General features: G+C 43.6%; 1 protein-coding gene across 1 annotated transcript; it reads right to left on the bottom strand.

Moving 5' to 3' along the window:
* Nucleotides 1-50,673: 50,673 nt before the first annotated feature.
* On the bottom strand, nucleotides 50,674-121,226 carry HEY2 (hes related family bHLH transcription factor with YRPW motif 2). The gene is made up of 5 exons (XM_086925327.1): nucleotides 121,093-121,226; nucleotides 96,728-96,806; nucleotides 96,529-96,612; nucleotides 80,355-80,436; nucleotides 50,674-52,576 (listed from the first exon to the last, which is right to left on the bottom strand). Exons 1-5 carry the CDS (start codon nucleotides 121,173-121,175, stop codon nucleotides 51,915-51,917), a joined length of 990 nt encoding a protein of 329 aa, XP_086781453.1. The 5' UTR covers nucleotides 121,176-121,226; the 3' UTR covers nucleotides 50,674-51,914.
* Nucleotides 121,227-144,179: the final 22,953 nt, after the last annotated feature.

The following is a 144,179-nucleotide window of genomic DNA, read 5'->3' as shown; positions in this document are numbered from 1 at the left end:
CAGATTCTATTGCAAATTTTTTGTATTGCTGTGACCGAACTTCTTGTTTGCCTCATACTGATGCATCTGAATTTCGTAACGAGGCTTGGCTTTCCTGTTGTTAGCCTGTATCTCTTAGGCATGGAATTGAGATTTATTTCAATTAACTCGACTGTTAACTCCCAATAAAGATTCTTAACTTTATTCTCTGGTTCCTAGTTCTCATTGTGTAGCCAAATGGATTACACTGTTAATTAGATTGTTTGACTAATGCTAACTCCATTCATCTGTCAATCAACTAAGAAAAGTCACATCAGATAACAAATGGTAAGAGGCTCGCTCAGCGCTGGATCAGCTGGTAGTCTGTTGGATGGTTTGCCACTGATGTGAGGGAGTTAGGGTGTCCCATCCAGAAACTGTCCAAACACAGTCCAAACCTCCAAAGCCCATGGTTTGTTTGGAGGATTGATGGACTTCCAGTGGTTTGGGAGCGAATTGTACCAGCAGAGATGTGAGTATTAATAGAATTGCCCATTGCAATTGTTTATGCTTAGCTTGCAGTGTTTTGCAGTGATTGTGTGGTGTTCTGCAGAGATGTTTTCCGTTGGTTTGTTAATGTGGCACTTAATGCAGAGAAGTTTAAGTGGTTATCGGATCCGAAGTGGCATAAGATCCTGGGATGGTATTAAAAAGTGTAGAATGCATTATTTTGTAGTTGTCTGCTCTTTTGTGGTGCTAGCTGTGAGATGTCGTCAACAGCACGATTGAGATAGGGACTTTATCTTTGTGTGATTCTGAGGCGCAGTTGGTATAGTGAATCTCAGTTCACAGGGGGGATCTGTATTAATCCGAGTGAGACTCCACTGGGTCGACGTTTCGTTCAAGTGTATGTCAGGGTTGGTGGAAAGTGTTATTCTGGACCATTTCTTGTGTTTATGAATATCTTAGTTTCTTTAAAAGAGCAGATAAAGTTAGTTGTTGAAGTTGCTTTGCATGTGTTTTTGAGCATAAATTGTTCAGAGAGTGCGTTCATGAAATATTATAAAGGAGGGTGAGCATCTGCAAGTAGTGAGTTTGACATCACACAGTGCTGCGCTGGTATTGGTAGGTTGGTGTACAGCCATGCAAGTATTGTTTGGCTACATCATAGAGAGTCACGCTGGTATTTGTTGTGGATGCTGGACAGAGAATTGTGGATGAAGAATCATTTCCTGGTTTAAATTAAAAGCAATTTGTAAATTTTGAATTTTTGACTGAAAATTAAATTTTTTAAAGCACTACAAAGTCTAATGAAGGGAAATGTGACTATACCTGTTAGAAATGGAGAAGAAGCACTGCACTAAGATATACCAGATCATTATGTGGCACTAAATGTGGGCCTTCACATGTGTATTTGGCTGAAGCAATGGCATCAGATCACAGAGAAAGATGGTGCACTGACATCTCCCGCTATGGCACACATAATTTGACAATCATTGAACATTTAGGACATTGTATGACATGAAACTGCCTCCTAGACCTGCACAATACGAAGCACTTAATACTTCATATCACGTAGCTCACCTTAGACACAAGGAAATATATATTAAGGAAGAGTCAAGAAGGCAATACGCACTTGTGTGGATGCTAGGTGGGACGCGGAACAGAAGACCTGTAGAACTGATAGGAACAAGTGCGCCAGACATTACTCTGCATTGATGAATGAGGAAGATGGGAAAAGTAAATGAAAGGAAAATAAAAGGAAGGAAGAGACAGACAACACAGAGAATGTAGGTGAGGACAGTGATAGGGATCCGCATAAGGATTTCAGAAATGAACTATTGTTAAACTGTCCACCTCCATACAATGTGCCCCAAGTTGGAAGAGTCAATACACTCCTATTATGAGAGACTGCTGTAGGCGATTATGCAGTATAGTGGGAAGGAGACCATTTAGACCAAGATATGGGACATTTTGTGGTCAGGTTTATGCATGGATTTAGATCAGAGATTAGCATTATGATACAGAAGCATTTAATTTGTTGACAGATTAAGTCAATTGATGAATTGTTGAGGTATGCAAAATATTGTTGTTATAAATTGGAGGCGCATTTAATTTGTTTTTCAAAGTAAGTCCATTGCTTAAATGTTTAGGCACGCAAAGTATTGTAGTTATGAATTGGAGGTGAAGCAGAAGAAATTGAAAGAGATGTTGATGGTGGCACATATGAAAGCTGCACAATGAAGTCAGAATCAGCAGTTCTTTGGGAATGTTGGTTCTATGCTGGGAGTGAATCAATAGGGAGTTATAACAATGCAAGGTGGTAATGGGTTTCAACAGCAGGATAGAGGTAGTGCTTTTACAATTGATCAGAGTACAGGAATTAAAGTGGCTACTTTGAAAAAAACAAATGATTGTCACTTTTGCACCAGTTCGGGGCATTGGAAGTGGGGGTATCAGGCAATACTGGTAGAATAACAAATGAGAACCAAGTTCAGAATGGTGAATTTGTACAATCTCAGGTTATTAATCCCGTTGAGACACAGCATTTACAGAGGCACAGGACACAAAAAGTTAATATTCCCCAAGCTCAGGTAATGCAAGGTGCACAAGCCCACAGTGCTACTACAAAATGCCATTGCTTCCAGATACAACCCAAATCAGGTCTCCAAAGCAAATTACAACCCTTTTCTGAATCAGGGTTAGTCTCATCAGTACTGTATGATACAAGCAGATGCGGATCACAGTTCTGATCTGTTGCAATGATGCAATGACCTTAGAGGTAGACGAGAGTGGCCCATTCATGGATGGCTAGGTGAATGACCACCCTGTATCATTCTTGATTGATAATGGTTCACCCACTCTACTGTTAGAAGAGCAGTGTTTCCCAACCTACCCCTCTTGGGAAAAAGAATCTAAGCTGTAGGAGTTGCCAACAAACAATTGGACTAGCCCTGCCACAGAAGCTGTACCTGTTAAAATAGGGTCATTTTGAGAAGAATCACCAGTTTGTGGTTTGTAATTTGAGTCCTGTAAATCTGGTAGGACATAATCTTTTTTGCAAGCTTAGTCACTCCATTTACTGTACCACAAATGGTGTTGTGTTCCAAACTCATGATGAAGATGTTCCCTTCAAACTTGAAAGTTAGAGTTCAGATGTCAGACTGTACCCCATGTGACAGGCGATGATCTGCTCCCATAGCTGGTAGACACAGTGCTACCTGAAGTGTAGGAATCCTCAGGTAATGACATAGGTCTCAATAATGATGTTAAACCTATTCACATAACAGTGAAACCTAATGCTGAGTATCAGAGAATCCTGCAATATAATCTGACCACTGAAACCATTGCTGTGATTACTCCTGTGATTGACTCAATGGTTCAACAAGACATTCTGAAAGAGATTATGGGTAGTCCATGTAACTCACTCATTATGGGCTTGCAGAAGCCCAATCCCAAGTAGAACTTAGTGCAGGACCTGAGAAAGATTAATACAGTTGTATTCCTTGTTGTCCCGTTTTACTGAATCCAGCTTTAATTGTATTTCAAAGTCCATGAGTCGTTCCTTGTGATTGAATTGTGCCAAGCATTCTTTTCCATACGATTAAATGAGGTCACTCAGTACCTCTTTGCTTTTCAATTCGGTAGCCGTGTTTTTGCAAGTTGCTGCATCCCACAAGGGTATTTGGAGAGTCCATCCATCTTCAACTAGATCCTTAAAAAGAATCTGGAACCCATGGTAATGCATTGTCATTTAGTCTTGGTCCAGTATATTGACCACCCATTGGTGCCATCAACTACACAGAAGGCTTGCAGACAAGATACCATTGCCATACTGAACCACATTGCTGAGAATGGACATAAAGTATCCTACACCATGTTTCAGTACTGCAAGAGAATAATCTTGTACCTTGGACATCACACTGAAAAAGAAGTGAGGAATGTGTCACAAGAGAGAATCTCAGTGATTCTGAGAATAAATCAGCCAACTACACAGAAATAGGTCAGGATGTTTTGAGGAATGGTGGGCTACTGGCAACAGTGGATTCCCAACTTTTCACTAGTGGCCAAGCCTTTGCAGAGATTGACACACAAGGATGTGTCAGATCTAATACCATGGGATGAAATTTGCATGCATGCTTTCTCAGACCTGAGAAAATGTCTTTGTTGTGCCCCAGACTGGGAATGCCCGATTAGAATAAATGCTCCACTTTGTTTTGCATAGAGAGGAGGGCTACGCTTTCTCAGTGCTTTCCCAAATGCACAGTAATGCTCGTAGACCCACTGCTTATTTTTCAGCTACCCTTGACCCAGGTAGCTGCTGCATTGCCCGACTCCCTAAAATCTGTTGCCTCAACATGTGTCAGCTTTGAGCAGTGCAGAAGAATTGTTATGGATCATCCTTTGAATGTTTTTGTCCCCCATTCTGTGGGAATATTGTCAACCAATAGAAGAACTCAACACCTCAATAGCCGTTTGACTAAGTATGAACAGGTCAAACTTGCTGCTAAAAACATAACTCTCAAGAGATGTACCACTTTGAAACCTGTAAATCTATTGCCCATTCCTGGTAGCAATGCTATTGAAAGTGAAGTTAAGCTTGACTGTCTTGATGTTATTGAACTGTGCACCAAGCACAGACTTGACGTACAAGATGTGCCACTACCTGAATCAGATCATGTAATGTTTGTTGATGGCTCCTGTTTACGAGACCAAGAAGGAAGCCTGAGAGCTACCAATGCAGTTTGTACTGTCTGAGGTGTGGTCGAAGCCTCCTGACTTCAAGGAGTGTTTCCTGCACAAGTGGCCAAATTGATTGCTCTTACTAGAAAATGCTGTGTTTCAGACCAGCTGAAAGTAACCATTTTCACTGATATTCAATATGGCTTTGGTGTCACCCATGACTTTGGACAGTTATGGTCCCAACTTGGATTTATGACCTCATCAGGGTCCCTGATAATGAATGGGGAACATGTGCACACCTTGTTAAAGGCACTACAGCTATCTGTCTGGATCGTGGTTGTGAAATACTCTGCACGCCACAAGGGATTATTTAACTGTGGGCACGTGGTATGCTGATGCTATGCTATGCTATGCTATGGGTACTTTTAATGCGCGCAGCTGCTCCAGCAAAGGAGCGTCCCGGCGCACGACAAGGTAGAACACAACATCGCTAAAAGCAAGGAATGAAAAAGGATACCGCTACAGGGCAGAATTAAAATAAGAAAGTTTTGATAGCCTTTCGAAACAGCAATAGATCCTCCATCAGATGGATTTCAACACAAAGAGAATTCCAAAGCGCTGCCGCTCTCACACGAAAAGATCGGCCCCCAGCACGACTAAGCTTAAACCGGGGAACCACAGCGAGAGCTTGGCCAAAGGATCTGAGAGAGCGGGTCGGAATATAGAGGGACAAAAGGTTGGTAAGGATCTGGGGAGCAGAACCTTTCAAAATTTTAAAGGCCAAAAATAACACCTTAAACTGGGTTCGCATCTTGACCGGCAGCCAGTGCAAGGAGCGTAGAGTGTTCGAGACGGAGCAGAACCTAGGAAGGCCAACTACCGCTCTGGCAGCAGCGTTTTGAACGCGCTCTAGGTGAATGATTTCTGCCTGATTGGCCCCCAACAGTAAAGAGCTGGCATAATCCAGCCGGGAGATCACCGTCGCCTGAATCACCAACTGCCTTGTCGAGGCATCAAAAAATTTGAGGACCGGTCTTAAGCCCCGAAGAACACCAAAACAGCAGGCCGCAGTTCTCTTAGTATGACCAGCAAAACTAAGGGTGGGGTCCAGCCAGACTCCCAGATTTCTTAATTCCGTGACCGGAGTCGGGGACGGCCCAAGTTCCGGAGGCCACCACCTGTCCCCCCAGAGTTCCGCTTTCTTTCCGACTATCATGATTTCAGTCTTTTTTGCGTTGAGTTGGAGACAGTTGGCATTCATCCAACCAGCCACCGCCCTCAGTCCACTCTGAAACCTAGGGGCATCCTGCTCCGCATCACCGCTGATAGTAACCGCTAGCTGAGTGTCGTCGGCATATGAGACCATATTCATGCCCCACTGCTTGACGACATCAGCCAGTGGTCTCACGTATAGATTGAATAACGTGGGACTCAGCGAGGATCCCTGCGGAACCCCCATGGCCAGAGGATGAAATTTGGACTGGTGAGGCGGGGTGGCAACGCAAAAAGAGCGGTTGTCGAGGAAGGAGCGAAACCACTGCAGAGCGGGCCCACCGATGCTAATCTCCTCCAGGCGGTGCAGAAGAATACGGTGCAAGACGGTGTCAAAGGCGGCGCTAAGGTCTAATAATACAAGCGCCGCCGTCTGACCTGCATCTAACACCGAACGCAGATGCTCCACCATGGCGAGGAGGGCTGTCTCCGTGCTGTGGCCGGCACGGAAACCCTTCTGCGTGGGGTCCAGGACATTGGCCCGTGTAAGATGGTCTGAGAGGGCCAAATTAACGTGCGCCTCCGCAACTTTCGCCGGCCAGGGGAGCAATGAAATAGGACGGTAAAGCAGGTGCTGCTCAAATTCAGTTACACAATCATTAATCACCCCAAACTTGGGGTGATTAATGATTGTGTAACTTAATTTGACCTTCAACTCGAGCACCTGCTTTACTTTATCTATTAGGGCTTCCTGTTGAAGCTATTTGCAGCCATTTTAGAATGGCACTGGCAGCTTGCCGGCACCATTCTAAGTGGGGCTGAGGGCAGAAGGGCACCAAAGTGGGACAGAGGGCAGAAGGGGACAAAAAATGAGTGGGGCAGAGGGCAGAAGGGCACAGAAACGAGTGGTACAGAGGGCAGATGGGCATTAAAAACGAGAGGGTGGCAGTGATTAACCAGGCAAAAAAAAACCCTGCGAAAACGCAAAGCGCCTCGCGAACACCCGTGAACACGCAAAGTGCCCCGCGAACACCCGTGAACTCGCAAAAATAAAAAAATCCGCAAATCTGCGCGAATTCACGAATTTTGCGGATTGCGAATTCGCAAATTCGCAAATTCACGGATTGCGAATTCGCAAAATTCACCCATGCTTAATGTGCAGCATTGCGAGTGAAGCAGAGGCTACATTGCAGCTACCGACCTGAAGCTTCAGGTATCATGGAGCAAGTCAATGAGACACTGAGATCCCGACTGGTTAATTAATTGAATTGCAAGTTTATATAGCGCTAGGATCGACTCCCGGAGGAGTATCTCCGCGCTTCGACCGCTGCGAAACCCTTCCTGGCTTCCCTGAGAGATGGTCCCTTAATGGGTATCTCCAGGGTGAGACCAGGCATCCCCGGCGGTCTGGTGGGGCCGTTAGTGCAGATGAGGCAAGCTTATGCCCAGAGTTGCCGAGTGTGATCGCTGATCAGAGTGGGCACCGAGGCGAGAGAATTATCGAGTCCGCTGACCCTGGTCCAGAAACCTGCCGCGTCGGGAATCGAACCCTGGTCCCGGGCCGTCCTCTGCTCTCGGGTCTGCCGCCTCTAACCAGTGAGCCACACTACTACACGAGAGTAAAGTGTGTGCTTCAACTTCTTTGAAATGGCCTGATGCGTTGCTTCTTGTGTTGATGAGTCTACACAGTACTCCCAAAGAAGAAGGAAGACTAACAAAGACGTTGTAAATACCACATTTGCATGTAATTGCATGGACAATGTTTGCCATTCTTGCACAAGTGGAAATCAATGGAGGAAATGTTTGCTGCTGCATTTCACACAACTGGTCTGATCCCAGAAAAGTTATGGAACATAGTAACAAAAGTGGTAGCCATAGATACATATGTACAGGAGTGTTAGCTGTAATAACTGTAGTATTATTTGCTTTGCTTGTAGGGTTAAATTTACCTACACATTATAGTATAGGGAATATAAGGTCCAAAGTGTCCCTAAAGCACTAATTCCTGTTGACAATAATTTTTCTTCATGTGATGAGAAAGTCTTACATGTAGATACATCTAAAGGAGGTTATTCGCTGAATGTTGATTTTGCATTATTTCATGAGTATGTTGATACTATGGATGCCAGGGATTGCTATGTGTGTATGCAATTACCTGCTTCCACTGTAGATGGCATCACATATCACCATATTCCCTTAATTTATGGTGTGCCATGTAGTCTGTTGATGAGTTTTTTTCTATGGAAAGGGACATCTTCAATATTACTATTCATCTATGACTTAGTTTTCTCAGAAATTCCTTTGCTGAAAACATTTTAATTGGCCACCTGTCCTAAAACACTAGAAATAGGTGTACGCTTCTTTAAATCTACTATGACATTAGACACTGCTTATGCTCATAGACACAACTTAACTTGTATGTTGACAGCTGTTGAAAAATAAATGTATAGTTTCAGTAGAAGACAGGAGAAGAAATATAATGGCCAGAGCAGCAAATCATACAAGTACACAAAATTGAGCAAAGTAAGAGCTTGAGCATAATGTAGCAGGAAACATAGCAGCTATTTAATTAGATTGGCAACATCAAGGAAAATAGTGTGTATATACTTGAAAATCAGAATAAGACACACATTTTGTGGTCAGGAGTGAATATGATCACACTTTTGAAACCTGTGGAAGTTGGGAATTGCATTTAGATGGAGAGGATCCTGTTTTTCCTAGAGTTTACTATATCTGTGGGAAAACCGCTTATTACAGGTTCCCCAGAGATAATATGGATCATGTTATAAGGGGATAATTTTCCAAAAATTTATCATGTGGGACATCTTGATGACTCAGCAGGGCAAGAACATGCTAGAATGAACAGAGATGCCCGAACTAGTAAAATTGTTGGAGACATCTTCAGTGCAATTATTCTGGCTGTAGGGGTGATACTGAATTCTCATAAGATTTGATAGATTACTTCTGTAGCTGATAAGTTGTCTACTAATACAGCTGGAGTATTTTTAGTTGTAGATGCCCAGATGGTAGCTATTAGATAAATGGTTTTGCGAAACAGACTTGTGTTAGAGATCTCCTCACAAAAGAGGGCGGAGTCTGCAGGATGTTATAAGTTAAGCAGTAATGGACTTGAAAAAATATATTTGGATTATTACTGATCTGAAGAAAGATTTGAAAGGATTTCTAGCAACAAGTGCATGGGAAGCAATAGGGAATGGATTTTCTGCTATTGGCAGATGATTTGGAAACTTAGGGAGTGGAGTTGTAAGCAGCATCTTGAGACCCCTATTGATAATTTCTCTTTGTGGATTATTCCTGTTTGCAATCTATATGGTATACAAACATGCAATCAGTAAAGATGGGAACAAAGAGAAAAGGATCAGACATACAACTAGAAGACAGACAAAGCAGATATTATGATGATATGAAGCATCTGGAGGAGTCCAGATGAGCATTTATGAAGAAGCCTGTGAGGTTTTAAGTGGTCCATCTGATAAGAGATCTATATCTTGATTCATCATCAGAGGGAGGATTGGAGCATCATAATTTTGGCTCCACCCCTAAATGTCACAATTACTCAATATATACGTGCACTCAGCACCATATGGTCAGTGTGTCCGAACGTTATTAATGTAAAGTGCTGCACTTGAACTCAGCACTGAAGTGAATTCACTGTAGAACTAGAGATTTATATACGCTGTGTGCCTTAACTTCATTAAAAGGAAATGTACTTTTTTGATATGTGATAAAACCATTCTTAAACTGTTAAAATGTATTCACTTCAGAAACAAGAACAATGTATGTAAAGTGTGCACTAGTTTTTTCACATTTGCATTTAGAATGTAGTTTGCATTTACTTTTATGTTCATGTAGTCAAGGATATATTGTATCCACTTAAAGTACAATGTGCATCTGGTTCTGAATTAATGTACTGACATTTTCCATTTATTTGCCTTTGTATGTGTGCATAGGAACATATTAAATGTGCATACTACACAAAAGAAGAACTGGAGGAGGTTTAAATACCAGCAGCGGCCACCTACCCACTATCACAACTAGAAAGCACAAAAATGGCCCCTGGGTCTAAATAACTGAAGGAGTGCTGGGACTTCCCTTTCTTAGGACGGTTCCCCTCATCCACCCGTAGGTGACATGCTTCATCATCTGGCAACTTCCTCGCACTACGAACCTAGTCGTAGTGTGGGCTACAACCCCCTCACTGAGAGGGAGTATTCAGGGATGTTTTATTTGTGAAGAAGGGACTTATCCTAAACCTCTTTATGAGCAAGGTGTGGTAAGAGATATGATAAAGAGAGTGTAAGTGAGCTAAAACTAACTGTATGGTATGCCGGACAATTTTGAAAGTGGGCATCCAGAGGTCAGGGTTAAAAAGTTTGGCTCTGACAGAGGAAGAATAAATCTGCCAAAGAACTCTAAAGGTCTAAATGTTCCAGACTATCACCCTCTGTAGAGATGTAGCGTCTTTCTTCAGGACCATATTGTGAAAAATTGAAAAATCCACTCATACCAAATTTAATTAGTGGAAAGTATATACAACCAGTAGTTGGAGTGAATGTCCACTCAAGCATTGTGTGTACTGGTCAAGCTGCTGCCTGAAAAGAGACAAAAAGTGCAATCTAAAAAACAAAACAACTTATTAGCATGTAGTCAAAAATATAAATCTCTAGCTTGAGTCATTCATGTCTTAATCCAATATAAGACAGTGTAGTTAATCAAACCAACAGAAGATTATGGTAGTGACCTACGTGATTTGTCGGGTAAGCTACAGATACCTTATACCTCAGCATGCAGAACTCGAGGTTGCATCCAGTCCCTGGGTAGAGACAAGAGTGGTGATAAAAGATTACTGTTTAACATAGTCACAGACAACACAGAGGACAAAGCTGACTAGGAAGCAGAAAATATATTTCTGAGGTGTGCTTACAGGAGCGTGTAACAATCAGGGCTGGGCGGGAAATTCCGTTCTGCTTGCGAAATTTGCGGAATTTGGATATTGCCAAAAATTCAGTGATCCGCGGCTTCGCAGAATTTTTTGCTTGTTCCCGCTTTCAAAATGCGTGTTCGTGAGATATTTCTCCCCGAGCACGCAAACAGCGTTCGCAAACAAGAAAAAATCATTGCTAAGAGGCGGAACAATCAATTCTGCATTTTCGCTGAACTTTTGCGTGCTCGCAGAGATTTTTTACCATTTCGCGGAGCTTTGCGTAGCATGACTACGCAAATTCCGCCCACCCCTAGTAACAATACTGCGGTGACAGAGCTGATGCAGCTTGGGTCAAGACATTTGTTCACTAAAGGTTCTCTGACGTCTTCTCTCATTACATCTGTACTATTAAAGTTCTATGGAATATAGAACTTAGAATGTATTTGATTGAGAATCTTATCTGGCAGTTGCTGACCAGCTGCTGATGGATGAGGTGCTTAGAATAAACCTCTACTAAGATTTCACTGCATGTTGTCATACCTTGATGAAGATCTTTTACTAGCGACAAGCAAGGGATGTATTTTACTGAAGCACCTCAACATCAGGTCAGAAATTTGTGAAGTAGGCAGTCTTTGGTGTGAAATGGTGATTTTCACAAAGAACGTGTTATAAAGAAGTGCTCTTTGACTTTGGACTTCCCTGTCAGAAGACTGCGAGTGGATCCGACTCGCAAGGTACTGTCCAACACATTTTTATTGGTTGTGTGGCATATGTGAGAGGCATGGAAGTTTAACAGCGCAGCACATTAGGCTGAACGACGCAAGCACACCTCTGAAGCACAACTGCGCGTGAACAGCGCATCAGAGTTCGCCACAGGATCGCCATGTGAAGCACGATTGCTGATTGTGTTGTGATATATCCGCATGAAAAGTGCAAGAGAGTTCTATGCGTAATTGGTACAACTAGCAGAATTACCTGAGGCCTTGTTAGCACGTAGAGAACATAAAATAAAACGTGCAGAACTACAACAGTAGCGTAACCCAAATCAGGTCATTTCTGAATGTTTAAAAGAACTTGTGCGAGTAAAGAGTACCTGATTCCTTGACAGTGATACACAAGCTTCAGGTGACCTCTTGAAACTACAAGAGTCAACTGGAAACGACGTGGAAATATGTACTTGGTAGGAAAGACAATTGGAGGCATGTGTGTCACGTGAACATCTTGGAGGAGGGACAACGGTGACACGCACACCAGGAAGAGTTCTTTCAGTTACAATTTTATTCAACTTCAACTCAGAGGACTACAAGAGAAAAGTGCACAGAAAGAATTAAAAAAAATATATTAATAAGTCTTCCTCGGTGATGAGCACACCAAACGGTTCCTGCATTCCATAAACACGATTTAACTGTGTCATAAAGTGAAAACCCGCATTAAAAAAAACATTTAATTACGGGGATAGGCGCACATATGATAGACACACCAAAGTAGGAAGAGGTTGATAAACGTAAATATTTGTAGGCATAATTATAAGGGTAGTGTTGGTGAATTAAAACCACACATTTTGTGAGGCTTTTCATCCTTTCACTTAGTTTACAGCTTAACATTGTTTGTGTTATTACTGTTAGAATTGTAGAAGAGAAAAAGACATGCAAAATGCAAGGGCACCTCCGTTTTTTATGAGCAGTCCAGGGGAACCGGTTGCTAAATGGAGCAAGTGGTAAAAGATTTTTGCACATTATGAAAGGGTATGTGGAACCAATTTGAGTGCAGAGAGGAAGCATTCATTGTTATTACACTGCCTTGGCAGTGAAGGGCAGGAAGTGTTAGAAAATTTGCCAGAATTATCTGCAGAAGAACAGCGAGGGTTTTAAAAAAATATTTTTATTGAAGTCCTTAATAACAATACAAAATTATAAATATTATACAGCTAATCGACCCTTCTAAAACTCTTTTAGCATAGAAAACATTTACATAAGCCTAATAGATAAATCATATACCATACACCAAGCAATCCAAAAGCAGGGAATTAATTAAAATCACAATATGAACATATAGGGGTCGATTCCGATTCGGAAAACAAACCAGTACGATGGTTCAAATTCGTAGCCGTTTCCGTACGAATCGTACAAATCCGTCCAAATCACGTAGTACGATCCGTAGTAAAAAAATGTGTCAGAATCGTTGCGAACCGTACGAAAAGCAAGGGAAAATCCATACGACACGGACCCTGAAAGTGAACCGTACGATCATAAACATGCCATACGACCCGACTAGTACAATACGGACCGGGGAATGAGTATGCGATTCGTACGGTAAACGTTGCGTATGAGCAATTCGTACAGAGAGCCAAACAATCACATAGGGTACGGTTCGCACACCCTATGATTGTAGGGGTTCTTCTCATACACCCCATGATCGTAGTGGTGCGGTTCGTACACCCCATGATCATAGGGGTACGGTTCTTACACCCCATGATCATAGGGGTACGGTTCGTATACCCCATGATCATAGGGGTACGGTTCGTACACCCAATGATCGTAGGGGTACGGTTTGTAAACCTATGATCATGGGGTGTACGGTTCATACACCTATGATCATGGGGTATACGGTTCATACACCTACGATCATGGGGTGTACGAACCATACCCCTACGATCACGGGATGTACAAACCGTACCAGGGGTCCGTTTTGCACGCATTTCCAGTCGAATTTTGCTTTTCCGAACGTTTTGAGCTCTCGTAAAAAAAAGAGTCGTACGGAGTGTTGACTGGACAAATCTTACTTGCTGGTTCGGAAAATGATGCTTCGATCCATACGGACATCGCGTACTGCGCGTTCCGAATGCGATTCGTATGGATTATTGAGTCGTACGGGCTTAGGTACGATTCGGACAGAGAACTGCTTTGGTTACGCACCGTACTACATCGTACTTACGGGGACATTCGAGGATACGATTCGTATGGGAAAAATGCTCCGTACGGCCATTCGTAAGGAATTTTACCGAATCGGAATCTGCCCCTAAGTAAGTATATATTATATATTTTATGTATATGTTAATTTAATGGTATATTATTGTATATGTATTATTTATTAATTTTAAACATTATTAAAACATTTTAACTATGTTTATTTGGTCTATAAGTATTATTTACTTTATTTTACTTTTTTTTTAATTACAAAAAAAACACAATATTTTTAATTACGATATTTTTAACATAGATATTTTTTTTCCAATATTTTTGTACTTACCATGTTGTAGATAGGATGTCGATATTCTTGCCTTCGATATTCCAGCGTCGACTTTTCTGTAGGCCGATATTTTGTCTGTCGATATTCTGTCAGTGATCCACCTCAGACTATAGACGGTAGTTCTACATCATAGGTGTTACCTCGCTCTTCTCCATGGAAAGGTCCCTCTCTAAGAGTGTGCCCCCATGCATGTAACCCCATAAGATCAACGTACGGTTTCCAAACAACAGCTGCATTGGTATGTTTTGTCTAGGTGCTAGGGCCCGACCAGAAGGAATAACAATGGGGCACTGTTTATCGACCTTCCTTACAATGTTCAGACTAAATCCCAGGCACTGGCAGAGAATGCACACAGCAGACAGTTCTCATGTGAAAAGTACGAACAAAGAATTTGCAAAAATAAAGCCATGTAGTAATGTGCCCAAAGCCATGCACTGTCTGCAGAGCTCATGCTAACTTAATGAAGACGACAATGTCCCCTTTGGCCAAGTGACATGTGGACATTCAGCACAAAAGAAAACTTTTTGGTGTAGCTTGATGAATGTGTAAGAATGTTGTCAGAGAAATACTCCCCTCCATTCTCAGCCATTCAGGGTCTTTTAAAAAAAACTTATTTTTATCTTTGTGTTCCCCTCCTGTCCCTGAAAAGGCTTGTACTAGTCCTTTCTGAAGTGACCCATGTAAGACTTCTTAGACAGCACATTGCTTACCTGCTCATCAGCTGCTTCAACAAACTTCCACCAGCTATTGGTCCAACTCTAAAAGATAATAACTCAGGATGTGCTCTTGAATTAATAAATATGTAGCTTATCATAAGAACTCACCAGCTCAATGTCACACAGATGCAATAAAATAAAGCTCTGCTCAATCACTGGTATGGTATCATGAAGCTACAGGTTTAAATCAAAAGCAATGTGTAAAGTATTTAAGCAGTCCATACACAGTATACAGTCACATAAAACAAAATACAATTTCACAACTAATTTTAAAACAAAGAGACATGATTTATGAGTGAAATAAAACCAAATCAACATAAATCTAATGAGCGGAACTGGAAATATAATTTTTTTAAAGATTTAAGTATAAACAGTGCCAAAATGCATAAAGCACCAATGATAAAAGCGGTGCACCTGGGACATAGGTGCCATTTGAACCTCGCGGTAATAGAGCATTGAATACAAGTGGATTGGCCCTGGGAAAAGTTTGGAAGTCAAAAAGTTCAAAAACATTTTTAAGTCCTAATGCAGAAAGGGACTTTGTAAGTTTAATTTTAACCCACGTCTCGCCTATGCTTTTTCGGAAGTGGTGGGAGCCTTGACTGGGACAAAGCTGAAATCCATTCAGACATCATTGAACTGCTGGCCATATACTTTTTCCAACAGGTCCCCATAAAACTCTGGAGTTCTGAAGGAAAAGTTTTTCAAAGTTTCCAAACTCTCTTCTGGTGCCCAAACAACCAGAGGAAACATTTCTCAGGCCACCAGAACCTCAGAGAAGAGCATTTAGAAACGCTGTGAGTGTCAGGCAGATGTGCACAGCAAAGTCCCCACCAGGTCTAGTTGTCCCTAGTCAGCCGGGTACTTCCAGATAAAGACCTCTTGCAGCTTGTTATATTCCTGTAGCTACACAGAAGATCGTCCAGCTGATCCTTGGAGTCCAATTCTTTGTCCTGGATAGAAGATGGAGCAGGTCCAATCCTTAAGGTGTCCACTTGGGTCACAGACAGCAAGCCCAGTCCTCTTCTGATCTTCTGCAAGTCCGTAAGTATTCTGAGAAGGTGCCTGACACCAGTTAGTAGGTGAGGGCAACTTCTGGGATCTCTCTAACCAATGGACTAAGAGCCTCATTTATGAGGCCCTACCGGCACTATGGCGCCACTGTTTATGATTTTTTTTCTCATTTCTGTTTTTCCATATTGTGTATTTAAAACACATTGTTGTTGTTTAATGTCTTGTGAACAAAAATGTACACATGAACGTTTTGTATATAGACTTTATTGTCTCCTTCTGGCTTTGAGTATACAACAAAAAACTAAAGAAATTCAAAGGAAAGGTATAATTAAACTACCGGCTCAAACAAAAACAAATTGTTTGATCTAGCATGAATTAAAAGACGCCAATCGAAGTAAAACAGGTTCAGGCCTCCCCCTTGTTTGATAGACACTTTCTAAAAGTGCCATTTCTAAAACTGTAAAGTTAAATCCAACCTCACAAGTCAATAGAAGCTATCAATGCCATTCCAAGCATATGAAAAAAAAGATACACAAAGGATTAAACCCCGATCTGTGACTACGGGTGAGCGGTTGAAAAGTTTCAGCACTCCGTCCATCATCTTGTTGTGTTTGCTATGTTTGCCCTAAGTGGCCAAGGGTTATCCCCAGGCGTGGGTCCCATCCTCGCTGTGCCACTAGATTTAAGCCAGCCAGTCTGATAAGGGGTGAAACCCTTAAACCGGTCCCAGGATGCTTGTTTACGGTCCAGGTAGGACCTGACCTGGCAGTTCGGGCTGGACTGTCTCCATGAGGAACTAGGTCAATACTGATTTGCACATGGCTGGGTCCAAACGGGGGTGGCATAGTGAGCAAAGGAATGACAGATTAAACCCAGATCTGTGACTGTGGGTGAGTGATTGAAAAGTTTCAGCACTCAGTGATCATCTTGTTTTGTTTTCTATATTCCAAACATATGAAACATCAAAAAGCTACTCCTTTCTGATCAGAAATTACCACTTCAAAAGGTATAAGTAAATTCCCAATGCTAATCTAAAAGAGGACTAGCGAAAAATCAAATAGACTGTTTGTCATTACCAAGACACGTGAACCACAACAGTATATGTCCTACCTTTGTCTTATATAGCGCCCTGTGCTTAGAGCTACCCATGGTCTACCTTAGGGGTGGCGTATATGGAATAAAACTGGAGTTTGTGGCTTCACAAGTAGTTTTAAATTCCAAGCCGAAGTGGCAGTAAACTGCACACCCAGGCACTGCAGTGGCAAGCCTGAGACAGGTTTGAAAGGCTACTTTTGTGAGTGTCACAGTCAGTGCTGCAGCCCACTAATAGCATTTAACTTACACGCCCTAGGTATATGGTATGCCACCTTACAAGGAACTTACATGTAAATTAACTATTATGTCAATCAGGTATACACCAGTTGCACACATGTGAAGCAAAGAAGCACATGCACTTTAGCACTGATTAGCAGTGGTAAATTGCTCAGTCCAAAGGCCAACAAAAACATACCGCAAACCATGGAGGTTGAAAGCAAAAAGATTGAGGTAAGACCACCTTAAGGAAGCCAAGTCTAACACCCTTTCAGATAGTGGGCCACCTGCGAATCTCTAAATAAGGGAATAGTTTTTACTGTTAGGCTAATGAATATACAGCCTACCATCCCTTGCTTACTTTTACTTCTGTAGATACAGGTCTACCAACCGTTCAGTGCAACAAAGCACGTTTTGGATAGTCGAGATCATGCAGACATGTTTACTCTTGACAGTAGCTCTAATCAAAGAGAGGGACCCCAACAACCAAAGGGGTAGGGTTCCAAAAGACAATATGTCAAATATAATGTCCCCTTTGGACAAATCATAAACAGGCAGAAAGACTTGCAACTTTACCACACACTAATCAGTTAATACATTCAATTTGAGCAACAACGTAGATGATGTAAAAATAGTCACAAATTATAAAAATGTACACAATTTATTATAACATTAAAAAATCACAATGAAAGGAATGATCAATATATCCTATTACAATACATGCAGATAATAATCACACAGTGGGAATAAAACATAAACACGTTTCAGTTAAAAATAGAACGGGATACTGTAGTCCGACTTAAGTTAATCAAACTCAAAATTCGTATAGGTATCTTTAAGATGGAGACGTTGTATAGTCCAATGACTTAGCGTATCCCAATTCACAGGGGCATCGACGCGTTTCGGTTTTGGCAACTTGGTTTACAAGCCAGCACCTTCATCAGGATTAAAAATTATAAATTCCCACAATATATGGAATATCTCATTATTTTGCTAGCACCGGGCTTTCCTAAATTCCTCCGATACTTGATCTCGAGTTAGATGATCAATTGACGCACCTCACATTGCAGACGTCCGTTGAGACTTTTATATGATTTCGGTCTCACACGGTTTGCCGGGGTTATATTGTAGACACTTGTTTTGAGGTCTAAATAGCGTCGTGGTTGCACGTAGGATTACGTTGCAATGTAAGACTTTTCTTATCCGATAAAGCTCTCACCCAGAAAGCGAGACCGCCCGCAGTCTGTTCACGAATGGCGTGCCGTCGTCAATGTGGGGTTCTGTGTCTCAAAGCCTTACATTGCAAAGTAATCCTACGTGCAACCACAACGCTATTTAGACCTCAAAAAAAGTTTCTACAATATAACCCCGGCAAACCGCTGTGAGACCGAAATCATATGAAAGTCTCAACGGGCGTCTACAATGTGAGGTGCTTCAATTGATCATCTAACTCGAGATCAAGTATCGGAGGAATTTAGGAAAGCCCGGTGCTAGCAAAATAATGAGATATTCCATATATTGTGGGAATTTATAATTTTGAATCCTGATGAAGGTGCTGGCTTGTAAACCAAGTTGCCAAAACCGAAACGCGTCGTTGCCACTGTGAATTGGGATACGCTAAGTCATTGGACTATACAACGTCTCCATCTTAAAGATACCTATACGAATTTGGAGTTTGATTAACTTAAGTCGGACTACAGTATCCCGTTCTATTTTTAACTGAAACGTTTTTATGTTTTATTCCCACTGTGTGATAATTATCTGCATGTATTGTAATAGGATATATTGATCATTCCTTTCATTGTGATTTTTTAATGTTATAATAAATTGTGTACATTTTTATAATTTGTGACTATTTTTACATCATCTACGTTGTTGCTCAAATTGAATGTATTAACTGATTAGTGTGTGGTAAAGTTGCAAGTCTTTCTGCCTGTTTATGATTTGTCCAAAGGGGACATTATATTTGCATATACTCTTGACAGTAGAACAATGCCCATTCTGCAGCATATAGGTTGTGGAAAACACACACTAGAACAACCAAAGCCATAGCAGTGAACGCATATAGTTTATAAATGCCAGTAAGCACAAGGAACCAACACAAGCATTGGCAAATTAACGGCTCTCACATATGTCAGATCTTTTGGTTTTGACAATGTTTTCTCAGCCATTTGGTACAGTGTGGCTTAAAGTGTTAAAAAAGGACTATGGTACGGTAAACCCTGGCAGTTTCATAGCGTTTTTTTTCATTACTTTATCGTACTTTAGTTTCATTTTAAACGCTGCTGTGCAACATGGCTAAAAACCCAAAGAGTGTATGTAAAAGTCCTTTTCTGTAGCAGCCACTAAGCTTTGGAATTCCCTGCCCAACTTTATTTCCAATGCGGATTCCTTATCTGTTTTAAAAAAACTTTTGAAAACATGACTATTTTCATCGTAGATGGCTGCAGGGGCATTTAACTATTATTCCTCGTCTGTCCGTCCAGGGCCTTGACACTCTCGGGTATAAGCGCTTTATAAATATTATCCTATCCTATCCGGTTTTTTTTTTTACTTGGTGGGATGGGAGGAGCAACCAAAAGAGAAGCAAGGAATTGATAATGAGGCCAATCAATGTAAGCAATGGGTAGGCTCTAAGTCTCCTGTAAGCAAACAAAATATTGCAAGCAACAGCACATGCACAGGGTAAGGTGAGATCTAAAAAGGCTCTTCCTTCAGCATATTTTAGGAACCTCAAGGAAAAAATGTTCTACCCTAAATGTAAAGTATCTTATGCTTTCTTCAAAGAGATGGAGCCTGGCAATGAACCACTATGTGAATAAACTACACGATTTTAAATTGAATTCCCTGACCTACTGTAAGCCATGGAAGCCAAAAAAGAGTAGGACTAACATGATCTTTCATTGGAAATTTAATACTAAGACTTGCTGCTGCATTTTGGATCATCAATTGTGCCTTTGAAAGAGCTAGAGCCCAGATATTTGCGAAGTCCATCTGAGATTGAATTAAAGACGTCACCAATTGTTTGTGAAGCAAGGATGGGATGAAAGGGAGAACATTTCTAAGCAAAGGTTAGGAAGAATCACATAGTGCAAAAGTCCACGGAGGGGCATGCTTATGGGAGAAGGGTTCACAAGTCAGAAAAGCTCATAGAGGATCAAGCAGCTGGGAGGAGAAGTCCTGTGATTGAAGAACTGGTAGAGGGTTCACTTAATGGGAGAATGTCTTGCATGATGGAATGGACATCGAAGTATGTAATTACATTTTTAAAATGTATTTTTAGGCACAGATTGAATCTGTAAAATCTTTTTCGGTAAATAACTGTTTTTATTAAGTATTAATTTTCATGTATCATCTAAAAACGTTTTTAACCGTGAATTAACTGCTTTTTAACATGTGAAATTGCTTTTATGGTTTTTTATACTTGTCAAAAAACCGAATAAAGAACTAATGAATGAATGACTTGCATGATGGAAGAGACCATAGGAGGTTATATATATGAGAACACAAAGTGGGAGATCTCAAAGAGGGTCCAAACACTAGGAGAATGAATCATGTGGTTGAGAAACAGTTAGTGGGATCTGCTTATGGAAAAAGGCCATGCCTGGAAGATATAGAATCCCATTGAAAGAACCTTAAGAAAGGTTTTAAAAATCTTTATAAAAGTTTGGTTTGAGAAAAACAAATCATGGATTGATGATGCCGGTCATGCTCATTATCATGTAGTGATTGGAAACTCAGGAAAAGGATGTGTAATGTTCTCAACATGAATGGCCCTGCCTATGGGCACCACAGAAACACCATTCTTGATCAAGGTTTTTGAGTACTAACTGCTGGCAGCTTCTATCAATAATTCAATGGTAGACTGGTTTATTAAATGCAGAAAAGGTTCATAGATTAAAGAAGGCAAATATGGATATAGCACCCAATTGCCTCATATGCAGCTTATGACTTCTTTCAGCTGCTGTTTGACTGTCTAAGGCCCAGTTAAATAAAGTGACTTTCTCAGGACCAATGGGACAGCTTAGAGCAGGGATGCACAATGTATGTCCAAGCGGGTCAAACGTATGGTAGCTTTTCAGGACATCAAATAAAATACATTTACATATGATGAGTCTACTTGAAACTCATTTAAATATTCTGTGATTCTCCTGAAAATATGGCATGTATCTGGCTTTTGTATCCGATGTTGCACACCCCTCATGAAAATATATTGTCTATTAGGAAATAAACACAATGCTTGCTTGGACCATGACCGCTCTGTATGATCTAGATATGGACAACAGAGCAGCTACCACGTGTTTGAAATAAATACTTCTGTGCATGCGACTGCCTCCCTGCTTAGGTATAATGGTCAGTGAGTTTAATACATCCTTCCGAGACTTAAAGCGATCTACAGATTAGTAATATGAATCTCAACAGTGGTGCCTTAAAAAGTGAGACAGTGGGCCCGATTAGGATGTTGGGCAGAAAGTCATGTGACAGTCATGTGACAGTCTGTCTGAGGCTTTCCGCCGGACATGGAGGTTTTCCCTCTGACCGCCGTATTATGATGAAGGCAGTCAGAAGAAACCCGCAGGGGATTGTAATCCCTTGAATGATGGCGGAGCCAGCCTCAACTCCGCAATTGGGATTACAATGTTTGTTTCTGACAGCCTTTCTATGTCTGCCTTTCTGACATGGAAAGGCTGTTGGAAAGTGACTTTTGGTGCCCTCCATATGGTGCCTGCCACACGGTGGAGGGATGTCTGCAAACAGGGCCGTTTCAAACCACAACGGATGTCTGCCTGGCATCGTAATGAGGCCCAGTGTGTTTCTAAGCACTGTGCATTATGCATGGGAACCACTCTGGGTTCCAATGAAAAAACAGTTAATTGTACATTATAGAACTTTTGGGAGGAAGTGACGTTCTATTTATTTATAGTTCACCTTCTCCTTCTCTTAACTTCTCAGCCTTTGCATGCTTCTTTGTGCTATGTAATTACCATAAGTAGGTGCTGTGTTTTCAAAGTATTGTGATACGTTTAAGATTACAGTGTCCTCATTAGGACAATCCGTAGCCACCAAAAGCAGTGTTCCATGGCACAGCAAAATTAAAAGCGAGGCTCATTTTTTCCTGTAGACTAATGTGTGTGTGTAATCTAAACCAGTGAAACCAAAATCCTCCCAAATATGTGTGTAGCGAGAACGTCAAAATTAAACAAGCTGCTGCTGACCAATGAAACGGAAAGAAATAGGAGTGACGAAGAAGCAAACCAATGGTTAGTAATGGATGGGCTCAAAGCCCTCTTGACATTTTATTTAGAAAACAAAAGACTTGAAGAGCAACAGTACATGCGCGGTCTCAGGCAAGACCTAAAACTGGCTTTATTCTAATAGAGAGGCCAAATGAGTTGCGTGGGTGTATATTTTTGTCTTCCAAGCACCATTGCTGATATTGTTAGCAAACCACTTGACAATATCTTAGTGCAGCTCCACCCACCTGTTGACAACACTATCCGCCTTGCCTTGCCCAAAGTTGCATTGAAGCAGAAGGTGTACTCCCAGATATATGAACCCCTTTAATCCCTTCCTCCTTACTCTTAGAACTCTCAAATACCTGCTTTTTAGGGGTATCCTAATCATCTGCATTCGGGAGTGCACATTTGTACATCCACAATTCTACACATTCAGAGGCAAATTTACAAATATGTCAGACAGCGCAGCAACCAATGTTGCTGTGCTGCATTACGCGGAATGGAGAGAACAGGGCAGCACTATATCTATTCAGATTTAGTGCTGCTGCTCAGCTCTCTTGTCAATCACAGCTCATTTTAGGCTTCCTGTACCAAGCAAATGCCTTTGCACTACAGTGCAAAGGTGTGTGTGCAGTCTAGCATTCGTTTTGTACCCTTCCAGTACAAAATTCTGTACCCAAACATGTTTTTAAGCTTTGCCCACATTGAATTTGTGCTGTACCATGCATCAAACATGCAAAGTTTAAAAAATTGGAGAAAAGAAATCTCTTACTTTGTGCATGCCTTCAGAAGTCATGTTTTTTGGCATAAAGACTTGTCAACAAATGTTAGAAGATGGACCTTTGCATCAAAAACTATGGGTGGTAGCTTGGGAACACCCATGTACCACCCTTGCCGAAAAGTTATACAAAGCAGCATATAGAGTTACTTTGCCTAACTTTTACATAACTTCAAAGCACACATTAAATTTTGCTCTGGAAGGTAACTAACAAATCAGTGCTTTGTGCTGGTTTGATTCCCTTTTGGTGACTTTGCACGGGTGCAAAGTATTGATGAATCTGCCCTTTAGTTTCATGTTGAGAATATCACTTACAGGTATGCAAGACAATTTAGTACTTAAGCAGCTGTAGGAGGTGGTTAATTCTGCAGGAGTACATTTCTCAAGTGACCCTTAATTAAAGGGCTTTACCTTCAAAACCAGTCAACTAGTGACCAGCTGTCTGTGAGACTGCGAACATTTCACCAATTTTATGGAATCCAAATTAACCAGGTTGGACAATCTTTTCTGTTTCACATGTTCTTGTTGCAAATTTGATGGGATGAGTGTGCAAAACGCCCAGTGGTGTCTCATCATCCTGTCCCACACCTGTGTAATCATCTATCAGTGCTGTGTTATCTCCATCGAGATGTCAATGATCTCTGTTCAGTGCTGTGAGATTTTAGGCCAGCGCTTGATGATACTTTGGCTCAGTCCTCTGTGATCTTGCTGTAGAGCTTCGGGATCTGCTTTCTGCGCTGTGCAAAGCTGATCTACTGATGTGCGATCCTGCCCTCGCCCTGTGTGATCGTGAGATGGTACACTGTTGACTTGGCTCAATGCCTTACAATAACGGCCCTGTGTTGTGTCGTACTGGACACGGGGAAGGAGATTGTCTAACAGCAATGCGTGATTTTGGCCAATTTTCACCTTACATTGGGTCAGCAGTGTGTAGTATGAGCCCGCCTGTTTTACATTGCTTCGGGGAAGAGTGTTGTTGTCCCAGCTCAGTGTGTTCTTCAGTGGCGGCTGGTGACATTTGAAAGTAGTGGGGCGTAAAAGTTGGGCATGACTTTGGAGGTTGGGGGAGCGTAGTTGGTATTCTTGACGAGATCAAATCATGCGAGGGGAACTGTTGTTGACAGCGTCAAGTACCAACAATGATCACTTGGAAAACTCCAGAGCAGTATCTGGCATCAACTGCATCATTGACCCCAGCTTGGCAGTAAATGTCTGAAGGTTAACTTACAAAGAAGGTTACCTCTGCAGTGACTTCTACTCTGACTCCACCCAATGCTGCGGGATGATAACCACCTCCATGAACATAAAAGGCGAGCTGATCAACGCGCTGCACGTGTGCTGGGTCTGTGTGCTGATCTTTCTCACTATGCATTATTCGTTCTCGGTCATCACAACAAGCTTCGAAAGCGCCTTCAACATCTTGATGTGTCAGACAAACAGCCCTCCACTGGTTCATCCCCTCCCTGTTCGGCTTGTCTCATCAGGTGCGACTGGCCGCCTTCCTGTACCTGTGTACAAACAACACTTGAAGAGTCCCATTTGGGGATTGCTGTGTCAAACCCTCCTCTATGAGGATTATATGATCCCGCTGTCCAATATCCTTGGCAAAGGACTTGGGATCCCATGTAATAGAAGGTGCCATCCAGATACACACCAGTGTTACCAACAAACCTAGAAAGGCCAAATCCCTATGGATTGTATATCACACAACAAAAGTTGGATGCACAATAACTAACCGTGACCATGCGCCTCCAGGAACCATGCCCTTCTAGTGTGGAACAGAGATCAAGCCCCCCCCTTATTCTCCACTGTCCATCCCCTTTGAGCATCCAACACCTCCTTCCTGAAAACATTCACTGGGTGGCTGTCATCTTGGACTCAAGCCTGTCGCTGCTGGCTCGGGGGATTAACGTCATCTACTTCCCAGCTGCTCTTATGTCCTCAGTCCACCGGCCTCAAACGGCTTCCCTTCTCCCGGCCCTTTCCGGAAGTGATTACTATAAAATGATCTGGAGAGGTTCCAGGCAAGCTGGCAGCTAAGCTACAGAGTGTACAACCAGCCACGCCCTTGGCCTCAATAGCGGAGGGCGAGTTTCTCTCGCCATGCATTTCTCAACTGGCTGAAAACAAAACAGAATGTTGCACTCTTGCTACCACTCCAGCCTGATGACCTCCCTACCTATGAGGTGACGTGAGGCAACCAATCCCCGGCTCAGATACTCATGTTTGGGAACACAATGCTCAAGGCTCCTACGGATAAATGCAAAGCTCCCGGCACCCCTCCATCCACTTGGAATCAAACTTTCCCAGATTAAGGACATTTCTGAAGACCCATCTGTCTTGACTGGATTTTTAATACATCAAGGCTGACTGTTCCCTGAATGAATGCTATACATATATAAGTAAACTTAACTTACCGTCCAGGCGTCCAGCAGACTCCAGAGACTTCGTCCCGATTCCCGCCTTCCTCCCTTTCAAGTCCTGCAGGCAGCACCAGCACGTCATCAGAAAGGCGGCGCAGCAGGCAGCCTCCCTCTCCACTGCCGTGTTTTTCATTGGTGCGGCCGGCTGCCCCAGGCTACGTAATTTTCTCTCTGTATGCTGCTGCTGCAGCATGCAGAGAGAAAAGGGAGAGTTACTCGAGGGCAGGGGGGAGTGGCTTGGGGGAGTGGCTTTCCCACTGTTGGTAATACTGTCTGTTTGGGCGGCCTCAGGCTGCCCAAACAGACAGTATTAACAACAATGGGCAAGCCACTCCCCCAAGCCACTCCCCCCTGCCCTCGAGTAACTCCAAACCAGGAAGTTCTGCTTTCTCGCCGTGCGAGAAGGCAGAAACAATGGTAGTTATATAATATGATAACTACCATTGTTCTGCCTTCTAGCACGGCGAGAAAGCAGGGGGGGCGGCGCCCAAACGCCCCCATAAGAGAACCACCACTGGTGTTCTTGGATCACGCCTGCCTGATATTCAGTGGCGGCTCCTCTGCTAAGGTGGAGGAGCCTTGTTCCACTGCTCACTGAGCAGTGCAAAAGAAAATTATAATAACATAAGTTAATATAATTTTATTTGTAGTATCTGCCAGGTTTGAGTGGGGTGGGGTGGGGTGGGGCCAGGCTCCTGTGACGAGGTTGGAGGAGTGGTTGCTGCACTCTAATGTGCTCATGATGGTTTGGACCTCCGACTTGGCCTGGCCAGACCGTCATGCACTTTTTTCAAGTTCTCCACCCAGGCTGCATTACAGCCTGGGTGGAGAACATGCCCGGGCTCTCAATCCCATCTGTGCCCCGAACCACAGCGCTCAGACCAATCACAACACTGCATTGCAGCATTGTGATTGTCTCAAGGGAGCCTGTGTGCTTCCTACTTCTGGCCAGAGTGGAGCGACGACATGGGAAACAAGAAGGAGAGATGTAGCAATCAGGTGAGTGAATTTCATTTTTATTTTAAACCTCCTCATCCCCCTCTCCCTGCCACACCGTCTCCTCTCTGCCCTGCCACCTCTGTACCCTACCTGCCGCCACTTGTGATATTTGTCAGTACTGTTTATAGAACTGCATCTGTGCAGGAGAAGCACTGTCTACTGACATGTAGCAGAACTGGGCTAGCATTCTGTAGTGCTTCATTGGAACCGGTGGTTGCCAGTGGGGCCCAACGTCACTCATTTTTGGAGACAGGTACTTATTTTTTGTCATCAGACGTTTCCGGAAAGCAAGAAAGAGAAAACACAAAACCAGAAAGAAGGAGGAAGAGAGGACGTTAAAAACTGGCACAAATAGTGAACGTTGGAGTCTGCAAGAGTGCGTGAAATAAAGGGGAAGGTAATGTCTGGTGGGAGATTAAAGAGGCCTGAGGTGGATCCAACATTACCCCAATTTTTAATAGGACCGCCTGGATTAGAATTTTGGGCCCCGGCACTCATCCTTTTACAAATTAACCACTGGCATTATGCACTGAGAAGTGACTGCTCTATCCCTCTGGAGGTAAATCTGTCCTGCTAAGAGATGCCCATGCTAAGTTTCACACATGGTATGCCTAAGAGAAGACTGTGTAAACTACTGTATGCTTAACACAGAAAAGGAAATAGTTGTAACACTGGATGAGTGAATGTTTGCCATCACTCTCAACTCTGTGAGAAAAGTACATAAACATGAGCTATGTCAATCTGAATATACTTTTTTATAGTTTGATGTGCAAACATCTTCAGCCTCAAAATTCTTTAACAATTATAAATCAAGACATCCTAAAACTGTCCATGTTTGCTTTGATTTGCTTCCACGCACTCGGGTTTGTATTCTATTTATTGTTCATGCTGTCTAATATCCGCAACAACAAAAAACAGCAAACTAAAGTAATACCTTAAAATATGTGGAAAACCACTTGTAAACTCACTTAAACTATGTGAAAAAACGTGTAAACTCAAGAAGGAACTTCTTTTAATTCTCTCTACTGTGTATTTTACCTGCAATGCTCTGTACTTTCCAGCTATCCATTTTTCATAGGCAGTACGCTTCTACAAGCCCTTAGTCAGCCAAATATACACGTCTTCACATATGTAATGTGTATAGGTACGTGTGCCACGGTCTCTGGCAATTTCTACCACGCAAAAACACAAGTACATTTTTGATGCCCATCAACTTCCTGTTTGTAGCTAATGACTGTAAAAACACGTCGATAATTGACTGGACTGTGAACACTTTTTGAGTACTGCCTAGTTTACTCAATATATAACGGAGCTAGAGAAAAACACAGATATTAATTTGAGACGGACCCGACACGCCTGTTGCAACCCCTGTGCGAGTTGTGGAAAGGGAGTCCCGCGTTAGTACTCGTTTACGACTTCTCAGATGTTGTTTTTTTTCTGACGAAGATTTAGGGCCTTCCTTGGGTGTCCACTATAGGATCAAAGGGGACGCTCCGGCGTGAGAACTGGTTAGTGGTCAGACACATAACTCGTGGATTTATCACTGAGGTCGGTTCCCATGGTCGTCAGTGGGCAGCGGGCTCTGGGTGCCCTATGTGCATTCTCTCCAGAGCACATTCTGACACAAAAAGATTTGATGGCCCTCTGGTGATTTACTAATGGGAATCTTTCTTTCGGTTTTACAAGGCCTCGGAAAGGTCACTCGCCTGCGAGGGCCAGAGGAGGCTCGGCATAGGCAGGGCAGCAGGCCAGTCACTCGACTCGGTCAATGAGATTGGGGAGTGTGAGCCTCATATTTCCCAACAATCACACTGGTTAGAATGCATTATAGTAGAAGCAGGCCAGGGGCTTAAGGGGCAGTAGGAACGGAGAGGAGCTAAAACTTAAATTATTGTAAGTTAACCAATTTTTTAGACCTTTAAAACGGAGACGAGTGTGACTGTTTGTGTCTGTTTTAGTCTGCTTGTGTATGAAAAAAAACTACATCCGACAAACACCTCACCATACCAGAATGAAAGCACTTGCACTCAATTGATTACTAAATAATACATTTATTAGGGTGCAGTGATTTGAGCCTGTGCTTTCCGGTGCTCAGCACAGGCACTTAATTGGCTTCAGGTGCTCGGCACCGGCACCTAATTGTCAACACCATACTTAGAACAGTCCAGAACATGGTGGCGCTGCTCATCTAATTTAGAGATGAGTAGAACAATGGTTGTTTAGAAATACAATATACATTAAATTTGCTAATACCGGCCTCCCTAGCCATTCCTTTAGCTTTGGGGACCTGGAACAATCTGAACTGTTGCATTAACATGCAAGAAAGATGTTTAGTAGTTGTTTTGGCAGCGATGACAAGGGTGATGGGTGGTGCAAGCTGCAGTGGCCCCCCTGGTCAGAGCCCTGACACTTAATATTTCACAAATTAAGCACTGTTGTGTGCAACACCCCAAACACCCCCAGCCCCCATGAAGCTACGTCCCTAGTCACTTGTCACATAAAGCTCTGCAGTATGTCCGGTTGTAGCTTCTAACCAGCAGACATTCAGCACTATCCGAGCACTGTGTAACTGCAGTGCATGCCTCTCCGATGTTTTTTAAATGTATACAAGGCACACACATGTCGTCACCCCCACAGTTTGTTCAGTAAGTTTTAACATCATCAGCCCTTCTCTTTGTCTGCATTGACTTCTTTTGACTTCTAGGCCACATTAAAGCTCAGAAGCTGGTGAGATTGCTCAACAGTCAATAAGTGGTCCTATGTCATGAGTAACATCTTCACGCCGTCTTCATCTACAGTTAAATTAATTTTGCATTCTGAAATAACTCAACTGTATTATCATTTTATTTGTTCCTGCTGCAAAAGGTTTGCGTGCAGGGGGCGGGGCTACTCTGCTGCAGAGGAGCAGGGGGAGGAGTGTACTGCCCTCTGAGAGTGCGCATTAATGTTTAGCCAGCAGTCTTGGGCCGGCTAAACGATTCGAATAATCTTTATTTCGATCACAAGATCATAAAAGATATGCATTACATTCTATACAAAATGTAAAAACGTATTAAACAGCATTAGTGATCAGAATAAAAGCTAAAAGTAAAAAATGTGCCAAAAATCTAAAACTATCTCAAGTCTTCAAGTCTTTTACACAAGCATTTTTACACAACGACTTCGAGCGTACCACATAGAGGTTACAAATTTGGATAGAGCAAAAACTACAGTAGGGGATAAATCTGTCTTTAAGACTCTGTAAGCGGGTAAAAAAGTTCTGAATCCCAGATTCCTAAGCAAGGGGACTAGCCAGTATTTCCTGCTCCTCTCATAGCCCCTGCAAAAGAAGACAACATGGACGTCGTTCTCCTTTGGGTGTGCACATGCCGGGCAAGTTTCTGAAGAGGAGCGAATAGACCAGGATGCTGTGAATGATGCTAGGGGAAGAGTTCCATATCTCCATTGGAGAAATAATTTCCTAGTTAATTGTGGGGTAATGGCATCTAAGACACTTTCGAGTTGATAGGAGTCTTTTGTTTTTACGAACTGGTTGGACAATGATCCGTCCCGGGTACCTTCTGTAGCTCTGAAGAGCATGTGTTCGTAATAAGCTCTCGCCAGTACCTTTTTTGGGATCTTTGGGCAGATGTTTAGTGGGTCCAGCCATAGTTCAGGGAGTCCGATTGCCTCCAACGTTCCCTTGATGTAAATCAGCCATGGAATTCTTTTGGCATTGGGTAACTCTAAAAATTCCTGCAACTCAGCTCTATAGTTTGAAAGGTCTTGGCTACTCCATAGACGCCGCCAGAATGTCAAAGGCTTAAGACCCAGCTCCTCCGTTATTGGTCGAATGTCCAAGTCCAGTCTGAGCGGGAGTAATGGAGTACTCTGTGGAAGAGCAACAATCTGTCTCAGGAATTTATTCTCAGTTGTTAATAATTTGGATGATGGAATGTGACCCCACAACTCACCCCCATATGTAACGCCTCCCCGGGCTTGGGCTTTGTAAATATGGATAATGGGGCTAAGTGGCCTGTAGGGGGATTTGTTCACCAGTCTCATAGTGCCACCCGCCAACTGTACCAGTTTGATGTTCACTTTCGACTGGTGAGACCACCACGTTAAGTTTTCGTTAAGAGTGATCCCCAAATGTTCAATTGTGTGCACCCGTTCCAATTGGACTATTCCCAACCTGGGTGGTGCACGGTTATGGGGCTTGGGATTAAGAATCATATATTTAGTCTTTTGTGGGTTGATTTCAAGTCCCCGGTCTAAACAGAACTGTAAGAACCCGTCCAGAACACGTTGAATGCCCATGGGGGATTTGGACAGCAGCAGGGTGTCATCTGCAAACATAATTGCAGGCACCCTGCTGCCAGTCAGTTTTGGGGCATCAGTGTTGGGAATCCTGGTCAGGTGGGCAACTACCCCGTTCACAAAGAGGCAGAACAGGGTCAGTGCGAGCACGCAACCCTGTCTTACCCCTCTGCGAACGGGGAACCTTTCGGTTAAGTTGCCACCTCTGCCACACCTAACGCGGGCATAGTTGTTGTGATGCAATCTCATCAGGATAGCCAAGATATCTCCAGGGACATTCAACTCCTCCATAACTTTCCATAGTTTCGCTCTAGGTACCAATTCAAAGGCGGCACGCAAGTCTACAAAGACTGTATACAAGGTACCGCCCTCGATTACAGCTGTCCTCCAGTATAGGAGGTTCAGCCTAAAAATTTGGTCTATTGTGGACACCCCCTGTCTAAATCCCGCCTGATAGGGAGTCAGGATACCCGTCTCATCTACCCAATCCTGTAACCGGTCCAAAATCAGTCTCCCAAAGAGCTTTTGGGATATGTCAATAAGACTGATTGGACGATAGTTGGCTGGGAGCAGAGGGGACCCCTTTTTGTAAATTGGAACCACCTCTGCACCCAGCCAAGTATCCGGGACCTCCATACCCCCCAAAATAGCGTTAAATATCAATGTAAGGTATGGGGCCCATATCCCTGGTTCCTGCTTAAATAGGTCCCCAGGTACCCCATCAAGACTGGGCGCTTTCCCTGCGGACAGCCTAGCTATAGCCGCCTTCACCTCTTTTTCTGTGAAACGGTCGCCAGTTGGACCTGGGACTATCATACTGTTTGGAGTGTTGGGAGACCCTTCTTCTGCTGAGTACAATGCCTGAAAATGACTCTGCCATAAGCTAGGAGCTATATTGGGCTCGATTGCTGAGGATAAGTCCTCTGTACCATTGGAGACTAAACGCCAAAATTTGCGCAAGTCTTTGATGGATAGTGATCTTGAGAGGTTTTCCCAATATTCTTGATCCCATTCAGCCCTCGCATCTACCAGGAGCTTTCTATAAGATCTTCTCCTGTCTTGAATTTCCTCCCTGCTTTTGCCTCCCTTGATAGCAAGTAGCAGTTTGGCCTTAGATTCCCTGCAGGTAGCATTGTACCAGGTCGTCTTGGCTGAGGGTCCTATTCTTTTCCCTGGTTTTGAAAACAAGTCTGGCTCTAGGGTACTGATTAGATCTGCATGAGTCTGAGCAAGCTTTTCTCTATTAGCTGCACCTTCCACCTCCTTCCCTATCTGAAAAGCCTTCTCCAAAAGCGGGATGATCCTTGCGTATAGTTTTGATATTCTGTCTCCGCTAGTGGCCAATTTCTCCCACCTGACTTTTCTCCGGTTGTTTTCTAATAGGAGTCCTGACTTGTCTTTGTCCATGCCAAGCATTGTAGCCTCATTCCCTGGTGAGATGTAAGAAAGTTCCAGGGCATTGTGGTCACTGTCCCTTCTCTCAATAACTTTAAAATCAACTACTTGTGACCACATTGATAATTTGACAAGGATATAATCTAGTCTCGATTCTCTACCGGTTTTGTTATAAGTACAGATACTTGGTGTGTCTGATTTACAACGACCATTGCAGGCCCTTAAACCTTAGTTTAGAGTGAGGGCAGTTATCTGCAAGGCCAGGGGGGTCCAGGCCCTGGAGGGAGGCGCCACCGTCGCAGGAACAAGCCAACGTGAGTCTTCCTCGAGAGAGGGGCCATCACGTAGGCCTGATAGTGGTTCATACTGTGAGTTTAAATCACCTCCCACCAGGCATGCAAGTTCCCAGGGAATACCATCAAGGAACACGGAGAGTTGCTCTATGGTGCTAGATTCTTTTGACGTAGGTACCGGCCTTGAGTATGTGTTTACGACCACCAATTTCGAAGAATTTGGCCACTCTAGTAGGACGGCCAAAATATCGTCAGAGTCTGTTTCCAAACAGGTAGCCTGGCAGCCTAGCTCCGTTGCTACACATGTCGCGAGTCCTCCCGATGGCCTGCCCCTTCCCCCCCGCTTAGCGGGTTTAGAAAAGACTGCATATCCCTGGAATAAGAGTTCCTCACGCGCCCAGGTCTCCTGAAAAAGTAGAATATTTTTAGAGCTGATAAAGGAACCCCACTCTGTGGAGTCAATTTTACTGGCTAATCCTGCGACGTTCCATGAAATCAGAGTTAAGGGGTATGGTTTGGTAGTAGATGAGCCTTTAGTGATGGTATTAACAACACTAATCTCCGAAGTGTCCATCTGAATTGGGGGTGAATGGGCCGGAGCCGATCTTTGTTTAATGTGGATCACAAATGGATCCTCTATGATAGGCTCTGGGGCTAGATTTAGTTCCAATACGTTTTGTGCCCTTGTATATGATGTGGGTACTGGGAGCAAACTATTCCCCATCCGTTCTGATGCGGACAATTCACACCCCTCATTATCCGAGTGTCAATCCACCATTTCCAAGCTACTATATCTGTTGTAGGTGGGAAAATGGGCTGGATAATGCATTCTGTGGGGCCCTGGAATTCCTCTCATAAATCCTCCCCCGCCGCCCCTCCTCCTTGTGATAGTTTCCCAACCTGCCTCCTCCCCATACGGTAGAAAATGGTCTGCAGGTCTTTCCCTGTAATTAAGTGGAGCGCTTCTCTCCCTACGACAACTTTCCCAGTCGTCCAGCAACTCTTGGTGATGCCCCCATCTCTGATCCTCCAAGTTATATAGACTTGATGGATAGAAGAATGAGAGAGGAAGGGGTTGGATGTTGCTGCCATGGTCGTCAGAAGCCCAGGCACAGATGTAAGCAGCAGTGCCCGGCTCTCTGAAGGTGACCAAAACGCAGTCTCCCCTTAATGATTTTCTAGAATATCCCACCCACGTAGCCCGCCTGACCATAGAAATGTCACTGGTTATTCCTCTCGGGAGCGGTCTATATGTGGATAACCAGCTAATAACCTTGTTCCTGAGTGAGGAGGTTGATTCTGATGTCATGGGTTTTAATTCCGGAACCCCTGCCAAGACTAAGGTATAAGGGGCAGCCTCTGGAGGAGGGTTGACAGGTTTTGGTTTACGGGTGTGGTTGGATTTCTCTCCCATAAGTGTTGAATCGCCCTTGGTGTTAGTCTGGGTAGGAGCAGTGTCTTTAGGTGGGGGGATGGTAATTGGAGTAGCAGTTAATATTCGTGGAGTTAATGGAGGGGCGTTGTTGGTATTGAGGTTAGGCGGGGGTTGGAGTGTCTTATTAGGGATGGTTGGTGGGTTGTGGGAGTCAGTGGAGGGTAACTTATTCTTTACAACTATAGTGGATTCGTTACCCTTTTTAGACTTTGGATCGGGGCCCTCTTTCACTGCTTTAGCTCCATTAGGATCAAGTTTCTTTGAATCAGCCAGTTGCACAGTGGATTTTTCGATATTAACTAGCCTGGCTTCGATCTTGATCAATCGAGCTTCAAGGGGACTTAATAGCGACCCGAGAAGTGTACCAATGTCCTCCAGTGTGATGTCATCGCTGGAGTTATCCACTAGAGTCATGTTTGTGACCGGTGGTGGAACCGTTATACTGTGAATTATGGGGGTAGTTGTTGTACCCTGTTTCTCTAGGTTGGTAACTATAGTGCCTCCCTTCGCCCCTTTTCCCCTTTGTGGTTTAGATTTTGGGGACTTTATCCTGTTAACTTCTTTATTTTGACCCCCCCTCTTTTTTTTATAGCACCTTCCCTAACCCCCCTATCTCTATCGGGGCTAGACTCTTTGTCATTAACTACCACTATTTTCGGATCGAGTGTTGGGTGAAGAATTCCTGGTGAGGTATGAGGCAATTGGGTGTTTGGGAGGGCCATTAGACTCATGTCCTCAAATTCACTGGGAGCCTCGATTGTAAAATCGGGGTCAGTGGTTGTTGCATTAGGTAGTTGATGTATTACCTGGTCGGACATTTCGTTGATTGTAAGTTCGGACCTCCCCTCCGGAGTTCTGGCTTGAGCCATTGGCCCCATTGAAGATCTTCTAACCCCGTCAATTTCCTGGGAAATTGTTCTTTCCAAAACCTCAATTTCCTCAATCAGAAGAGATCCGGCTTTGACAAAGTAATTGTCAATGGGGCCCTTTGCGGCTCCGGCCGCGGCTAGTGTAGATTTGCTTCTGGTTTCTCTAGTGCACATTGCTCCGTGGATTGGGAAACCAGATATAGCAATAACAAGGGGGGGCGGGCCCAGACCGGACTCTCCCGTACTCGAACGGCCTCAAACGGCCCGCTCTTTGCCCGGTCTTCGCCCCGAGCTCCGTCCTGCGCGCGTCCCGCGTCGCGGTGGTGAATGCGCCTGTACAGTACGAGGAGGCTGGGGGCGTGGCCGCCGGGGAAGAGGCACCAGCTGTGTAGAATGGAGGATGCTGGTCCTCGCAGTCCCCCGGTAGGCTCCACGCACTGTGTTCCCAACAGAGACCTCAACCTGGGCCGTTATCCACTGGGAGCGAGTGTACTCTCCGCCGACTGCGGAGCCGCTCACACCAGGTTAAACAGCCTCAGGGAGCAGATGTAAAGCAGGGAAGCTAACACGAACCTCGCCGCTGTAGGGATAGTCTTTGAGCGGCACCCGCGAAGCGGGTGTCGCGAAAGGTGGCGGAAGAACAAGCAGCCTCAAAGTGCAGGCAGAAGTCAGGGTCAATCCTCGTGGCAGAAAGGTGATTTCCTCGGTAAGCGGCACCCCGTGCATAAACAGTCATGCACATTTTGCACGCTCGCCACCCCGGCTGTATTACAGCCTGGGTAGAGAACATGCCCAGCCCCCCATTTTTTGTCTGAGTGCTAACCCACGGAGCTCAGACCAATCATAATGCTGCATTGCAGCGTTGTGATTGGCTTATAGGGAGCCTGGGTGCTTCCTGCTTATGGCTGGAGCAGAGGGATGACTGGGAGACACGCAGCGATCAGGTAAGTTAATTTTCCATTTTTAACCTCCTTAGGCCCCCTCCCCTCACCCTACCACACTCGATCTGTGCCAACCGCCACTGGGCTCAAAATGAAAAAGTTGCAATAAACAGCACCTACAGCAAGTTTTGCCCTTTCAAATGCAGTTTGCAGATTGCTGTGCTTTCTGCAACAACATATGCAAGCTCTGGGATTTAGAAAATAGGTATGCCCTGGTACTTAATAAAAACGCATGCCCCGTGACTTAGCAAAAACGCAGGCCCAGGGGCTTCGTAAACAAGCATGCCAGAGACTTGGGGACATATTTATGACACTGTCAAGCAGTGCAACGCAGCAAACCACAGCAAGTCGCCTTGCAGCACTACATGACAAGGAAAGAGCAGGGATGTGCTGCATTTAAAAGAATACGGTGCATCCCTGCTTTTTTTCCTCCGCTGGTGCCGTTTTGAGTGCCTAGCGCAAATGCCGGCATCCTTGCACCATGGTGCAAAGGTACCTGTGTTGCAAGCTGTATTATTTTTGTGCAGGAAGGCAGTTCTGGTAAATCTGGGAATGCATCAAAAATCATGGGAGTTGTGTGAGAACACCCAAGCAATGCCCATGAAATGCCCTCCCTAGCGCAAAGTAAGGCAATACAGGCATTTGCGCTGCTTTGCTGTACTTGAGATTTATGAAGCCACTCAGAATCACGCAAAGTGGCCTTTTGTGACTTCATAAACCTCATTTTTCAGTTGCATTGTGCTTGTACCACGTTGAGTGGAGCAAGAGCAACACAACTAGGGTCATAAATATGGCCCTTAGTACATACGCATGCCCCTGGACTTAGTAAATACGCATGCCCTGGGGCTGAGTAAATAAGCATGTCCAGGGATTTAGTAAAATGCAGGACTCGGGACTTAGTAAAAACGCAGACCCCTGGGCTTAGTTGACATTTGCCTAGTGCACATCAACAGGGTTTGACCTGGGGCAAATTTTGAGGGGACAGACTTTATCGCACCTAGTAATCTGACTCTCATGTAATGGTTAACCCTGCAATTGCGCAGGGGTCATTCTTTACTGGTGCATGCTTTTCGAGGAATTAGTGGTGCTGGCTGAAATTTCAGAACTGGATGCCGGAGTCAAACTTGGAAAAAGACCATTTTGCAGTTATGTCAGGAAATGACGTGTAAACAGAAGGTCGCAATTTTTGAAAGTGGGAGTGCCCAACTGAATCTGTCTTGCTTTGAAGTCGTTGAAATGAGCAGTGGCGGCCGGCACGGATCGGGGGGTGTCGGGGCAGGGGGAGGAGGAGGGAATGTAAAATAAATAAAACTTACCTTATCGCCGCCACATCTCTCAAGCCTCTCCGACGAGTCAGGACTCGGCCGGAACAGGAACCAGGAAGCATTGGTATGAGCGCTGTGACACGGAACTCAGCCAGTGATTGGGGGCAAGGACATGTTCTCCATGCACGCTTTAATGTAGCCTGCATGGAGAACATGCACACTGAGTATCTTGGGCCGGCCAAGCATTCATGCGCACTTGGAGTGGGCAAAACACTGCTCCTCTCCCATGCTCTGAGAACAGAGCAGCCCCGCCCTGGATGCAAAGCAGCAGGAGCAAATAAAATGATAATAACATTTCAGTTAATATAATTTTATTTTCCTGGGGCAAAGTTCCACCGACTTAGTGGAGGTGCTGCCACTGGAAAGGAGCACAATTCTGTATGTAATAATCATATGGTATCAGCACTCGGGGACAATTTCATTTGTAAAGCGTCTTAGTTAATAATTACAAAAGACAGGCTCCACATAATGTAGTATCGGAAAATCAATTTCAGAAACATAAATCAGGAATTAATCTGTCAAATAAAAGCCTATGTTTAATGGAGAATGCAAAAAACATGCCCATCTGTTACACAAGACCAACAGTAAACTTTAAAGCGATGCTTGTGAGTAGTATGATGAGCAAAGTCGAAGGTCATGCGAAGACCTTTGCTCCAGTCGAGGAAAAGCACAATGGAATATGGGTTTACAAAACCCCCAAGTGAATTTGACAACAAATAACATGTGAAACTGTGAAATTAATTACATTATTCAGGGAACTTAAAAAAAATGTCAAAAGATTTTCTAAAAAACAAAGCTGTAAGTAAAAATATTTGTATGCGGTCTTTCTAAACTTACTCAATTACAGTCTTACACAGGTATTTAACTGCATTGCCATATTGCTGTACATTGCCCTACACTGATGTAGTATTAAGATGATTACAAATTTTTCTAGGGTCAAAACAAAAACAAATTGGGCCCAATTCACAAAGCCATTTCTGTACGCATGTTCAACGTACACACGTAAAGGAATGGATTTACAAATGCAAATTTGAGGCTTTCATTCACAAAACTCTTATATCTATTAACTACAACAGAATGCTATACCAGTGTGGTGCAGAAAATCTGATCACATCAACATATTCTTGAGTTTTTGCTGTTCATAACATGTTTCATAGCCATTAGCACCATGAACCATTATAAATGTACTCTTGACGAGGACAAGAGTAAATCTTTTTCCAGGATTGGAATGGGCAGGAAACATCCCAGAATTTATGAGGGTGATGGGGAAATGCGCTTCTCCAGGGGAAAAAATGTTAGCTCTGTGGAGTAAACACATTAGGGGATTAGGGGGTGCAAATGTACTTTTGTTACGCGTTCACACGTGCACAATTGCATCCTATGTGGAGTGACAAACGTGTAATTGTTTATGCTTCTGATCACTTCTGCAAAGCTGCAACTGTAGCAGCTTCCCATGACACTCCAGGAGTTATTACTAGAGTTAAAATTGTAAATGTACATCACAAAATAGGTATAAACATTGGAGGTGTAGATTTACATTTTTGTAGAATCATGACCTTTAAAATACCTTGTGAGATTCATACTAGACTAAAACCAGTCTCATTAAATTACTGACACAATTGCAGGTTACAACAAATTGTATTTTGGGTCCTATAATGGGCCCTTTTTACGAGCTGCACTTTGTAGTATATTTAATAGTGGAAAACACAAAGAATAACTGTGGGTCTAGAAATGTAAAACAACTATGTGTGTGGAAATGGCTATGTGTAAGCTTAGAATATAAGCAAACTCCTGGACAAATACCTATTGTGAGTAAGTGTCCATCAGTTACTTTTCTGTACCGCCCAGTTCATCATGTGGCCTACTTCACAGTAGGTAGTCCGGATTAACCAACTCCCAGATGTTATTGGGAGGTGGTTGGTATTGATGAGGTAGTTTATAGCGTGATAGCTAGATGTTGTTTGTAACTGAAAGCAGTGCAAAAGTGATTAGTGAATGGTGATGAAAAGGTGGTGTTTATAGTAAAATTGGATAGTGAACGCAATATACCTTTATTCTGGAGCCGTGCACTTCCAACAATAAAAACAAATAGAGTGCAAACAAGTCAGATAGTTTTAATAAATAAATACTGACTGGGTTATCTGGTCGACATGTTTCTGCGGACATTCAAAGGTCCACATTGGTACCTGCCGCTTCCTCAGGACCCATAATTAGTTGCTACTGCTTATGTGATAAATAAAAAACAATTGTGAACAAAATGGTAAATGTCACCTGTTCACATCTGGATTCCGTCCTGGTAAAGTAGAAGAATTCCAGATGTCGAGTTGCCATAACACACACACATAGACAGCAAGAACAAAAATAGGAAAACATACCATCATTAATATGAATAACCACCATAATTATTAAAGTGATGTTCTTGCATAGTAATTGAATTGAGTATTATCAAAAACACATAGGCTCACTTTTAATTCAAGGGGGAAGTGCTTCCGCCTCACCTGGCAAGCAGCTCAGGATAATCGAGCCCCGCTCTATAGTACAAAAAATTATTTTAAAAATATTAAGCTTGTGATGACCTGTGTGGTCGCCCTGCAGTTAGACACTCAAGGGGTCAAAACAGAAGTAAAGGGATCGGCGTGTGTTTAATCCTGACTCAGACATCGGCCTATTATCTCTTAGAAGTAAGATTTCAAGTTGTGAAAGATCTTATTGTGCGCAGAGCCTGTCTTATTATTAAATGGAATCATGGTTTCTGTTCATTGAAAGAAAAACCAATTCATTAGTGCACCCGTTTCGTGTTGTCAAGTAGAGTGATGCAGTTTCTTTTTATTTATTTTTAGGCTATCGTGTACTTTACACGAAGCGTTAATTTAAGAAAGGCATTGTCCTCCAGAGGATCAGCGACTTTATGCAAAGCTCTGAATATTGGGCCTCTGTCGAAATACAACTTCATTCGTATTTCGAATTCAAAGAAAATAACAACTCGGTTCTTTAAGTGCATTTCTATTTAAACGCCGCCGTTTATGAATCGTGATCTGGCAGTGAACCCGTATGGTGATCAGAGGCCAGTCACCTCTCACCCCTCAGCTACAGAGCTCGGTTCTTACGCGCATTCAATAGACCGCCTGAGATGTTGTTTTAAAGCATAAATCGCTTGATGCTCGGGTTAACACAACAAACCGCATTTGTACTTTTTGATGTAATTTTTTAACTCCGGTGCGTGTAAATGTGCACAGCAGGCCTTTTTAGCGCTTTATGGTGGAAGTCTAAAACTCGGGTTAATATCAAAGTACTAGACAGGAACTGCATTTCTAGCGCGCATTTTAGCAGAAGTCTCTACGTGTAATGTTCTCCTTACCTGTCCGTCGGTACTCCTGGCAGCCTTCTGGGCTGTTTGGGGAGGTACCGCGGCAGAGGTATGTGGCTTCCTTATTGACTATGGCTCAGTTCCCATTGGATATCTCCGCCCACATGACCCCGCAGTTGTTTCTGGAAAATGTAGTCCACAAATTTTTTTTATCCAATCTAACTAACCATATGTATGATTTAATTACACTCCTGTATATTAACACATGATGGCCAGCGATCTTAGAATCCATAATTCCCTCCTGGAATAACAACATGAATATCTTAAAGCAAAATTTTACCAAATGAAAGACCACATTTTTACATGAATTGGCAAGGCAGGGGTCAAAAGAATATTTATGACTACCTATGTTGTGTAATTTACGATAGACAACAGCTTGGTTGTTACACAGTGAGGTCCATCATCTTATGGTGATATGTCACAAAGGGTATTTTTTGTTCAGTTACACAGAACGTTAATTTGAAGCTATCATTTCATAGTGACATCCAAGGGATGTTTTCATTCAGGCCTGCTTTGTCACAATTTAACTTATAGACCCATTTTTGCTCTATCATGAAGAGATGTTTAGACATGTCCGTTATATGTGCCGGGACGTTAGGTTGTTCCAACACAGTCCATTCAAATTTAGTTGGTTTATGCCCTGCTTCTATGAAGTGATTTGTTAGTCTGGTAGCCTGTCTATTACACCTAATTGTGCTCTTATGTTCGGAGATTCTTGTTCTTATTTTCCGAGTAGTCATCCCGACGTATCTGAGTGAACAGGGACAGGTAATTAGATAGATCAGTTGACTACTATTACAGTTGGTGAAGCGTCTTTGTTCCCAAGGCCGACCTGTCCCTATGTCGATGGTGGTGGAGCTTTTAGTCTGGGGGCAGGCAGCACAATTGCCGCAGGGATGGTGTCCTGTTACGGGAGGCATGTTCCATAGTGTGCCCACTTGATGGACCGCTCTCGTAGGTGGTCTGGTGTGTACCAACTGATCTCTGAGGCTGATGCCGCGCTTGTAAGCAAAAAGAGGGCGTTCAAGGGAATCAGTTCCAGTGTTTAGAATTCTCCAATGTTTTAGAATGATGCGCTGAATCGCATTGGATCTTGTACTGAAGGTATTGACGCATGTCATTCTGTTATTTGTCTCCTTCGGGATCGCAGGTTCTAGCAAGGCTTCTCGGTTATTGTTAGCTGCTCTCTTTTTTGAGCGTTTGATCAGTTTTTTAGGATAGTTCTTTTCTTCAAGTTTATCTTCCAAATCCTTGGAATGTTTGTTGAAATCCTCCTTGTTTGTGCAATTCCGCTGTATCCATAGAAATTGCCCAAATGGCAGATTGTCACGTAGTGACTTAGGGTGACAGCTGTTATATTGTAACAGGGAATTGTGAGCCATAGGCTTCCTGTATAGCTCAGATTTTAGACCTTGTGATGTTGCTGTAATTAATAGGTCTAGGAAAGCCAGTGAATCATGATTGTACTCAACTGTGAAGCGCAAAAATCCATTGCGGTTGTTCAACCATTCATGAAAGGCTAGAAGAGACGGTATAGTGCCACGCCACACTACCAGTATATCATCGATATACCTCTTCCAAACCCGTACTGATGTTAAGTACGGGTTCCCAGTCTGCAGTACGTGATCTTGTTCGAATTTGTGCATATACAAATTAGCCAGGCTCGGCGCAAAAACGCTGCCCATGCTAGTCCCAGATGTTTGTAGGTAGCATTGGCCCTCAAATTCGAAAAAATTCTCTTTCATGGCTATTGTAGCCAGATCCATGATCACGGAGACGGGTGTTATAGAATCCAGATCTTGTTCTCTTAGTAGGGTTTCTATAACTTCTAATGTTTCGTTCTGGGGGATGTAGGTGTACAACGACTACACGTCGAAGGATACTAGGAGGTCTGTTGTGGAGTCAAATTCTATTACAGGCAACAGCCTCAGCAGATCTTTCGTATCTTGTAGATAAGTGGGCATGAGTTTTACCAGTGGTCTTAAAAAGGTGTCCACAAAAGTCGATAAAGGTTCTAACAATGATCCAATGCCGGAGATGATGGGCCGGCCTGGAGGGGGTCTCTGCGCTTTATGAATTTTAGGCAGGATGTAGAAATATGGTTTTATTGGGTGTGGAGTTTGTAAGAAGGCAGCCTCATTGGTCGTAATCCATCCTTCTGCTAGTGCCTCCTCTGCAATGTGTCCAATGATCATAGTTAGTCTGGCCATGGGATCATCTTTCAGGAGCTGATAGTATTGTGTGTCTCCCAACTGACGTAAGCACTCTTCCCTGTAAGCTGTTGTATCCATGAGTACCGTCGCACCGCCTTTATCGGCTGGTTTGATTGTAATCGACTGGTCATTCATCAAGGCCTTCAATGCCTCTTGTTCTGATTTGGGAATGTTCATGAATGGTTTATGGGTTTGTTTGAACAGTTCTTAAATGTCATGCTGTACCGCTTCTTCGAACGTTACTACTTTCGCTGGCACAGTCGCAGCCAGGGGACTAAACGTCAATGGTTTTTTAAGTCCGGTGTTAAGGACTCCCGTTTCTTCACTGTCAGCTTTTGAAAAGAAAAAGTGGAGTCTCACCTTCCTGAAAAAATTTTAGATTTCAATCTGAGTTTGGAATGGGTTTCCTGCGTTTGTTTTGACAAATCCAAGGCCACGGTTGAGTACCTTTTCTTCCAGTGGTGTGAGGGTCCGTGAGCTCAAATTAATTACGAGGCTGCCCCCGTGCTCGTTCCTGCTTGGTCCTGAGGGATCCGCTTGCCGCTCCGGAGATCCATTGATTGCGGTGGGACATTCCACTGTACTTGGCCTTGTGGAGCCCGGCATCTCCCGCGCGATCTCCCTCGGCCACACCCTAAAAAAGGAGGCATATTTTGGCCCGGTGGAAAAGGTCCTGGTGCCAAAGGGCCCATCTGTTGGGGGAACTGGAATTGTCCTTGCATCCACGGGTTTGGAGGCCACCATGGGTTAAATTGACTTTGGTTGTAGTGTTGACCCCTCCTTTGTCTCCAGTTGCCTTTCCCCCACCCTTCTCCAAGCGCCTTGAGTCCCTCTGGGTATGTAGCGCGCTATATAAATTAATTGAATTGAACAACCAAGCTGTTGTCTATCGTAAATTACACAACATAGGTAGTCATAAATATTCTTTTGACCCCTGCCTTGCCAATTCATGTAAAAATGTGGTCTTTCATTTGGTAAAATTTCGCTTTAAGATATTCATGTTGTTATTCCAGGAGGGAATTATGAATTCTAAGATCGCTGGCCATCATGTGTTAATATACAGGAGTGTAATTAAATCATACACATGGTTAGTTAGAATGGATAAAAAAAAATTGTGGACTACATCTCCCAGAAACAACTGCGGGGTCATGTGGGCGGAGATATCCAAAGGGAACTGAGCCATAGTCAATAAGGAAGCCACAAGCCGCGGTACCTCCCCAAACAGCCCAGAAGGCTGCCAGGAGTACCGACGGATAGGTAAGGAGAACATTCACGTAGAGACTTCTGCTAAAATGTGCGCTAGAAATGCAGTTCCTGTCTAGTACTTTGATATTAACCCGAGTTTTAGACTTCCACCATAAAGCGCTAAAAAGGCCTGCTGTGCACATTTACACGCACCCGAGTTCAAAAATTACATCAAAAAGTACAAATGCGGTTTGTTGTGTTAACCCGAGCATCAAGCGATTCATGCTTTAAACCGACATCTCAGGAGGTCTATTGAATGCGCGTACGAACCGAGCTCTGTAGCTGAGGGGTGAGAGGTGACTGGCCTCTGATCACCATACGGGTTCACTGCCAGGTCACGATTCATAAACGGCAGCGTTTAAATAGAAATGCACTTAAAGAACCGAGTTGTTATTTTCTTTGAATTCGAAATACGAATGAAGTCGTATTTCGACAGAGGCCCAATATTCAGAGCCTTGCATAAAGTCGCTGATCCTCTAGAGGAAAATGCCTTTCTTAAATTAACGCTTCGTGTAAAGTACACGATAGCCTAAAAATAAATAAAAAGAAACTGCATCACTCTACATGACAACACGAAACGGGCGCACTAATGAATTGGTTTTTCTTTCAATGAACAGAAACCATGATTCCATTTAATAATAAGACAGGCTCTGCGCACAATAAGATCTTTCACAACTTGAAATCTTACTTCTAAGAGATAATAGGCCGATGTCTGAGTCAGGATTAAACACACGCCGATCCCTTTACTTCTGTTTTGACCCCTTGAGTGTCTAACTGCAGGGCGACCACACAGGTCATCACAAGCTTAATATTTTTTAAATAATTTTTTGTACTATAGAGCGGGGCTCCATTATCCTGAGCTGCATGCCAGGTGAGGCGGAAGCACTTCCCCCTTTAAATTAAAGGTGAGCCTATGTTGTTTTGATAATGCTCAATTCAATTACTATGCAAGAACATCACTTTAATAATTATGGTGGTTATTCATATTAATGATGGTATGTTTTCCTATTTTTGTTCTTGCTGTCTATGTGTGTGTGTTATGGCAACTCGACATCTCAAATTCTTCTACTTTACCAGGACGGAATCCAGATGTGAACAGGTGACATTTACCATTTTGTTCACAATTGTTTTTTATTTATCACATAAGCAGTAGCAACTAATTATGGGTCCTGAGGAAGCAGCAGATACCAATGTGGACCTTTGAACGTCCGCAGAAACATGTCGACCAGATAACCCAGTCAGTATTTATTTGTTAAAACTATCTGACTTGTTTGCACTCTATTTGTTTTTATTGTTGGAAGTGCACGGCTCCAGAATAAACGTATATTGCGTTCACTATCCAATTTTACTATAAACACCACCTTTTCATCACCATTCACTAATCACTTTTGCACTGCTTTCAGTTACAAACAACATCTAGCTATTACGCTATAAACTACCTCATCAATACCAACCATCTCCCAATAACATCTGGGGGTTGGTTAATCTGTACTACCTACTGTGAAGTAGACCACATGATGAACTGGGCGGTACAGAAAAGTAACTGATGGACACTTACTCACAATAGGTATTTGTCCAGGAGTTTGCTTATATTCTAAGCTTACACACAGCCACTTCCACACACATAGTTGTTTTACATTTCTAGCCCCACAGTTATTCTTTGTGTTTTCCATAGTCTAAAGGGGGATTATAACTGTGCCTAGGTCGTTAAATATTCCCTCGGACCCTCTCTCCAACTCTCTTGTTTAGTATATTTAATAGTATCATAAAAGTACTACTCATGTACTACAAAATGCTATTCACAAGGCTACGTGGGGTGACTTTGTCTCTTCTATGATTTCTATGTTGAGTTAATTCGCCCTGGGTGCGAAGATCTCTACATACATAGGTATATGTTTTAGTAATAAATGTGGGAGGAACATGGGGAGTGGCTGAGAAATAGGGACTACTTGCTACTAAATGGGAGGGGGCAGATTTACTAGCCCCCTGCGCCACTAGTACGTCACTTTTCGTGACGTACTAGTAGCACAGGGGGCTCCTCCATATTTACAAGGACAGGAAAAACCACCCTGCATGACTTTTCCTCTCCATGTAAATACGGCCCCGTCACACGCAGCACTTTGCGTTGATTGGGTGTTCCATGGATGTTGCTGTGGGTGTTCCCACACAACACCCATGGAACAAGACACATCTCCAGATTTACTAGAAATCGTAAATCTGGAGATGCGTCTGAATCCTACGCCACCCTAGAGGTGGCGCAGGGAGGCGCAATGAGGGGAAATGTTCTCATTTCTCCTCGTTTTTTCCTCTTTCAATGCGTGCTGCATTCTACAGCACGCATTGAAAGAGGAAAAAGCCTTTAGTGATTGTTTTTGTGCAGGAAGGGGCACCTTCCTGCACAAAAACAAACTCCCCATGGCTCAGGCATCTTTGCACCATGGTTCAAGGGTGCCTGCGCCGGCGCTTGGCAGCTGTTTGTGCGCCAGCGCAGGGGAGAGCACAGGAATGCAACATATTCATGTAAATATGTCACATTCCTATGCTCTTAAAGTGCTGCAGCGTGTCGCAGCCAAAGGGCTTGCAATGCCACACTGCTGCATTTTCTTGTAGATCTGCCCCAAGGTGTTTCAGGAAGGGTAAAGAAGGGCAGGCTTTTAAGGAGGACATTCTAATACAAACAAAAACCGACAAAAAAAGTAATCACATTGGCATTCACAAATGTCACTTCTAAAATTACTACAGTCAAGAAAGGCCCAAAACATTTGTAAACATACCCCAGACCAGCATTGATGTAAGTCCAGCACCACACATGGCTACTCACAGGTACTGCAACACATTCTGACAGAAAATAATGGAGGCATAGACTTGATATAACGCCCTATTGGACATAATATTGAATGAAATAAATTCAGAATTTTAAAAAACACACGCACTCGCACACCTTCACAATATTGTGGCAGTCTGCATTGAGGTCTTAGTATTTTTTGCACACAGATATTTTTTCTATATTCTTTTCACAGCACCCCCTCTAAGCATGAAAATATTGAAGACTTCCTTACTTTGACCGGGTGTTTTGAGGATACCTATAGATTAGTAATTCTTTTGACTCTTTTAATGGTTAGTGATATTGTTATCTAGCAACATATGTTGTCCTGTGCAGCCTGTTGCCAATCCAGGTTGCAGTTAGCATATGTGGCTCTGCAAATTCTACAGTAAACCACTTGTTGCCTTAATGCCATTTTTGGTTTTCCAAATTAGGCTAATTTCGGTTATCTAGAGTGGATTTCTTTTAGTAGAGGCTGGAAAGTAAACTGTTTATGGCTATTGAGTTGGATAGTATTGATTGTGTTGCTTTGTGCTTTCACTGAATCTCCACTTTGATTAAGTTTCTGAAGCTCTTAAGAGAGATGTGGGTATGTCTTTGCTAACAATGGTTATACGTAAGTAAGTTAAGGCAGTCAAATCAATGAAGATGAAAGAGTGATCAGGCCATATTTACAGGTGTGGTACCAGGTTTGTTTGTTCAAGGTTATGGGTGAACTTGTGATTTAATACGTCTGGCTAAGTGCATTGGGAAGTTCACTATATGTACGAAGAAGAGAGTTTATATATTCAGTATGAGCTCCATTACAGGTTTTCAATCTGGTTTGTCAATCCAAAAGTTAAAGATCCCATGATCACAGTTTTTTTGCGATTGACTGCTTTTTGTGATCATTGGGAAGGGTCATCAAGACATATCCTTGATATGTCTCCAAAACATTTCTCAGTTATGTGAAGGAAGACAGTTCGATTCAGCAACAAGGTTGCGGGTGTGTATGGATGTGTTGATCAACATTTTATTTAAGCAATCAGGCAAGCCTACCAGTTTGAGCTGAGTTTTAGAACTGAGGGTCAGCGGGAGAGAATGTGCCCATTGAAAGGTTCAGTTTCAGTGGCACTGCAGGTAGCGAAGACTGATGAATGGTGTCTGGAGGAAGATGACCCAGGGTGAAATGTTGAGCTTTTTGGCCATCTGAGTGATATGGGGTGATTGGGAGGGAATGAGTGGGAGTGTTGGCCATGTTGCACTGGAAAAGTTAGAAGTGACGAGCAAGTTACTTACCTTCGGTGACGCTCTTTCTGGTAGAGACTCTATAAAACCATAGATACCTCACCTTTTGAATATTCCTCCAGGCATTAGACAGGAGCTGAAAAATCCTGAGCAGTACCTCTGTGTACTGGCAGGTGGCGTTCCTCGCACAACTTGATGTTACGGGGCCTGTGCAGATGCCAACCACGCAAGCTGACATCAGTTGAATTCTGACCCGTCCGCACTCACAGATGTGACTTCCTGGATAGGAAGCTGAAGATCAGAATTTCAGCCACTCTCCGCACAACCGTGGCGAAGGACATGCTTTCCTCCATGGGAGAGTCGTGAGGTGACACCCGTCCTATATTTTGGAAGGTAAGTGGCCCACTGACGTACTGCAGGTCCACATAACTATCCCCCTGATAGGGCTGGGCAAACTCATCCACAGCCACCATTGTGTGACTCTGTACCGATTTGTGAAGGATGTGAACTTGTCTAGCATTGTGTATAAGTCAGATAGGTAACTAAGCAGCAATTGTGCAGTAAAAGCAGCTTGCAGCCTCAGTCGAGGTTGGGGCAACACTGTATTTGTGTTCAACAGCACTATGGGTTGGCTGGCATTGGTGACAAAGGGTCGAGTTTTGGCATGAATCATGGCGCAGGAGAGGTTACAGGTACAAAGATCTGCTTGCAATACAGAGTGAACCCGGAGGGCTAAGCTGGCACTGAGGAAAAACTGCGGGTGGAAGTCCAGGAGGGACACACACACAGGCACTCCAGAGAGAGCCAGCAACATGCCAAAATGCTGCAGCATGACTTCATGGAAGCCTTCAATCTGCTGCAGTGTTTCCAAAGGCCCTGAAAATTCAGGTTGCTGCAAGACAAGGGACTGAATTGGCTACAAAGTGGAGCGCCCTGGAGGCACGGTGACACCCTCAAGTCTTCTCAGGAGAGTGGGAGTTGCAGGACAAGGCAGAACCCTGCTTGGTCTTCTTGTGTTTTTCTTGGAGTTACTCAAGAATTTGGGGTTTAACATTGATTTGTCTCTGTACCAGCCTTGGGAGTGGGATCGAGACCTAGCCATGAAATTTGATCAGTCACTAAATGCCCATGATTTGTGATAAGGTATTGAGTTGACATACAGATTAGTTAAGTATTGGAGTGTCAAGGAAACGCTGTTTAAAATATACATGACATACAATAACCCATCAAAGGCCTTGAAATTCCAAACATTGACATGAAAAATGATGCAATCCTTGTTGTAAAAATTGATAGTGAGTTTTCTTCAGCCAAGAAAGAAATAGGTACATGAATTCAATAACCATCTTGGATTTCCAACATATATTTTTAAGATGAGTTTTACTGGAATACAAGCTACCAGCTATCAGGGTGGTTTGTGAAGAAAAGGAGAATGGATTTGCTGCATTCAGCCTATACCACATAGTGATAAACTGTTCATCCAGAGTTCTATGCACCTGGGAAAATAAGTTGCACTTTATAAAAGTATTATTAAGTTTCTTTCCCAAAATATCTTAATCTACCTAATCATCTTATAAAATGGGGATTCTTGCTCTCTGCTACCCCTTCTTGCACACGCAATTCCACAAAACCGCCAGTTTCTAAACTTGAGGAACCTGTCTCCACCCGCAGCTGCAAGACAGCCATTGAATATGTCTTTTACTATTCTGGGAATTACCAGGGCCCATGCGTTAAATGCAAATTGTTCGCTCAAACATTATCTAATTGACGGTAGACGATGCAGACCACCTTACCATTGATAACTTGTTCATACGTTTTGTTTTGCCTTTCTCACATTCTTTCATCTTTGACAACCAATGAGAATTGGACTCACCACTGTTAGCCTAGACACATGCACAGTTTTCCAGCAGCCTCATGAAGCACAGCTGTATTTTTGCCACACTCCCATGACTGCGTCTGTATTTCTGTCCCTCATGTGGGGGTTCACCCATCAGCATGGGTAGGCAGTCATGCAGTCTCGTTTCTCCAAACCTTGTACACTTCCTACGCTTGTGGGATTGCACGTTACAAACCAACAGATTGGTACTGCCTCCTACGTGTTAATTTGTTAGTTCTAATCTCTTGCATGTACTTGCATAGCCTGCAACACCAAACCCTGGTCTTAGTTTTTAAATCTGCCGAAATCATTATGTAAATGTACATATATAGTCACCCTTACAGTGTGTATCCCGGTTAAATTCCAGCTTTTTAAATCCTAGTCTTGCTTATCAACTTGGAAATTTTTCACAGCCAGATAAAAGTCATGCTGATGCCTTTGACTCACCCCAGCCCTCACTGGAATGTCTGGCCCACCTGCAAAAAGGTGCTGGACTCCAGTGACTCCCACATGTAGCACCAGCAGACAACCAAGTAGCCACAAGCATTTGTTTTGCACTGGGCATATCCTATTGCACTCTGCTGTCATCCTAGCCGGCGTGGATTTAAGTGGCGTAAAAACAAAGCTTTCTAGTTGCCCATGCCTAGATCTTCGTATTTCAAAAAAATGTGTAGGACCAATGAATTTCATCCCTTTGAAAAGTACGAAATTAGATCAAAAGAATTCTCAACAATGTTAGCCTCCACCAAGCCTATGCTGTTCAAGGCATCCCTCAGAACAGAAATGACTTTGAACTCCATAAAGGCGAACACAAAACTGCAGGCCAAAATCCCAATGAAAGGGTCAACAAGTAGTTCTTTTAATGATCGATATGTGAAATATCTTTGCATAGAAAAATGTTATGAAGAAAGACACAAAAGCGGAAAAAAACTTGGCGACCAGGGTACAGTATTTTTAAAACAAATATTTTAAGGTATTAGGGTTTGCATAATGTTTAACATTCTCATAGCTTTTTTTTATTGCTCTCTCCACACAGCAGAGAAATCAAGTGCATAACAATACATGCTGTGCTTTTGTTAAAAATTAAAAATAAATGCTGCCGAAAGTACTTGCATACTTACAGATGCCTTTATGTGGCAAAAAGGCACACTTAGACATATAACACACTGTATGCACCTCAGTCAGGGTCATAGATACGAGGACGTAGCATGTTTGGAGGCCACTTTACCATCCAACGCATTCAGAACATTAGTTTTGGTTTAGAATTACCCACAAGGCACACATCTACCCCTATAACTGGAAATCCCTGGTGCCACCAGGCACCTCATTAATATTAACAGTGGCATGGATGTAAGAAACAGGTGAATGAACTGAATGCCCTATATCCAACACAAAACATTTGTGCAAAATTGGTAGTCTAACAAAGTTGGCAGTGGCCCAACGCCTCTTTGAAAGTGGTTAAAGCACTGAGGCCCATTCATGACTTGGTTTGTACAAAACTATGCAGGAACCAGATTATAAGGAAAGAAACAACATTGCCAAAGGCGACTGGGCTGTGCTGAGATGTTAATCCGGGCACTGATAGGATAATTGAGCAGAGATGTTCTACAGTGGATGCCGCCCCTTCACAAGTTTGTGCAAAGACAGGGAGGACCCAAGTAAGAGTGCATTCTCCAGGATACATCTAACTCCATCAGCTCCTTTACATCTTTGCTAGCATTTTTAGCCTGCTGTCGAATTGAACCTTCTTCTACAAACTTTCACACCGAATGACTAACCTAAATTTTCCATTTGTATGTGTAGAAAGAGGTGGCCCTTGACTTGGCCCGACAGCTGATGACCATCCCCAAGCGAGGCTCTGCATAGAAAAACAGGCGGCCCTTTTGAAAATTTACAGTCAATCCAGCAAGACCTCCTTCTCCCAGTGTTTGCGTTAGCACAAATGACCCAGGTTCGAGGCACAAGATTCAACAAGCCATTAGGTTTCATCTAAGGCTACTCGGTTGGACAGTCTTTTTTGTGCTGGGAATAAATATTTGTTGTCACTTCTGCGATATCCAGTGAAAGGCTGTGCTCAGAACAGCTAGAAGGCCCCTACTTCAGTTCCCCAAGGTCGATATGGCTTACTGTTGCCGGCATGTCGCGGACTGGAATTGGTCGACAGCGATAGCGGCGGACTGATGGCTGATGCGGCCATGGCTGCAGCTGCACCTGGTGGAAGCACCGGAAACGCGCTGGCAAAGGACAGTGGGAAGCTCTGGGCTGCAGCCGCCGCAGCCTGCACTGTGGCTGAAAGAGACAACAAAGAGGTAGGAAGTGCTGGTGCGCAGGGCACAACGCTGCCATTAGAGGGCCCTCTGTGGCCAGAGTCAGCATGAGCAAAAGTAGCTGTCACAAGGGCCGAGGCATGCGGAGAGGGTGCCTCGGTTGCTGCTGATAGTCTACATGGGATGTTCTCAGAGGACGGGAGTCCACCTTGCTGCAGAAGGGCCGCAGGGATGTGGTGGAAGGCTGCAGTCCAATGCTGAGGGTGCAGGGGGTGATGGTGGTGGGCCATCGCAGAGGTCATCGCAGCTGCCTCACGTTGGGAAGCACAGGTGCTGAGGTGAGAGAAGAGCCGCACCCGCAGTGGGTCTGTTGTGTCCAAGCCTTCTACCGAGCTCAGGTAGCGTGCCACTTCAGTCAGACACTCCCGGAAGCCAATGCTCATAAAGTCCATAGCCAGGGCATGCGCATCAAAAAAACCTGTGCAGTGGAGGACAAGAAAATCGGGTTAAATAACAGATACTGTTTTACTGTGATAACGGCTACTGATGACGTGATTCAAATATAAATGGATTCCCAGGGTATGGCAATCACTCGCGTTCCTCATCGGCATTTTGAGAAAATCATCTACTATCTTCTAGTACAAGCCTCAAAAGATGAAACCATAGAGAGTAAAAAAAAAAAAATGTTAGCACCTCTTTTCTCCATTGGCGCCCAGGGACGGTGTATGTGCAGTACAGCTCGGTGCTCAGGTCTAACAGGCTCTCACAATGAATTGGATGCATCACATTTACTCTGAAGCTACTATATCTTTGCGTTTTTGCTTTTGACAAGACTCTTTAATTGCCCCAGACTACTTTTGTTGAATGTATGTATTTTATATTTTGTGCATTAAGACAATTTGTTATCAGTAGCCTCAATTGGACTCCCTGGGCTCATCTTGTCCACTGAGGGTGAATGGCCCATTATGAATTGGGCAGCATAGCCCATTTCAGGTTTCCAGATGAACTAGTTGGGACATTTTTGGCACTGCCCACGGTTGAATTGCACTTAATGCATATGTATATATATATATATATATATATTCACTGAAAAAACCATAGGTTTCACACCAGTTATAGTTAGGAATTAGCATTTAAAAAACCTATTAAATTCACTGAAAAAACCATAGGTTTCACACCAGTTATAGTTAGCTGGAAATTTTACTGATATAAAACCATTGAAATTCCCACGTTATAGTTAGATGGACTCACTATAACTTGCGCGTGCAATGCACTGCTGATGACATCACATATTACATCACTCATGACATGGTCAGTGACATCACTCATGACATCACTGATGACACCATCCAGTGAATGTGTGTCTTTCTGAAAAATAAATATATTTTATATATGTATATGTAAAAGTTGATGGAAGAATAAATGTTTAAATAAGTGTCTAAATGGATGGTTTTTAAAAATTGATTGGTTAACTGGCTTAATAAGACATCATCAGCAGTGCATTGCACGCGCAAGTTATAGTGAGTCCATCTAACTATAACGTGGGAATTTCAATGGTTTTATATCAGTAAAATTTCCAGCTAACTATTACTGGTGTGAAACCTATGGTTTTTTCAGTGAATTTAATAGGTTTTTTAAATGCTAATTCCTAACTATAACTGGTGTGAAACCTATGGTTTTTTCAGTGAATTTCATAGGTTTTTTAAATGCTAATTCCTTTGTATATCGAGTTTCTAACCTTTTTTTTTTTTTTACAATTTGCTGTTTTTTTTAAAGTATTCATGTTTTTTTTATATAATTTTTTTCTTTTGCGCTCTGGGTGCGCGCTCCGGGAAGCTTTCAGCTAAGCTCTCCGGTAAGCTTTTCCGTGAGCTCATCTGAAAGCGCACCCAGAGCGCAACTGTCGTTCGTGAAAAAAAATATGAATGAAAAGTTAATAATAATGCAAAACATTTCGTACCATACAAATAAAATTAGTTTTTTTTAATAAGGAAAATGATTATGCATTTCTGTAAAAGTTTGATGACGTCACTTCGGCGCGCAACGTAAGTGCCCTCGGAAGCGCCTACGTTCGCGGCGCATAAACGCACGCAAAAGCGCCTACGATCGCACCACGTTTGCGCCCCGGAAGCGCCTACGATCGCGCTGCGTAAACGCACCGGAAGTGCTCCGGAGCGCGCAGCGTAAACGCGTCGGGTCATGTGACCCTAAAATAACACTTTTCATTGGTTGCTAACAGTTTTTTTTTACAATGAATGAAATCCCCACCCATTTCCTTCACTTCTTCTTTCACTTTTGTGACTGAAAGACCTGCCTTTTTTGCTGTTGCATATTTCTTGATTAATCATGGCTGCCAGACCATCCAGCAGTGAAGATGACTCCAATGATTTCATTGATGAAGAGCCTCCTCAGCCGAAGGTCAAAGAACATTTCATCTGGAAATTTTTTAAGTTTCCAGCAGACCAGAAAAAGGTGAATGCACCAAAAGTAGAGTGCAGGATCTGCAAACAGGTCCTGTCACGGGGTAACCCCCCAAAAAAGTATTCTTTTGGCAACTTCACCATGATTCGCCATGTGGAGAGGAGGCACCCCCAGAATTTTGCCCGGGAAAGTGTCAGGGCTCTGGCACAAGAGGTTCCCAGAGATGGGGCCTCTACATCAACAGGAGGAGCAACTTCTTCTGGGAGAGAGCAATCGCAGGAGCAGGTGGCAAACATTCAACCTGCATTTAACCATGGGGTCGTCAAATGCAGATACTGCAATCAACTCCTCACCTATGGGGAGCAAAGTGTCCTGCTCATGGTTCGAGCATTGGAGAACCATCGCTGCCCTTCCCACCCCTAATTTTTTTCTTTTCTTTTTGCTTCTGTTGAGCAGTTTCCATTCCCTGTTTTTGTTCCTGTTCAGTTAAAAGAAGAAAACCAAAAGTTCTTTTCAGAACTACCTCCAATTCTCATCAAAGAGCTATATTCTTAAAAAAATGAAGAGTAAGTGAAATATAGTGCATTGATAATTGAAAGGAGAATGAGTAAGAAAGAACAGAAAGGTATGAGAGGTGAAAGGAAGTGAAGTAGGAGGAATGAAAGAAGGTGAGTGTTAGAAAAGAAAGTTATGACACAGTGAATAAACTGGAGGCCTCATTTCTGAAAAGTGACGCATCGCTACGTGAAAACAGCGATGCGTCACTTTTCTGGACGCACTCCTTATGACATTCCAGATATGTCATATTTAATATATGACTAATCAATTCGCAAGGAGTTACAGATATGTCAGTATTTCTGCCGTATCTGTAAACACAAAAGTAACGCATTGCTGGAGTGCGTCACAAAAGTGACGCAACTCCAGTAATGTGTCCTTTCACATGGAAAAAGCACCATGTGAAAGGTTTGCTGTGAAGCAGGCGCAAGATTTTGGCGCAACAGCATCCTAAAAAAGACGCACTGCGTCATTATTACCAAGCTTTTTGCAGGGGAACACCCCCTCTGCATGCATTATACCTGACACTATTTTTAAAAAGTGACGCATCTAGGTACATGGGTCACTTTTTAAAACTCTGCGCCACATTATATCTGCATCAGGTATAATGTATGCAGAGGGGGCAATCCCTCGCAAAAAGCTTGGTAATAACGACGTACTGAAATCTATGAGATTTCTCTGCGTCACTTTTAGGATGCTGTTGCGTCAAAATCTTGCGCCTGCCTCGCGTCACTTTCATGTTTACAGATATGTGAGAAATACTGACGTATCTGTAACTCCTTGCAACATGATTCGTCATACATTAAATATGACACATCTGGAATGTCATAAGGAGTGCGCACAGAAAAGTGACGCATCACACCAGCAGTGTAATAAAATGTGCCTCGTTGCACTATATTTAAAGGATGCAACAGCATCCTAAAAGTGACGCAGTGAAATCTCAAACATTTCACTGCGTCGCTATTACAAAGCTTTTTGCGGGGGAACACCCCCTCTGCATGCATTATACCTCACGCAGATATAATGTGGCGCTTGATTTTAAAAAGTGACCCATCTACCTAGATACGTCACTTTTTAAATATAACGCAACGAGGCACATTTTTTTACACCACTGGTGCGCTGCGTCACTTTTCTGTGCGCACTCCTTATGACATTCCAAGTAACGCATTGCTGGAGTGCGTCACAAAAGTGACGCAACTCCAGTAATGTGTCCTTTCACATGGAAAAAGCACCATGTGAAAGGGCTTGCGTCAGTCTAACACCTGCTGTAAAGCAGGCACAAGATTTTGACGCAACAGCATCCTAAAAGTGACGCAGTGAAATCTCAAAGATTTCACTGCGTCGCTATTACAAAGCTTTTTGCGGGAGAACACCCCCTCTGCATGCATTATACCTGACGCTATTTTTAAAAAGTGACGCATCTAGGTACATGGGTCACTTTTTAAAACTCTGCGCCACATTATATCTGCGTCAGGTATAATGTATGCAAAGGGGGCATTCCCCCGCAAAAAGCTTGGTAATAACGACGTACTGAAATCTATAAGATTTCTCTGCGTCACTTTTAGGATGCTGTTGCGTCAAAATCTTGCACCTGCCTCGCATCACTTTTATGTTTACAGATATGTCAGAAATACTGATGTATCTGTAACTCCTTGCAACATGATTCGTCATACATTAAATATGACACATCTGGAATGTCATAAGGAGTGCGCACAGAAAAGTGACGCATCACAACAGCAGTGTAAAAAAATGTGCCTCGTTGCACTATATTTAAAAAGTGACGCATCTAGATAGATGCGTCACTTTTTAAATATTGCATAACAATGCGCATTTTTTTACACCGCTGGTGCGTCACAAAAATTGACGCACAGGAGGCGCAAAACTAGCAGCGCAAGGCCTTCATAAATATGGTCCTGGATTTTCCCCGTGCTTCGCCGGTGCGCGTACCATGCGCTTTCCCCGCGCAAAACGAAAAAAAAAATAAAAAAATTAATGCCCTGCAGGACCCTATTTTAGCCCCTACATCAAACCTAGGGGGTCAGAGGGGGTCTACTCTTCCCCCTTATGGTCATTTGCCCCTTTTTTTTTCAAACCCCTTGTGTCTCGATTTTACCGAGACACAAGATGGCGGCCGCTCCAGACTGTTTAGAATGTTTACAGACACCCAAGAGCCAATCAGCTTCCTGCGCGCAAGTTGCGTGTCGCGCCTGGAGCGCACTCCGGTGCGCGCACCGGAGAGCGCCTATAGATATATATATTTTTTTGAACCTAAATTACTCAAAATCCACTGCAGCACACATCTTGAGACATAGCAAAGGCACATCGGGCTACCAGTCCCTTCAATTTTGCCAAGTTTGGTGGAAATCCATTCAGCCGTTCGGGCTAAAAGTGAAATCGACCGCCCTATGAAAATTAACATGGGGAAAACGCGTTTTGGGACCCCCCTTTTATCTCGGCCCCCGCTTGACGAATCCCCCCCAAACTTTCAAGGAAGGACCGGAGCTCGACGAGGCCATTTTCAGGAAATTTTCAGGCAGATTCGTCAACCGGTGCCAAAGTTATTCCAAATAGAATTTTGAGATTTAACATTGAAAAAAATCCTAACTATAACTACCTACTGGCGACCGCCAGTAGGTAATATATATATATATATATATATATATATACGTAGACAGTTCATGTATATTAAGAAATTAAAAAATGTGCAAATCAAGGTATGGCGATGAGGTTTCTGTTATACATGTGTCCATATATGTGGAATATGCTTCCATTTATAAGCAGATAGATTAATAGATGGGGAGGAAATTAAATTGTCCACTTATCTGCCACTTACATTTATATATCAGACAATGTTGATATCGCTGCTTCTATGTAGATATGGGTACATATAACATAGGGCTTATTTCTGGCACTAAAACTTTGCTAAGAGTCATGAGTTTATATGTAAATGTGTGCATTCATGTCACCACAAATTTTGGTGCGTGACTTTATCTCTATACACGTATATTTTCATTTCAATTGTTTGTTTTTAAAAAACATGAAAAAAGTCCATTCAACTTTGTCCCATCATTCTCTTTGACTCATCCTACACCTTTCTAACTACTATGAACTTTAAACATCCTTTTCACACGTCCACCTCCTTTTTATCCAGTTCACCAAACTACCAGGCGGTTATGCCCACTACTCCCAATAAGAACTCACAACTTCCATTTTCTAGTCCACTTCCATTACTCTATCCTAACTCAAAACACAATTAAGCACATGAATACCTGAGACCAGGAGTGGCCCGTGCAGGTAAGAGCAGTGGGGTGGGATGGGGTGGAGTGGAGTGGGAAGCCAACAAACAAGGACAAGTGAAAACTAAATTTGAAATAAAAATCACTTACCTTGTGCTTGCTGCATTGCCAACTGAGTGATGCGGCAAGTGTAAGGTAAGTGGTTTTCTAGTGATTCATTTAATGTTTCCTCGTCTCTATCGACTCCCGAACCACCGCTCTTACCTGCATGGGCCACTCCTGCTTGAAACCATATACTTAACAAACTTACCACAACTAATCCACAAGGAAAAAAAGGAAGCACAGATTACTGATCTGCTATTTAATTCTAATCTTGCATTCTACAATAGTATGATACTCACTGCAAAGTGCTTCAATGTCTTGTCAAGGGTACCAAGCGCTATATATATACAATTTACTATTTTTTTCCATGGAGAAATTCCTTCTCTGATACCCACACCATGGTTGGGGGGGGGTGTTGTTCTCCTAACCACCCTGGAAGGGAAGCTACTCTATTTGCAGGAGCAAATCTTAGATCATTTGCAGGATGGAAAAGGCTCAGAGAAGAGTATATGAATGGACAACACATTGTGGGCTCTGGGTCTAGAAGCATATTATCGGTGTGCTGGAGTTTCCCTTTCTTAGGAGGATTCCCCTCACCCACCCGTGGTTGACATGCTTCATCATCGGGGTTCTCCTTGCACTATGAACCTAATCCTAGTGCGGCTACAGCCCCCTCTCTGATAGGGAAGAGCTCACTGATGTTTTAATGGAGTTGCTGAGTTATACTAAACCTCTTGATGAACAGGGTGTGGTGAGAAAGGAGTGAAACGAAAGTGTGAGTGATTAAAACTGACTCTGTGATATGCTAACCAACTTTAATATGGCATTCATAGGTCAGAACTAAACATTGGAGCTAAGAAAAAGGGAGATTCGATCTGTCAAATGATTAGAATAGTCAACATGTTTCAGCCTAATTTACCAGAGGGGATGTAGCGGCTTTCATCAGGACTAAGGTAAGTGAAAAAGAAGTGATGTGCAATGTACACTCAATCTATTATAGTTTGGCGGGGGAAAAAAAATATATATATATATATATTATATATATATAAATATATAAAATATATATATATACACACACATACAACCAGTAGATGGAGTGAAGTTTCACTCAACCGGGGAGTATACTGGTCAGGAAACTCCCCGAATTGTTGGGCAAGCAAACTGACACCTAGAACCTCGACATTTCATACTCAAGGCAGTATTCAACTCCTTTATAAAGGGGAAACCGCTGCCTGTCTGGTACAAAAATGACAACAAACTGATGAGCTTGCAAGTGTTCACAAACTCTCAAGGAAAAGCACACCTTCATATGGCCACACCCCACGCATATTTGTACACAGTCTTTTGCAACAGTAAATAGATTTACAAACGCTAGGCGACATTTTTTGAATGCTTAGCAGTAATCCTTATATACTTATGGTAATGGCTTTTTTAATCAGACCCTGCGTGTTTTCACTGATACTCTTCAAAGATGCCCTACAAAATATTTGAAAAATACTCAAACTCCTGAAAGAACTGCCTAAAGATTCGTGGCCTCCAAAATTGGTATTGATATATCATAGAGACTACATCACATATGAACACAATCTTCACTTGTTAGCTTCAGTTCCATCGTAAGCGGATGACTCAGTAGGGATGAGTTCAGGAGACATATGGAAATTAACATGTGTGACCATTTCTGGTAACGCAATATGCAGGAGTTGTTCTCGTAACCAAATAACAAAGTGGTGGAAAAATTAAGAACATCAGTGTTTCAGTTGCTTTGAAGCAAAAAATTAAACTAAAAAAAAAATCTGTGCCTCTCATCTTGTATCGTGGGAGACTGAAATTCCAGTGTAGGCATTTTTCATGGTGATTTGGATCCAGACCCTGTGTTCTCTTTCTCTCCCACACACACCAGCACACACAAGGAGCACACCCACACCCACAAGCACAGACAGACAGACACACACACATACACACTGTTGGCAATATTAAAAGGCTATTAGTGACTTCTTGCCCTATCCATCTATCCTCGGAACATGTATGAGATGGTATAAGGATTCTTGATTCTTGCCAGCTTTGGGAAGTTAGGAAAGAATTGAAAAATGAAAAAAAACCATTGTGTTTGAGAGTCGTCTGCTTTGGGATTCTATAAAGACCTTCTTTTACATGCTGAGTTACTTAAAAGCAAACTGGAAACATCTTGTGTCGTTTCTTTCTCCGCACAACACATAATGGAAATAATTTTTCTGTGCAATGTGGTTAGTGATCTGAGGCCTGGCAGCATCTGAAATGGTTTACTCCCTGGTCGGGCGCTTAACTTTGCGGGAGCCCCGCACTTTTGTCTTCGGGTTCTTTAATATCTTGTCAACAATATGTGACTGGTAGGAGTTAGGGTGCATTTCCTCAAAATGTTTGTAGAGAAAGCAAGGAACAGGGGCACAGCCGTTGTGAGTGCAGCAAGGGTGTGAGTAGTCCACTTCATCCTAATTATGGTTGGCTATTATTACCCGCTGGTGGTAGGGCCAGGCTAGTCATTGCGGGCAGAGGGCGTTTCCTCGGTAGGCCGGCAAAGGGGGGCAGATTTAGACCCCTGGGGGAGGTTTTTGTTACAGGGGGCGGGTTTTGAAGCCCCAACAACAAAAGCGACACAAAGCTTTCTGATAGCACCTCAACCCCTCTCCTCCCCCCCTTTTCCTGGGACTGGCCAAGCTCTTTTCCAGGGTTTCCAGTCTGGCCCTGACAGGGTGAAGGGGAACTTTTGGTCTGGCTTGCATTTGCTTAAAGACCATTGTGCCCTTGCTTTGCCACCGCGAAGTGAGTGCTCACATAGAAACCGGTCTGGTGTCGGGGAAGTGAGTGCTCACATAGAAACAGTGTCAGTCGGTGTCGTCGTCGCATAAAACCAAAATCAGTCCTGGCAAAAATGATTAGACCACCCCCACACTTCATGCATTCATGATTCCCATATTAGCATGGGGCTAGGCCTCATGATTGAGTCATGCAGCCCACCCTGCTCTAAAAGCAGCCCCCTAGCTTGCAGTCTATGAGGGAAATCGGCAGTGGCACAACAAAACTCGAGGCGGCACCCCTGCAAAGTGAATGGAAGGGCCCCATTCCGGCTCACTCAGGAGCTCTCAAGCCAACATACTGTATTGAGGAGGCTTTATTGTATTTAATATGCATATGCCCTGCACTGCAGAAACTAAGGAAAACGCTTTTGCTACCACTTTAAGAGAAGCCCAGGTGAGAACTTGCAGGGCGGCTGTGATAGAATGCCTCAGCGGGTCCCGGATACAACTAGCCTGCAAAACTAAAAAATTCTGGCTAATGCTGCACAAGAGCTAGAAAACAAGGCAATAATTAAAGATGACTTCGGCCAGCCGGCCTCATCACGGCTGCCGCCGGACTCCCACTCCCCTTCCTAATGGTTATTCCTTTACTTTCTAGGTTGTGTTCTCCTTTCTGAGTTAAAATGCGCATTTTTCACCAAACTCATTCATTTCCCAAAGTACCTGCTTTTTTCCTAGACCAATTATCAGTTGTTTAGCAGCTCCAATGAGACAGCCTCGTCTTTCCTCAGCCACACTTTTAAAATTGTATACTGCGATTGTGTATTTGTCAAAGCCTGTTAAGACCAGGTTTTAAACTTATGATTTTCTAGGTGATTTTAATTTTGTTTTTATGCTGACCTTTCAACGTACATGCTGTTTGTATGGTGGTAAGACCCACCCTTTTATGATTTTTATAAATCAAATAAAAGTATTATTGACGTCGCTCCTTTAAAAAAAAAAATGTACTGAGGAGGCACTCAGAGTTCGGGGGCCCCCTATACTGCGGGGGCTGCGGGGGCCTTTGTTACGCCCTTGGAATCGGGGTAAATGTTAAACTATTGTTAAAAAACATATGATCCAACTGACAAACATTGTGGGGCATATTATCAAGCACGGAATTGACATTATCGCCGCTTTAGCGGCAGAAAACTGCAGCTAAAACGGAGATAATGGGCTAGATAGTACGCCGTAGAGAATTCCCATAGAAGCCCATGTTCACACCAGAACAGGGGCTTCAATGTGAACTATCAAGGGCATATTATCAAGCCCATTATCGCCGCTTTAACGGCAGTAAAGCGGCGATAATGTTAACGCCGTTTCTTGATAATATGCCCCCGTGTCCTAAATATTGTTTACAAAAATATTGTCCCATTTGGTATACATTTACTATTATTATTAACACTAATGTGAAGATAATTTTGGGAGCGATATTTTGGATACAATATTTCTGTCAGGCGATAATTAGATTACGATATTCTGGTACCAAACAGCTGAAATGCTAGGTGCTGCAAATCACTAGTATAACTATGGGTGGGTGTCTTTTTTTTACTTCAACTTAAAGTCAATACATCATATGATTGGGCTAGCAAAATGGTCGTTGTTTGTGTCAGCGAAAGGGGGCCAACGCTAGATGACTTTTTTTAACAGTGGTCCCAAAGCATGGAAAATGAGGTATGTGTCTTTTGTGTGGTCGGACGCCATTGCAGTCTTTTCTGGCACATGTGTTGGAGGTTCATGAAACTGGTTTTAGTCAATATAGCATTTTATTCTCTTTTTTTTTAAAAAAAAAACAAGTGGCTACAAATTATATTGGCAGTGTGAAATGTAAGGATACTTGGGACAACTCAAAGATGTTCTTTTAAGTTTGAAATATATGTCAACGGGAGTGAGATGAGGGATGTTTTTGGCAACAATAATATTTCAGTCAGTGCGTTTGTAGCACCAAGTCGAGGCCTTCAAAAGGGCAGTACTCAATAGACCAGAGGCAAAGCAAGGGAAATTGTTACACAGTGTTTCACTAAACCAGATAGTTGACTTGTAGTAAAGAGGAATATTTTTGCATAGTAATGAGGGTTGACCATGTGACTGCTTTTGTTTTCTTAGGGTGTTGCAGAGAAGCAAATTGCCAACCCTTGCTTTTTGGAGAAGCATAAGAGAGGAAAATGCAAGGGTGGCCAGTGAAGAACTATCTATTGGGGTAGCTGGAGTGGTGTGTGTGGCTAATCTCTTTGTATTGTATTGTATTGTATCTATGCTTGTATAGCGCTACTGCCACCCTACGGGTATCCTGACGCTTTAGATATCAAACACTTGGTCAGCTGGGTGGTGAAGAGAGAGGATGGAACATGGATCAGAGTTTTGGTAATAATCACGTTTTCAGGCTTTTCCTAAATTCGATTATTGAGACACTCTGTCTGATCATTTGTGGTAACTTGTTCCATAACTGTGCCCCTACCACACTGAACCCCCCCCCCCCCCACCCCCCCAACTGCGAGCGTTTAAATTTCCTGACTGCCAGCAAACCGGTACCCGAGGACCGGAGCTGTCTCTGAGGGAGGTACCAGGAGAATCTTTCCTGTAGTGGGACTGGGCCCATCTCATGTGAGGCCCTAAACACCTGGCAAAGTGACTTGAAAAGAACCCTTTCCCTGATTGGTAGCCAGTGAAGCTGCCTCAATGCGGAGGTGGAAGATGAATCACGTCGCAGACTCAGCACCAGTTTTGCCGCTGCAGACTGGACTCTTTGCAGCCCCTGAAAGATGTACTGGGGGGGCTCCTAAATATAGGGAATTACAATAGTCCAGTCTGCTCAACACTGTGCTGCTTACTACCAAAGCGCGCAGATCTCTTGGTAAGATAGGGAGTATTCGACGTAGCAGGCGCAACAAGCCAAAGCAGACATTAGCTGTCTTAGTTGCCTGTGACTCCATCTGGAGGTTTATATCTATTAGGACCCCCAGGTTCCGAACCGTGTTGGTCGGGATCAGTGGATCTTCCTCTAGAGTAAGTCTAAACTCCAACGGGGAGTAAGTGGACGGCCTTGCAGGAGAGCAGTAGAGCACTTCAGCTTTTCCGCAATTGAACTGCAAAGAGTTCCTCCGCAGCCAATCTGCGGTGTGGCACATACACTCTTGGAAGTGCTCCAAGGAAACTGCCTGTTCTCCTTCCAGGGAGAATGCCAACTGCGTATCGTCCGCATAGTTGACCAAGTCAACCCCGAACGATTTGATGATAGAAAACAGTGGCTGCAGATAGGCATTAAAAAAAATAGGGCTAATAGCAGAGCCCTGGGGTACCCCATGGGTGACCGACGTCTTTCAGGAGGTGAAAGGTGCCATAGAGACTGTCTGTTCTCTTTCTGTCAGATAGGAACAGAGCCATTGCAAGACTTTACCCCTAACCTCCCTCCTTTTCAATCTCTCTAAGAGGATTGGGTGGCTTACCGTATCGAACGTGGCCGACATATCGAAGTACCAATATTGCACCATTCCCGTTGTCGGCCCGCATTCGTAGGTTGTCCAGCATAGTCAAGAGGGCAGAGTCCGTCCCGTGGCCTGGCCAAAACCCGAACTGATCCTTGTCCAACAAGTGGTGTTCCTCAAAAAAGTTTGACAAGGACCTGCTTACGGCCCTCTCCAAGATTTTAATAGGAAAAGGGAGCAGCGAGATTGGGTGGAAATTGACTGGGTTTGGGGGTCTAAGGAAAGTTTTTTAATCAGTGGTCTCACCACCGCCTGCTTTCATTCTCCCGGGACAGTGCCTTTTTCCAATGACTGATTGCATATCTGTCTAAGCCAGGGGAGAGTTGTGTAGCCATAGCTTTTCCATATTTTCTGTGGCAAAGGGTCAGAGGGAGATCCTGAGGATATACTTTGCGCCACCTTGTTATAGGCGGAGTCAGAGAGAGCCTGGAAGCTATCAAGGGTGTGTAACTGGCTCGGGCCCCCTCCGTCTCCAGTTAGATGTGAGGCCGGGTGTCGGTATTATACACCCTGAGTGAGCTTACAATCTTTCCCACTTTATCCAGGAAATGCGAGGCAATATCATCACATAGTTCCTGGGAGGCTACCACTTTATTGATCAGACACGTTGGAGCTGATAAGTCTCTGACTATCCTAAAAAGTTCTCTAATTCCATTAGAAGCGTGCAAAATGGAGTTGGCATAGAATAGGGCCTTACATTCTCGGATCTGTTGTTTATACGCAATCTGTGCTGCCCTCAGCTCAAGCCTATCCCCCTCCAAGTAGCCCTTCCTCCATTTCCTTTCTGCCTTTTTACACAGCAGGCGTAGATGTCTCAATTCATCACTATACCATGGTGCAGAGATTTTATTTCTTATTCTGATTTTTTTATCGGGATTATTTGATCCAGCGCACCCACGATATAGTTATGATAGATGTTATAATTAGCCTCAATCGAGGCGGTGGCACAGAAAAGGCTATCTGGTGGTGGCGTTAATGTGGCCCCTAACCTACCCAACTTCGCCCACCTTCGACCCGAAATGCCACAGGTATCTTAGCTTGTCCTGTATGTTCCAAGAGTAGGATATAAAATGAGACTGGGTGGTGGTCTGTCCCGTTTTGGGGTGTAACACTCAGTACCTCAGTCTCCAAGGCATTGGCAAAAAGCAGGTCAAGTATATGACCTCCTTGGTGAGTCGGGAGTTTGACTAGCTGTTGAAGACTCAAGTTAGCACAGGTGTGCGTCAATTCTCTCAAATGAATACCCAGAGAGGCATTCTCCCACAAGTTAAAATCACCAAGGATAATCATTCTGGAATGTGCAAGGGAGAGATTGGTAATGGTATCTAGAGCGTCTTGCTAATGGGTGACGCTCCCTGGAGGTCTGTAACAAATCAGTCCTGTGAGTTGGCTACCTTTGGGTTCCTGCAGCGAGAATCCCATGAGCAATAACCCATTAACCTCATCCACTTTTATCGAAGCAAAATTCAGTTCTTCTCTATAGATCACTCCAACCCCTCCTCCTCTGCCCTTAAGCCTTGGGTTATGTAGGATGTTAAAGCCCTTTGGGCAAGCAAGTCCTATTTCAAGCGCGGATTCTGCTCGAATCCAGGTTTCGGTTAGAAATAATACGTCTTCAATCAAAATAGAGATTTCCGTGTGATGCTTGACCAGCGACCTGCAGTTGATCAGCCCACAACTCAGTCTAATATTCTTAACCCTACTTGCCTCTATCTTGAAAGGGTCATGATTGAAGGTATCAGGCTCTACCCTCCCACCTATTTCCATTAGCTGAGTCCTTGTATACACAATGCGACGTCCATCGCTTCCCAAACGGGCAGCGTGGCTGGCACTGGGCACGCCCGGGACGCGGACGGGCACAGACGGGCTTGCCAATGGGGCGCCTCCGGCGCGCCCGCTGCGCGCGCGAGCTGCGCGCTTGCATTGCCAAGATTATATAGGCAGCAAGCGTGTCGAGCCCAGCCACTAGTGCGCTCTCCAAGATGGCGCCCTTGAGTAGCAACTCCTCACCCAAGATGGCGCTGGAGCCCCCACACAAGCAATAGATCCCGCTCTAATCAGCAATGTGTATAATTTCTTTTAAGTGCGAGTATGCGGCAGTTTTTAAAAACAGTGGTAGTTTTAATGCAACAGAAAGTTTTAAAACAGATTACAAGTCAAATGACGATTTGTAGTCTTCCTAGTATGTTCTTTGTTCATCCAAGCTGCAAACAAAAAGCGCTAGCATATCTATCAACTAGCTGCTTGCAATGCCCCGGATTATATAGGCAGCAAGCGTGTCGAGCCCAGCCACTAGTGCGCTCTCCAAGATGGCGCCCTCGAGTGGCAACTCCTCACCCAAGATGGCACTGGAGCGCCCAAACAAGCAATAGATCCCGCTCTAATCAGCGGTGTGTATAATTTCTTTTAAGTGCGAGTATGCGGCAGTTTTTAAAAACAGTGGTAGTTTTAATGCAACAGAAAGTTTTAAAACAGATTACAAGTCAAATGACGATTTGTAGTCTTCCTAGGATGTTCTTTGTTCATCCAAGCAGCAACCAAAAAGCGCTAGTGTATCTATGTAGGTTAAAAATGGCAGGAGAAAAGTTTTTTCTACTTGGGGATTCACAGGTCACTCGAGGACAGAGCTGTTTTAAGGGGGGCCAGACTCATAAATGATTGATCAGTTGGGTAAGATAGTTGCAGAGCACTAGGTTCTTAGGACTAGCAAGTGACATTGAAGTTTAATTCCTTAACATGTGCTCATGTGCTTAACATATGCTCAAAGCATTGCTTCATATTTACACTGCAATAATGTTTCCCTCTCCGCTCTTGCATCTAATCCTGTTTATTCTCACCATAGGCCCCAGGGCGCCTGTGTATCTTTCACTGGATATTCAGTTGTATCTGGTGAGGTAGCTTTGACAACCAGACCTGAAATGGGACCTAATGAAATTACGAATTATAGAGAGACCAGTGAAAAAGACAACATGCCTAAAGGTCGGGTTGAGTCATCAATGTGTGTGACCGGGGGAGTGTGTTCTGGTGCTTCTGTGGAAGGAGTTGACAATGGTGGACACCAAGTCGTGCACCCTAAATGGAAGGCCTTGAACCTAATAGGTAAAAAAGGACTATTGGCTGTAAAGCCTGAGAGAGACAAAGAGAAATATGTCTTCAATAGGTACACATGTCTGCAATGGGAGAGCAGGTCCTGCAAGAGTGGTGGTGACTAGGGAACCTCTTGTGGCCCACGGCTACTGGCTTTCTGAAAGATAGACAACATCAATGCTATTCATGTCAGTGAAGCACTGAGGATTAGCACATCAGATGAATTGTAGACAGTGCATGTGATAAGGGCAGCAGGTCTGGTGGGTTAACATATTGTGTGGAAGGTGGGAGTGAGGGTGCCATGGGTCTACTGAGAGTAGAGACAGCACCCCACAAGTGAGTCTGATTTTTTGGACCATGCAAGATATTAACAGTTGGAAAGAAGTGTCAATTGAGGTCTATATGGAATGGTGTGGAGAAGAAGAGAAGGTGCAGTCCATGTGTCAGTTTGTCAAGAGATCACAGCCATCTGCCATGTAGTAAGGGTGTCTCTCTGCCGGAAGAGCATGGATGCACAGAGGTTAATGCTTCATGGTTGCACCGGTGCACAGACATAATATCGAGTCCAAAATATTGATTGGACATAATATCGAGTTGTAAATATAGATTGGACAAAATATCGACAGGACAGAATATAGATATCCAAAATATCGTTTTTAAGGTAAGTGATGTAATATCGATTGTTAAAAATATAGAAAGTTAAAATATCGAAGTATATAATATAGATAGTAAAAAATATCGTTTTTTTTAATAATATATAATTTTTTATAGTGTTTTTTTATGTTATAATATGTGTGAAAAGTGTCTTTTTATGTTATAATTAATTTTAATTAATGAAGTTTGTTTTTATAATTATTGCGTAATTTAATTCTGTAGCGGGTTGTGGGTTTATAGGGGAATAGGGTGGGAAGTAATTTAATTATAATTAATTAAATATGTAAATTTATTTATTGGTAGTAATTTTTTATTAATTTCTCATTAATTTATATTTGTTAATTAATTAAATTTTAATTGGTAATTAATTTTAATTAATTGGTAATTATGTAAATTTTACTAATTTATTTTCTGTAGCGGGTTGTGGGTTTATAGGGGAATAGGGTGGGAAGTAATTAAATTATAATTAATTAAATATGTAAAATTATTTATTGGTCTTTATTTAGAATTAATTATTAATTAAGTTTTTATGGGTAATTATTAAAATTTTATTTGCAAATTAATTTAATTTAATTGATTAATTGCTAATTATGTTAATTTTATTAGTTTATTTTCTGTAGCGGGTTGTGGGTTTATAGGGGAATAGGGTGGGAAGTAATTTATTAATAATTAATTAAATAATAAAATTGATTTAATTGTATTTAATTCGAAATAATTGTTAATTAATTTGTAATTATTAAATAATTAATTGTTAATTTGTAATTAAGTTGTATTAATAGGTAACTAATTGAAATAATTATTGTTAATTCGTAATTTTAATATATTAATTATTATATTATATTAAATTGTTAATAATAAAAAAATGTATAGATATTATTTTGTAATTTTTTTAATATTATATGAAGTATTTACTTTCCTTAATGTTGTATTCTCTGGAGTGGGAATAGTAATGTTAACCCTTACGCTATCCAAAGCTTTCCCTACTGTTGCACTCTTTGGAGTGGGAATAGTAATTTTTACCCCTACGCTATCCAACGCTTTCTCTACTGTTGCACTCACTGGTGTGGGAATAGTAATTTTTACCCCTATGCTATCCAACGCTTTTCCTACTGTTGCACCCACTGGAGTGGAAATAGTAAATTTTACCTCTACGCTAGCCAACGTTTTCCCTACTGTTGCACCCACTGGAGTGGGAATAGTAAATTTTACCTCTCCGCTATCCAACGCTTTCCCTTCTGTTGCACCCACTGGAGTGGGAATAGTAATTTTAACCCCTACGCTATCCAACCCTTTCCCTACTGTTGCACTCTTTGGAGTGGGAATAGTAATGTTTACCCTTACGCTGTCCAACGCTTTTCCTACTGTTGCACCCACTGGAGTGGGAATAGTAATTTTAACCCCTACGCTATTCAACGCTTTCTCTACTGTTGCACTCTTTGGAGTGGGAATAGTAATTTTAACCCTTACGCTATCCAATGCTTTCCATACTGTTGCACCCACTGGAGTGGGAATAGTAATTTTAACCCCTACGCTATCCAACGCTTTCCCTACGATTGCACTCTTTGGAGTGGGAATAGTAATTTTTACACTTTTGTTATTGTACTTTAATAATATTGGATATTATTTAATTATATTTTGTTACTATATATATATGTTTTATCAAATATGAATTAAAACATTTTTTTATAACTTTCATTAATTTTTTAATTATTAAAAGTTAATTTAAGTATTTTTAAGTATATTTTAGTAATTCATTTTTAATAATAATTTAATTTAACATTGTTTTTAGTAAAGTCGATATTTTTAAAAACTATATTTTAGTAAACAATATTTTTAACTCGATATTTTAGTACTTACCTGTTTGTAGATAGAAACTCGATATTCTGTCTGTCGATATTTTTGCAACAATATTTTTGATGGTTGATATTCTGTCCCTCGATATTATGTCAGTGATCGGGTTGCACCTGGTGTACACGGGTGACAGATTTAGGGCCCAAAGAGGTCTCACTAATTAAATAGTAATGGGAATAAGTCAACAGGTTAAGGGGGCTGGCATTGAGAGAGATGACCCTGAGAGAACAGGTGAAAGGCACAGTGAACAAATGGAGAAAGTAGAGTCTACGCCTCTCTGTCTCCTTTATTTGGCATCCGCGTCGGGACACTTCCGAGTATCCATGCGCGTTATAAATTGACTTTAACATAACATAACAAGAGTAAAAGGTTTGCATTTATATAACGCTTGCTGCATGATGAGGTATTAAAGTGCTTTTCTTCAAGTAGCACGGTAATCTGGGACCAGAAAAGGATTAGTGGTGAATTAGTATGGAGAAATATGATATTAATTTGAGCAGTGGACAAGTTAGTCTGTTATTTGGATTGAAAAGGATAGTGGAGGTATGGAAGAGGAAATGATTTGCATTTAGGTAGCTCTTGCTCCCCTGATGAGGTGTTGGAGCAATTTTCGGCAAAAACCAGGCTACTCTGGAACCCAAAACCCATTAGTGGTTTATTAGTGTAGGAAAATTTGAAATTAATTTGATTTGAGAGGTGGGCATGTTAGTCTGTTATTTGAGTTGTAAAAGGAATAGGGGACGGATAGAAGAAGGAAGGGTCTAGAAAGTTTTATTTTTAGTTTTCATAGCAGTAGGAGGAGGTTTGGTATGAGTAAAGAAGAGGTAGAGGGGAAGAGTCAGAGGGAAGGGTTTAAAAAGGTAGGACAGGGAAAGAAGAACAAGGTTTAAAGAGGTTGTATTTTACTTTAGTTGGAGCACCCTAGCAGATATTTAAAAGCCACTGTATATTGGTAATTGCTACATTAGCACAGGGCTCTTTTGCTAGTGTTTGTTGTACGAACATAAACAGTCAGGAAGGAGGACACACAACTTATTCTGGAAGTATTAGTTAAGGCTATTTGTTCAAAGTACTGATGGCAACCTAATAATAAAACTGGGATTGACACAGAATCCTGATGCTCATTGTGGTTTACATGCCTGGCCTTGACAAAAAACACTATTATTTGGTATACTGAACATTCAGTATGCAACTTCAATTTTATAATATTTAACAAGTTATTGTATTGTATTATATTATATTATATTATATTATAATTTTATTATATTATATTATATTATATTATATTATATTATATTATATTATATTATATTATATTATATTATATGTCTGTTGTAATATCCTGGCAAATCTTCAGCTTTGCAGGACCAAGGGAAACAATAGCTTCCATCTTTAGTTGATCATTTGGCTAAAAGAAGTATGGTGGGTAATGAATCCAGCAAGCATAACTCGATAGATGATTACAAATCAGTAGCACTGCCTGAAAGGTAAAATAATGGCTACATTTTCTTAGGCACACCAAGTAGTGGTAGTTAGCTATTGCCCAAGTTGTAATTTCTCTGTGTTGCTGCATCTTTTGCGGTAGCTTCTGGGTCGGCCGTTAGATTATGCAATTTGGGTTACCCCTTATATTTGCAAATAAAAGTTGTCTGTACTCACATACAATGAGCAAATAGTTCATATTCCTGCTTCAATGGAGTCACTGGGGTTGGTGTGCATGCATATTGTGATAATATTCTGTTACAGAAATGTATATAGCGAAGTACTGTCATTAATATTGCCTCACAACACCATCGCAATTGGGTATCTTCACACCCAGGTGTCTATATATGTTTTACTTGTTGCATTTTGTGAGCAGGTGGGAATGGTGTTGTGTTGGGTGAGTTTTTTGTCCACATGTCCAGCATGTCTACGACCACTATCTATATTCGGAAATGTATCCCTTATTGCAATAAATATAGACTTCTCTTGCCAGCCACTGTTCCTGTGTCCTGAAAGCATTCATGAGTCTATGTCAAGTAGTGCCAGTATTTTTGATGAGACTCCTCCCTTCAACTAACATGCTTCCTAAGGGACTTTTTGTGAACACACATGCAATCATTCTCTATTAAAGTGAAGTAGTATGTGTTTCTGTACACCACAGCATCTGTTGTGACTGTGTTGGTGTGGGTGCATTGGTAGTCGTTCTTTGGTCCATGGTTTTCTTGAACTTTTCTCTGAATATAGATAGTCATCAAATACTCTCATGCATACTGATTAATACATTTAAGTTCTCATTAGGGGTGGTCTGTTAATTTCTTTGGGACTGGTAAATGCAGATCCCGTGTCCATCCGAATTTTAAGTTAAGCGGGAACAACATTGGTGAATTGTACTTCACCTTATGATTTACAAGCTGCAGACAGCCACACTCTCCAGGTGGAATACTGGGGGAAACATACAGGAATCTGCACAGGATTCTAAAATTTTAAACCCCAAAATTAGAAATTTCATTCATTTCCCCAAACCCAGATTTATCAGAATCACCTTCCGAGTAAACGTAATTTCGGGGTGAGAAATAACAGGGGTTGCTTCAGGCCATTCGTAAGGAAGGCTTCAGTCACTTACTCTGTCCTGTGCCAGTTATGAGAACTTGAATTTAAGAAATAACTTTGTTATATCCAGGGTGGCCAAGTCTTGTGTCCTTAGATTTCACCAAGGGAACTGTACCACCAAGTGCTCCCTTTCTACGCAGTTTGTTTTGCTTGATCTTTGTGCGCTCCATATGGTTCACAAACTGGTCATGGCTTCATGAGCAAGTGTTCTAACAAAAAACAAGGGCAACCCAAATGTCCTTGCAAACTGGGTATTGCTATTCAAGCAGAAACGATGTTCACAAGGAACTCATTTAATCTAACTAATACATTTTATGCAAGGGGTTAGACTTCTTGTGTGATTTAAGCAGAAACAGCAAATTATGCAAGGTCAAACCATATATCACTTACGTAGTATCACTTTTGAAGATAGCCCCCAGAAATCACTATTTTTGCTGTACCCGCTTCAGCCCAAGTGAGTGTTATTTATTTTGCATAGAAGGTATTATAGGAGTAAAAAGACATATAAATACATTCTGATGTCTATTTACAATATATACATTTTTATGTTTGGACTTGACTTTGTGACCCCAGTGAAGTGACCATAACCAAAACAGTGCAATATTTGTAGTGCTCATAAAGAAGGAAGCAATTGGTTATTGGAATTTAATGGGGCTGTTTAGATATCTGATACAATTATTCATTCCTAGAAAACTTTTCTAGTTTGCTGGGGCTCTGCCTTTATAGTTGCCGACAACGTTTTGACGCTCTCGTGGTACGGGGTCTTTGCAGGATGGGGATCCTGGGGACCAAGAGCACTGTGAAAGTGCTGGAATAAGAATATATCTTCCTACTGGTAATTCAAGGAGGATTCGGGTTGTGGCAATTGAATTCCCTTGGCTAAGAAGCCTCTGCACGTAATCAGGCAATGTTCCATAAAGGAAGTAGCACAAGGTTACTGTGAGTCCAGAATCCCGGCGTGATGGTGGCATGTATTTATTCCGAAAAGCTCTATACTCCTATAATACTGTCTATGCAAAATAAATAACACTCACACCGGCTAAAGTGGGTACAGCAAATATAGTGATTGCTGTGGGTTGTCTTTAAAAGTGATACTACCTAAGTGATATATGGTTTGACCTATTATTTGCTGTTTATGCTTAAATCAGGCAAGAAATCGAACCCCTTGCATATAATTTATTAGTTAGATTTTAAACGCAGGTATGTCTGAAGTACCACATTTCTGGGGCATATTTAAATAGGGTTTTGCGTTTCTGTAGCACCGTGCAAGGGGCACAGGGTGACAAAAACAACGATGATGAGTTTGAACAAGTCCCAGAAGGTCACTTTACGTGGCCCTGCATGGCTTGGTAAATATGTAGTAATACAAGGCAGCGCATGTCACTGCCCTATGTTACTCTGCCCCGGGCAAATGTTCAGTGGGTGGAGCGTGGGTGTTCCCATGCATCCACCCATGGCTTCTGAAGCATTCCCAGATTTACCATTAGTGGTAGACCTGCAAATGCATCAGAATGCTACACCTTCCTTGGGGCGGCATAACGGCGAGAAATATCTTTATTTCTATATTGTGCAGCACAGGTAGAAAAAGGAAAAAAGCCTTAGAAGATTGTTTTTGTGCAGTAAGGTGTCTCTTTCTGCACAAAAACAATCCTGCTGTACTCAAGACCCCGAGCACCACAGTGAAAGTGTGCCAGCATTGGCGCTAGGCAGTGGTTTGTGCACCAGTGCAGGCACAGAGCAGTAATGCACCATATTGTGAGAGATGTGGCTCACTCTTGCCCACTCCCTTTCACACAGCCCAGAGCTGTAAAGTGTATTTCTGCATTGCTTGAAGTAATTATAAATATGGCTCTCTGGTTCACAGTGAAAACAACAGCAACACTAGTACCAGACAACACTTGGCTCCAAAACAAAACCCAAGAGATGGAAACAAGATGACCCGCTGGCAAGGACTCATTTGACGAGTCTAACAAGTGTTCATACCAGTACATGAACAGTCTCTGGATGCGGCTAATATTCCTTGAGATGAAGTACAATCTGGACAATTTTGGCATAAGGTTTTTTGACATTTTCTGAAGTACTACTGAGCAAATTCCAGTTGATTTCACCTGTATTTTGGAATTGGAAATTGCTGCCTATTTGTGATAGTATTTTTTAACCAGTAAAATAAAGCATGGTGTTTCAAATAAGAAGGGGTGGGGGTTCTGAAGTTGAGGAGTGGACCCGCCATCAATGCCAGACTGTAGAGCACATTTCACTTTGATTGGGGGCGTAAGCCTTTGAAAATGTGAACTTCGTGCTTCTGGCGGGGGCACTGTTGCCCAGATGCATCAAAGTACTGTTTTGCGATTCCTAATTTGCGAAAATTACCGAATCGCAAATTAGGAATCTCAAAATGGTATGCATCATCTTTTTCGCATTTTTTTTGTGATTCGGTAAAAATCGCAATTTTTACCGAGTCGCATAAAAAATGCGATTTTCAAATAGCGAATTCGCAATTCCCATTCATTCCTATGGGCTGAAATGCCCATAGGAATGAATGGGAATTGCGAATTCGCAATTTGAAATCGGAATTCAACAAAGCATTTCAAGGGTGGAGAGGGGGGTCCAAAGGACCCCCCCCCTGCACCCATGAAATGCACTTTTACATGTAAGTTACATACACACATGTCCTAAGGACATGTGTGTCTGTAACTTAACAGTTTAAAAAATGCATTTTTGTGCTTTTTTAAACAATTTTGCAAATTACCACGAGGTTCAAACTCGTGGTAATTTGCACTTGCAATTTTAAAATTCGCTAATTTTTTAACAATGATGCATTCCATTTAAGGAATCGCAAAATTGCGATTCCTTAAATGCAATCGTATTTAAGAAATTCGCAAAATTAGCGAATTTGTACAAAAACTAATGATGCATATCAAAAAGCATTTTTGGAGTCGCAAACGGCCAATTTTAAGGAATCGCACCGTTTGCGACTACAAAAATGCTTGATGCATCTGGGCATAAGGCCCTTAGGGTTACACTGCCTGCAGACAGCCTTGGGTATCAGGGGTCTTTCTGCCTCTTTTGCTGCTGAGGCACAGCCATCTCTTGCCAGCCATGCTGTTCGCTGTGTGCTCGTCCCCGCTAGATGAGTTGAGGGAGGGCCTCATGGTTAAGTGGTCAGTGTGATACCTCTTAAAGGAAAAGCAGCTAATACATTTTTTGAGGACTCATAAAATCATGGTGGAGAGCATGTAGCAGTATGGCAGCTGGACACGAGAGTAATATTTTTGGAGGGTGCATTTTTTTCTGCAATGCTACAAATCGTGTTATTGTTTTACTCACTATCGTATTATTGTGGCTAGTCTCAGAACAATGTGCATGAGAATAAGTGGATGGTTAGGAATTCTTTATCTCTAACCGAAAAGGTTTTTTTCTTATGGTGCTGATGACTATGAATGAATAAAATAAATAAAATGGCTCCGGAGCCACTGGCGAACGGGTCTCTTCCCAGTGAGGGAGTAGCTTTGAGGAAGGTTTGACTACAGATATCCCTGTTAACTGCTTGGACTCATGAGGCCTCACAGGGTCTCTACAATGTTTTTTTTTTATTTTAACAGACCAATTAGGTGCTGCATTACTTCAATTATGTTCATTTTGTTCATTCATAGTCATTGTGTGACTCGTGGAGTGGGAGCATTCCCCCCTTTTGGTCCTGAAGAAAAGCTTTGGGGTAGGGCTTGAAACTAGGAAACCAGGGAAACGGTGGGTCACTTACCTTAAAGAAGTTCCTGACATCCCCATATTTGAACCATATCAACTAGGGGAGTGACTAAACTATTTTTCTCCTACTAGTTTTTATTTTTAATCTCCTTTTTGTATATAAGTAAACCCATCCCAATATCCAAACAGTCAACATAGGTGTATAGGAACATCTTACAATTAGTGCGCCTGCATCTTCGCTGGTAGCAGCATGCCCTTTTCTGTTGAAGGTTAGGAAGGAACCCTATGGTGGAGCATGCCACCACGCGGTAACCCTGGTGGGTGACGGGTATTTAAAAAGAAAGTTTCTTTCCTTCTTACAATGAGGCTAAAATTCTCTTTTTCTTTGTTCTGCTCTCTCAGGAGGGACTCCTTTTTGGTTATTTGTGTTTAATATGACAGCACAGCCTGTGCTGAATAAAATCCTACTGAAGAAGGGATCTTTCACATTCTAGGCAGCTTAAGACATGGTGGTATGGGGTGATGAGGGGGAGGAAAGCGATGAGAAAAGTGTCTTTTATTGCAGCGTGTGTAGTTCAATATAGTTTGTTATGCTATGTAGGATGGAGTATAGTGTGGTATGGTGTACTGGTTTAAAGTACAAGGTAAATTGAGGCATTATGTGGGAATCATGACATGATATGGCAAGATGATGTTGAGTGGTTTTACATTCTGTGGGGGTGTTCTGTTATCCAAAATGTGGTGTTGCTCAAAATGTGCTGCTGTGAGTTGCGGTGTAGAGTGGTGTTGGGTGGTGTGATATGTTGATGTTGTTAGGCATAGTGGCATTATAGGGGGAGGTAAGGGGACAAGTTGTGGAGTATGAGATGTAGTGAGGCTGTGCGATCTGGCATGGTGGCCTATGTTTTAGAGTCAGGTAAGGTGCCAAATGATGAAAGTGTGATGCGAAATGGTGTGGTGAAGTGTTAAAGGGTGTGGTGAGGAGTAATGTTAGAATGTTAGCAGGTGCTGCCCCATGTAATGTGGCATTGTGAGTTCAGGTGCTGTGCTGTAAGTGAATGCAGATTTATAATGTGTGATGGCATATGCTGCGTGGTAATGTAAGGTGTTAATTTGCAGCCGGGGCCCGTGGAGGGAGTTCTGTGGGGCAGAAAGGCAGGGCGGGGGAGAGGCAGGGTGGGGGTGGTAAACACCGGAATATGGATGATTGCAGGTAAGTAAACAATTAAATTAAAAAAACGAATTTCTTTGCGTGCCCTGGATTGCAAAATGCGATGCAGGGCGCGCTACGAAATTGGTTTTATTAATGTAATTGTTTAATTTGATGTGTGTTGTGAGGCATGGTGATGATCCTCCCAAAACACTGATGAAGTGTGGAAAGGTGTATGATTTACTTTTTCATGATTTTGCATGACAATGTGACTTGTGATTTGTTTTGTGGTTGCCTCGGATGCTGAACTTTGGTATTGTGAGTTGTCTTGTAGTAGAATGTGGTAATGTGTGATGTGGAGGTGCATGGAATGGTTCCTGGAGGTGCGATGTGGTGTTGTATTATATAATATAATGCTGGATTGGGTGTTTTTGTGATAGGTGCTGTGGTGTTTTGTGTGGTGTGGCATAGAGAAATGTGATATGCTGTGAAATATATTATGTAAATTGTTATTTTGTTATGTGGTAAAAAGCCAGATCTGAGGTGTAGCATTGTATGGTGGCTGTGTACTAAAACGTGATACGATATGGAGCGGCCTGGTGTTATATTGTGTGGAACAGTGTGGTGTTTTGTGGAAACTTATAATGAGATGGTGGATCTTGGTTAAATGGTGATCTGCATACAGAACTATAATGTAGGACATGATGTGATCTGGTTGCAGGTGAAGTGATGTCATGTGGTATGGTATGGTGCATGGTAGAGTGTGTTGTAATTTTGCTAGATGTGGTGTGGAGCAAGGTTGTGTGATTTGTGTCACCATGGGTTTTTGTACAGCATGGTCTACAGTTATGTTTTGATGCTGTATTGTGTAAAAAGGTTTAGTATGGTAAGGTGTTGCATGGTGTGGTGTGGTGTGATTTTGGATCAGGGGAGAGGTTAGAAAATTAAAATATCCACCTCTTGATCTGTACCTCTAATGCCCAGAGGTGAGGGAAGCAAGTAAGCCTTACTCGCACTATATTTGGTCCCTTCATCCAACCTTACATCCATCTATCATGCTTTATTCCTTTCTGTATCATTCGATCTATCCACCCAATCATCACTCTTCCACCCATCCTTCAATCCTTACACTTACAGCCATTGATTCATTATTTTCCATCCATGCACCCCTCCTTTTTCATCCATTCATCATGTTACTCTCCATTTGTCAATTAACCTATCCATCCGCACCTCCATTTATGCATCTACCCATTCATCCAGCCTTTCATCATTCCACCCATTCTTTCTTTCACCCACCAATGCAATGTTGTTTTACATTTCTTACATCAATGCTTTCACCCTTGAATCCATCTTTTCATGTTTTTCCCTTCCTACTTGTCACAGAATCTTTCTTATTTTCATAAATTCTTCATTTCATTCTTCTTTCTAGTCATCTCTCTCACACTCTCACTATTATGGCCAGTGAGCCGCACTGTAAGTAAGTAAATGGGCCCGACAGCTACTATTTGACTGCTAAAATGCAGCAATACACAGGTTTCAGTGCGCTGCTTAAGCCTCTGGGTCCTGGTACCAAAGCGCCTGCTGCACCAATTGAAGCTACACCCCTGCTCGCTTTTTCATTCTCTTTCTCTCCTCATGTCTCCTTTTAGGCCTTCTCTTCTGCTATTGGCTTCCCACCCCTGACCTCTAATATGGTTTTCCCATTCTTATTTTATGAGCGTTTTTCTGCAGACAGAACAAGCCGGTAATACTTATAGGTGCCAACACCACCCCTGCTTAAGTTGTGTGTGTGGGGAAGGGGGGGGGGGGGGGTTCACTACGCCACTGTTTTGGATCGTCTAGCATGGGAATTTTTAGGCGGGAATCTTGTGACGTGCTGCCATGGTGGATTGAGAAGAACGTACTATGATAGTGGAGTGAATAATGTTGTGTGAGTCGTATGGAAATGATGTGTATTGCTGTGGTGTATAGATAGCATGATATGGTGTGGAATGTCATGCCAGTGAATGGCCTGCAGTGAGTCGTGGCAAAGCCTTTATATGGACGGACTTAAAGAAGCACGAAAAGTAAAACCGATTTGCTGGGCAGGGAGCATTATTCCTTTCCTTCTGATACGGTTTCTGCCCGGGTGTCGTTTTTCCCTTCTACTCAAAGCACTTGCTATAAAGCGCCCAGACAATACACTCCCACGTGCACGCTTCCCCACACCAAGCTGTGGGCGAACGGAATTTCACATGGCTATTTTTTGGGCAGAAGAATGACAGCCTCTGACCTTTTGTTTGTGTTTGCATGTTTGTGTGTTTGTTTTGTCTCCCCCAATGCGCATTTCTGAGCTCCCTCGCAAAGCCCAAACAAACCCTGGGACTGGGAGGCCTGTGAATGAAGCCTTCACTCCCACAGTGTTATGAAAGCAAACACAAGCCCAGGGTCAAGTGCCTTTCTTTGTCCCGCCAGCTCTTTCCCACGAGTTCAATCCTGCCATTAGCATTGATTTCCACTCCTTTAATCTAGGACCGCCTATGGCCGGCTTGTTTGTTCGGATTCCCCACCCCCCGCGCGCTCCTCCCGCCAAAAGGTATTAAATGGCGTCGCACAGCCTGCTTACCTTTGCCTCCGGTCGCCTGCAGCATCTTCAAGTGGTCCACTGTCATCTGCAGGATTTCCGCCTTTTCCAATTTCGCAGATCCCTGCGTGAGATAAAGGAACGCATAAAAAAGATTGCTCTCTCCCTCAGTTTTTCTTGTTTTTTAACAAGTGCCCGAGGCCCTCATTTGTGACCCTTTCCATTCATTTTCGTCTTATGGTTTCAATTTCCCGAGACAGCCCGGCATTCTCACAGTAAGCCTTTCAGGGAGTCTCGGCCTTGCAGGCGAGCTGTGCGTGAGCTGATACACTTCTTTTCTAAGCGAGTAAATGTTGCACATCCCGGAGCTGCTTATGTCTGATTTGCGTCATCAGCAAACATCTGTTAAGGGCTCTGACTACTGTGAACAAACTCAATAGAAAGACTGTTAGCGAGGATTTACAGTACACAAATTTACTTTATTTTAGGCATGCTTTGATCCTTGCGTGATTTTTACGAGTCTGCCACGTGTTTGTGCGGTGACTTGACATGGGCACAATTAGGGCCCTGGTGCAGGGTATACCCTACCCCGTGGTTGGGTAAGAACTACAACCATACTTGACGTTTAGAGCACCCCTCACATCCAGGGCCCCCGCGGAACTCCACCTGCTGCTCTATTGGCAGCCATAGCATTGTTCCATATGAGCGGTAGCACTCACAATCCTAAGGAATTCCAAAGAGTGACATTATAGTTAAATCTGAATTTCGCCCAAATGTGTCTCGGCCGAGCCCTCAATTTACGACCTGAATAAATAACAAGTCCAGCTGACATGCCATCACTCTGTCACTGCTACTAGACAGGGATGTCCTTTTGACAACGGTGCCTTTGTCTGGGAGTCTTATTTTCCATCTAGTGCCCCTAAGTACACAACAAAATTCACCCTGGTTTTGCACCCCAGGGCATGGGGTGCTTTCACTCTGTTAACCGCATTTGTGTGGAGACTGCCCCTGCGCATCCGTGAATATGACAGCGCCTTCCATGAGACGGGTGAAGGGCTTGGGTGTCACCAGGGCTTTAAGTGGGATAAAAAAAATGCTGGGGTCCCTCAAAGGGGGGTGCCCAATGTGCCTTAAAAACACCTAAGCTAAAAATCTGTGCTTAACATCGTGTGCCACCGACTGGTATTTTGCTGCTTCTGTTATTGCATCCACATATATAGTACAACAAGAGACATTACACTTACAAGAAGCCAGGAATATTGGCTTTGTCAAGAGTTGTTAGCTGTATAAGCAACAACTATGGCTTTGTTGCATATAATATGAAAATCCTCAGTTGTGAAATTACGAGACAGTGAAGAACTTTAACAAGTCTGTTTGAAGTTACATCAAAATCAGTGAAGAGTGGTACTGCTGCAGAGCTGAGATATTTTTTTTCACTATTATGGTGGGGAAAAAAGGGAGAGCCCGATAGGGACCCGTCTCAACAGCTGCTTTTCAGAACTGCCGGTGCCGAACACCGGCAGGACCCGGCCTACTTAAAGCCCTGGGTGTCACCATTTCAGGATTCGTACCCTGCCTGTTTTGCACTCTGTGGCTCCAGTCTGCAAATGTCTCTGTTTGTTTTTTACATATATCTTTCCCATAAGCTTATGCTTCTCACCATCTCCTATGCCCACTTTTCTCTCATCCTTGTAGAGAGACTGGGTCCCAACAGCAGTGTTGGGAGGCACACTATGGGAGCGAGAGGTGCCCGCTTTCCAGAAGAGAATCTTGCACCGGTTATGGATCCAGCACAGCTAGCCATGCTTTTCTATTCTCTGCCCCAAAGTTCAGTCACTACGAGCCCTTCCACCTCCTGCCTTAACTGGAGGATCACTGGTTATGAGTGTCGGGGAGATGAGTGTGTGTTGCTGAAGCCGCTGCAGTAGCCTGCCAGGCCAAACTAGAGATCACCAAGCCAGGTTGTAGCAGCATGAGGCTGACGTATGGCACTGGTGCAGCAGGTGCAGTGCACCAGGGCCCAGAGCCCTGAGGGTCCCATTGAACTCTGTAGATTGCTGAATGTACGTATATCAAACAGCAGTAAGAAGGACCATTTTCCTTGCTTGCCCCAGGGCCCTTGGCACCTTAGCTACGCTATTGTTTGATGACCTACTCCATGGTAACTGAGTAACACTTGTTGGAATAGAAACACACAGGGTTTAGTTGTTTTACACAAGACCGGGGACAGCAGAATGGAGCTCGCCTTTGGATATGACATAACACTCCAGATGAGTACTCCAAACATTGACTCAAAATGCTAGATATAGCTTCCGGAAATAGACATGATGTGCCAGACATGCTCCATAGAACAGGATACAAAGGTTCATGTGAAAGCTCCATGACACACCACTTCAGTGCAGATCTCACCAACTATGTGTACACTGCACATTCGTAATACAACATATTTATTGCTGGCTATATCTCTTTACGCGCAGCACAATGTTCCTTGCACCACCAATGCCCGTATTGTACATATTGTCTGTGTGAGGGAAGCTTGTTTTGTTGCTGTGTATCTGCATCTACAATACAGGAGTTTAGGAAACCCACACTGCTGTACTCCATTTTTTTTTACTTTATTTATCATTTTCAGAAAAAAAGAAAAACATATCATATGCTATTCGCTGTCTGTATGCAATATGATCATGCACTATAGCTGATCATGATGCACCTGTTCTATGGGTTCTTTTCCCTCCGGCTTCCCATGCAGTACCCGTGCTTTGTGTGTTACTGAAGCTTGCTCTGAAGTGGCCCAATGCTTGTGGAAAGTGTGGTAATCTTCTAGACTAACTTTCCCCAAGTGCAGGCAATCTTTTCCCTGGCATTTGTCTTCCACAGACAGTTCTAGGTGGTTACCAAATAGGCAAAGTAGGCACTGGCCTATGGGCCCCACTCCTGTTAGGGGCCCCACGACAACGGATTAAAATAATATTGATTTGATCTTTAAAGAAAATTACAAGTAATATTTCCAAAAGATAGAAAAAAAGGAATCAACTCAAAGAAACGAAACTGTTACTTTAAAGACTTTATAGAGAAAATACTGTATTTATGTAATATGCTTATTAACAACTTAAAGTACATAAACCAGAGACATCAAATTCATTCATATAACAGTTTGTTTCTTAAAAGCTCATCTTCTGGCTTGCTGTCGTTTGTAAAAAATAAAATTGGGTGCATTGGGTATTCGGAATCAGAATAATTTATTGTACAGTTAATTAAAACTCACAATGTTAAAAACTTTCATCATTAAAATTATTTTCAACCTTGTATTGTACTTTAGTTTTTTAAATAAAAAGAAGAAAATATTTTACACTCAATAAAGGTCGTATCAGTCATGATTACGTTATCTGTGTAGTCCTTTTATAGGGTGATAAAGTGCTTGTGCTTCAGTGCAGTTATAGCTAGGCAAGATTGTTGACAGGCTGTCATTGGGTATCAGGAGATAATTGCGATGGGGGACAAACATTTCGACTGCCTAGGGGCCTCCACAGGGTTTTATTGAGCACTGTCCACAGAGACTGAATTACCCTCTGCATGTTGGCTGCACTAAATTCACACCAAGTACACAGGGAGTTAATCATTGCAAGGTGTCGACCGACCAACACAAAATCAATCATATTTCAGCATAGGTAGTTTACAGGCTACCATTGTTGGAAAAAGACCAAGGAGAGCCTTTCACTGAGGTGGGTCTTCTTTTTTGTACATACCTCAATGAAACATCCCACACTCGAACCAACAACTACCATAACACAGACACACAAAACGTCCATTGCAAGGACTGGTATACAAAGGCATCACAGTGTCGACATACAATGTTCAACATTCAGCATCAAGTGTAGCTACAAAGATTATGAACAAATATTACTCCCATATTCCCAGAATAGTAGTAAATGTAATAATTCAACTGAAAGCATGGTGATAACTTATTTACTGAAATTAGATTCAGGTGTATTTACCCCAGAATTGAAACCCTCTCAAATGGACATCAAACACTGCCAAAATGCCCACAGGATTAGATTGGAAAAAAAAATCAAAGACACCTTCAAGTCTCACGTTGTGAATATTTATTATATATTTCATTTAAATATCGTAATCCTCAACAAGAAACAGCCAACGTGTTTTGTCGCCGAATTGCCGCTTCTTCAGAACAATTTCTTATCTACACTATAATTATTTGTTCAGGTCCGAATCAATCCATTTACACGTTTTTAGCCTCAATATAGTGTCTGAACTCTGTCCAAAATCTTTGGGTGAGGCTTGGGATGAGCAAGCGATCTGCTGCAATCATACCTGTAAAGACAACAAGCCAGGACTCTTTGATTTGCTGTGTATCTTGGCCAAAACTATAGCTAGAATTACAAATTTTATTTTTTAACGTAGGGAGTTTTAGCAGATGGTTCATTAGGTTTACTTTGGGGTCTAGACCTGTATTGAATTGTACTAATTCATCAGTCCCTCTAATCAGCCTTTGACGAGAAAAATAAATTGCAGTCGAGCTCCATCGTATGTGCAGGACTCCATCTCAGAATTTATTTGGCGTGATAGAATGGGAGTAAAAATCTCTTAGAATGCTGAAATGTAAAAACAGATAGGGTACATTCAAAGATACTTAGGGCCTGATTTAGATTTCAGCGGATGGGTGACTCTGTCAAAACGGTAACAGATATCCTATAAGCCAAAATATAATTCCCATAATATCCTGTGCGATTTATATTTTGGCGAATGGGATATCCATCACCATTGTGCCGGAATAAGCCATCTGCCGAAATCTAAATTAGGTCTTACTGATTAAGCCAAAATTCTTTCAGCATCTCATTTCCTACTTCATTTGGTTGGTTCATCATTCTCAGGCTTGTTGAGAGCCATAACAATCATCTTCCTGTTGGTTGTTTGCTTCCTGGAGCCCACTGACCATGGAAGATAGTACACGACAATATGAGTACCATTGGTCCCAGGAAATGTAGAAATGGTGGGTGCCACAAAGGCTGTGATCTGGCCATTTCAATATGTCTTCCACACTGAGGATCCTAGGAATACCCACCACATTAATTGTGGCAAACCTCCCGTCAGGTAATAGATGTCCCAATGTGTTTTATCTGCTCTGTCTCCACTTGTCAAATACTGACGTATATTAAACCCCAGGAAGCAGTAAAGAGCTTTATAATAGGGCCCGCTGGCTGTAGGGTGCATTTAGCCCAATCACCATCAGGACTGTCAACGAAGATACTTGTGTTTTGTCTCCTTGTTTATTTCTAGACTCCCACCAATGAGTCCTCATAGGCCAGGTCTGTGCCATTGTCAACTGGAGCATATAGCGGTTACTCCAGCTGTGCATGGGGTTTGGCAGAGTCTAAAGTGGCGGAGCCAAAGCTGTACTGGCAAGTAATACAACAGAAGAGGGGGTAGAACCAAATTACTATTTACTTTAACTTCAGTAGTACCTAGGATTGAGAATATCTTCCTCAAGTTCTACATTCGTAGAAACTGTCGAGCTTACCCCTTTCCCATCTGCCACCAGACTTAACTGGGCCTATGCAACAGGCTGAGTCAGACCGCAAAGGAATACCCTCAGGCACAGTGTGTTAGTTGTCCAGCTCCCGTTCAACTGGAAATGATTTGGTGATAAACTTACGAGAGGCAAGGTTTTTGTCTCCTGGGCTACTAGTTAATTTACTAATCTAGCCTAAAAAGTAATTATTCACAAGAAAGCTTCCTCGTGTCATAAAAAGCTGCGACCTTCAGACCAGGGACTTGCAGCTTTACCTCACGGAATGAAAGTATGCTCTGCTAGATTGAAACTAATAACAGTTTTTACGTAAAATAGCTTTTTTTTTGCCTACCAAACTTTACTGGACAGCGCCATTAGCAAACTCTGATTAGTCACCATAAACTTTACAAGCTGTAATATATTCTGTATGGATGGACACAATCCAGTGGCGGCCGTAACTTTTTCTTGGGATGAGCAACATATGTACACATACACACTCACTTAATAATAATAATCCACATTTGTACAGCGCGGACAATCACCCGTAAGGGTCTCCAGGCGCTGGGGGCCAACGGGAAGATTAAGCAAGCTATTGCCCAGAGTCACATGGTGCTGGGCTAATCTGCGGCCGGTGCTGGGGATCGAACCATGATCCCCAGATTCCAGTGTCAGTCACCCTGGCCGCGGCACCACACCTCTCCCCTTAACTTAACACACATGTATTTACACCTGTGCACACAAACTCTCAGCACTCACTAGGAAATACACTAAGAAATACACATACGTTCATACATGCAGAGCCTACTCAGCACAAAGTGGGATGGGATCAGTTAGACATGGATAGGGGTTGGAGTTTGAAATGGACAATGGTCAAAGTGCATGATTTTAATGCCAAACTTTTTTCTTCCAAAGTTCTAGAATTCACTGTTTGTCTTAGTGAGATCTCATCTGATTTAATAGAACTAGTTCTTTTACATTAATTTCCAGAGAGATCGCTGAAATGTTGACCATTCAGAGTAAGCGAGTGAAAGTTCCACCATGTAGGTGGTTTGACAGAAAATGTTCTAGGGCACATCAGGAGCTAATGAAAGGGGTTAAAGCTTCCCCTAGGGAGCAAAACACGGTCTCCCTCTGCCTACGTAAAAACAATGTAGAGGTTAAAAGTTGTCAGAATGCCCTTTAAGACGATGCTTGGTCTCAGCTCCTCCAGGCTTTTGCCTTTCTAACAGCTCTGTATTCTGGGCAATTATCAATTGCCCATGTTTTTCTCAATCAGGCGAGGGCTCACTGTCTGGTTACATTTCTCTTAGGACCTCTGGAGCTGGGTCAAACATTAAGGTGCATGTACCATGAAAAGGTGCCATATTTTTCTCCTGAATCTACCTTACAGTTAATGGGGGCCTCGAACATCGTTTTTTCTCTTGAGGAGGTGCATGTGTCAATTTCTCAGCTGTCAAAGAACAAAGGGGCATATTATCAAGGGGGTTTATCTCCGCTTTTTTGGCTTTAAAAGCCAAGAAAGCGGAGAAAAAATTATCTCCCTATTATCTAGCTGTTGCTAACACCAGTTAGCGACAGCTAGTAGGAGATAGCGACCATCTTGGGCCCCACTTTGCATGTCAGAGAAATTTATCACTAATGACATGTAAAGTGGGCGTGCCAAGATGTCAGCAACTGGAAACAGTCGCTAACATCGCTATCTCCTATTACAAACCTTTGGAGATATTCGCGCTAAGCGCGAATATCTCCAAAAGCTAACACCTGCCCTGAGCAGTTCTTAGCCATGTTATCCAATGGGAGGTGGATAACATGGCTAAGAGCATTGGCTCGGTAATGCATGAATATCGCTGACTTTTCAGCGATATTCATGCATTGCAGCCGATTTTTATTGCATTTGCGATAAACCTTGGTAATACCAAGGTTTATCTGCGATAAAAATCGCCGCAGGTCGGCGATACATTTTTGTCTCTAACCAAGCAATAGCGATAATTATCGCTATTGCTTGGTAATATGCCCCAAAGCTCTGTGCCCGGATGGATCCGGGCTGACCTATTTGCTAAAAGAAAAGTGAACTGGTTTTATATCAGTGTCCCACACAGTTTCCACCTACTGGAAGCAAGAACATGTGTGCATTAAATACATTGGAATTGGGAATTCTGCCTAGTAAATCCAGGTTTCATATTTATTTCCGAATACATGTAGTTTAGCTCGTAATAGGAGTTAATATGTGCAGAGAAAGTGGCCGGGATTATTAAATCCAGCCATCCGATATTTCCAAACATCCTTCCTCCTAACTCATAATCAGGTAAGAGCATTTTATTTCCCTGGCAATACATATTAAAGTCTGAAAATAAAAGTCAGAACAGCCTTTTTTCTCAATAGAAAAAATGAAGTTAGACTCAAGCATTTCCTGAGTTTTGGGGTTCTGACGGGATTCTTTCATCAGGGCACTCATTTTCAGGAAATGCCCTCTCCTTCGGCCATACTTCTAACATAAAAGCGAGTACAAGTTGTCAATGAGCGCGACACGACAGTATGAACACACCCGAGCAGACCAGATCAGAATCAATAGAAAGATCTACTATTTGTTCATTGAGACTGCAAAGTAAAACCAAATGTGCAAGTGGTCCCCACACATTAACCAACATATCTGTGAGGTTCACCATGCTCGGTGATCTCCAGGACAGATGATAGCTGCAGTGCACATATAGTCAAACATGTAAATCTCCAGTGGGCTACATTTACAGTAATAAGGAGGCATGACCAATATCCCCAGTCATTTATCTCGGCTGCTTGTAATCAGTCCCGTATCCAGCGCAATGAAATTCGCTTTATTTATTTATATGTTTACTTACCTGCATTTGGCCGTATTCCGTAGTATACTCCCCACCCTGACCCTCCCCCACCGAATGTCACCGCCCGGCAGCACTCCCACCACCGACCGCTACTGTCTCTCACCTGTCACTCTGAGGATTGTTTAGAACTTTGGGTAACAGAACTACAGCCTCTAGACAGGGTATTCAATGTCTGGCTCCCTTGTCACTCCAGGCTGCACTCTAAAGAGACCTGCTCAACCATTTATAATGCTTAACGCAGCATGCCTGCTTTCGATCTATCATTTCTCTTTCTTCAGTATAGGCGTAAGTGCTGCAACCCTAGACAAGAAAAGCAGCCAACAACAATGCGAAAGAAAGAATGCTTGAATTCATCTCAGTAATGGTGATTGTTCAGGTTGAATTCCGAGATTTTATTTTCATCTACTTTCCTCCTCTGGCAATAGACCTGCTCAGTGAGGGACAGCTGTTGCCCTGCGTAACAGTGAGCATGGGACCCACGTCTGGGCATATCCATTTCACAACAAGCAACAAGGTGATGAAATGAATTTCTGAATTTATCACAGGCAAGACACTGTCAAACAGAGCAATGGCACCGCTCTAGCAATAAGGCATGACGCCAACAGACTTCACGATGCTGTAATTTGGCACTCTTGCAACCATGCACTTCCTGGCGGTGGTGTGACACTGAAACCAGGCTACACCCGACTTAATAGCCCCAGTCAGGCTGATACCAGTTTTGGAATGCTTTTTTCCAGTTCAGGAAGGAGCTGGCCTGGCAATTCAGGCTGGACTGTTCCTATTGGTACAGGGTAAAGACTGATTTGAATATGGCTGGGTCCAAACTGAGGAAGCCTAGTGGGCAAAAGAACAATGGAGTGGAATGCTCCCTGAGTGATTGACAGTGGTTAGACAAATTACAGGCATTCCTCATGCCATCTTTTGTGCATTTCGTGTTGTGTGCTAGCCCTCTGCTAAGCTGCCATCTGCTAATGCACATCCATATGTCGTCATGGGATCCAAGCATTAGATCGAATTAATGACAATGCAATACATTCTGTAGGAATAAAGCACACCTTTGCAAAAAGAAAAGTTCACATTTTTATGGATGGCTTGTGTATAGTTTATACAAAGTATGTAAGCAGATCACTAACCAAGCACAGCACTTGAGTCTTGGTGGTGATAGATATAACCGAGGCAACCTGCTGCGGTATATTCCTGTTTCTGAAATGTACCTGCAGAAAATACAATACTTTAAAACATTTTCTGCAGTACAATGAGTGGAGGTATGCACTGGAGTCTCATTTTTATGGCACATAATGGAAAATGTGTGAACCAGACACAGAAACACAACTTAGAGCTGCATAGAATGGCAGAATTACTTAGATGATGGTATGTAGAGGTGATTGGGAGCTCAGAGCAGCTAGGCTTCTAGCTCACAAGCACCAGGGTGTGAGGGGCCTTTAAAACCGCAATTGTTTCTTGCGTCGGGAGAGCAGGCTGTAACAGGAAGGAAAGACAGGCACCAGCCTGTAGGGGGTAGGATGACAAAAAAAGAGATGCCAGCAAGTACCGTGCTTTGTTCCCTTTTATTGCCACCTTGCTTAAATTATTGCAGGATCTTTATTGCTTCCTTGTGCTTTTGCGGTTGGCTCTTTAATCGCTTCTGTTGTCTTGCCTTCGGCAGACTTCCCAACCCCAAGAAAATTCAAAGAGAAATTGCACTTGCGACTACTCTAGTGAAAATGAATGGGGAAGATTACATTTTCCACACACTGTCAACGTTTGCCTTTTTTTCGAAGAAACCAAGATAGTGCAAGAGTGCCCCTTTTTATCATGGTCACCCCCACTTTTTGCCACTGGTACTGATGGTTTTCGACTGATGTGAACTGAGTCCCTGCTAGCCAGGCCCAGTGCCAGTGCTCTTTCCCTAAAAGCACGGTAAAGGGGTCTAATTGTAACACAACTGACACACACTTTAGCAGCCCTCAAGTCCCTAGTAAATGTTACCCCTGGTACCTAGGACATGGGTACCTAAGAGGGTCCCAACGGGCTGCAGCATGTATTATGAAACCCTAAGAGACCCCCCCACCCATACAAATTGCATACAAGCTGCCATTGCAGGCTGCGTTGAATGCTGCCAACTACGTTTTGAAAACACGACATGGCACACTCACTGTGCGGCATGCCAAAGTCACTGCACATAATATATGTAAGTCACCCTTACAGTAGGCCTTGTAGCCCTACTGCAGGGTGGATTATATTACATGTGAGGGCATATCTGCATGAGCAGCTATGCCCCTTTGCTGTCTAGTTCAATTAGAGATTAAATTAAAAGATGGAACAAGTGAACATGAAAGCCATCTTAAGTATATGTACTGGCCACTGGTTATTACTTTTTCCACAGCTACATGATGACTTTACTGAAACCTATGTTGTTTGATATCAAACACCTTGTACTGTTGGCTGTACTAGATTTACTATGGCATGCACCCAGAGGGCACCTTAGAGGTGCCTCCTGAAAAACCTTCCAGTATCTAGTCTGCTGGCTGACTGGTATCCTCCGGCCTGCCACCAGAGACAGGTTTTTGACCCCCTGCAAGTGAGAGCCTATACTCTCTGAGGCCAGAAACAATGCCTGCTCCAGATGAAGGTGTTTGCGTCACCTCTAGCAGGATGACTAGTGATTTACCATATCAAGATCAGGGGCTGCAAAGCCCCTGCTACCTTTGATATGCAACCCCAGCTTCCCCCAGATCTCAGAGATGACACCCCCCTGCCCTGAAGCTCATTTGGCACCAGGGCAGGCAGGAAATTAATAATGCATATAGGAGTATTTCACCACCAGGCTAGTCACACTAATATGGTGGGCTGATGTGCTCCAGATGTATTTCACCACCTTGTTTTTGGTGGAATTATGAACTCTGGAACAAGGTTATGCCCACTCCTTACAGGAAGTAGTCATATAAGGGGTGTAGTGACCCCAAGGGTAAGTAATCCCGTTGGCTACTAGCTTCCACTCCCCTTAACAACCCTAAAGTTAGTACTTAGGTGCCCCCCAGATACCAGGAACTTGGATTCATCAGTCTGAAGAAGAAGAAGGACAAAGAAGAGCTGAAGACGTGGGAACTGTGGACCAGTATCAACTTTGGCTGGTTCACAGCTGCTGCTCTCCCAACAATCACTGACACTGACTCATCTAGAAGTGGAACAGCCTCCCCAAACCCTTGAAGGTCTACCCAGCACTTCTACGACCCAGACAAATCTCCCTTGGAGTGGAGAAGTCACTCCCTGCGTCAGCAGGCACCGACTGCAGCTGCCCAATACATCATTCTGTTGACCCCCTGACCCACCCAGGGAGCAACACCCAAGCAAGATGTCTCTGTGCTCCAGGAGGGCAGATCCATCTATTCGCCAAGTTTCAAGACCCCAGGACCCCCGGGAGCCGCCCTGCACCAATACCAGAGGCAGTGCAAGGCTTGTTTATGGTCAGTCAGAACACCACCAAGTCTGACACTAACAAGAACATCAAGAGCTTTTGAGAGAGGCCAGCGCTATACTGAGAGTGGCCCTGCTGTGTTTCTTTCCCCTCTTGTGCAGGAACACAGAGAACTTTGAGAGCCTCTGACTCACCGGAGAAACCACCTCTGCTCCAAGCTCTCCAGCCCAAGTCTGAGGCAACTGACAGTATCTCTGTGGTCCTGAGACACTCAAGAGCCAAGCCCCCTCCTTGGATGCTGCCTGACTGGTCCCCCAGTCCACCTTGCACCCTTTTCTTACAGTTACTTTTCCCAATTGACTTTTGCGTGAAGCGTTCAAGGCTACCACCGCTGAAAGCATATCAGCACCCGGACATCCCAGGTCAGGTATACTAGAACTCCTGGTGCTTTTATGGACCTAGGCCCCATTTACCTTAAGTCCAGAAGAACAGTCTGGTAAGTCGTCTTTAAGTGTATCTATGGAGTGAATGTTTCTCCTGTAGGATAACATTACCGAGTTTGAGGCTCATGCCTCAAACTTGACAGCTGTCATTTTCTACTGTTTCTACTGTAAAATTTGATAACGACTAAAGTACTTACCTGATTCCAATATTCTTGGTATTTCTTTTTGAGTGTGTGCCTCATCTCTTGACTCTGTGTTTAAAAATGCTTAACACTACCCTCTGATAAGCCTAAACTGCTAGCCCACACTACCACAAAAGAGAGCATTTGGGATTATTAGTTGTAGGCCAGTAAGCCAATAGGGGTTATCTGGACCTTCTCCATAGTGTACCTCATTTTGGTACACTAGATTAAAAAAACAGCTTCCTACAAAGAGCAAACTCGGATAACTACAATTTGGTCACAAGCAATACTAATCATATCTGAGGTTATCCATCCTAAAACCATGCATAACGTATGCTTCCCATGTGTTCCCTAATTTGGAATCTGCTTCTGTTTTGCTTCAGTTTGTTCTTCTCTTAGTTTACCACAAACTTGTTTCACCCACACATCTTTATTAGACTGTGTATTCTCTTCATCAATGGTTTTGCACCACCTCAACCTATGACAATAAGGATGTAACGATGGGGTAAGTAATTATGGACTCCAGGACACCCTGCTTAGTAACATATATAAATATAATGTGGTGCAAGACTCGCTTTCTGCAAAAGTACCTTATCTTCTTGGACGTGATTTGCAAAAAATAAATTGCTATCCCTAACTTATGGGATGCTGAGTTGGTCAAAGGACCCTCAACGACGCTGAGTGGCATGCTTTTTCACAGGGTCTGCGTCTACCATGGTAGGATCCTACCATCCATGGTGGGCTACTACTAGTGACCTCTTAGGAATGTGTGGCCAAGGGTGTGCCCTACATATGACTGGAGTCCTTCAGCTTCTGCTCTGCCCATGGAGGGTACGAAGTGGGCAGAAACTCTTAATAAAAGAATTGCCACTGCAGGATCAAGGAAATGTAAATTGTGCAGGGTTAGGTGAAGTCCATGTTTATTCACACCTCCCTGTCACAAGATTAAAAACAAGAGAGTTTATTATGACCTACATGAGGTGCACGAGAGTTTATTATGACCTACATGAGGTGCTCGAAAAATATATGTCCTACAAGAGTTGCATACTCCGTCAGAGTTACATCCCCCAACTGATATTAGAAGTCAGTCCGAACATATCCTGTACCACACCGCAACCCCTAATTCTCTCCTGACAGTCTAGAAATTCAAACAAACTACCAAGAACTAAGGTAGTAGGACTCGTCCTCAAACCAGGGCTGGCTTTAGGGTGGTGCGTCCAGTGCAGCTGCACCTGGTGAAGAGCTCGGGGGAGGTAGGGTGCTGTGTTTTCAAATATTTTATGGTCTTAAAAGCACCTACTACAGAGTTTCCTGTGTGTCCTGTTGTTTTCAGGAAACAATAAAAATGCTAAGATATTCTGTTGATTAATTTTCCTGCTAAAGAGAGCTTGGAGTTTGTCTATTAACTGTTTTGACTCATCACAAAGTAGTGCGGATAGATGATGTCCCTGCTTCTAAGAACGTCTAGCATGCAGATCACAGAACTGTATTTTATATGGATACCTCAGTGGGTTACTACTTTTGTCACGGAGATCCTTTTGTTACTTGCAGTTCATAAGCTACATTCCTAATATAGCACAGTGACCTATGAACTGTCATCAAAGAGCTGCATACAAACTGCATGGTGTAGGTTAGAACATCATGTTTTTTCCCCAGTCTTTCATTATGCTAATATTACAAAAAAAGGGTGTTTGGATAGCAATAAATTCATATTATGTGAGAGAGGGGCTATGAAGAAATGAACGACACAGTTGGAGGGTGATACTGATTAAATCCATTGAGGAAGTCATTAGGGGGCGGGACTTTACGTGGGGTGAAAAAACTAGGGGATCTCTCAAAGGGGCGTAACGGATGTAATTAATGGCATGGCTTAAAGACACTTAAGCTAAAAATCTGTGCTTAGCATAGTGTGCCACCGACTGGTATTTTGCTGCTTCTGCCATTGCATCCTGATGTATAATAAAAGTAACATTACACAGACATAAAAAAGAACCAGGACTATTGGCTTTATCAATGGTTGTTATTTGCATAAGATATATAAGCAAAAACCATGACTTCGTTGTATATAACATTGAGAATGTTTCAGTTTTGAAATGTTGAGACAGTGAAAGGACTACAACAAGTCACTTGGAAGTTGCATCAAAGGCAGTGAAGGGTGGTATTACTGCAGAATTAAGATGCATTTTTTTCATCCTGAGGGGGAGGGCAAAAATGGAGCGCCCGATGGGAACCCGTCTCACCACCTGCTTTTGAAAACTGCCGGAGCTGAGCACCTACAGGACCTGGCCCACTTAAAGCCCTGGGAGTGGGGGTCAGGGCAAAAAGTTTATCGCACTGGACGCCATCAGCGCTAAAGCAGGCCCTACCTGAAACCACAAGTTGGCTCATGCAGCCCCTTACCATCATCCGAGATTCACATTCACTTGAGAGATTTGACATCTGATTTCTAATATTTTCATGAAGGAATTTAACTGTGAGATTGTTGTTATTGGGAATAATAACAAAAAGAATCAACATAAAAACGCTTAAAATAGTTTTTCAAGTTTACACTCAGTAGGTGCTAGAAGGGTTTTCTAATTGCAGATAATGCCTGTTCTGTTTGAGCGAAAGACTGTCTTTTTCTGGCAGGATGAGTAAAATTGTAAAACTTTCTCGTCATATTTTTCAATTATTAGTAAAATGCTAAATGTATGTACCTTTTATATATACTTAGAAATGCATATGTACATATAATAATAAAGACACAAATGCATACAACTCTAATAAAATAACAGACCAACACACAAACACACGCGGGCATACACACACACACACACACATAAAGATGTGCACCTATGCACAAAGTAAGAGAAGAACCTCTCCAAAATCCAGTAAATTGAGTGAAATGATTTGAACATCATGTGGGATAAATGGTATATTATTTCCTATGTTTTACCACGTGTTTCCCGCCAAAATTAAAAATCAGAAATCAAGTGGAGTTTTTCACCCATCCATATTCAACAAATAGATAAACTGTGATTTTGATGGCGTGCCTTTTAGAGAAAAGCGACATGGAATATTTCAACTAACTGTTCAACGTTGCCTTTCATTGCCCAATTTTTACTTGCTTAGTTAAGTGCTCTTTAGAAAGCTTGTGGTTTTCATGCAGTAAACAACTCCGTGGAACAAGCACAGGTTGTCTGTTGTGTCGCTGTTGTGCCTGAAAATTACTTCGGTCAGACTACGTGTCTACGTCGTGTTTTGGTACAAGCTGCACCGCACACAGAGCATGGTGTGAACGTGCCACGGCTTTCAAAGCGCTCGGTGAAGCCCCTAAGAAGCATACACTGGCTCGCGAGCGTGTTTACAGTACGACTTGTTGATGCTGTGGTATCTTTCGGCCTACGCTGTGCGTGCTCTTCCTGATCATTGCTGACGACTGCTATTCTGCCAAGTCCTCATTTATCCTATTTTACTAATTAAATCGTATTAACCTTTGGCTTGGAAACCTAGACATGGCAATTTCACAACCAGCAAAGTCCTGTGGTTAGAGTCTTTAACTTTATAAGACACTGAAGGGACCGAACACGACGCTGGCACGGTTAAAAAGAGCTACAAAAATGAAATTAAAAAAAGAAATTAAAATACACGAAACAGACAAACTGTTACACAGCATGCGGGAGGTGGGTGGTGGAGGGAGAGAGTACAGTCCAGCCACAACAAAGCATTTCCTCTCAGCAACGCTTTCATGCCAGCTCCGGCCACACGAGGTTTAAAAAAAACACAGAAAAAACGTATAACGGAGAAATTACTTGTTTTTCAAAAGCGGTTGGCACCAGTCTTCTTAACTCTGAAAGGCTGTTGTTGATGCGGTCTCTGCGCCTTTTTTCGATTATCTGTGGAGAGAACAAGCACACAGGAAAGCCTGTCAGGACACAGACAGGAATTCTTAACAGTATTAATTGTCTGTTGTGGTTATTGGTGGGAGTGTGTCTTGCTTGAGTAACTTACACCTCGCCTTTTCTTCCTCGCCATGATCTGAGAGGTGCTAGTTGGGGAGTTGGAGCGCACTGCAGAGCTGCTGCTTTGCCTGTGAAATAGGAAAGAGAGTGGTGTCAGGTGTGCAACCATGACGTATTCCAATCAATGACGCTACAGAAGAGGCCATTGGACATGGTGGTGGTGATGACATCTCTTTTACAATACCACCTCAGTGTTCATCTGACACTGCAGACCGCTTTAACCAAGTAAACTGACCATTCACACACAAATCCCACCAAATAATGCAGATCCGCGCCATTACACAAAACAGTTGTGTACTGCGTATCTGGTTTCAAAAGATCGTTTCAGTTCAAAATCGCACCACAAGCCCCAGAGAGTACACTACAAAACAAGACATGCCAGGCGGAGTGCAACCAACAAGCAGAGCTCGACAAAGACAAATCACAGAGCATCACAATAAATTCGCAATCAGTTGGGATTTCCATGTCCCCTCAAGAGTGACTGTGTGAGCTCTACGACAAATGCCTGCTCACTAATGGAAAATAACTTTGCCTTAATGTCAGGGCACTGGATATGTGCTGCAGTGGGGGGCCAAATTATGTGGCAAAGATGATGAGATTATGCTGCAGGAAAAGGTCAATCATACCACATAATGGGGCACATTCTGTGGCTGTAATATTTCACTATTTTGTCGTTTTAACACATATTATTTTTTTCTGGGCAAAAGTTACACCGCATTGGTATCAATTTAACACCTGAATAGTGCATTCCACATTTGGGAAGTGACCTGTTAACCTTTGCAGAGGGACCGCTACTGGGTGCCATCAAATGTGGCATTTTTAGTAACTTTAGATCCGTTTTGGGGAAGAAAGTATTTTTGGTTGAAATCTGCAAATTATACAGCAAATGGAGGATTCTGTGGCAAGTGCAATAGATTCAAAACTATGCATTAAACGCTGCAGTAGCAGAATCACACAACTCCAGTCGCCAACCTAATGCAGTAGGTATTTGTTTTGTTCAAAGCAGGGGATTTGTACACACTTCCTTGTTGGGAGATCACTATAATGACCATCCAGTTCGAACGAATTCTTGAGTTAGAATATCACCCCTAATCTTTACCAGTTTGCATCAGGCCTATCTACTGCCCAAGTGAAGGCCGCTATGAGGTTCTTGCCTAAAAAGATAAGCACTAGCAAAGCTAACATGTCTGACATTCGCTTTAGGCCTTTTGCATTTGTCATCATTTGTTTTGGTTTTCATGCTTTTTGGAAATCGTTATAGTTGCGGCAGCTGCTGGTCTCTCGCAATTTAAGAAAAATAAAAACATTAGCCAACATTTTTTTTCCTATAAAAATGCAAGCATCGCCTCCGTAGTCCCAGGTACTTGAGGAACCTACTTTGGATGTGGATCTTCTTCTTCTGAAAGTGCAGAAACTGTCACTGGCAGGGAAGTTGTCAAATGGCTGAAATGAGCTGAACCACTGTCCCTTGCTAAATGCGATAACGGAAGGAATAAAAATGTGACTGACAACAACAGACTAATCGATGAAGAGGGATGCCTGACAATCTCGATAAGTAGGTCTATTAGATATAAGTAATTTTAGTAAAATCAATAGGTCTTGGCTAACACCAGACATAAAAAGCTGGGATTTCCTTGCTTTGTTTAGAAGATCTCCACTTTGGTAGAGATTGTCGATGGATTCTGCCTTTCCTTTCAATAACAGAAAAATCTATGTGTAAAGTATGTTACTTGCTATATCATATAATAGTTGGTGTTGCATGTATCATATCCCCAAAAAATGAGGAGAGTGAAGCAACACCACTAAGACTGCCTACGCATCAGTCAGGAGGTTACTGAGGCCTTCGTTTTCCCAAAGAGGATCCTCTGTTTTGACAGAGACTATGGGTCACTCTGGAATTAGTGGTCTAATGATTGGCACTTGAAGAGAACCCTTCATTAGATACGCAACATAAAATCCCATGGATCAATAAAGTGCGCTCATTGATGATGATACTCGGCTTGGAAGAACAATACAAAGATACATAGATGTCCCAGCCAATATCAAAAGAGCTGATAAAAGAAATTTGTGATGGAAAAGGAAATTACCAATCCCAAACTTGGCTCCCTAACCGCAACTTTCCTGGATTTTGAATGTACTGACTTTTTGAATATTTATTTAACTTTATTTTATCACAAATCCTGCTGCTAGGAAGCTTTATGTAAAAAAATGTAGATGCACCATTCTTTCTATTAATAGTTTTTGATCTGAATGTGATAAATCCCTACTTGTCCAGTGAACTGGTGGCCCACTTACTATTCTTCTGTACTGCTTTTGCTACACCTAGGAGGTGGTGAACAACCTCGATTTGTCAATTCCAAGGGGTTACACAACATGCAGTGGCCCTAAGGATATTCAGGAACAGATACCAGCGAAGCACTTGTATGCTGTCTGGCTAAGTTGCTCCTTTGTATTTGGAACACAAGGAGGTAGTTTATTGACATGCTGGATACATATGAACCAGTTCTTGAAATGGGAAAATAGAAGTCCGGGTACTCTATACCAGAGTATCTGCTTGTTTCTGAGAAGTGCTGGTACTCTCCAATTAAATGTATTATGTCACACTCGAGAAGTGCCTGTACTCTCCCTCTCAAATTAAAAAAGAGCTGGTACTCCATACCGGACAGTACCGGCCCATTTAAAGCACTGATATGATCAGAGAAAATTGGTAGCAGTGGTATGGAGATATTCAGCACCTCCCAAAAACACACACAGGGTAAGTACAAACAACTTCATTGAAAAGTGTGCTCCGCAGGCTAAATACTAGGCCACTATAACAGCGTATAATATGTATGGAAAGAGAAACTCCTTCACATAACAATATTATGCAGATGCGCCCAGAGCACTACAAGTCCTTGTGAAAGTCTGCTTCTGAGAACAGGTCTGTTTTTATTGATGAAAGTCCAATGATCCAATATTGCTTGCATTTACTATGTATTGGAAGACAGTCAACACGTGTTTTGTCTTAAACTACTTTTTCAAGGTATAATATGTCAAATAAGCTGGATAGTCCGACACTCTTCAAGGGACCGGTAAGGTCAATCGGAATCTCAATTCTGCAGTGAGCTGTCTCACTTCTAGTACCAGCTATCAGGTTATGATAAGCCAATCTACTTCAACCGCAACGCTTTAGTGTCTGCACAAGCATGTACCAGTCACTTGAAGAGTTTCAGCCTATCCAGCTCGTTTTACATATCAAGCCTTGAAAAAGGCATCTAAGACGAAACACGTGTCAGCTGTCTTCCAATGTGTAGTAAATGCAAGCCATATTGGGTCGATGGACTTTCATCATTAAAACCAGGCCTGCTCTCAGAAGCAGACCGTCACAAGAACTTGTAGTGCTCTGGGCGTATCTGTATAATGCTGGCTACATAGGAATTTTAATTATATGCAATCTTTGGATACTTTTTATTATGTTTATTATACTTAGGAGAGGAACTGCTTTAACCTTTGTATAGATTGTTTTATCATATTTTAAAATCTTAATTATGTGTTTGATCAACTGCATTGAATCGATTATGTTTTTTGTGTGATGATAAAACTTACAAATCGTGTTTTTTTTAAATTGATTGATTTGTCTTTTATGGGTTTGATTAAACGAAATAAAGTCTTTATGAAAGGCAATCGACAACTATTGTAGTGCAACTCATTGCAAAAATAATATCACTAACATGCTTCTGCAGCATTTCAGGGGCTTGCATTGACTGCCAGTATATATATTCTTTATTGTCCGATTAATTGAAATCATTACAATAAAACAACAGTTCGTAAATCATTACAACAAAACAACAATTTGTGAATCAGAGCAATTTCTTACATTCCTTAAAGATAATAAGGAAGTATTAACATATCTTTATAACTGTTAGAAGTACATAAAATATCATAATAAGGTACTTTGTTCATAACCTTATAAAACAATACATTTCATTATTATTCACCTTACATAATAATAAATCAATTCATACAAATAATCTTTGAGTCCCCTATCTGTTTTTTTTTTAATCAGACCCTAAAAAGAAGCAGAGCATACAGTAACAAATGTTTGGTCCAGTTGTGCTCTTAATACTTAAAATATAAAGTGCATCCACGCTTCTTAAAATTTCCCCAAACCTCAGATTCTTTATAAAAAGTATCAAGTTACATTGCCAGTATAAAGAAAAACAATATAATTGGAATCATAGCTGCTTTCAATTCTTATTAAATGACCACAACGTCGTCCTGAGCCAGTTTTTTCTCAGCTATAAGAATAAATCTGACAAAGTTAACTGTTAAATTGATGATATGCCCTTGAAGGCACAGTATTATCACTTGGCGACATGTTCTCACCCCATGTTTGTTGAATATTGGTTTTAAAAGTGTTAATCTTTCTTGACACAATTTGGGGAAAATGCATACAATGTGCAATAATGTTTCATTAATAAAACCACATAATCTACACTTTCGTGATTTCCAAACTTGTACCCATCTCGGGGTACCATCTTTTGTTGGGTAGTGTCCAAACCTAAGCTTGAGGAATATATCCCTTACCGCCGGTTTCAAGCAAGAAGTTAGATAGAATTGGGGTTCAGTTTTATTGTATGCATTGATAACCGACCAAGCATGCTTTTTTTATAGTCTGCTCCTGATACCAATTTAGTTGATTGATTTAAAATATGTTTTAAAATGGTTTTATTTCTAATCATATTATCAAAAGGTTGGAGCTTAAAAGTATTCAAACTTTCTGTTCAGTATGACCTCCATGGTCTTGTATACTCCTTGTATACTCCTTCTTATTAATTTCTTGCCAACACATATATACAAGGGACTCCGGGTCCGATAAGTAAAGTGAAAGCTTGCATTGACTGGTTCATCAACTGCACATAATCTGTATGGTACCACATTGTATTGTATTGTATTGTATCAAGCATTTGTGTAGCGTAAAAAAACTGTCACCCTACGGGTATCCTGGCGCTTAGAACTTCAGAAGGTATTACAGTTGCACCGACCCGTCATTACAGTGGGGGAGCTAAATATCGCCCCTCGGGAATAGCCAGGTTTTCAGCAGCTTTCTAAAGCTGATTAGCGTGTGGGACTGTCTAATAGACTGGGGAAGATCATTCCAGAGTTGAGCCGCCACCACGCCAAAGACTCTACCGCCCATCCTGGCTCTCTTAAAACTGATGGTCTTTACCAGGTTTACATTGGAATTCAATGCATGGTTGCACATACTGTTTTTGAGCACTGAAATTTAGATTTTTGTGTCTCGCACGCAGTGCATGATGCATTAGGTAATTTCTACCTTTGTTATAACGTTTATAAAGTGTAATTTGCCTCCAAAAGGAACTTGCAGATATGAAAAATTTTAGAAAAAATGCAAAATAAATAAAAATTAAAAAACTGGCAGAGACAAAAGGCACAACCAGAGGTATGCATTAGCAGAAACCAGTGACAAAGTCAGAGGGGGCTTTTACCCTCACACGAGTTTCAGTGCCCTTCCAAGGTGCAGACGAGATCCAATCTGATCACGTTATGGGGAAAGACTCACCCCCAATTAATTGAAATTGTTAATAATAGTAAAAGTAAACCTTTCACAATCTTTGTACATTTTTAAGAGAGGTGTCATCAAATTCAAAGAGGCGAGGAAATTCCAACCAAAAGGTGGGGCGAAGAGAGCCAACATTCAAGTCACACATTTCCAAAAGTCCCGTTCAGAGGACATGTAACTGGGCAACTTTGCTAATAAATTTGACTGGACTATTCCTAAGGGTGTTTCTGTCATCAAGCAATTAATATTTTCAACCTGCTGACAACGAGAACATTAATCTCCGGCTTTTCCCCACATCTTTTCATATAAAGAGATTCCGATATTTCAGGTGCTGCTACTGGCCAACCAAATTGAACTTTTCATACATTTGGTTGGCCAAATAACACTTTTTTCAGAGTAGTCGTTATGAATTCTGCAGCACGCATGTAGTTGGGATATTAATTCAGTTTCTTTATTTGACTATTCATTCCACATCCACGATTAGCCTATAAGAAAGAATTTGGTGTTTTATGATTTTAAGAATTCAGTAATAAAGCTTCATAACATGTTGGCAATAACATTTGCCTCTTTAGAAGTAAACCTCAATTTCCTAGACAAACAAACCTAAAGTTGAAATTATAAATTCTTCCTACTCAGATAGTTGAATCAAAATACTTCAGATGTGTAAATTCCCATCTTTAAACAAACCAAGATATATGGTTCCAGCAAACAATGAAGGACCAGAAAGTGGGCAAAATCCCCCTCAAAGCCATGTCACATGGGCAGAAGTGACTGCTTACATGACAAAGCAACCTATGACCGCGAGACAGCTCCAAGCAATACTAGTAGTCTAAGTATGAAGTAAGTAATATTCTTTATATTGAAGCATGGATTGGTAGACAGTTTAGAGCGATCACAGGCTCAGCATGAAGAGGACTTTACTAAACACACACACTGATGGATCAGAAAAGCTGTAGTTTGTATACCAAGCAAAACACAACTCTTAATTTTTTATCAAGGTCTTCTCAGCTATCATTGCAGGACTGTAGCCGCAGGAAGTTTTCAAACACTCCGCTCCATAAAGCACAGGCTCCCAGAAGTCAGTCCAGAGGGTGGTCCTGCAACTGTACACAAACATATTTTTTCCTATAGGTATGTCTTGAAGAAATATTTAAGGTCTGTCCTTAAAGTAGTACGGGTCACAGGCCCTGTAAGCTGTGTTAACCAAATGCATTTGTGGTATTCAGTGACAGCATTGCTCAATTAGTTCCAGTGGCTTTCAGGTAATCATTTTTGAGGATCAGGGCTTATCTTTCATCCTCAGACTTTGACCTAGAGCAAGAGAAGAACGGCTGAAAAGGGAGAAAGAATACAGAAAACAAATGAAGGAAAAGAATGACCAGAGAAAAAAAACTGGGATAAAAAAGACACTGCACAGATTAGAAAAGGAGATAGGAAGTGCAGGGTGGTGGATGAAAGGCATGCAGCGGAAGCTCAATCTGGGCACAATGATTGTAAATTAATGGTGAGATGTTGGAACGCGAGAGAAAGTGGAGTGGTGTTTAGTACAAGCTTTAAACGGCAAGTCACAGACTTGAGTCACAGACTCGAAGCCCATGCACATCTAATATCTATAGGACATTATCTTTCAAAGAATAAGGAACCAAATGCACATCAGAGTGCTTCACCGCCCCGCCAAGGGGTGAGGGGTAGGGAAAGACTGTAAATAATGCAAAAAGAAAAGCTACTCCATCTACCACTCAGAAATCCTTTGGGCCTTGCAAAGAGTCAGAAATCAACTTATAAATGCAATCCAGAACAATACAATACAAGATGCAATTGTAATTATAGGTGTTAATACTCTAATAATGGCATGCACTGCCCCGTTGACATTCTTTTCTTTCTTTCAAACTGGTAAACTGAACTTTAAATTCATTTTAAGGTTATTTTGTGGGTTTGCTACACAGAAAACAATTTTTGACATCCTGGTATACAATCAGCTCGTAGCCTGTTCCAAAGATGTTTTACTTGCTCTTCAGCAAGGCACTAAACATGTTTGAGAAAATTGTGGGAAAACTAAAAAGATCCAAAATGATGTCATCATAAAAAGACGTTCCCCTCACAGATTTTTGAAAACACTGGGAAGTGCTACTAAAAATAATACCAAAAACTACACAAGAAAACCCGCACTTAATCTGTATTGCAGCCTCTGGCTAGAGATTGGTGGACAAGCCGCCAGTTTCATAAGGAGAGCCACGGCAGAGATAATGTATGGATCTGGCTTCACGCATAAGAGCCAATGCACAAGCCGATTCATCGACAGTAGCTACAAAACATATTGTCACTTTCTTCTTTGCATTTAATTAAAACTGCAAGTTCTGTGCAGCTAGAGGAAATGCGCCTTTCACATTTTGCTCCTGCCTATACTGTGTAACAGAAGGTCTTCTTTATTATGTAGGTCACTTCTTGCCTTTTTTCTTTTACCAAGCTGCATAATGCAGGCTGGGAGGCCAGTGCTTTGGTGTGTCTGCGGCACATACTTTGTCTTACCCCTAGATCCAAGCCAGAGCCATACTTTTGGCATGAATCACCCTCTCGCCTCCCTGGGCTTGCCCACCAGTATGCTCTGGCCAGTGCTTAATTTGTAAAAAAAACAAACATACATGCCAGGGCCCTGTCAGGGGGCCTCTTCCACTTGCACCGCCCATTGCTGCTCTCAGTTCTGCCAATTACAGTAACAACCAACTACTAACTGTCATATTCGTTATAAGTGTGACAATTCTATTACAGGCTGCCAATCCTATAAGAAAGGCTTTGGCAGCAGGTATTAGTCATTTTTTAGGTATATTGAATTAATAAACAACAGTTGTTGTGCTGGTCTCCAAATTAGACAATGACTGTAATAAGGGCCAGTGTTGGCAATTAAGTGCCAGTGCCTAGCACAAGAAACCACTGGCTCAAATTAATCACTGGGTCTGGCAGAGGTCTGGGGGAAACCTGAGTCATCACTTGCTTTTGAGGCCACATGCCATAATATCTCTGATATGTGAGGCTCATGGGCCCCTCATCACTTCTCAGGGACTCCATATTTTTGCTGCTGTTATATCCCACCCAGTGGTAGGCACTGGACAGGCTGGACTCATGGGTGTCGCAGCTCACATGCTACAAAGACCGGCTTTGATCAGCTTGCTAACATGCCAGGAAGCCTTTTCTGAGCAACTCTCACGCGGGCCTTTCTTCACCCCTTCCTATATATACCCTGCGCCCCTTCACTGATGATGTCCACAGTGGTGGCATCGCCTCTGGGATCTGAGCCGGCGTCTGCAGGCATGACTGCACCAAAACTTGACAGTCAACCAAAAATATGACGCTACTTGTGTCGCAAGTACGCCACGTCTCGTATTCTGGAGTTAATGTTGTCAGACCAACATCTTTCAGAAAATTGCGCATTCTGGGAACACTTGCGAAATGCATGAGTGGTAGGCTGAACACAATTCTACTTTCTTAGATTAAACTAATGTAATTATTTTATTGAGTGTACAATTAGCCCACTTTGAGGAGAGGTAATCATGCCACATAAGCGCTTTATCTCTAACTGAGCTTGGAAAACACCCTGATGATTTTGGGTAACTCACCTTTTTGGGGCACTTTGACTCAGTTGGTGACGCGTTTTGCTTTTCCCCTTTGCACAAATATGCTGTTTGGCTCTAATTGGTCAGAACGTGTTCTGCTTAGTTACTTTTTTTGCCTGATTGTGAAGATGTTTTCCAATTTCTGACTTGTTATAGCCCCTGTAAATAGACAATGCAATGTGTGGTGGATGCAATCATATTACTATTCCAGTAAGGATTTTTTTTTAAAGCCTGGTTTATGATTCTCGATGGCTGTTCATTTTGTCCCACCGCGCCTGACTTTTCATAAGATACTGTCAGAAACCCAGTGTTGGACCGGGACAGAAAATAGGCCCACGCGCTATAATAAAAGCGGTCCCAATTGCTAAATTAGCTGGCTAATAAACGCGGCCCATGTTTGTGAATTGGAGCATTTTTTAGCTTGTAAAGACATGTTACATTAGATATTTTGAAAAATATTGGAGACTGCATGCATTTGTCGTTGCCGCAGACGATGTTTGTCATAATATCAAGGAAATCATCTGTAAAATCTGACCCACGCGACCATAAAACAGGGCCTCAAACAGCACAAAAAAACGGCCCACACAGTGACCTGTCAGATCAGCCCGTTGGACACTGCCTGATTGTCCTATAGGTCAGTTCTACCCTCTGGACAGCCCTAGACAATGTTTTATGTTTTCTGATGGTACTAGCGTTTTCAACATCATGTTGCAGGTGGCAAAATGGCTGAGTGGAATGCTGGCTACTGACATTTGCTTTGACCAGCAGGTCATCAGTTTGCATCTTAGCCAGGCCACCTGAGCCTCCTATCCTTCCAGGTTAGTAGTATGAGTACCATTATATTTTGCTCTAGTAAAACATTAACAACGTAAAGTAAAATGTCCATTGCCATGTGCTGCATGGGGCCGGGTGCACAACCCCCAGTGGGCACCCAACCCCACTAAGTGTAGGGCCTTTGGCACAGTTCGGATGTGGCCAGGCCATGTGCCCAGTCTCACCCCACACTCTGCAATTGGACATCTTGATTAACGTTAAAAAAATAATAATATATTTGGACTGGAGAGAGGGCTGTAGGGGGCCCACAAGGTTAAGGGGGTTAGGCTATCCCTACCATGCCCCCTTATACATTTCTTTTGATACTTTCCAGAACACGGGGACCGAGTTCCCCATGTCCTGAAATGGAAGCCGGAGAATTTCTCCTCCTGTTGTGGCAAGCCAGTCAGAGTTAGAGCTCGTGCAGGACACACGGGAACCTCTCGCTACCATAGGAGCGAAAAGACCGGAAGGGAAAAGACCCCTCAGCGCATCAAATTGCTCTAGTACTTAAAGTTGTGTGCTCACAGGCCTCTTGCAAGAGTCCTGTGATGACTGCTGCCCAGATATGCATCAAATTTGACCCTTAATTTCTCAAAGCGACTGAATGGATTAACACCAAATCACAAAAAGCATGCTTGTTGCATACAGATCTAGCTTCCTGCCAAATATGGTGCAATTCTGTTCAGCCGTTTGAGCTGGAGTTCTTTTCGAAATTCAGAACGGATAGTGCCTGGAGAAATTGCATTTTGGGACCACCCTTTTTTCTTGGCCCCCGTTTAATGGATGCCCCAAAAATTTCCAGGAAGAGCTGAAGTAGATGAGCTTTTATTTTGGGAAAGTTTCATAAAGATTTGTCAAACATTGCCAAAGGTATTAACAAACCCTAAAACGCTCTTCTTGTGGGTTGTAACTAGGTCCTAACTAAAATTACAGACAGTAATATAGATATATATATCAGAAATTAATTTAGGGCAAGGGCTGCCACCGCTGAAAGTGCAGACACAGCGAGTCCGTTTAGGCTTGTAACTTGTTAAACCTAAAAAGGAACACCCAGGTGAAGCGAAGTGTGCTACATAAAAAAAAAATCCGGGATGAATGGTTTTAAGCCCACTGGAGGGTGAGAACTATGTAAATAATTTCCCCCTAGAGGGATAAATATGAATTGAAATGACTGTTTGGACCACAAAGACCAACATGCATCGAGGAGGATCTGAAAGGCTGAATGGTGAGAGAAAATCGGACAGCAGCGTGTCACAAATAAAATGAACTACCAACATTACTTTGCATATTAAGAGTGTTAATTTTATAGAAATGCTTAAAAACTCACCAATAAAGAGGGTTTTTTCAGCATTCTTATTGTTTAGTGGTCACAAACAACCCAACTGAACTTGTAATATCACACCTGTGCGCAAGGTACATGTGGACCGAAACGCACCAGGGAATCATTGTGATCAATCACTGGATTTAAATTAAGTTTATATATATATATATATATATATATATATATATATATATATATATATATATATATATATATATATATATATATATATATATATATCCCGGCGGTAGTCACCACTTGGTAGTTACATTTCTATAGGAAAAGCATTTTTGTGTTGCTAATAACTTTGGCTCTGTTTGACATCTTTGATGACATCATCCAAGTTTCTTTTGTACACATTGCTCTGTAAACGGTTATAGCATTAGAGCTATGAAAGTAAATGGAAAACAGTGCAGAATAATATGAAACATCATTACTGCTGTCATACATACAACCCCCATAGGTAAAGTAAGCTTGTGCTGTGGCCAACACTGACCCTATACCATACACTCCATCGATAGCCAAGTTGATATTGACTATTAACCACAGATAAAAGAGTAACCTATCCTGCACAAGGTGTTCAATCTGTACACAACTGTTCACAGAAAATCAAGTTCCTTCAGATAATGAAGCCTTGTTACATAACTAATGCCCTACTATTGACAGTCTTTACTTGTATCAAACCACTGATAGTCACTGGACCTACATTGAGAAAAGAAGCAGATATAAGTAGAAAAATGGGGACTGTTAACACTGTCTACTCCATATAAAGAGTTTACTTTTGCTACACTGTTTGTAGACAGTTAAAATCCCATGGGGAATACACCAGAGTATTAAAAAGTATCTACTAAGAACAGTGTACACTCAATGCAAAACTTGTCCAAAGAGCGACTATTCACTTAAAAAAACCAGGGTCTAAAGGTGCTTAAGATCAGACCACCTGCAGCTTTCATACTGTGGTGCAACCTTTACAGGCAGCCCATCCTCTAAAGCAAAACAAGCATATGAACATAGGGTAGTACCTGGTGCACACAGTCTTCTATGTTAAGTAGAAATTGTCATGCTGAGACTGTTCTGTCTAATAACTCAAGGCTGTTTACAATACTTAATATGTAATACGTAGAATCCTTGCACAGCTGGAAACTTTTTCTGCAGTACCGAAATAGTGTGGAACATAATGAACACAAGTCATCAACTGCCACCTGCACACAGAGTTACTCTTCAATACAAAGATGTATAACATGTTCAATACCTCTACACACCTATGATGCTTTAGGTGCACATGAGTTTTGTAAACACACACATTTGCTGGACACAGGCTGTACAAAATTAGGTAGGAAAGCAAATTGGTAGTTACTTGCCACTATGTAAATTAAAAAAAAACCTAACAAACTCCTGGTATCATACGCCGACGACACCCAGTTGGTCGTCACCCTCACTGAAAGCCCTTCCATCATGGCGTCCAGGTTCAGAAATGGCCTGGCAGCAGTGGCACAATGGATGACGGACAACTATCTCCAACTGAATGCCGGGAAAACCGAGGTGCTCCTTCTTGGCAGAAACACCAGCCATTGGAACGAGCACTGGTGGCCGTCATCCCTTGGTACCACCCCACTCCCTAAATCTAGCGTCAAAAACCTGGGAGTCTGGATGGATGCCACTCTCAGCTTCCAGACACACACCAAAAAGGTGGCAGCCACTTGTATAGGTCTTCTGAGAAATCTTAGGCCCATACTTGGCTTTTTCGATTCTAAGGTCCGCCAGCTGATTGTCCAGGCAACCATCTTATCACGCCTGGACTACGCGAACGTCCTCCTCCTAGGTGCAAACAAAGCAGAAACTGCTAGGTTTCAACGAGTCCAAAACGCGGCGGCAAGAACGCTGGTCGGTCTTCCCCGCAGATGCTCAGCCAGAGCCACCATCCGCAAACTTCACTGGCTGCCCGTCGAAAACAGAGTAAAATTCAAAGCTCTCATTACGATCTTTAAAATCGTCAAACAGGGAAACCCCCCTCTGCTACAAAACCTCACCTGCCCCTATGCTCCTAGCCGCGAGTTGCGCTCCTTCAACCAACTCCTTCTGAAAGTACCTCGAATAAAGCTCTGTCGCACTGGAGGTCGCTCCTTCAAGGTCCTGGGACCCAAGTTATGGAACGCTCTTCCTCTTCATATACGTTCCATAGACTGCCTCTCTGCCTTTCGTAAGGCAATCAAGACCCTTCTATTTCCTCCCGACTAGTGCAGCTCCCTTCCCCCCCCCCCCTCCCATGCTCTCCTCCTGGTAGGGTGTGTGACTTCTCTCAGCGCCGGGACGCCCTATTGCTGGGGCAGCTGTTGCGCTTCACCAAACCCAGAATAGAATAGAATAGAATGTCATCAGTGATGTCATCAATGATGTTGTTTGAGATGTCTTCAATGATATCATAATTGATGTCCTATAGGATGCTTTGAGTGATGTAATATGTGAGGTCATAAGCAGTTCATGGGAGGGGCGCAAGTTATAGTTACCTATGCTAAATATAACTGGTGAATTTCTGTGTTTTTAATTTAAAATGTTGTCACTGACGTATTCACCTAACTCTAACATTACTTTAACCTTTGGTTTTTCCCAGTGAATTTATCTCTCTCTCTCTCTCTCACTTTCTCTCTCTCTCTCTCTCTCTCTCTCTCTCTCTCTCTATTGTATTGTAATTGCATTTTTATGGTGAGTACTAACCCTGATGAGGCGTCATATCGCTTTTTCAGCAAGTAGCGCGCTACACAGGAACCCATGAAGGATTAGTGGTGAATTATTATAGTGAAATATGAAAGTAATTTGAGTGGTGGATAAGTTAGTCAGTTATTTGGATTCAGCAGGATAGTAGAGGAATAGAAGAGGCAAAAAGGTTTGCATTTATATAACGCTTGCTACCCATATGGGGTGTTGAAGCAATTTTTTGGGTGAGTAGCACGCTACTTTGGAACCCATAAAGGATTAGTCTGGATTGATAAGGATAGCAGAGGGATAGAAGAAGAAAAAAGGTTTGCTTTTATATAGTGCTTGCTACCCCTGAAGGGGTGTTGAAATGTTTTTTTTGCCGAGTAGCACACTACTCCGGAACCCATAAGGGATTAGTGGTGAATTAGTATAGTGAAATATGAAAGTCATTTGAGTGGTGGATATGTTAGTCTGTAATTTAGATTAAGAAGGATAGCAGAGGGACAGAGGAGGGAAAAAGGTTTGCATTTATATAGCGCTTGCTACCGCTGATGAGATGTTGACGTGCTTTTTTGTGGAGTAGCATGCTCGTCAGAACCCATAAAGGATTAGTGGTGAATTAGTATAGAGAAATATGAAATTAATTTTAGAAGTGGACATGTTAGTCTGTTATTTGGATTGGAAAGAATAGTGGAGGGATAGAAGAGGAAAGGATTTAGACATATTACCCATTGGTGGTTGCTAGTTATATTGAGGACATATTTTTCTTTTCTGAATAACTTTAGTGCCGTTTAAGGAATTTTGACAGATTTTCAAAACTAGTGTACTAGTCACTTGAGCTGCTGTCTGGAAAGTGTTGTGGTAATTCTTCAAGCAGTGGTCGAGAAAAGTTGGGGGGGTCCCAAAATACGTTTTCCCCATACAATTTCCCATAGGAATTTTATACACGACTACAGCCCGAATCGCTAGAGAGAATGACACCAAATGTGCCAGAAAGCTAGCTCTTGGTCCAGAAACAGACCTTTTGGTAATTTGGTTAAAATCTATTCAGTAGTTTGGAGCTATTAAAGAAAAAAGAAATATAGATATCTAGTGACGTGCATCCATCGCGTATCCACCATATTGGATATACAGATCCATGTGCCAACAACAATGCTGTGATTGGCTGGTCGCAACCTGACAGGGAAGTTGCAGCTGCCATTTTATCTATTGGGACGCGGTTCCAGGGCCTCAAAATTGAAGCGAAATGTAATAGAAGGGGTCAGGGTAGAGGTACCCTGACCCCTTGGGTGCAGTATATATGGGTCTGTGCCCGATGGGCCAGAAATATTCTAAAACTACTTTGTTCCAGGTGTGAGGATCCGTGGATCCGTCTAGGTGCTCCATGCGCCCACTGGGTAAATCCACGCCGGATCCGCGGATCTAGCACCTAATGAAAAAAAAACATACACTCATTCATGGTCCCACTTACACACACTCAATTATACTCCCACACTACCATTCATGCACCCACTCATTTACTCATATAGGCACTCACACACCCACTCACAGATCCATACAGAAACTCACACACCCACTCACTGAGACATTCAGCCACTCACACACCCATTCACAGACCCATAAAACCACCCACACACCCCCTCACCCTCAAAACATCTCACTTACCCAGTGACACACACAAAACCACTCACACACCCACTCACAGACCTATACAGCCAGTCGCACACCCAGTCACAAATCCACAAAGCCATTCACACATGCACTGACACACCCACCAAACCCACTTACAAACCCCGACAACCACTCACACACCCAGGTTTCAAGGATGTTATAGTTTAGAAATAGCATTACAAATATTAGAAATTCACTGAAAAAAACAAAGGTAGAGGATGTAATAGTTAGGAAATAGCATTAGAAAGCTGTATAAATTCACAGAAAAAAAAGGTAACAAGAAAAGTATAGTTAGGAAATAAAATGTAAAAACCCTTAGAAATTCACTAAAAAAATAAAAGTTACAGGGATGTTATAGTTAGGTTCAGATTTTACATAGAGAAAACCATAGAAACTCAGCAGTTATAGTTATCTCAAGTAACTAGAACGTGTGCCCTAAGGTACCTATTACTTGCGCTGTTGCCATGCACTGCTATTGATCCTACATATTATATCAATCACGACATATTCTGTGACAGCAACAATAATATGACTGCAACATTTTCAGTGAAGCTATTGATGAGAAAACTGTGCAAGGTGGGGGGTGAGCTATATTTACCTTAGGGAATGAGTTCTAATTACTTGATATACCTACAACTGCGGAATTTCTATGGTTTTGTGTGTGTAAAATCTGAACCTCACTATAATGTCTCTGTAACCTTTGTTTTTTTGTGTGAATTTCTAAGGTTTTAAGAAGATTCTATTTCCTAACTATATTGTCCCTGTGACCTTTGTTTTTTTCAGTGACTTTTATATGTATATATATATATATATATATATATATATATATATATATATATATATATATATATATATATATATATATATATATATATATATATATATATATATATATATATATTATATATAAAATGTGTGTGTGCGTATAATCACTCATAACTAGTAAGACTAAGTAAACATATTAATGTGGTGAGACTTTCCCTACCACTTCAATGGAATAGATCCCATATATGAATAAGTCTGACCCAGCCTATATCCCTAACAAGGGAAGTGTCAGACACCGAACAGAAAAATCCAGCCATCTTTTTACCATAAAAACTGACATATAAGGGATTTCATTGAAAACTCTATGCATGTCCGTTGGGGATTTTGAAGATTCTCCTGGACTCTGGTATTGTGTGAATCGACAATCCTAGTGACCATAGTACAGTACAGAATAGTGTGAGGTTTGTTACACCACTGATAGTGACGAATCTGCCCCTCCCCTATAGTTAAAAACTGTTGAAGGGGGCACAGTGTATCCGCTGGTGGTTGAAGCTTCTGCCCAACTACAACCTCTCTGAACTTCGAGGTGCAGGATACCGTGTGAGACTGTTCTCATTGCCGGAAACATAATTCGGTTATTTGAACGCTCGCTGCTGTAACGTGCGGTGATAAGCAAGTCACACGTCTGAGCCCTGGGATGGTCGAGACAGCCTTTCACGCAGAAAATCTAGTGCCAGTGTGCCACACAACCAGGTATCAGTAACGCCGGTTGTTTCAAGCGCTTAGAAACTGCGGAAATACTGTGTACTCTGTTTAAATATGTTATTTTCATTATAGTATATGCTGACAAGTTCTATCATGTGTGAAGGGTCTGCATACTGATCACTAGAGTGCAAGCCTTTCACTGAACCGAATGGGTGCAGGGACGAAGTTTGGTTATTTCTTCATGATTAATACCAACAAAAAAAACTTTGAACATTAAAGCACCACAAATTGACCCTCTCGCTAATATTAGGGAGTTTAACGCTATAATTAAGACACTCGCTTGAGCGGTGTGTTTGCAACTTTCCTCTTAACTGCAACACGACAACAAGCAAAAATGTTACGTTCCGCGAATCCCCTTTGGGTGCCGCGGCTGCCCAAGGGTACACATTTTATCAACCGAAGACGAATGAAAGGCTGAGTGGGACTCAGAAACAAGGCAGCCGCGGGATGCTCACAAGTAAACAACCCGCTATGACGCAGAAGCGGTGTACTGTGTTTAACTCGTTTCAACGGAGGCCTTTCGTGGAGAATTTTAGAGATGGCCCCTTGCTGCTGAGAACTGTGTGCGGCCCGCAGGCCTCGCAGAGCCATCATTTTATGTCGAAGCTCGATAACACATTAGCAGGGTAATAACAACACTTGGAAACTACAAAGATAAGAAACGGCTCCCCTGTGTGACGAGCGCCGTGTGGAAATGAAATTATTATTATGACTAGTGAGGAAGCTTGCAACAGCGCATAAGGCTACTAGTATCTCCTCTGGGCACTGACAGGTTAAAAGGAACAGGCAGGACCACCAGACCTCACCATCACAGAAATATAAAAAATAACCAGATCATTCTTAAATACTCTAGATATTAGTAGATTCATGTTGGGGCACTCTCTGTTCCCACGTGTTCTAAACAAGCCCACTCTCATGGGGGTGCTCTGTTTATGGGTATTGTAAACATTGGCTGAATAGTGCTGGTGCTCCGGCTGCCCACTCCAACAATTGGCAGAGTAATGGCGGCGCCCTGTTGCTCAGCGTGCTAGGCGCTGGCAAATTAGCCCTGGTGCGCTACTTGCGCCTAAATATTCAGAACACTGGAAGAGTAATTCCGGTGCAGAGTATTCTATACATTGACAAATGAATGCCGGTTCTCTCTTCACAAGTATTCTATACATTGACTAATGAATGCTAATGCAGAGTATTCCATACATTGACAAAGGAATGCTGATGCTCTCTTCCCAAGGATTCTATACATTGACTAATGAATGCTGATGCTCTCTTCCCAATGATTCTATACATTGACAAATGAATGCTGCTGCTTTCTTCCCAATGACTCTATACATTGACTAATGAATGCTGATGCTTTCTTCCCAAGGATTCTATGCATTGACTAATGAATGCTGATGCTTTCTTCCCAAGGATTCTATGCATTGACAAATGAATGCTGATGCTCTCTTCCCAACTACTTTATACATTGAGTAATGAATGCTGATGCAGAGTATTCTACACATTGACAAAGGAATGCTGGGGCCCTCTTCCCAAGTATTCCATAAATTAACAAATGGATGACGATGCTCTCTTTCCGAGTATTCTATGCAATGACAAATCAATTCGGTACTCTCTTTCCGAGTATTCTATACGTTGAAAAGATAATGCTGGCGCTCTCTTCCCAAGTATTCTGTACATTGACAAATGGATGCCGGTGCTCGCTTCCCGAGTATCCTATACAGTGACACATTGACTAATGAATGCTAGTGCAGAGTATTCTTTACATTGACAAATGAATGCTGTTGCCCCTTCCCAAGGATTCTATAAATTGACTAATGAATGCTGGTGCTCTCTTCCCGACTATTCTATACATTGAGAGATGAATGCTGTTGCAGAGTATTCCATACATTGACAAAGGAATGCTGATGCTCTCTTCCCAAGGATTCTATACATTGACAAATGAATGCCGGTTCTTTCTTCACAAGTATTCTATACATTGACTAATGAATGCTGGTGCTCTCTTCCCGACTATTCTATACATTGACTACTGAATGTTGATGCAGCGTATTCCATACATTGACAAAGGAATGCTGATGCTCTCTTCCCAATGATTCTATACATTGACAAATGAATGCTGCTGCTTTCTTCCCTGATGCTCTCTTCCCAAGTATTCTGTACATTGACAAATGGATGCCGGTGCTCGCTTCCCGAGTATCCTATACATTGACACATTGACTAATGAATGCTGGTGCACAGTATTCTTTACACTGACAAATGAATGCTGTTGCCCCTTCCCAAGGATTCTATAAATTGACTAATGAATGCTGGTGCTCTCTTCCCGACTATTCTATACATTGACAGATGAATGCTGTTGCAGAGTAGTCCATACATTGACACATGGATGCCGGAGCTCTCTTGCCAAGTATTCCATACATTGACTAATGAATGCGAGTGCTCTCTTCCCACTGATTCTATACATTGACAAATGAATGTTGATTCTCTCTTCCCGACAATTCTATGCATTAACAAATAATTGCGGGTGCTTTCTTTATAAATATGATAAAAGTTGTTGGATCATTGCTAATGTTCTGCCTGCTCATGCGCAATACTAAAATCAGTCGATTAATACAGGTGATATGTCTGCTTTCGGTATTGTATTGTAAACAATAAAAGACTAATGCTGGTTCTTTGTCTGGTCCTAACTACATTAAGAAATAGCAGATTAATGCTCTGTCTGTTCTTCACTAGACCTAAATAAGCAGATGAAGGCTCTGTTATTTCCTCTGTATACTAAGAACTGGCAGATTAAACCTAGTGCACTGTTCCTTTTTAAATACTCTGAAAACAGGCACATAAAACCTAGTGCACTGCTCCTTTCTAAATACTCTTAAATACAGGCACGTTAAACCTAGTGCACTGCTTGTTCCTAAATACTCTGAAAACAGGCATATAAAACCTAGTGCACTGCTTGTTCCTAAATACTCTGAAAACAGGCACATTAAATCTAGTGCACTGCTTGTTCCTAAATACTCTGAAAACAGGCACGTTAAACCTAGTGCCCTGCTTGTTCCTAAATACCCTGAAAACAGGCATATAAAACCTAGTGCACTGCCCCTTCCTAAATACCCCGAAAACAGGCACATTAAACCTAGTCTGCTGGTTGTTCCAGAATACACAGAAAACAGGCACAATAAGTACTCGGAAAACAGGCACGTTAAAACTAGCGTGACGCTTGTTCCTAAATACTCTGAAAACAGGCATGTTAAACCTAGTGCACTGCTCCTTCCTAAATACTCTTAAATACAGGCACGTTAAACCTAGTGCACTGCTTGTTCCTAAATACTCTGAAAACAGGCATATAAAACCTAGTGCACTGCTTGTTCCTAAATACTCTGAAAACAGGCATATAAAACCTAGTGCACTGCCCCTTCCTAAATACCCCGAAAACAGGCACATTAAACCTAGTCTGCTGGTTGTTCCAGAATACACAGAAAACAGGCACAATAAGTACTCGGAAAACAGGCACGTTAAAACTAGCGAGACGCTTGTTCCTAAATACTCTGAAAACAGGCATGTTAAACCTAGTGCACTGCTCCTTCCTAAATACTCTTAAATACAGGCACGTTAAACCTAGTGCACTGCTTGTTCCTAAATACTCTGAAAACAGGCATATAAAGCCTAGTGCACTGCTTGTTCCTAAATACTCTGAAAACAGGCGCATTAAATCTAGTGCACTGCTTGTTCCTAAATACTCTGAAAACAGGCACGTTAAACCTAGTGCCCTGCTTGTTCCTAAATACCCTGAAAACAGGCATGTTAAACCTAGTGCACTGCTTGTTCGTAAATACTCTGAAAACAGGCATATTAAACCTAGTGCACTGCTTGTTCCTAAATACTCTGAAAACAGGCACATTAAATCTAGTGCACTGCTTGTTCCTAAATACTCTGAAAACAGGCACGTTAAACCTAGTGCCCTGCTTGTTCCTAAATACCCTGAAAACAGGCATGTTAAACCTAGTGCACTGCTTGTTCCTAAATACTCCGAAAACAGGCATGTTAAAACAAGTGTGCTGCTTGTTCCTAAAACTCTGAAAACAGGCATGTTAAACCCAGTGCACTGCTTGTTCCTAAATACTCTGAAAACAGGCACATTAAATCTAGTGCACTGCTTGTTCCTAAATACTCTGAAAACAGGCACGTTAAACCTAGTGCCCTGCTTGTTCCTAAATACCCTGAAAACAGTCACGTTAAACCTAGTGTACTGCTTGTTCCTAAATACTCTGAAAACAGGCACGCTAAACCTAGTGTACTGCTTGTTCCTAAATACTCTGAACACAGGCACGTTATACCTAGTGCACTGCTTGACCTAAATACTCTGAAAACAGGCGCGTTAAACCTAGTGCCCTGCTTGTTTCTAAATACCCTGAAAACAGGCACGTTAAACCTAGTGTGCTGTGTGTTCCTAAATATTCTGAAAATTGGCACATCAACCCTAGTGCTGCTTACTCCTAAATACCCGGACAACAGGCACATTAAAACTAATGTGCTGCTTGTTCCTAAATATTCTGAAAATGGGTGCATTAAACCTAGTGCGCTGCATGTTCCTAAATATTCTGATTTTTGCTTCCAAGTATTCTGAGAAATTGAAGTTTTTCGCTCGTTCTCTCTATGTTACTTAATATTCTCAAAATTGGCATATTCATTCAAGTGCTGGAAACATTCACATTTATTGCAAATGATATTAGATTAAAACTGCCGCTCTAACTTCTTCTAAATGTTGTAAAAGTTGGCTGATTAGTGCTGTTGCCCTGTCTCTCCCTAAGTATTCTAAAAATTAGCAGAGTGGGAGCTAGAACACAACAAATAAAAAGATGTGCCTAAAATGTCCCAATTTGCGCCAAACTGGGCATTTATTCCAACAACGTTATGGAGCCTATTCTCTGCGTCGCCTGAAATGTAGTTTAGTTCCAGTCGCAGACCGTCAGAGATTTCACAGTATATTGTTTTCAAAGGGGGGGGGGCAACTATTGCACAAATCCCTTTAGGGCCATTTTGCAAGTTGCATTATTAGAAACGCAGCGACATGGAGTGCGTTTAATGAGTGTAATGACATGAGAAGCTGATAATGGTTACACTTGACAAAAAGGTGAATTGATTTAGCGCAGCGGATAAAATAGAAAATACTTTTTTTTTTTAGACCTAGTCCTTCTTTCATAGTCCGTATGTATGAGCTGTCAAAACCTCGATTTGTCACATTTTCTATATAAAAACTATTTGTGTTTCTGCCACTCTCATGGTGCAATTTTGCTCATTACATTACAATGGGAACCAACAGCTCGAACGGTAAATAAACGTGGAATGGGTATCTTCACAGCTCTGAACCGGTCACATTCATTCACCGGAACAGCATTTTTTTGCAGAGTTCTGCCAGCAGTAAAAACATCACGAGACCAGACTGCCAATGTTCCCGTCGATCAAAGCTATGCACTGAATGAGACCACAGAGCTTTTCGTCCTCTCTGCATCCCTGTAAGAAATCCGACGTGTTCACAGTGGCATGGCAAGTGTGTCATTGGTACTGAAAACAGACCCATGCCCTATAGCTGGGTAGGAAAAGGCACCCATAAATGTGGTGCAGTGCACCAGTACGTCTGTCGGCCCGGTGCCACTGCTCCTGCTGCACCACCGATAGCCATTCCCTTGCCTGGTCAGACGGGATCGGAACACTCTCTCTCCAAGCGGTCCGACGGAGGGCTATTACAGCCTGGCCTCGTCTAACGCCTATATATAATATGCTGGCTGTCCCAGCGCCCAGAAGTATCCGCAAGGATAAACGCAGCGCTCCACAAAACGTCCAGATAAACAGCCGGTCTCCCATGGCGACGGTCCCCGCGAATGCCTTTATCCGTTCCATTGGCCATTCGGGTTGCAGTCTGCAGTGATGAACGACCCCTCGCCTTTGAACCAAGACACGAGCACTGCTGCGACAGAGAGGCAAGTCCAAAGGTGGGACACCATTGACCCCGCTTGAAGCGAACGAAAAGACGCGTTTAGTGCAATAGCGTTTACTTTTATAATGGATGAGTCACTTGTTTTTACATAGCGCTCAGTGTATCGTTTGCTTCTAAGCACTGTGTGGTAGCTAGGGGTGCCAAGTACTGGTCGGACAAGTCGGCAATGTAACCACTGACCCAAGTGTTCATTCACTTCCACATTGATTGTGTGGAAAATGTCGACACACCTTGAGAGTTAAGAACGTGTGAGAACGTGTTAGTGTACATGTGAGGAATGTTGTGCATAGGAAAGGTGATTTGTGCTAGCCTAGGCGCTTTATACAAACAAGATGTGGAAGTCGCGTGAGCATGAGAGGGCTACTTCTTGCAAGTCAGGACGGTGTTTGTATGTGACAGAAAATCTGTGCAAATGAGGTGCGCGTTATACGGGTGGGGACTTTCCTTGCTTGAGAAGGTGGCACTTTACACAACGGAGGGGGCGCTTCATCCAAAAGAAGGGCACTTTATGCAAGAGAAGGAACTTTTAGGCAAGCGAGTAACTCTTTCTACAAGGGTTGAGCACTTGAGGCTACAGAGTGGACATTTAGTCAAGTGAAGGGCACTTTAGGTGTGATAGGCAGTGCTTTAAATGGGCCGGGTCTGTCCGGTACTGAGTACCGGCGCTTTTAAATTTTGGGAGGGAGAGTACCTGCACTTCTCAAGAAAAACGTAATACCTTTCAGTACCAGCACTTCTCAGAAACAAGCAGGTACTCTGCACTTCTATTTTTCCATTTCAAGCACTGGTGATAGGGTATCTCAAGGCAAGTCAGGGGTACTTACGGCTAGAGGGGCACTTTCAGGCAGAAAGGCCTGGGCAATAATAGGGATACATGCGATAAATTTGCCAGAATGAGGGCAGCTCGTGCAAACGATGAGCGCAGTGTGCAGGTGATGGGCGTGCTCTGTGTCAGCGAGGTGACCCTATGCAGATGAGGGATGCTAAAACTACAGGTGGCGCAACCTGGGTGAGAGTCGCGTACATTACAAGCCCTAGTTGCATAGTCTCCCTGCTCTGCCACCTCAGTGACCCTCCGGGCTCGCAGTGACCAGGTTTCACCCTCTGTGTGGCAGTGCCCGCTCCCCGGCTGGTGGCAGGTGCGTAAGCTGCCCCTCACCCTGAGTAGTTGTTCTCGCTGCCCACGTCAATGGTCTCGTCCATGTCGCTGTCCGAGCTGGAGTCCTCGCACGGTCTCTTCATGGCGGCGGTGCCCGGGATGCGAGGGGTCGGTCGGCGGGACAACTCCGCGGACTTGGCAGCTTCAGCGCTCTCTGCTGCGCTTTCCCACGCCGCCCGGCCTGACCTCGGCGACAGGCAACGCCCAGCTCCGCCAGGACACGCCCCCCTCTGGTGAGGACACGCCCCTTCTCGGGAGGACACAGCTCTCTTCCCCAGAACCCAGGGCTGTGAAGGCGGAGCTCCTATGTGTCAAGTCCCAGAATCAGCAGCCTTCCTGTCTGCAGGGACACGATCTTCCCATGGGACCAAGGGCTCCTCGCCGGAAGCAAACTGTGTCTGTTTCAGGGACACATGCTGGATTTCCCCTGTTTGTCTCGGCTCGGTTCATCAGTGTAATCTAGATAGATTTGCATGGCGGAAAAACCGGGAAGCCAGAGTTGGTGTAGGTTGAGTTCTGTGGGGGGGGGGGGGGGGGGGTACGCTGCAGGGGTCGCCGCCAGGGTCTAGGCTATGGGGGACAACACACACGTGCCAGTTATAGTGGAGCAAATAACAGAAACGCAGGCACTGTGTCAGGTCGGACAGGAAGTCCCTTGCAACTTCCAGCCATTTATTTATAGCCTTCTGGCCACGCCTGGCCAGAAGGTGATACAATGTGTGGGATTTCTTCTGGGGCTCAGCCGAGACCCCGGGAAACACTAGAGCGCTACATACCTTCCCAAGTTGGTCTTTTGACAGTCTCTGGTGTGCGCGTCAGTTCAATAGGCAAAATCTGCCAACCTTCGGCTGGGTCTTGGATTTGGCCGGAGATCGTATCGCTGTCTTCCTCTGGTGGGTGTTTGCTTGGGCGCAGACGTATCGGGTGATTGTTCAGAAATTTCAGGTCGGTCGGATGCCGACTCTGGACAAGCTGGCTCAGATCCACCTCCCCCCGGGTCGTCAGTCGGCCCGTCTTCTGTCCGCTCTGTCTGACGAGAGTCCGACGGTATTCTCTTGAACCATGATATGTTGCGGGTAACTTCTTCTCTATTGCATAGCGCAGTCACTGCGGTGCCTCTGGTCGCCGTGATCACCCACGGCTCAGTTTCGTACGGAGTGCGAAACTTCCCACCAGGCCGTCGGGTCCTGAGGAGCACTGAGTCTCCAGGTATTAGGTCCCTGTCACGAGCTCTCCGCTTCCGACTCGCTTTATCGTTAGTCCTCCGCCTTCGCTCTTGTGTGGCCTCAGGAGAATATGGTTCCGGTCTCCAGTTGTCTGCCACAGGAAGTAGATCTCGTCTTTGTCCCGCCAGCATGAGCGACCACGGTGACTTGTTGGTGGTGCTATGTGGAGTACTCCGATACTCCCGGAGGAAGTGTTGGAGCGCTTCTTCGGGATCCGTTCCCTCTACTGTGGCTATTCGCAGAATTTTGTTAATAGTTCTCATGAACCTTTCTGCCTCTCCATTGGCCTGAGGCCATTGAGGTGTAATGCGATGGGGTTTCACTCCAAGTCCCTTTAGGAATTCTTTGAGTTCATTCCCTTGGAAAGGGGGTCCATTGTCTGTCTTGATCACCCGTGGTATCCCAAACATGGCAAATGTCTTGTTGAGCACTGGTTGAATGTTAGCGAAGCTCGTTGACTCCACCACCTCCACAATAGGATACTTGGTGAAACTATCAATTATGACTACAGTGGCTCATCCGTCGGGAAAACTGCAGAAATCCAGACTGATCCACGACCACGGTGCTGGTGCCGGATCCTCTGTGACCACAGGAACAGGGGCTTCAGGCGTGCTTGTCAGTTGACATGTTCTACAGTTCTGCACGGTGATGTCCACCAGCTGCTCAAGTTCAGGAAACCATACCTTCTCCCGCATTCGGGCTTTCATACTGCGAGTGCCTTGGTGTCCAGCATGGGCGAGGACCGTTGCGTGTTCTTGTAGCGTTGTGGGGATCACCACTCTGGATCCTCTCAGGACAAGCCCGTTCTCGGCGATGCTGAGCTCATGGTGTACTCTCCAAAATCTTCCCAACCGCAATCGGTCTGGCTCGCTCCAGTTCTGAGTGTTGTGGAGGAATCTTTCCCATGATCCTGTCCGTATAGCTTGGGTAACACGCTGGATGACTGCATCATTGGCATATTGATCTGTTATCGTGGCTGCCGACAGTGCTTGTGGGCATGCCCATTGTTCGATCATGTTTACAAACTCTTCCGTTTGAGCGTCTTGGTCTTCTCCAGCCTCATTTCTTGCTGGAGGGTGCCGAGATAGGAAGTCCGCCGGGTTCCTGGCTCCGGGCCTGTATACTAGGTCCATCTGATACTGTTGGATTTGGATCGCCCAGCGCTCGATCCTCGGTGGTGGATGTGGTGCAGTGCCTTTGAACAGGGGTATTAGCGGTTGGTGGTCCGTCACCATTCGAAACTGGCAACCGGCGATGTACAGATGGAAATGGCTGCATGCCCATTTCACCGCTAGTGCTTCCCTTTCTATCTGGGAGTATCTCGCTTCTGTTGGTGTGAGAGCCTTGCTGGCAAACGCAAGTGGGACCCACACACCCGGCTCGGCTTCCTGTGTCAGCAGCGCTCCTAGCCCGACAGAGCTGGCTTCTACGAGGATTTCTGTGTTCTTGGCAGTGTCGAAATAGGCCATTGTTGTTCCATCTAGTAGCGCTTCCTTTACTTTCTCGAACGCTCCTTCTTCTTCCTGAGTCCACCTCCAGGGACTGTCTTTCTTCGTTAACTTGCGCAGTGGTTCTGCAATGGTGGCTAGATTTGGGATAAACCTTGCGCAGTATTGGGCCATCCCGAGGAAGCTTCTTACTTCGGAGGCTGTCGTGGGCGCAGGCGCATGTCGGATGGCCTGAGACTTCCGGGGATCTACTTTTACTCCGTTGGCATCAAATACGTATCCGAAAAACTCTATTGCTTTCTGGAAGAATTTACACTTATCCTTGTGCAGGGTAACTCCATGCTCGGCTAGCCTTTTGAGGGTAGCCTTTAGTCGGCGGTGATGTTCTTCGCTGGTTTTGGCATGTATCAGTATGTCATCACTGACATTTAGCACGCCTTGCAAACCGGACAATATTTCCTTGATGGTGTTTTGGAATATCTCGGCAGCTGAAGATATTCCAAAGTTGAGTCTTTTGTATCTCCTCAGGCCCAGGTGTGTTGAAAACGTAGTAATATATCTACTTTCTTCGGCCAGTCTTAGCTGGTGATACCCAGCGTTTAAATCTAGTTTTGAGAACCATTGGGCTTCGTTCAGATCAGCTAATATATCATCCACGGTGGGCGTTATGTGCCTCTCCCTTTTCATCGCTTTGTTGGGCATGCGCATGTCAATGCATATCCGTATCTTCCCAGGCTGTCGAGGTTTTTCCGCTATCACCATGGGGGATACCCCCGGTGTGGGGCCGGACACCTTCTCGATCACACCTTGTTTTTCTAGCATGAACAGCTCTTGTTCCACGGCTGCCCGCAGGTGGAAAGGGATCCTCCGGTGTTGTAGGGCGACTGGTTGGATGGCTTTATCTATGTTGAGTTTCACAGGAGCCCTTTTGATGGTCCCTAGGCTGTTGAATAGGGATGGGAATCATTGCAAGATGTCCTCGACTTGCAGGCTCTTCACCACGTTGGCGAATGCGATGAGATGAAGGTCTTCAGCCGCGTGGCTTCCGACCAGTAGGTCAGCCTCTTTGTCGATGAAATGGAATGTCATGGTCAGCTCTCTGTCTTCAGATTTCACTTGCACGGTCATTTTGCCTCGCAGAGGTAATGGCTTCTGGCTTCCATACGTGAGGATTCGCACTGCGGATGGTTTCAGCTGCGGCCTTGGGTTGAGGGTCTTGTAGTGCTGTATACCCATGACATTTATGGTGGCTCCAGTGTCGATTACTCCTGTCACTGGTGATCCGTCTATTTGTATTTGACACTTGGGCTGTGGTCTCTTTCGTTTCTTTAGGTCATTGGTGAATGGTATAAAATAGCATTCGTCATCCTCTTCGGTGGATGAATCATCCAGTCGCTCGTAATGGCGGAGATGCTATTTTGTTGAGGTTGTTGATCGTTGGTCATCCATTGTTAGATGCCTGACCGCTCCAGATAACGTCTTCCTCCCTGGTTGGCTCCTTCCGCGAGACCCACCTCTGCAGATACTAGAGAAACTAGAGAAGTGATTTGGTATCCCGCACTTCGAACATATCTTCCCTCTGGCAGGGCAGCTCTCGGGGTTGTGTTCTTCTCGCCCACAGTATCCACACATGGAACGCCATGGTGTTCTGGTAGGCCAGCGTCCTCGCATGTTGCGGCCAGAGCTGCGTATGGCACCAACTCGCTCCATCTTCACCGTCGTTCCTGAATCACCACTCGGATTAAGTGCGGCTTCCAGGGCGGTGGCCCTTGCATCCGACAGCTCGTGTGATCGGGCAAGTAGTAGTATTTCTTCTAGCGTGATACGAGGTTGACGCAGTATCAAGGTTCTTAGGGTTTTGTTGCGGCATCCTTGAATTAACTGCGCAGTGTCTTCCTTTGTTTGGTCGTCGTCTGCGCATGTGCTGATCAACTCCCTTAGCCGCGCATGAAATGCGTCCATCGTCTCTCCCTCTCTTTGTCTTGATTGGCGAAACTTGAAACGTTCATAGTGGGGATTTAGTTGTGGATCGAAATGCGCATTTAGCGCTCGAACAGCGGCATCGTAGTCGGTAGCAGCTCCGGTGTCTGGGAGATGTGCAAAAAGTTTGTATATCTCGTCCCAACCAAAATGCAATAATAGTGACCTCTTTACTTCGTTGTCCTTTTCCCTGGTGGCCACAAAGTAGTTGTTCAATCGTCCGATCCAGACCACCCATCTCAGCCCAGCTGTGCCTGGATCAATAAGCTCACTAAATGGTGGTAACACTTGGATTTGTGAGTGTTCTGACTGCTGTACCTGTGCTCCAGCCCCTTGCACACCTGCTCCCGGTGCTGGGGGTGGTACGTTTTACGCTCCTCGTGCCACAGCGGCTGGGGGATTCACTGGTTGTTGAGCTCCGCCACAGCCTCCTTGTGGATTCGACATGTTGTGGAGCTAATACGGTTGCTGGTGTCAATGCTTGTTTGCTGAATCCTCTGCGTGACTCTTGTTGGTGCTAATGCTTGTTTGAAGCTTTTTTGGCTTCAGTCTGTGCTGATGGTGGTCATGCAACCATGTTCTGGGTGCTCATGTGTCTCATTCACAGCCTCTCATGTTAGTTATCTTTGTGGTTGCCAATGCTTGTTGCTGCTTTGCTGCTGGTGATTGTTAGGGTGCAGCTGGTGTTGCCATTGCTTTTTTATGGCTCAAATACACGTGTGCTATCGATCGCTTGCCCAGGGCTGTCTCCTTTGCTGGCACGCGTGTGTCGCGTCGGATGCCTTCCTTCTCTGCACGCGGCCCGCATGCTCACTGTAGGCCTCAGTTCTTGTGCGCATGCGCAAACCGGAGCTTCACTGGTCGGGCCTTTTCCGAGGCGTCCGAATCACTCTAGAGTTCGTGTTCTCCTGCCCGCAGTTAAGCCGGTCCCTCTCGCAGCTCTGCTCACGCTGCTTACCGATTCTTCGGACAATCCTCTCGCCAGCGGGACCTCATCCGGTGGTGACACGAGGCTCCGGCAGACAGGCACGCTGTACCGGTATGATTTTCTCGTCCTTTGAGGGGGCACGTTTCAGAATCCCACCCTCGTCGCCAGTGTGGGGGGGTATGCTGGAGGGGTCGCCGCCAGGGTCTGGGCTATGGGGGACAACACACACGTGCTAATTATAGTGGAGCAAATAACAGACACGCAGGCACAGTGTCAGGTCGGACAGGAAGTCCAGTGCAACTTCCAGCCATTTATTTATAGCCTTCTGGCCACGCCTGGCCAGAAGGTGATACAATGTGTGGGGTTTCTTCCGGGGCCCAGCCGAGACCCCTGGGAAACACTAGAGCGCTACAAGTTCCATGGAGAGATTTCGGATGGCTGCAATTATCAATATGGACTGGAATCTATACATGGCATTTTTGTGATAACAAGTTAGATCCCACTGTGTGGGGAGTAAATGCAGAAATGCTTGCGGCCGGTATTCCACCCAAAATTCCAGAGTCTGTGGAGTTTAATACAGATCTTTACCACCTGCTCTGAGCAGTTGGCAAAGATCTTTGGTGGCTGTTACAAGGTCCTTTGCGGTCTAAGGTGGGGCCTAGGGCCAGGCGCAGAAACAACATCACGCACATTGGATTACTGGTACGGGCGGAAGACCACAAGAGATCTTCGCCCCTTTATTCATATCCTCTGGTCACGCCTGGCCAGATGGTGATACAATGTTTGCAGGCCCTTCCAGGCCGGGTCTCTGGTTCCGCACTTGCGGGACTAGAGTCATTACATCCCTCCCCAAGTTGGCATAAAAAACAAACGTCTTACACAAAACTTAACAAAAAAAGTCTTTCAGCCTCTGGCTGGGTTGTGGGTTTGGGCTAAGATAATAGTACTGGGAGCTGGATCGATGACTTGCGCTCTGGGTGTTTGTGCTTGGCTGAGATGTGGCATGCAACCCCTCGCTCTCCTCAGGCAGGGTTGCTAGGGGGCTAGGACAGTCAGCCAGGTTTGATCTTCCAGGGCTGGGTTGAACGGTTTCTTCGGGCCAGTCCGCATCTCTTTCAGTGTCTCCTGTATTTACGCCTCCTTGATCCGGTCATTTTAGTTTCCGGAACCATGACTCATTCCTAGTGACTACTTTGGTTCCGCCTTTGCCGGTTCCATTCAACCACAATATGGTCTCGGTGCCTGTTTCGTAGGGTGTCTTGAACTTCCCTCCCGGCCGGCGATTCCGACCGCTCTATTACTTGAGGTTGGCCCCTCGCCGCCGGCTGACCCCTTCAGTGTTCTGAGTCCGTTGAGTTTGAGTGTTGGCTGGCTTGTATGGTGGTGGGGTCCGATTTTCTGACAGAGGGATTGTGTCCCGTCTATGCCAGACGAGCATCAAGGACCACAGGATCTTTGTGTCATACAGTGGGGTGTGCTGCGGTGCACCCGCAGGAATCGTAACGCTGCTTATGGGTTGGTTCCTTCTGCCACAGCGATGCACAGGATTTTGTTCAGCGTGTGCGTGAACCGCTCTACTTCGCCATTGGCTTGCGGCCATTGAGGGGTGATGGTGGTGGTGTCTTATGCCTAGCGATGTAAACAGGTCATTAAACTCTCCTTCTTGGAATGGGGACCCGAACAACGCAAATGCTTTTTCTAGGACCGGTGCTATGTGGGCGAATGCTTGGAAATCTACTACTTCGACCATTGGGTAACTGGAATAGCTGTCAATTTTTCTTTTTTTTTTTGAAGACGTTTATTAATGTTCAAGGGTGCAGTACATATAGCAAAGCCTACAACCCTGCGGGCCGGCTGCAAATGAACGGTGAATCGTGAGGGTGCAGGTCAGCATAAGAGGGTGTGCCATTGCGCCCCTAGAGTCCCTGGTGCACTAGGACATAGATAGTATAGTCACATTACCTCGAATCAAGAAAAGAAAATGTCCAGAAATTACGTCTTATTTTTTCATTTTTTCTAGAACTGAGCCATGAAATCGGCAAACTTAAACAAAACATTTCGTATCGGTATGTCCCAATGTTCCTATCGTAACTTCACCACTTAAAGTCTGTCCCACTTGCACGGTGTCAGTGGGAGACACCTCTAATCGGTGTGGTATTTGTCGTTGTTGTTACAGTACATCAGGAGATCAGAGGTGTGCATGCGCAAGTGTTCTCGGACTCAGAGTGGGTCAGCTCCTTTGGGCCATGGTATGTCGCCGGTCGCCGGCCTGGTTAGTGGAGCATGTGGCAGTCAGGTGGAGTGGCCTCGCTGTCGGTGTAGCAAGCGGCGCCTACACCTGCAGTCGCCGCCTGGAGCGCCTCTGACGGCAGTGCTTAATTTGTAAAATATGAAGTGCAGGTGCTCAAATATTTTTTAGGAGGCCACACCCACTTCCCTCGGCTCCACCCACTTCCACAAGTGGTCCCACCCACTTACTCTAATTGCCCAACCAACATCCTCAACTGGCATTGCTGACTCAAGTACCAGAAAACTAGCACATGGTGGCAAAGGCTCATTTAGTGGACCTTGGGCAGATGCAATATGGGTGCCTCCATGCAAAGACATTTTGAAAGACATCCATGAAAACTTTGTGGCTAGACCTCCGGATTCAAAGCAGTGCAAACCACCTTCCAAAGCATGTGTGTTGGGGGAGGCAGCCTTAGAACACGTGGTTCGTAACTCTGCATGTGTTCAATGCATGAAGTTCCTGTTCACTGATCTGTGAGCGATGCACCCACCTGAGAGCATTTTGCACGTTGGTGAGAAATTTTAATGTGTTTAAGAGACTGTAGCTCAGAGCTATGACCAGGCACATGCACAGGGCAGGCCTGTGGTGGTTTCACGCTCCGACTTCATAGTGCAGACATGCTCTGCTTACTATCACCTCTCTGTGCCCTCTCACCCCTGAAACATCAGCACTCACCATCAGTAGCAGCCCTCAATGGCCTCCAGCGTGAAGCTGATTCTCGTACCACAGGTGTAGGGAAGCAGCACCTTAGGGATGTACAGCTTGGGGGGCTAGTCAGTGCCAGGAAGAGCAGCGGGAGTATTTACAGAGTAAACCAGTGATATGGAGTGCTGCATGGCGGGGCCATGATGCTCTCAACATGGGAGTCTTGCAGTTCTTTCAGCATGGACCTGTCCTATTGGTTGCTGAACCTATAACCCTCACTGACCCTCAGATTTGTTGGAGTTGTACTTGTGGGACGTGGCAATAAATGAAACTGCGCAGTGCGCACACGCTGCCTGCAGCCTACTGCGCACAACCCCAACAACTATAGAACCAACATCCAGCCCAAATAAAATCACTGTGTCCCTCCTGACCCGCGCACTAGGCCAGCAACACTAAAATGAGAGGCTGTGGCCACCATATCGATTTCGAGAAGAACTTAATTGAGATTCATTTAGCATCTCATGAATCTCTGCATTCTTCTCTTGGCAATGGCATAATTACAGATCAGAGGCGCAACTAGAGCCAAATTTCCAAGGGGGCTAAGAAAAAAATCGGGGCCGGGGTACTGAATATTTAAGCTTCACAGCTGTACAAAAGCCAATCACATGGTGGTATCGAATCCCAAAATTGACAAATAAATTAAAAAATAAAATCATTTCTGCATCATTCCTGAAGCATGTTTATGTGTAAGATGCATGCACGCACCTATGTTGTCATGCATGTGCGCGCAATGGAAATGACAACCACAATAAACGGCTGCGTCAATGAAACTGTTTTTTTTGTTGATGTTTTACTAATGTTGCACAGCATTGGCAAAACGCATTTGCAAAGTCAGGGTATTAAAAAGCGGAACCTGTTTCATTTCCGATCGCTTGTCCTCGCTTGGCATCTGAAACTTACCACCTGAGGATTGGAAGTAGGAGAGGTGCGACAAACAAAAATTAAAACTTTCGCTATGGAGATCCACAAATCATGCCTAGAACGCATGCATCCTGATATACATGCAAAACGCTGATATCATTATTATAACTACACCCACCAATTTTTCTTAGCAGTGATACATGATTTCTTCATGTAGGATACTTTTATACAGGGCATTGCAGAAGTGTATATCACAATGTAGAGAGGGGCTGAATCTTTAACCAATAAGCAGCAGGGGCTCTGAAGGCGTGAAACAACAACAAGGCCTCATTAACATGAAACTGGTCTTTTAAAGACCTGTGAAGTGGTCGGGTGCGGCTGTTTGTGCCCCAGAAGCTGTCTCGTCCCGGACTGACACACACGACGGGGGGGGGCTGAAGTCTTGTGGGTCAATAAATAATATTGGTGCTGATGAAATGGGGCGGGCTGCGGCACATGGCGGCTCCTACACTAGTTACAGTGTCTACTGTTTGTGTGCTTAAATCACAGGCTGCTTAAGCCTTACTAAGCGTGGACTGAGGCGGCCAGTAACTGTTGGTGGTGGTTCGGGCCCGGGACACACACTCTGACTGCAGACAGACAATCAAGTCAGTGCACTGCCTGGTGCGCCATGATCTTCTTTGCCTGCCTCACCTGGGTGCTGTTGGCCTCCGGGCGAAGCTGGCTACTCCTGGTAACTACTTCTCTGCTGCTGTCAGTCCCTTAACACCAACGTCGTCGTCGTGGGAGGGGGGTGTCTCACTGGCTGGCACTCAGAGTGAGTAGTAACCACAGCGAGTTGAAAGGCCTCCGTGGCCGGTGGAACCATGATGACGGTAGTGTGCTGTGCCTTGCCGGTATGATGGGGCGTGGCAATGCGCAATCAAATCTGCGCATGTTGCCTGCTTCTGCCGCCCAACCCCCAATAACTAAAAAAAATGCAGCCCAATTCAGTGCCCCGACCCGCCCACCGGGTCAGGAAGACTGCTAAGGTCCCAGGCCTCCTCGCCAATATATGATCGACATTGGCAGTACAGTGAAACAGAGACTGACTGCAGATTGCGTTCATTTTTTTCTCGTGTTGGCTCAGGCAGGGCAGAAGGCAGGCCAGGCTCACAGCTGCCACCGGGCCGCCGATACACAGTTTGCGCTGCCACTGGGACACTGTCACCCTGGACACCTAACTCTCGGCATCGCATCCAGGTACCAGCGCAGCATGTCATGTGCAGTCTGCAGACAGTAGCTGATTGTGTACCTACCTGACTGGCATGATGCTTCCCGCCTGGCGCCTTCCCGAACGGTTTTTAAATTTCCCAAGCCGGCAGCACTGAGCACTGCTCGCAAACCGCCCCGCCCTCCCCTCCTCCCCCTGCAGTGTCACTCGATCCGGTGAGGTGTCCAGCATTGTTTCAAGTTGTGAACTCAAGCACATTGACTTTTGCCGAGTCATTATGCATAGCTACGGCTGCCTTCCTGGCGTGAAGTGTTAATTCAAGTTCCATGACAAAAGCACCCAGAGTAACATGGTGCAGAGAGGCGCTATCTAAATAATTGATGTGTTCTTTGTAGACCCGGCCCTGATAATTAAGTGCCGGTGCTAAGCACCGGAAAGCACCGGCACAAATTAAGCACTGTCTGACGGCTTCCACCCTCCGTAGCTTGGGGGGTTGGGGAGGCCGCCGTCGGCGAGCAGGGGTCAGATACTACAAACATGTGAACATATATGTGAAAAGGGGGGTGGGGGGGGGGGGTGGAGTGTACTCGCGGGGGCGGTGTCTGCAGCTTTGTGTTTGGGGCTCAGTGCTGGGCAATGACCGCTGGTGGGCGCCCGCGTGGGCGTCGAGCCGTGTCTGAGGTCTACGCGCTGGGTGATTCTAGTCGGTGTCGGGGGGGGGGGGCGGCGCCACATGCGGTGGTTCCTGCGATAGAGTAGTAGCCTCTGTGGCCCACCTCCTGTGTCGCTTATTCTACGTGAGCCCCCTGACAGTGCCCTCCCCCTGCAGGGACCCCAGGATGCCATCCCAGAGCTGTGCTATCGGGAACTGCCTCAGGCCCGCTATCTCTTCCCGGTGGAGCGCCGTGCCTTCCGCCCTGGCCCAGTTAGTAAAGGATGTGAACCAGTGTTTCGGGGTGGGCGGTTCCCGCCGTTTCCAGTGTCGTGTGAGCAGCCGTTTGGCCGTGATAAGGCCCAGATCCCAGAACCGTGCCTGTGTTTTGTTCAGCTTGGTTCTTTTATAGAGTCCGAGAATGCACGCCTCCCACGTGTCTGGCAGACCCGGGCCCGTGCTGTGATTCAGGAGTGAGATCACCTCCCCCCAGTACGCGGTCAGGGTTGGGCAGTGCCAAAGCATGTGCAGGATATCTGCGTTCAGCAGGTCACATCTGGGACAAACGGCAGTGTCGATCGCGAAGTATCTGTTTATTCTATCCGGCGTTAGGTATGCCTGGTGCAATATGTACAGTTGGATGATACGGAAGCGGGAATTGCGAGGGACATTCACGGGACTAGCTAGTACTAGGTTCCACTCCTTATCTGTCCAATCCCTCCCTCGGTGTGTCGCCCATTTAGCCCTGATCTGCTGTGTGGGTGTTTGCGTGTGGATGAGAAGCGCCTGCGCTAGCCAATGCGTGATATGCGAGCCTCTGCCCATCACATGTAGATATTGGATCAGGTGATGCATCGGCGGCTCATCCTGGATGTCACCCCAGGAGTCAGTGTATGCCCGTAGTACCGACGCATGGAATAGGAATTGCCCGGCCGGGAGTCCCGTGGTGTTCGATAGTTCCGCAAACGGGAGCAGGGCCCCGTCAGCGTACAGGTCACCCATGATCTCTACTCCAGCTGCGTTCCAGTGGTCTAGATTGCGCGGCGTAACCATCCCGCTCCTCCTGGGGGTGCCCAGCAGGGGGAGGGCAGGAGCATATGGTCTGACATTTTGTGTCAGCTTCAGGCTGCGGAGAAAGCATTTGCGGGCCACGGCCATTTGCAAGGGCAGAGGAAGGGGTCCTGTGGTCAATGGGTGAAACAAGGCGCATACCTGGGGGTGGGTCCATTGATAGTCCGCAGTGGCCGTATCGTCTAGATGCGTATCGCTGAGCCAGTACGTCACCCATTGGAGCTGTGCAGCTAGGCAATACAGCTCCATATTGGGGACAGCCAATCCTCCCTCCGCGGTCGGGGAGTACAGTTTAGCCAAGGCCACTCGTGGTCGTCCCGCGTTCCAGATCAAGCCGCGAAGCATTGATTCCAGGTCGCGGAATATCCGCGTGGGGACATACGTGGGGATGTTCGCAAAGTGATAGAGTAGCCTAGGGAGCGCTATCATTTTAGAAAGAAGTATGGGAAGGGGTCCCAGTAAACATGAAGCAATAACCAGGAATATATAAACAATCAAAAAGATAAATCATAAAGACACATTGTTTTATTCACAATGTGCTAGTATCATGTATATACGTCACTTTTAAACATTCATTGATCAGTGACTATTTTACAGTGCCCCAGAGGTTGGGAAAAAGGGGGGGGGGGGGTAGTGATCATTTTAGAAAGGGCTACTCGGCTGGGCACGTTCAGCGGTAGAGTTTTCCAGAAGGACATCTGGGCTTGCAGGGAGGAAATGGCGCGCACCAGGTTGCCCTCTAGTATGTCCTGTGGGTCTCTATAGATGTGCAGCCCCAGGTATTTAAACGTGGTCGGGTACCAAGCGAGCCGGGCTCCTCCAAGATGCACATCGCATTCCTCCTGGTCGCGGCTGAACGAGTATACCCCGGACTTGGCCCAGTTGACCCTGAGGCCCGAGACCTCCGCGAAGGTCTGGAAGATGTCCGATAGCTCGGCCGGTACCGCAGTGAGGTCCCGCACATAAAGCAGCAGGTCGTCTGCATAGAGGGAGACTGTGTGCGTTCCGTCAGCCAACGGGATCCCCCATTCCACTCCTCTGTCCCGTAGCAGAGCCGCCAGCGGTTCAATGGCTAAAGAGAAGAGGAGGGGTGACAGGGGGCAGCCTTGCCTGGTGCCTCTGCGCACCCCGATCTTCTCCGACAGCAGCCCACCCGTCCTCACTCGGACACTGGGTCTCTGGTAGAGCAGTCCGACCATGTCTGCAAAGGCATCACCCACCTCGAATCTGTCCAACACTGCTCCCAGGTATGGCCATTCTACTGAATCGAAGGCCTTCTCCAGGTCCAAGACCAGGCACCCCGATCTAGGCCAGTGCGTCAGAGCCGCTTCCTGAATCCGGAAGAGGCGGCGTAGGTTACGAGACGTGCTCCGCGCCGGCATGAAGCCGTTTTGATCCGCATGCACCAGAGCTGGTACCTTCAGGGCTAGGCGGCGGGCCAGGAGGGAGGTGAAGATTTTATAGTCAGTATTCAGCATGGCCAACGGCCTATAGGACCCCATGAGTGCGCCATCCCTGCCCAGTTTCAGCAGCGAGACCAGGTTTGCCTCGTTTAGCGAGTCTGGGAGTGCTGATTCCTCCATCGCAGTATGGTACAATTTGAGCAGCTCCGGAACCAGCGTGTCCGAACACGCCTTAAAGAATTCGGCGGGTAGTCCATCCGGGCCAGGTGATTTGCCGTTGGACAGTGCGAAAATGGCCTCGCGTATTTCTTCCGAGGAGAAAGGCGCCCCCAGGGCGTCTTGCTGCGAGCCTATAAGGGAGGGCAGCGGGATGTCTGCCAGGTATTCTGCTATGTAGGCCGCGGAGACTCTCAGTTGCGATTTGTATAGTGCCCGATAGTGCCCCACAAACGCCTGATGTATCCTGATTTGGGTGTACACTAGCTCTCCCTCAGCCGTGCCGATGACAGATACTGGCTCCGTGCGTTCCTCCTGCCTGACTAACCAGGCCAATAGCCTGCCGGGCTTGTCACTGTGTTGGTGCACTCGCGCCGAATGGGCCGCAAAGTTGACGTGTCGCAGCCGTTCCAGGAGTGCGTCGTGCTCTGCCCGGGCCGCCTGCAGCCGGTCTCCCGCACCTCCCACCGCCTCCTGTTCCCTGCCGAGTAGGTCCGCTTCCACCCTGCGCAAGTCCTCCTCCAGCTTCCTCCGTATGCTCCCCTGAGTGCTCAAGCAATGTCCCCTTACCACCACCTTGAGTGCGTCCCACTCTACTCTCGGGGAGGATGCTGTATCTGAGTTGTCAGTGAAGTATTGTGCTACGCAGGCCTGCAGGGAGTCTCTAAAGGGGCCATCTAGCAGTAATTCAGGTTGCAGTCGCCATGTGGGGATTGGTGGGCGCGGGCGTTCCCAAGCCATGTGTAGTGTGTGGGGGTTGTGGTCCGAATGTGTCCGACCCAGGTAGTAAGAGTCAGTGATATGCGGCAACATTTCCGTGGACACCATGTATTTGTCAAGGCGTACGTGTAACGCATGTGCTCCCGAAAAATAAGAGTACACCCTAGTGTCAGGATTGTGCGCACGCCATGCATCTTTCAAATCCCACTGTGTCGCCCACTGTGTGAGTGCCCTCGTGGCCCCCTGGGATGCCGCCTCTGGCCTTGGCAGGACCGAGCGGTCCAGCACAGGGTCCAGTACCGTGTTATAGTCGCCCCCTAGTATCCATGGGACGCCGTGCCAGGGCGCCAATTTCTCCGAGATACGCGCCAGGAAGGTGCCCTGATCCGTGTTTGGAGCGTAAATGGATGCCAGGACCACCGGCTGCCCGTCTATGCGACCCTTCACCAGGACATACCTCCCCTCCGTATCTGTGTGAACTTCCGACATCACGAAGGGGGTTCCCGGCTTTACCCATAGCAACGCTCCGCAGGCGTATGAGGAGTATTCAGTGGCATACAGTTGTCCCCTCCATCTCCGCCTCAGCGCTGTCACCTCCGCCCCACTCAGGTGTGTTTCCTGCAATAGCGCGACCTGCACGTTCTGCCTCTTCAAGTAGGAGTAGATTTGATACCTGCGCGCGGGTGTGTGCATACCTCTAATGTTCCATGTGCATATTTTTATGGCAGACATTTTGGCAATACACAGTCCCCCCCGACATTCCCAATAGTAGCGGCTCCACCAAAGGCCCCAGCAGCGGCCCTCCCAGCTCTCCCGTTCCCACCCCCCACAATACACTCAGCAAAGTCCGGGAAAACATTAGGACAGGGAAAAAAAACAATGAATAACAACAACCAACAGCGGGCTATCCCCACTAAAATACCAAAAGGGCAGTGGCGGAACGGGCCACCGTCCATGCTCTCAAGGGAGAGGAACATTCTTACTTGTCTAAGGGGCAGTGCGTGCTAAGCACAAGTTCGGCAAAAAGGATATATAGTCAGTTGGTGGAAGCAGGTCGCTTCCCTGAGCCATTCAATACAGGACGTTAGTGGCCACCCACTGCAGTCCAGTGCTCCAAGTAACCCTTCCTGTGTGTGGCCAGGTGCGGATGTGTACTGAAAGACCACCCCTTCAGTGCCCTCCCTGCTTACCACTGGTGCCATAGGGCATTACTCACTGTTCCAGGTGTCCACAGTTTGGTCAGCCGGCAGGGGGGGGGGGGGGGTGGGGGTGTGGGAGGTGGCCCCAGCAGTGGCGGGCGCCAGTCGCGCATCGTTGTCCAGTTGACCACTGCCAGCCCTCCCTCGTTGCGGCAAGATCAGTGCAAACATCACCTGTAGAATCAGTGGATCAGGTCAGAGGTTTGCGGCGTGACGATGGGCAGTTCCACCGAGATCTGCGAGTTCGGGATCCCATATATGGCCTCGTCGTCGTCGCTAGGTACCGGCTGTTGGCCGTCCTCCTGGGCTGTCTCTTGGGAGGGTGGGTTGCTCATTTGGGAAACCTTCTGTAATGCATCGCGTTGTTCTTGGAGCATCTGGTCCAGTGTTGGAGAGTGTCTCGCCCCCTCCTCCGCGTGCTGGGACTGTTGGGTCCTGTGTCTGCGGCGGCGTCGCGGTCCTCGTGGCCTGGTCCTCGCCTCGCCTCCGCGAGAGTGCTTTGGTGCCGTGTCCGTGCCCCCGTCCAGCCACTCGCTGGCCTCCACGGGTGTGTTAAAGAAGTAGGTGTTGTCTCCCGCCACTACTCTCAGCTTGGCGGGGAATAGTAGGGAGTACTTGAGGCCCGCAGTGCGTATCCTCCTCTTCACTTCCATGAAGTCGTGCCTCTGGCGCTGTACCTGGATGGTGTAATCGGGGAAGAACATGATCGACGCATTGTCTATGCGTACCTCGCCCAATCGCCGTGCCTCTCGCAGTACCGTGTCTCTGTCCCTATAGTTCAGTATCCTGAAGAGCAGCGGCCTCGGGTTGGCGCCGGTGGTGTAGGGCCTCGTTGGCACCCGATGCGCGCGCTCCACGACGAAGTGCGGTGACAGCGAGCCTTCGGGCAGAAGTGTCCGCAGCCAGTCTTCCACATGTTCAGCCGGGCGGGCCCCCTCCCATTTTTCAGGAACCCCCACGAGTCTAATGTTGTTGCGCCTCGCCCTCCCTTCCGCATCCTCGGCCCTGTCCTCCAGGAACTCTACTCTGTTCAGGAGGTCCTGCACTTGCCTGTCTGTCTGAGTGACCTTGGGCTCGATCTCCTTCACTGCGCCTTCCAGGGACTTGGTTCGGTCGGACAGTTTCCTGTGGTCATCACGCAGGAGGGTCAGGTCCACAGCGACCCCATCTATTTTGGACTCCAGAGAGGTTCTAGTTTGCTGGAGGGACTGCTCCATTCGTTCCATCGCTGCCAGCACGCTGTCGAGCCTCGCGGCCAGTTGCTCGGCGGCCATTTTGTGTATCTGTCTGCCCGTCTTCCCCTTCGGCGGGGCCCCACCAGTCCCAGTGCGGGTCCGCACTCCTCCGGACATGTGCGGGTGGCGCCTGTCCGGCAGGGTCGTCCCCCGGTGCTACTCCAATGACGGTGTCCCCTAAAGTGCTCCTGGGTTGGGGCTCTGCAGGCGCCAGCTGTTCCCTCAGGTAGGCCGTCGTTGTTGCCCCCGTGGGGGGGGGGGAGGGGGTCCTCCAGGGAGTGTTTCACCCTACCGCCCCGTGGCTGCGCCTCACCGGCTCGGATGTAGCAGTGGCCGAGGGGGCGTGAGCGACACGTGTGCCCGTGTGGTCTGGGCAGGTCGGTCAGGGCCCGGTCTTCTCTACACTCATGCCCCACTGTCTCTCCGGCCGCCTTCACCTCCCTGGGGGGGGGGTCTGCAGGAGCGCCCCTCCGTGTGTCTACAATGCGGGGGGGGGGATGGCTGTTCTGTCCCCGCTGGTGCGCTGCCCCCCGGTCAGAGTTCCAGGTCCTCAGCGTCTGGCTCGGGGGCCGCTGCCTCCTGCCGGCCCTCGGTGTCCGCTTCAGCGTGGTGGGCACCCCGGGTGGCGCCGGTTGCTGTGCGGTCCCTCCGGGGGGGGTGGTCCGCCGTTAGGGCAACCGCCGTCGCCTGTGTCTCCCTCTGGTCGACCACCGCCCGCCGTGCCTCACCTTGGTCTAGGCAGGTCGTGAGAAGGGGCCTCGGCGCGAACGGGGGGGGGCTGCTCACCCCGTCGCCCGGGCTCGTCCCTGGCAGTCTGCGGCAGTTCAGGGTGTCCTCCGGACCACTGGCGGGTCCACCTGGCAAGGCAGTGTGCAGCCCGTGAGGCCCGGGCAGCTCGGCGAGGGCGGGCCGTCGGGCCTGTCTTCTGGGCCCAAGCCCCGGTCTGTCCTGAATGCGCCGCCGGCCCGGGTGCGCCCTGTCCCGCAGGAGGGCTGTAGGACAGGTCGGGGTCGGCCCCGTCGGGTCTCGGGATCAAGAGTCCGCCAGATGTGTCGTGGCGGGTTCCGGGGGGGTCCGCTCGAGGTTTCGGGCGGCCACGTCCAAAATTGCCGGATAATTGGCTCAGGGAAGGGGAGCCGGTCGCGGAGCTCTACCCAAGAGCGTCCGTCGCCATTGCGTGCTTAGCCACGCCCCCACTGGAATAGCTGTCAATGAGTACTGCAGTCACTCTCCCGTCTGGGAAGCTTCCAAAGTCGAGGCTGACTTGAGACCCTGGTGCAGGGAGGGCTCCTCTGTGATTATTGGCACCGGAGGTTCCTGGTTGTTGGTGATCTGGCATGAATTTAAGCAACAAAAGGTAGAGAAAGGGTAACTTCACCACAAAGGTGGGGAGGGAACTCCTGGTCCCCTGGATTAGATATATAACAACAAATGGAGGAGTGCCCTCTTGGAGGTTGGTTACAACCTCAAAATTATAAGGTGCTTTTCTTGTACCCCTAATAAGGGACAACCTTTGTCCTTAGAAGTCCTCTCACTCACCGACCTGGTTGGTGACATGCTTCATCATCGGGGTCCCACCCAGACAGCCGAAAGCCATCTGGGTGTGCTGCGATACCTGACTACAGTGGAGCTGGTTTCTGTAATTTTATATGTGCAATTAACTGTAAGTGATTGTGTTTAAAAATTGCCCAATGCTACCCACTCTTGGATTTTATTCCGGAGTGATTGGACAATGATAAAAAACGGTGGGACACCTTTGCCTGGTTAGGTAGGCTGTTGGTGTCCATTAAAGACGTGTGCTAAGATGAAGTAAAAAAGTTAAAATGGTCTACATGTTTCAACGGTAACTGGTCAGAATATCGATTACAGAATATCGATTGGACACAATATTGAGTAAAAAATATCGAGTATAGTGAAATATCGAAAGAAAGAATATCGAGGTACAAAATATTGTTAAATTTAACAGTAATAAAATATCGAAAACAAAAATATCGAATCAAAAATATCGAGAAGTCATAATATCTATTTTATAGTGTTGGTAAAAATATCGATAATATAAATATCGATTGTTAATATTATAATAAAAACCTCCCCAAAAAATTATTATGTGTATAAAATGAAAAAATAGTTATATTTAGTCAATATTTGTAATGTAAGAAATGTGTAATTTGTTAGAAATATATATCTTTTAGGGACGGGATGTTGGGTAATTGAAGGATAAGGGTGGGGAGTAATTAAAAAAATTGTATGCAAATAATAAAATAAATAGTATAAAAAAATTATTAAATAAAAAAAAAATATATTAAAATTATTTAAAAAAAAATTATCAAAAAAACACTATAGAAAGTTAATTTTTAGGAGCGGGATGTTGGGTTATTAGGGGATAAGGTTGGGGAATCATTTAAAAACATAGTGTGAAATGAATAAAATAAATAGTATAAAAAAATTTGAAAACCCCCAATTTTTTTGTAATTATTAAAACAAATATATAAAAATACAATTTTTTAATAAAAATAAAAAAAAATACAAATTTAATGTTTAGGAGCGGGATGTTGAGTTATTAGGGGATAAGGGTGGGGAGTAATTTAAAAATAATTTGGAACAAATATAAATAAATTATATAAATAATATTTATTGTAATAAAAAATTATTAAAAAACTTAAATAAATAATTTAAAAATTAATTTCGAAAAATAATTTAAATTAAATTTAGAAAAATCAAATATATAAAATAATATAATGAATTAAATAGAAAATATAAATTTAGAGAAAAAAATTATGGAAAATTAATAAAATAATAGATAATAATAATTGTTTTTTAAAACAATAGTTTAAAATAATAAAATTTAAATAAAACATTATAAAAAAATAATATATAAATATTTTACAAAAATTTGATTTTTTTTCAAAATATTGGATTTTTTTTTAAATCATAATTTTACAAAAAAATGTTTTTCAAACTAATACAAATTTAAAAAGGGTTACTGTCCAGCACCTTTCCTGATATTTGTCTGACTGGAGTTGGAATAGTAAATTATAAAGGGTCACTGTCCAGCACCTTCACTGATATTTAATTGACTGGACATGGAATAGTAAATTATAATGGGTCAGTGTCCAGCACCTTCCCTGATATTTAACTGACTGGAGTTGGAATAGTAAATTATAATGGGTCAGTGTCCAGCACCTTCCCTGATATATTTCTGACTGGAGTTGGAATAGTAAATTATAATGGGACAGTGTCCAGCACCTACCCTGATATTTAACTGATTGGAGTTGGAATAGTAATTTATTATGGATCAGTGTCCAGCACCTTCCCTGATATATTTCTGACTGGAGTTGGAATAGTAATTTATAATGGGACAGTGTCCAGCACCTTCCCTGATATTTAACTGACTGGAGTTGGAATAGTAAATTATAATGGGACAGTGTCCAACACCTTCCCTGATATATTTCTGACTGGAGTTGGAATAGTTAATTATAAAGGTTCACTGTCCAGCATCTTCCCTGATATTTAACTGACTGGAGTTGGAATAATAAATTATAATGGGTCAGTGTCCAGCACCTTCCCTGATATTTAACAGACAGGAGTTGGAATTGTAAATTATAATGGGTCAGTGTCCTGCAGTTTCCCTAATATATTTCTGACTGGAGTTGGAATAGTAAATTATAATGGATTACTGTCCTGCACCTTCCCTGATATTTGTCTGACTGGAGTTGGAATAGTACATTATAAAGGGTCACTGTCCAGCACCTTCTCTGATATTTAATAGACTGGAGTTGGAATAGTAAATTATAATGGGTTAGTGTCCAGCACCTTCACTGATATTTATTTGACTGTTTTTTGAATACTATATTGCATTGGGTACGTTTCCAATTTTTTGTTATTTTTCTATGTAATTTTAATGAAGTGGCAATAGTGTGTTATGTATATGTTAAATATCTATCTCAAACAAAATATTAACAAAAATTCAGAAGTAATTTATTTGTTTTTACAATGTATGTAATGGTACATGCAGTTTAACATTTACATTTCAAATTATAATTATTCAATTTTTTTAATACCAGTTTATTCATTCAAAAAAACTAAGTAGACATGGACGTTTAGAAATTTTTTACTGTCAATTTGTATTTATAATATGCACAGTACAGTATACAATATTTGTTTCATTTTACTGAAGTACTTAGTTACATAGGATGTATTACATTACATTTATTTATAATCATAAATGTTGTACATTTTTACAAAATGATATTTTTGATAATATTTCCACAAGAAATGATAAACTGTTCTTACTTACATTTGGCAAAAAATAGTAATATTTAAAACATATATAAAAAATAATAATACGCATATTAATAATTTATTTAATAATGTTAATATATGATATATTAATATTATTAAATATACATGTTATATATAGACATAAATATAAACTAATAAGCAAGTAAATATTTATGTTTATAATGTTAAATCAAAATAGAATTTTAAATACTTTGGTACATATTAAATACAATGTTCATAATCAAAATAGGTTATACAAATAATTATTATTACATGTATATAAATCTTTTAGGAAAAAACATTATTTCTAATGGTATATCAAATAGTAAATCATTTAGTAAGTTGGATATAATGTTTCATTAGTAATTTCAAAATATTTACATACATGTTTAGAATTATTAATAATAATAATTAATATAGTATATTAATTATTAAAATTAATTTACAATGTTTATAAATCATAACATTTTTTACAAAATCACATATATCGAATCTACAAATATTTAATCACATTTATATTTCTCATTGTATTCATTTACAATTGACATATATGAATATTATTAATAATAATAAATAATATTTATTATTTATTATTATTATTAATTTAAAAATGGAATATAGTTGTAGAGTCACTTAAATAAAGGAATAAACAAATATAATATATAAAAAATCACATTACATATGTTTTATGTATTTATTGCAATGTTTATATATTTTTATCATATTAATATCAAATAATATTAATGAAATATTATTTAATATTAATTAATAAAGGATATTTAATCTAATAATATTTTTATATGTGTTAGAAAATAGTGTATAAAATTATAAGTGTACTTATATATTTTATTTCAACTCAGAGCATTGTATTTCGTATGTTTAAGTTCCTAATATTGTTTCAAGGGGACTACTTTTTTACCGCGTAAGGTTATTTTGCTTCATTCAGGACTGGAGTAGCTCGCGGTTGGAAGGTGCATCGCGTTGAGAAAGGTAAGGTGTTTTTTAAGTAATATATCTTAGAGAGTAGTAGTGTTTGAGTGTATATTAAAGTTTTGTAGTACTATTGTGTGTATGTAGTCGTTGTTTTGCTATGTTTTAGGTGAAAAATCCTTTTGACGGAGGTGTCGTGAGTGTTTGAGGCATAGTGTAGTTTAATGATTTGGATATTATCATATGTGTATTTTAATGCTTTACATTATTGTTTATATATATATTTGGAAATGTATGGACGTTTATGTTGGTGGGTTTGTTTTCTGTATGCTTTTTAACAGGTTCCGGTATTTCGCTGTTTATTTCTGGAAAAGGAAGTGTTTTTTTTTTAGAAAAGAGTGTATTACTTTGTAATGTAATATTTAAAACTCTCTCTCCTTTTTTCGTGCTTTCAAGGAGCGATTTTTATTTCTTTTAATATTTTTCGGGTTTTTGTGGGTATCCGTTTGGAATGGACTTGGAGAACATAATGCGTTTTTTTTTAAACAAAGTGTGTGTATGTTAATTTTTTTTAATAAAGTCTATACACTTTGTTTATTTCCGTGTTCCTGGAGCGATTTTTTTGTTCTTTAACTGTTTTTCGAGTTTTGAGGGTATCGCCTTGGATTGGGAGAAGAATATGCGTTTTTATTATTAACCACGTGCGTGTATATCACTTTAAATAAAAAA

This window comes from Lissotriton vulgaris, chromosome 6 (assembly GCF_964263255.1).
Source record: "Lissotriton vulgaris chromosome 6, aLisVul1.2, whole genome shotgun sequence".
NCBI lineage: Eukaryota > Metazoa > Chordata > Amphibia > Caudata > Salamandridae > Lissotriton > Lissotriton vulgaris.
The sequence above is the reverse complement of the archived record's forward strand: the minus strand, read 5'-3'. Positions and strand labels throughout refer to the sequence as shown.

Bases quoted from the DNA above. Each gene is read 5' to 3' on its own strand.
- HEY2 (XM_086925327.1), bottom strand. From the start codon at position 121,175: ATGAAGAGACCGTGCGAGGACTCCAGCTCGGACAGCGACATGGACGAG. The intron at 96,613-96,727 runs GTAAGTTACTCA...TTCTCTCCACAG, and splicing joins CGAGGAAGAAAAGGCGAGGT to ATAATCGAAAAAAGGCGCAG. The intron at 52,577-80,354 runs GTAAGCAGGCTG...TCCACTGCACAG, and splicing joins GCAGGCGACCGGAGGCAAAG to GTTTTTTTGATGCGCATGCC.